At 40.5% G+C, this 144179-nt stretch overlaps 4 protein-coding genes across 10 annotated transcripts; 2 read left to right on the forward strand and 2 right to left on the reverse strand.

Moving 5' to 3' along the window:
- Positions 1–245: 245 nt before the first annotated feature.
- Positions 246–21140, reverse strand: TTC38 (tetratricopeptide repeat domain 38). Its single transcript, XM_065640785.1, has 14 exons — positions 21070–21140; positions 17745–17822; positions 17210–17291; positions 16647–16818; positions 15492–15665; positions 13495–13570; positions 11865–11984; positions 8929–8988; positions 7792–7830; positions 6926–7007; positions 5412–5577; positions 2488–2647; positions 2123–2196; positions 246–1435 (listed from the first exon to the last, which is right to left on the reverse strand). The coding sequence occupies exons 1-14, from the start codon at positions 21091–21093 to the stop codon at positions 1342–1344; spliced, it is 1401 nt and encodes a 466-aa protein (XP_065496857.1). The 5' UTR covers positions 21094–21140; the 3' UTR covers positions 246–1341.
- Positions 21141–21504: 364 nt separating this feature from the next.
- PKDREJ (polycystin family receptor for egg jelly) lies at positions 21505–29430 on the forward strand. Its single transcript, XM_065640771.1, has one exon. The coding sequence runs from the start codon at positions 21505–21507 to the stop codon at positions 29428–29430; it is 7926 nt and encodes a 2641-aa protein (XP_065496843.1).
- A 1372-nt stretch (positions 29431–30802) lies between these two features.
- CDPF1 (cysteine rich DPF motif domain containing 1) lies at positions 30803–55674 on the forward strand. 3 transcript variants are annotated; one of them, XM_065626994.1, is made up of 4 exons: positions 30803–30920; positions 41791–41914; positions 44107–44218; positions 50348–55674. In XM_065626994.1, exons 2-4 carry the CDS (start codon positions 41802–41804, stop codon positions 50495–50497), a joined length of 375 nt encoding a protein of 124 aa, XP_065483066.1. In that variant the 5' UTR covers positions 30803–30920; positions 41791–41801; the 3' UTR covers positions 50498–55674. The 3 variants fall into 3 exon arrangements, with proteins under 3 accessions (XP_065483066.1, XP_065483065.1, XP_065483064.1); XM_065626993.1 differs by lacking the exon at positions 30803–30920 and adding an exon at positions 31028–31092; XM_065626992.1 differs by lacking the exon at positions 30803–30920 and adding an exon at positions 31704–31785.
- A 613-nt stretch (positions 55675–56287) lies between these two features.
- PPARA (peroxisome proliferator activated receptor alpha) lies at positions 56288–98433 on the reverse strand. 5 transcript variants are annotated; one of them, XM_065626990.1, is made up of 10 exons: positions 98392–98433; positions 97704–97918; positions 95203–95329; positions 74827–74933; positions 73678–73922; positions 71669–71829; positions 70214–70352; positions 67514–67716; positions 63960–64407; positions 56288–62224 (listed from the first exon to the last, which is right to left on the reverse strand). In XM_065626990.1, exons 5-10 carry the CDS (start codon positions 73883–73885, stop codon positions 61977–61979), a joined length of 1407 nt encoding a protein of 468 aa, XP_065483062.1. In that variant the 5' UTR covers positions 73886–73922; positions 74827–74933; positions 95203–95329; positions 97704–97918; positions 98392–98433; the 3' UTR covers positions 56288–61976. The 5 variants fall into 5 exon arrangements, with proteins under 5 accessions (XP_065483062.1, XP_065483059.1, XP_065483057.1 ...); XM_065626987.1 differs by lacking the exon at positions 74827–74933 and adding an exon at positions 74998–75109; XM_065626985.1 differs by lacking the exon at positions 74827–74933.
- Between the last annotated feature and the right edge of the window lie 45746 nt (positions 98434–144179).

The following is a 144179-nucleotide window of genomic DNA, read 5'->3' on the forward strand; positions in this document are numbered from 1 at the left end:
GTTCTTCTGACTCAGCCACCTGCTTGTCAATTCTTTTCCATAATAGTAACTGAAAACAATTCAGCATAGGGTGGTGAAGCAAGACAGAATGGTTACAGGACGCACACTCTTACAGGTTCCTGACATTAAGCTGAATAAGCCATTTAAAAGCTTCATCCATAAATGCAAAGAAGTCATATGCATGCTCTCAACTGAGCAAATCTTTGAATTTATTGATGTAAAGCAGACAAAATTCTAAATCACATTATATCAAAAGTACTACAACTGTCAACCTTAAATTTGTGTAGCAATGGGTCACATAAGCTACATAACCATGAAGAGCCAGCAGGGTTCTCAGGCTTTTGTTCCCGCATAAGATTTGTTATATTGCTTGAGGAAAAAGGTATCCGTCCAGCCATTGCCTGAAATGCACTGATTAAAAACAACAGCAAATATCTAGTATAACTTTAGCACAAAGTAAGCCAATCACAGCCATGGCTGGACAGATGAATCAGTCATCAAGCTGAAGAATAGGCAACTCTAGTCGTCTGCAGGATTCAAAAGGCAGCAGCAAGGACTGAAATACCCTAATCTGGTTTCACAAATTATCACCGATTTAAAAATGAACTATTTTTAACTCAAGTGAGAGCTGGGGGAAGAAAAGTGGCAGAACGGCACCTCCACTCCCCAATCCTCTGCACAGGAACTCCCAGGGCAGCACACAGCCAGCTATGAATGACTGAAATCCAGGCACAGTTACTGTACTATTATCAGGCCCAGAGGGAACTTTCAGGTAAAATACACCAGAAAAGGAGTCTCCCAGAATGCTTCAGAAAGCTGTGCAGTATCAGCAGGTTTTCTTTCTTTGTGGCATCTTTTAAGATACTACTTCCTGAAATGCAGCAGCTGTATAATTTTTTTTTTTTTAAGGAAATCATTGTCAGATCTCTGATTCATAGAGTACTCTTACCTACTGTGACCAGACTCTTTTCAGTGTTGCCCAACAGTACAATGAGGGGCAACGGGTACAGACTGAAGCACAAGAGGTTCCATCTGAATATGAGGAGAAACTTCTTTACTCTGAGGGTGCCAGAGCACTGGAACAGGCTGCCCAGAGAGGTTGTGGAGTCTTCTACACTGCAGACATTCAAAACCCGCCTGGACACATTCCTGTGCGATCTGCTCTGGGTGAACCTGCAGGTGGGTTGGACTAGATGATCTCCAGAGATCCCTTCCAACCCCAATCAGTCTGCGATTCTTTGAATCTCTAGCACGGTTTACAGCACATCACCTTCCACTCCCCGCACCCAGGTTTTGATTGGTAAGCTTATTGCTATTTCAGCCAAAGCACTGAGGGAAGACTTATGCCACTGAATGGACAGCTGCTGCCTTCCTAATGAGCCGCTCTGTCATTGGTGAATTTGGTCTCATCTCATCACGTTCTCTTAGGAGGCACCTGAGAAAGGAGGAGAGGAAGGAGAGAACAGGAGGAAGGTCATGAGTACAACACTGGTTTTCCCCTAAGATCACCAGCAGTATCCTTGTAAGAGGAGGAAAACCATACCTAAAGACATGTTCATGTCTGCAGGCTTCCCTTATTTGGCCTTGGCAGTAAATTTAGGCAGAACAGCGTTCTTTTCAGAGACTGAAAATGAGCACCCAGAGTGCACAGAAGAATAATTCTGGTACTTTATCTAATTTTTATATATTTCAAAGACACCTCAGGAAGGGAACAGGCAAGGCTTCATATCGTCCCGAGGATCCGTTCTTTTAAGTGCACAGGAAGACCCAGTCAATACATTTCAATGGAACTCAATATGGGTGAATAAGCAACAACTATAATTTCTACCAAACAAGGTTCTTGTGATCTGTACTAAGGCAAGCTCACATATGAGGCTCTGTAAATCTTTTTTCTCAATATAGCAGATGTCATCATTAGGACAAATTTGATTTTCAGCAGTGCATTAAGTACACTGATCAACAGGCAGGAGGCCAAATTTTAGGACAGAACCATTTGCAAATCAACTGCCCTTGGACACAAATGCATAATTTTAGCCTTAATTTAGTGGTCTGAGTATGCTTGCTACTTCTTTCTTTAGTAACAGTACTACTACCACAAATATTTATCTGAAAAAATGCTCACCTTGCAAGGTTTTGTTTGGCTTGTGATTTAGAATTTAAAGCAGCATGAATCAACAACTGGCTGAAAACATCTCTCTGGAAAAAGAAGTCAGCAAGAATAGAAAGTAATAAGTAACTTTTAAAGTATTGCTGATCACAATGTCTTGTTTAGCAAATTATTAAAACCACCGAGGGAGGAAACATCGCCACAAGAAAAATTAAATAACTAATGCTGCTAATAAGTGTTTGCAAACAGGATTCAGTCACAAGCACAGTTTGCCTTTTCACTTTCTAAGAATGAAGTGTTGTTAATAATCCAAGCACTTAATGGAGGCTACTGAAAGAAGATTACGTTCGACCAATAAGTCTTTTATTGATCTCCTTTACCTGAGCATTACTGCCTCCTATTTGGATCACTTGATAACGGATTGGGTACAGCAGGTCCACAGCTTTATCGCAATTTCCATTTTCAAACTCCACAAAAGCCTGGCACAGTGGTAACCCCAAACTAGGAGCCAGGGAAAGCTGATGGTCTTCACCAGGTTCTCTGTAGAACAAGAAAGTGGTTAACTCCCATAAGTGAAATTAGAAATATGCATGTTTCACTACCAGTCTGTCACTGCCTGCAGACAGGATTTTTTTTTTTCTATACATAAGCCTGATGTTTCAGGTACTCTGACATAATATCTTTTTATGTGGTCACGTTACTTTCTTCTTTTTGTTACTCATCAGTCAGTTTTCATTCTGAATAGATCCACAAAATGCACAAGCCCAACCCCTCCCGCCTTCGCAATAAACAGTTTTGGCTAGAAAAAGTGAGATAAACGTGCAAGTTTCTCTTCTGATGATCTCACCACAACATCCTAATGCCAGTTCTTTAACTGTCCTCATCTCTGCCAAAACTGGGAAACAGTCCCTAGCAAACAGCTCCAAATAATCAGGCAAAATCTTGCAAAACAGCTCACCAGACAGCACCATGCCTCACCCTCTTTGTAATATAAACTGTATTCCCAATGACAGCTCTCAAAGTCTGCTGTCTTATCCTAACCATCACAGACTGGTTTTAGGCCCACAAACAAGGGATTTTAGTTAGCTCTTAAGTTCCTTTTTTTTTTTAATTCTTTCTTTTTCAGTGCTTGTATCCTAACTCATCAAAGAGTGCAAGAGGAATACAGCATGCCAATATGCCTGCAGAAGAATACATTTTAGCAGACATCCCTGCCAATATTTAAAAAAAAAATTAAAAATACAAGTAAATGCACTGTAGCTCTTTGCTCTGTAGGCAATACCTGCATGGGACAATGTGGAATTGTGTTTTCCCTCTGCTACAGAAGCAGCTGACAGCGATCAGGTCTTGGATGTAGTGCCATTTCTGTGCCAAAAAGTTGGCTGGCAATACGAGGAGAGGAGGCCTTTCTAGCCCACGCAATACAAATTATTCCTGATAATACAGTGTGCAGTTCAATACTATAAATTCCATCAGTTGTTTAGAATACATTTTTCTGTAAATTTTCCAGTTAAATCCTTAATATTGAGGAACCTGAGCCACTGGCTTCTGTTTTGCATGCTTGCAACACAGTTTGGAGTCTCAGTCCCACACAGGTATGTTAAATGTACCAAACAAAGAGCACGCTCTGCACTTTCCTTCTTGAGTCAGTATTGCAAAATTCCCATTTCTTCCACTAGACCAACGTTGATTTTTAAGTGTGCAGTGGTGCCCTATGTGTTTACCATTCCTTAAACAAAATATGGCATCCTGGAAAGTTAGAAGGGCACAACAGATGTGCATTTTAAGTAAGTAGTTTGAGATAGTTAACGATGAAAATGATGAAACAATTCTTCATTTCAACATTTGTTCCAGTTCTCTGATAAAATGCACAGACTGATTTTTTTTTTTTTTTTCACTTTCTCTTGCAACTGATCTGAAGTATTGATTTGTGAAGAACAACACAACCCCTGCATTAACTAACATTTCCATCCAGGAAAATAAGCATGTGACAACCACCAGAGAATGCCATGGAAAACTTACCAAAAAAAAAAAAGTTCTTGTCAACTTTAAATTGCAAAGACCGAGGAAAAATATTAATGAAAAGCCAAGAATGACTCCTATTTGTGCCAAAGTTTTACGACTTCTTTTTTAACACATGCAAAAGGCATCTTAGGTATCATTTAGCTATTACATATTTGTGATACATATAAATGAATCCATTAATCCATTCATTAATATAATCCCCTCATCTCACTGTTCTTTCAAATAATAAAATTAAGCTACAAACTACAGCTAGAAAAGTACAGCCGTATTACTACAAAAGGCAAAAGGAAGCACTAGGTGAAAGGATAAGTAGCATATGTTCATTAAAGCTTCCCTGAAGTGGTGTGCATGTGCAGCTTTATATACTTTATATGTGCTTACATACATTTATATACAAGATATTCGGCATTTCCTACTTTAGTCAAATCAGACTTGATTTAGGTTTGATGTGAGAGCTACTTGTTTTTGAAAATTCTTTAAAATTACATTTATTTTTTATTATCTTTGATTGATGGGTATTATAGTCAGGAACAAATAGTGACAGTTTCAAGTTCTCCTTCCTTAAGGCAAGGGAAGCAATCAATGCTGAAACAGAGGAAAAACTGGGAAAAGGGACAGAAATTGCATTTAAAGCATCTATATATCAATCCCACCAAAAAATAAAGGCAAATTACAGTTATTTAATACATAAGAGAACATGAAAAACATATTATTTAGATTAAATACTTAAACATTCAAGTTTTTCAAATAATTTAATTTGAAAGAAAAATATTGCCTATTATTACTTTAGCAGCACATGAAATCCAGTTTCCTGTAGAACTACTTCACAATACATCAAACGGTATCTATTAGAATATATCATAGAACTAATGCTTTTTTATTAAAGAACCTTTTAAACCAGAGCAAAAAAGAACCACTACAGATAGCTGACAGATATTGTAGAATGCCCTTACTAATATACAGGTAAAATACTTGATTCATTGTATGTAACATAGGTCAGTGGGAACCTATTGAAAGCAAATATACAGCAACTGTTCAGTCAGTGTCCATGACCTCAAACATAAGAGATTTCTGCTTAACAAGATTAGAAACTCCTCTAGACATTAACTCAATGAACAAATAATTATAGGGATCTCCTAACTGGAGATTGGCCTGCTTAAACCAGACACATCCCAGAGCAGAGTACATTGTAGTACTTCAGCAAGCCAGAGACATTATCACCCTGAAGTTCAGAGGACAAAATATTTATTGAATCCAACACTTTAATTCACTTGCTTACTTGGCAAGTTCCTGAAGAGTTGTCAAAAGCTCATCAGTAGTTTTGTGGTCTTTGGCTCCAAGTGAGGACATCAAGACATGTACATCATTGAACAGAAGAACGTGATCTTTGGAGTGCTGCTTTGTAAGCTTGAGAACATTGTTCCACCTGTCTCCAAGCTTTACACCTAAGGGTAAAAAATATTTTTCTCAATAAAAACACCACATGCAAAAGTGTGACTTTGCAATATACTTGGAACACAAGACCTATGAGGAGCGGTGAGGGAACTGGGGCTGTTTAGCCTGGAGAAAAGTAGGCTGAGGGGAGATCTTATCGCTGTCTACAACTCCCTGAAAGGAGGTTGTAGCATGGAGGGTGTTGGTCTCTTCTCCCAAGTAGCAAGCGATAGGACAAGAGGAAATGGCCTCAAGTTGCACCAGGGGGTGTTTAGATTGGATATTAGGAAAAAATTCTTCACAGAAAGGGTTGTCAGGCCTTGGAACAGGCTGCCTAGAGAAGTCATGGAGTCACCATCCCTGGAGGCATTTAAAAGATGTGTAGATGAGGTTCTTAGGGACATGGTTTAGTGCTAGAGTTTGGTTAAGTTATGGTTGGACTCGATGATCCTGAGGGTCTCTTCCAAACAAAACTATTCTATTCTATTAACTTCCAGTCACCCAGCATAAACAGCATTCCTGCTGAACTCAAGGAAACTGTCCCTGAATGGGCAAACTTTACACAGTGATGCTCAGCTGCAGCCTTCTGTATTTGGGCAAAGAGTTATTGACTGTCAGTAATTTATCATCAATATTCCAGATTGCATTATGTGAGGTTCTGTCTTTATTATGAGATTGCTCATGTCTTCTTGGAGATGATGTTCATAATGAATCGTCTGTAGCAATCAAATTATACAGTGATAACATGGATTTCATAAACAAACCCAATGCATCATTAGTGTTTTAGCAGAATACTGTGAAAATAATGTTCATCTGTTTGCGTGTCTCCCCCATGAACTCTAGTGTATAAGCACTAGCTTAAAAAGTTAAGGAGAAATGCCACTGAGTTAGAAGAGTACACAAAGACCAGAGGCTAATATACATGTACTAGCTATTTCAATCAGTAGCAAAATAGGAAGTTAACTATCTAACTTGGAATTTACTTCAAGGAAGCTCTACAGCTTTTTAGAGGCTCATGTACTTGATTGTTCAGCCTCAGATCTCCAGGGACAAAAGAAGTCAGTTTGTCAAAAAATAAATACGTGACCCACAATAGCCTGAGCTGAATGAAATACCATACTGGCATGGAAAAAACAAAAGCTCTTGGGAAGAATAAAGGGTACGAACATTATTATGAATTTCTCATTGAGGCTTTTCTCAAGAGCAGAATTTTCTTCTGTAACAGAAGATTTCTTCTGTAACACTGACCAAGCTTGCTCTGTAAGTATATTTAAATATTTCTCCAACATGCAATGCAGGGGAAGTGAGGAGGGACAAAGAAAACTGTTTTAAAAAAAGAATGGCAGGTGTATGTCCTACCTTCCAGATGAAGCCTGTACAGCATTGAAGAGTTATCTACTATATCCAGCATGCTTCCACTTGACAGACACCGGGGAGAAATCTGCAATCACAGGTATTCAGAAGCTGCCCAACTGATCTGCTAGTGGGAACTTATTCAAATAATCAAACTTATTCTCACAAAAACTAATTTTATCTTTCTATTCATTAAAAAATACCTCTTTTGCAATAGCCCTGATTGCATCTTTCCTGAATACAGCAATTTGCAATGACAAACACTTGTATTGCTTAATTTGCATTGTTTTCCCTGTTATGAAGTTAAACTCAGTAAGTATGGAGAGTCACCGAGGTATTTTATTTTTTCCAAAATAGTGCCATAAATAATACTTCATTTTGCCAAGTTTAGTAGGTAGGAGTCTGCCCAGCAGCTTTCTTAATGCTTACATTATTTTTATAAGCCTTACAAATATATGCTATCCTATCTAATTTGATATTGCTTATTTACAAAGATTGTTTTGAAATCCAGACAGTAAAGAACTATAATGAATTAACTAGGAATGACAAGACATGCTTCTGTTGACTTAGCACCTAACATGTAAAGTCAATTCTTTTAAAGGTAACTTGACATTATAGGAAAATTATTTTACATCCTTTTAAAAAGCATGAATAAGAAACATGGACTTGAACCATGTAACACGTGAGACTTCTGGGCTTTTTACCCCAAACTGTCAAGAAACAGTTTCCCTAAAAAACTGTAACAACAGACATAAATATAATATATACATTTATGGCACACTGTGATAGGTTTCAATCTCATACAAAAAGAAGAAAGCGCATCTCATGGTCTTAAGCACGTTCTTGGTAAAGGAAAAAAGGCCTCTACTCACATGATTGTCATAAATTGTCAAAGCAGCCTCATAGTCACCCTGTAAAAGCAAACAAGGACTGCATGACTAACACTCATTTACGGTAAACAAAAGTGACTGGTAGTAATCAAAGACATACATAAAATGTATAGATGTCGTGATATTATTACTACACAACTGCCTCATGATTGATCAAAACAAACCAAGTCAAAGAAACCCTGAGGTATCAAAAGAAAGAATGGAGTGTAAGATAAACTAGGATTTACTAGGCAAAATAATCAGCATGTCTAGGTTTCATTTAATAACAGGTACCAATAATGGAGAAAGACAAGGTATTATCTCTCATTCTAATGTTCCTTTCAGGGGTTTTTGCAAAAATTAGTGCATCCCGTGGTGTATGCACGAGAGTAGGAAGAAAAATAATTTTAAGCAGGCTACAAAGAAGCTGAATAGCTAGAAGGTGGCCCAATAAACAAGCTATCAAGAATTACACTCCTCCTATATTAACAATACTGAACACAAGCAAGTTACCCTGTTTCCTGACCAAAGTACGCTGCCTTCGCAAGGATATCACATTTGTCTCCCTATTGAACTGAACCCTGCGAGTGCTAAACATTATTAAATCCAAGAAAATTCCACATTGCAACCTGACAGGTTGGGTAAAATTGCAACAATTTTAAAAGGGTTTCAATAATATCAATTAGTAATGTTAATAATGAATAACATTGTCAACAAAATTTAGAGCTTACTGCCCCTTTCTTATAGTCAGCAAATTTTTAGGCCATCAAATTAGTATTGAATTCGAAGAGAGTTTTTTCTATTTTTTGTCTGAAAATTAGAGATCCAAGTTCATCTTTCTATCAAATAACTGTGCCAAGTTTAATTAGTGAGACTATTCAATCTTCAAACTTTCAATAATCTCCCAGCAATTTTTCAACATTCTAACAAAGATCCTGGAACTTTGACCAATGTAATTAAAACTTCTCAAAAGAACTGTAATATAGGACTAGCTTGTAAAAATGGCATTGTGCTATTTTATAAAAACATCCCTTTCAATAGCTGAAAAAACCCCCTACAAATGTTGGGTCTGCTTTTTAAATAGCATTAGACGAATGACCTATCTGGACCATAAAACACCTACATGAAAGTATCCCATACCTTTTCAATGAAGTATAAAGCCCAGTGCCAGTAATTGTGGCAAGCAAGCATATCACTGTTCTGGGGAAAAAAAAAAAAAAAAAAAAAAAAAAGGAGAAAAGAAAAAAGATAAAATATTATTTACAAAACAACTTCCCATTTAAATGTATCTACTCAGATTTCTGTTTCGTTCTTCAGCAAAACTGAGTAGTTCATGAGACAGAAGAGACAAGAAATTTAAATCAGCTGGCCAGGATAACTTCTCCTTTGATACATTTGTCCTTGCAGCTATTCAGAGAGAACCTCAAAAACAGGGTTTTCCCCACATCATTTTCCAGAGAAGAATTTCACTTGGATGCCTCAGAATTCATCCCTCTGCAGCATTTTGTTTTTCTTAGGAAAAAAACCCACATCTATAACAAGAGTAAGATTTGTCTCATCTAAAATTTAGGTGTCTCGTCCAAAGTAACCTGGATAGGTGGTGGAGAGAGATGCCCACCTTGTGAGCACCAGTCATCCCACCCGTCTAGACACTCATCTCAGACAGGGAGGAATCACGTCTTAAATATCTGTTTTACTACAGAAGTTGCACCAGATACCAAACACATTGTAAGTTCACCGGATGAGATGAATATTGGCTGGACTGTGCCAGCTTTGCACTGTCCTTTTCAGCTGCCACAAGAACTTCAAATAGTGTTCCCCAGCCTGCTCTTCGAGACGTCATTGCAGTTCATTTTCGTGAGTGCACTGTGAATAGACAAGCAGGAATATAATTCCACAATCCTGTGGTGGAAATTATAATAGCAGAAAGGCTCGTCTCTTTCCTCCCCTTCTCTCTAAGTGCTGTAGTTACACTTAATGTTCTCAAAAGTGGAAAAAGCATCTTCATTTTCATGGTGGCAACTGTAACACCTACTTTCAGGAAGCACAAAGGTTCCCAGTGAATGACAGAGTTTTCCGCTGCAAAGGTAAACATTCTAGTAATCTTTCCTTGTTTAATATTAAACCACAAACCAAACCTGAGCACAAATCTGATAATATCAAGTTTCATATCATACTACCATTCCAAAAGTCATACAAACAAGAACATGGGATTAAATGAGATTAAATTGTAGGTAACTAAGATAAAGAAATAAAAGTAGGCCATGGGAACTCACCACAACATCTCAGGAGGAAAACCATTGCCATTTAATAATAAATGGAACTGGCAGAGGGGTTCCCCACTGGTAAGATAATTTGCCCCTTTTGATTTTATGCTGAAATATGCATTAAAATAATGGCATCTGAATTTTTTTGGAGTAGAGGAACAAAGAAAGTACTCTGTAAAGAAAACCTGTACAAAATATTTGCCCTTTCATTGGGAAGGAGGAAGATGAAGTAAAGGCAACAGAAGGAGCCTGAATACTGTGGCAGTACAGATAGATGATCCTGGTCATTAAAGGAAAATAAAAATTTCAAATCACCAAACTGAATACAAGCAACTTTGTTAAAGCCCTTAGAAAGACTTGCTTTTTTCATGTGCTTACAGTTTAATGCTCTGTATTTGTGATGTTTAAGATGAAAAGTATTGCACAAAAGGAGTGATTATACACATTATCATTATGACAATGCCAGCTGTTACAATCCTAACTATACTGGGTCAGGCATGAAGGTACATTAGACAATTCTGCTTACAAATCATATACTTTTTTTTTTTAATAAAGAGCATAAATGATAGAGGCATGAAACTATTTTAAGAAATGAAGTTCAAAAATCAAACCAGAAGTCACTGATTAGGGTTTTTTAAGGTGTCACTCAAACTGTCAGTCCCCTGCATCAGTTTCATTAAAACTAATATATTAAAGGACAAAATGCTTTCTGAATCTTGACCAAGGCTCTTCTGCCTGCACTTCCAAGCTCAGTATATGAATGCTTAACTTTAAAAAAAAACAAAAAAGTGCAAAATAAATGGTCCTTCTAGTCTCATTATCCCACCCTGCTCTTTGGGTGAGCTGGAATGGTCAGCTCAGATGACTCTAAAATAGACTCTTCCTGATTCAACAAATTCAAACCTCAGAGCCTCATGCTCTGAATATAAAATACTTAATCATCGGGAAAACACATGCTGTCCAACACAAATAAAAATTAAGCTTCACTTACAGCGAAGGACTATATGACAGACAAATTAACCTGTTCAATACTCTGAGAGATACTCAAATATGTTGAATATATAAAGTAGCTTCGGTACATTACAAAAGAGACAAAAGCATCATTTCTTTTCACAGCTGACTTTTAAAAATCCTTCCCCATCCAGAAGCAAGCAAATATTTTATGAGTCTTCTAAAACATTTGATTTGACTGTGTCATTTCACACCTCATCTTAGATCCCTGTGAAGAGATTTAGCCAGGTTCCTCAACTGACTCTCAGGGCTCATCTCAGTCTAAGCAAAAAGCTTGTGAAAACATCAACGGTCACTTTTCTTTTATAAACACACAATAAACCACAATTTTCACATCTGATGTTTCACTTGTCCACAGTGGCCATGCCTTCAAGAGATGTGAAATATCTAGTCAGGTCCACCAGGAAAAAGAAACTACATGTGCACATACAAACCACACGCTGAAAAGCAGTATGTATTACAACATTCCTAGCTGAAGTAAGGCAGCGTGCAAGGACAGACTGTGTGAATCCTGGCCTACTGACATGTTTGCTATTTTCGTAATCTCAGCAGTCATAGTAACGATGAATTAAAGTGGTCCACAGTACATGTCCCTAATAATATGCCATTTTTTCCTGCCACTTGCTTCAAAAGTACCATGGATAGTAACAGCACGGTTTTTTAAAATATGTAAACTTTGCATTGCTTGTAACATCTGCAGATAGGAAGGAATTGCATGCAGAGGAATCAAGCACTTGGCTGAAATAGATAAAGACGACTTAGAAGGAGCTTTTTCAGAGACGCTACAAAAATGTTTACCTTCCAGTTGTTTTCCGTTTCCTTCATAAAATCTAACCCTTTATTCACCTCTGCTTTCATTTCATTTATGTGAGCTATGGTGTGAACAGACCATGCATCTGTCTGATTTATAGCCAAAGCCTAGGAGTGAAAAAAGGGAAAACATGATGAAGCTTACAAACTTGCAAATAACAACAGAATCGTAGAATCATTTCAGTTGGAAGAGACCCTCAGGATCATCGAGTCCAACCATAACCTAACTCTAGCACTAAACCACGTCCCTAACAACCTTGTCTAAATGCTTTTTAAACACCTCCAGGGATGGTGACTCCACCACTTCTCTGGGCAGCCTGTTCCAATGCCTGACAACACTTTCCAGGAAGAATTTTTTCCTAATATCAAATCTAAACCTACCCTGGCGCAACTTGAGGCCATTTCCTCTTGTCCTATCCCTTGCTACTTGGGAGAAGAGACCAACACCCTCCATGCTACAACCTCCTTTCAGGGAGTTGTAGACAGCGATAAGGTCTCCCCTCAGCCTCCTTTTCTCCCAGCTAAATACTTACCACTGCTGATAAAGCAGCAAGAGACTTTTTACTTGCTGCATGTTAAGTACACCCCTGTACCATTCCAACTAACCACAGCCAGGAAGTTTGACTTGAACAGAAAAGAAATAAAATGTTCTTTGGTTGACTTCACTTCCCAGCTTCTACTGCACAGAGATGAACACTGGCAAAGCACATTAAAATGCAGGTTTTGATGAAGATTATCAAATGACACTTTATTTCACGGACATGCATCAATATCAGCCATGAAAGAATTGCATCCACAGACACAATATATTCTGTGATGTGGTGCCTTGCAGGTAATAATTTCTCCTTCAAGGACATGGCCAGCTCTGAGTATTCAGCAAATTCCTCTTTCTTGCTCCAACAAGTCCCACTAGGTTTTAGGCATTTTGCAAGGTTAGTCATTAACCTAGTAAATGTTAAATGTTACCATTTAGTCTTTATTGTCACTTTCAGCAATTTGATATAACAGAAGTTTGGCAAAAACACCTATGAGAGATTAAATGTATCTGAGACTCCTGGAGGACAGGGATAACCCTAAGGACTGGAGAAAGCAGGTATAATTACTCTCTTCATCAAAAGGAAATAGGTCAGCTAATACTGATCCCCAGGAACATCGTTCAGTTAATTGTTCAATAATCCAGGAACAAGCGTTTGGGAAAAAGGGGAGGGGGAACTCAAACAGGATGGATTGTCAAGAGCAGATTACATCAAACCAATCCAACATCCTTTAGTAAGAGTAAACAGTCAATTATACATAGGGGAAACAGCAGATGGGATAATATATGGATTTTATAGGGGTGTTCTGACACCACCTGACAAGGCATGCCCATAAGGGAATACAGTCAAATTGAAACTGCCCTGGTATGGCATAGATATGGGAATCTTTCTAAGGAACAGTTATCAATAGTCTGTTACGAAATTCTGAGCATTTTCATGCTGAGCTTTATCTCTGCTACTTCTACCAACAACTGGGATGATAGAGAGAGTCAGTTCATGGCATTTGCACAAACCACCACCCAGAGATGGGGACCATGTTTAAGAATTCTAAAACCTTTTAGCATCTATAGCAGGCAGTTTACCTCACGGGCAAGCTTCTCAGCACGATCAAAAAAGTTTGTTTCCATGAGTCCAAACGAGTAGTAGCCCTTCACATAGCTAAGCAAAAGGGGAAAAAACAGCATGTCATCCATTTAGGACTAGATTTAATCTAGGACTGAAAAACATACTAGAAATAGCATTTAACTCAAATCAGTCCTTACGATGCAAGTTACAAAGAAGGTTCAAGCTTGCAGAATACAGAACAACTAGCTAGTTCTCAGAGGAAATGAGAGGCCCAGAGACACCAGCATGGGAAACAGAAAAAAGGTGTATATCACCAGTGTTTTGGGAACTGATATTTACATCTTTGGATAAGCTGGAATGAAGAGTTGCACAGAACAATCTGCTGATCTGAATAACAGCTGCAAGATGCAGAATTAGAAGGCTGGAAGCAAGACAGTGCTGTCACCAAATTTACCTGAGTGTCTCAAAGGCAACACATGAGTGCAGCCCTCTGCACTTTATCCAGACTTTCGTGTGAAGTGCCCCTTTAAAACTGGTTGTAAAGCATCCCCATTACACCATAAAGGCCAAATGTAAAGGAAAATTAGGGATGTTATCTGCTCTTACACACATACTTGATGCAGTCATTTTAAGAAATATTTAACTCCTATTGTATTTGCAGATGTGTAGATTGCAAAACACCATAGAACACATTTCTGCTTTTCAAAATACCTGTTGGGGTTTGGTTTTAAATTCCTAAGGCAAATGAGCTACTAAAATGTGTGGGGTATGTTGCAACTGATGTATTTCATACACTGAGATGAATAAAAGTTGATTTCTTTTTTTGCCGGGGTACCAATTCACATGTAACTCTACCTGCCTATAAGTTTGAGGACAAGGGGTACTTGCCAGGTTTTTATACTCCAATAAATGCTTGGCATATGGGTGTTTCCTGTGGCTTTACAATTAAGTGGACAACGACTTGCACTTTTGTAGCATTGTGTCTAGAAAAGTTTATAAGAAAGCAATCAGAACTGCTAAGTTGTCCCACTTCCCCAACAAATGAAACCAGCATATTGTAGTTCAAAAGAACTAAGGGGTTTAGATTTTTCTGAGTTGAGGTAACGCAGCTGGAAAAATGAGACTCCTGACACTGCCCTCTGTGCCACGAGATTGTGGGGTCACTCAGCATCACTATTATGTTAACATTCAGTCTGTGTTTCCCGCACTGTTTGTGAAAGAAAAAAAGGAGACAAGATTGTCCTGAATATGGAGGTACAGTGTATTGATGTACAGCAACATGCATAAAATGTTCGGAAAGTTATGGTTGCCCATGGATCATCTGTTCATCTATCTCTAAATGTTAAATGTATGTCTTGACTTATAATTGAATGTTAATTTTTACATAAAGTTAAAAGCTTTCCAATAATTTAACAGGTCTCACAAAGAATTTTAAAAAATTTCCCAAGTTAGTTTTTATTAACTATTAACTTGTCAGTAGACACTTTGGGAAACCAAAACTTTCAGGACTGAACTAAAAAAAATTTTTAAATTCTACCTTCCTGTCAGTCTTTGCTGCACCAGCTGTTATATCCCGAAGTTTTATTTCAGAATGACACTTTGGTATTCCAAGTTACAACTCCTTTCTTCTTTCGACTGATGTGCTCTATCACCCACAACGTAAGCTTCAAGTTAAAAACTGGACCCCTAAAAGCCCAAAGGAGTTTTGCCACAGTCCTCAGTGAAGACACTATTTTATCCTGTGTGTTACATGCCATATGCTATAATTGACAGCAAAATTTACTAACTGAGCACCAGCTCACTTAAGAAAAAAAAACCTCAACAACAGTGTCAACAGGGATATGAGAGAGATGTTCTAGCTGTGGTCAAGTTCGATTCACTTCTAAGCCCTTGATTTTGTCTACATGTCTGTTTCCAACAGATCCTGTAATAATTCAGATGTGTCTGAACTTAAAAACCGCAAAGTACGTGCACACCAGATAAAGAGTGATTTTCAAATTGAAGCATGACCCACCTGCTTAGCGGAACATCAGGCGTCCAGAAGGGATAAACCCGGGCAACAGAATCTCGCATCTGTGTTTGATATCCCAGGTAGAAGTAAGTGTCATGGGAAAACTTGAGGGCTAGCAGGTCAGTTGGGTGGCTCTGCAGAATCTGTTCCCACAGGTCACAAGCTTTTGGAAGCTGTCTAGAAAGAAAAAAATATTTTGATTGCTGAGAGAAGGCACACACACCTGCCTCTGCTGTTAGTTCTAAACATACTATTCTGAAAAGAGAAAATTCAACATCAAATTACATTTTTTTTTCTTTGAAGGAATTTCTTAGTCTTTTTAGAAGTAATAATGGCATTATCTTCACTGAGCACCTTCTGGGAAATCTTTTGAAAGAAATGTCCTTGGGTTACAACAAGTCACTGTAACACACAAGGAAAATCAAACAAGCTTAAACCAGAAAGATTTTCCTACAGGGTTGAAGAGTTTTTACAGAGACCTACCATAATTAATCTAACTTCACATGCGCAAAGACACCTTCCCTCTCCTCTAGTGGGAATTAAACACATAGTAACAGGGCATCAGCAGCTTCCTCTTCACCCTTGCTAAGAATTACCTGAGGTAAATCCATGCTCACCTTTTCGTTTGACAAACAAATAATGAAAGTGAAGCATTCGCCCATACTTTCTGCAGTGCACATAAATTGATCATATTGAATGGAACAGCAAGCCTCCACAGCACTTCCAACACCCTGCTATCTCATTGTTTTGCAAGGGAAATAGTTTTTGACACAGGGAGACAAAAGAGAGAAGAAAAGTCTGTTTGTCTTTGCTTATGTGGATCCAAATCTGTGTTATATTGGACGTTACTGTAGTTAGATATTTAATTTCCTAGTTCTAAACCGTATATTCCACTGATGGATCTATGACAGGCCTGAAACATGGAGTGCTTAATGATTTGAAGCGGTGGCAAGAAAGCATTTCCTCTCCTACGGTGCTGCTCACTAACTAGTCATGGTGCTTACAGTTTGGAGAGAGAAATTCAAGAAGAACCACTGACATCTCACCTTGATCCTTTGCTACATGTCACCTCATGTCAGGCAACACTAATATTGTCTCTTCCACTTGTGGTGGCTAAAATTCTCCACAGTCCTCTAAATGGGATGACAGTGGACTTACCCACTGGCAAACATGTTCAGCGCTGATACATGAAGCTTCTCCCGCTCAGTCAGTGGCTGTGATTTTGAAAGCGTCATCATTGTTCTCATCGCGCTGTCAAGCTCTTTGTTGAGCCGCACTGAACTTCCAGTGCCAATCAGCTCCAAACCATTAGCAATGACATGTCCCATTGCTACGAAAAATAGCACATTACAACTTGAGCTGTACAGCATTGCAGGTAATTCATCTCTACATAAACAAGAGGGGGAGTTGTTTGTTTGTTTTAAACCAGACTGACTTGTACTCACAGGGGTCTGGGAAGTTTGTAAGCCTAAAGTTTTTGTAGGCTTTTCATGATAGCCATTTACAAAGACTTGGAAAACAAAACAAAACAAAACAACAACAACAAAAGAAACAAACAACACACAAAACACACAAACCCATCCCAGCCTGCTCTAGACTCTGAAAAAGTTTTACAGAATTCTATAACCCACCACTTCCCACTTGCATAAACAAACTAAGTTAAACACCAAGACACCAGGTATCATCCAGCACTTCCCATCCTAATTAAAGGTTATACTTACTAAAATTTGGATCTGCAGCTTTTAACTTCGATAGACTTCCCTCAATACCTCCAAGGCTCTCATTATTGGTCCACGTTGCGTACTGTAAGAGAGGCAGAGAGTCAAGGAAACCCTGATAATACTGGGCTTCTTTTCATTCTCCCAGGCTTTACAATTCAAAAGGAAGTAAGGCAAATGACTAAAAGACAAACTTTGCATTCGGACAGGGTTAGTATAGTAGGAAAACAGAAAAACTGTTTTCTTTAAGGTAGTTTGGCCACTAGCAGAACTAATAACTGTGGTTTTCAATGTGGTTTATGGCAATTGGCTGATTCTTCGGTGTCAATGAGGATGAGGACGCTGGCTGAGGTTTTCCCCACAGCTGCAGCATCTGGCATGGCCCTCTGCTTCAAGAGCTTTCAGCTGCCTGCTCATGGTTGAACTCCTGACTGTGAGGCTGTCCCAGCTGATAAGAAATTTAAATATCAACCCCAGCAAAGATTGCTTCATGCATGAGTCCCTTCAAATCACATTTTCTTACACTCTATGGACATACCTGGGTCAGCACAGCGTCAAATAGTTTACAGGCTTCATTGCTAGTTGTGGACAGGACAAGTCCAGCATCCTGCCAGGCCTGCACAAAAAATACAAATCCACTCATTTTACACACACATTTTCCAGACTATGCCAACAGATTTTCAAATTGACAGTGCTCTGATATTTTCGTTAACTATGTTTTTCTTTAAAAAAAATGAAAAACTGGAAGGACAATGTGAGCAGACACACAAACTTTTTTTGGAGTTGTAGTTACATCTGAAGACTCAATTAGTTGGAGTTAGCAGTGGAAATAAAGAAACAAAAAATTATAAAGTGTAATAGAAGATCTTGATGGCTTATGCATCTCATAATGAGAGACCCATTTTTAGTTCATTACAACTCAACTTTTGCCTAGAATCTGCTGCAGACATACCTCATGTGAAGTAAAGACATAGTAAAATAAAGCCTTTTTTTTTATAAGTGAAATCAACACCTTAAGTAACTTGCACGCCAAACAGCTTGGCAGAGCAAATCCACCAAGTTGCTGGAGTTAAGCCAACAAAGAATTTGGACTGCAGGTTTGTACGCAAGCCTTAGAAAAAGGAAGAACACGGGCATTTGATAAAGCTAAAATGCAAAACAGAATCAGGCTGCCATAGTTTCTTAACAAGCTATGTAATGCGGACTGATGTGCTACTGGCTAGCTGCTGAAGAATGAAAAAAAAATGTGCAGTTTACTCAGTGGTGAAATTAAACTCCAGCAGCTACAGCACCCTAGTTCGTGGTTGTCTCCATGACTGCTCTCTTAAGTAACTCAGGCAACAAAATGAAAAATCCAATGCCTGTTCCAAAATGCTCAACTTAACTCATGTGGGTGTCTACAGCAAACAGGCATGTAATTTCTAGTTGCTTGCAGGCCTTTTCCCCCCAAACAGGATGGCCACAGAACCACAAAGCCTGTCATCTCGCAAGCTGGGGACCTCCCCTTGGTAACCTATTCAGATACCTTCAATAAAGTTTGGGTTTATTTCTACTAATCACTTTCCATTCAGCATTGTATACTGCACCCATCATTGCCTCTAAGACTGTAAGCTTCTCAAACACAGACTTGCATTCAGCACATCATATACATTCCTGTTTAAGCTCACGCATATTTGAGGAGCTGCCCCACCCACTTCAGTATAACCTTATTCCAGTACACAGAACATACAGGATAGACATGAAAAAAAAAGACCTGGGGCAAACCAATTCAGACTCCTCCTAATGGGGGATTAGTCCTTGTGGATGCTGCAAGAATTCAGCTCGTCTCATTTTACACTTTAATGTATAGCTTGGTTCTAATGACCCAACTGTCAAAAATTTTAAGTAACCTGGCAAAGACATCTTTGTTAATATATCCTAAACCTTTCCCACTGTGATTGGATTAAAAGCTCACATTCCAGCAGCTCAAGCACTTGAGTGTTCAAATTACAAGCCTGAAAGACTAGACCTGAATATAAAACTACAAATTTTCTTTGCAATCCATACTATATCCAGAAACAGCGTAAAGAGAAAATTCAAGAGGGTAGCAAGGTTAGGCTTGCTACTTACATGCTACCTTTCAAGGTGCCCTGCAAAATAGGCCAGGAACCACTTTTATCACCAGACATCAAAACCAGGCTCCATTTGAAGCAGCTGTCTTTGCCACTGCCCGTTTTGCACAACAAACGTAGAAAACATCAGCCCATTTTGAGATGATTTGTTAATGCTAAGATTTATAGGAATGAAAACATCTGTGCATAAGCATCAGAAAAAACAGCAGAACTAGGGTTAGTAAAAAAAGCCCTGCATCCATCACTAAGAACACTGCTGATCAAATTGAAGTACATGCTATTTCTATCCACTCTAAAAAGCCTCTGCTCTGCTAAGGCTACAGCCCACATAATTCACTCCTCACTGCAAGACTCCTGGCAACATCAGGGTGATAGCAAGGCTGCAGCATATTGCCCATGCCACTACTCTTCCTGTTAGTGCACCAGGACAATGGGCTGCAGGGAAGAACCACGCCATAACAGCTGCTGACTCCTAAGAGACACAAAAGATCTGCTCCAAACCGATTCTGTTGTTGTAAACCAAGAACCAAAGGGTCTCTGGGAGCACAGAAGAGCCAGCACCCTTTGCCCTCTGGGTCATACACAACTGGTCCTGCCCAGACTGTTTGGGACACTCATGTCCTGGTGCTTGTCTGTGCTCAGGTATCAGACTGTGACTGAAGAAATCCATGCGAGTAGGTAAAAATCAGCCTGGAGAGTTTGCAAAAGAATTATCACCTCCCCTTCCCATAGAGGCTGCCTTTGAGTTCTGTTACAGTAATTCCGCACAACCTTGCTCTCTAACTCTAGAAGAGGCTATTCTCTATGATGCCTCTTGGAAAACACCATGGCCTTGGCTCTTCTAACTTCTTCTGGATGACGCCAAAGCCTTGCCCCTTCTCCTGCTTTAAGATGAGAGTTTAGTCACGGAATCTGGTGACTAACTATTTGTATTTTTGTTCTTCCTAGAATCCCAGCTGGCTCTGAGGAATCTCTGCTGTTAGCACATCCTCTGTTACTCAAGAGGCAGCTCTCCAGAGCTCTGGCGTTCATAAACCTATGACACACTCAGAAGATCTTTAAGATTTCTGTTTTTACCTCTCCCTGCTTAATCAAACAAAAAACAACAAGAAAATGAGTGGCAGAGAGAGTTAACTTTATCAGGAAGAAAAAGCACACAAATTACTTATCAGTAGCTGACTTCTGCAGACAGAATTTGAACCCTTGGACTTAAAGCTGGTTTAGAGTTTAGGCCTGACCCACTTTTGAGGCTCAAAGAAAGGGCAGGTGAGCACCTGTGGGACCAGCCCGCGCTGTGAGCAACACCCAGAGAAGTTCAGACACGAGGTTGCTTGGAAGGGAAGGGTGCAGCGACTCGACCCCGTTTTCAGATCCCAACAGCAGCCTCACCCCACCTGAAACCCACCCTCAGCGTAAGGTCACTGGGGGGCTATGGGAGACGAGCTCCCACAGAGGCCTCACCACCCCAGGGCTGGCTCTCCTGTCAGCCTCGGCCGGCTCGGCTCAGCTCAGCTCCGCTCCCCTCCCGCACACAGACCCACCGCCCGCCAGCAGCCCCGCTCCCAGCCCGGCTCTGGGGCGGGCCCGGGACCCCCTAGGGGAGGACACCGCCGCCCCCGGCCGCCCGGCAGGGGCCGCGGGCACAGCGGGCACAGCGGCCGCAGCCCCCGCGCTCGGTGGCTGCGGCGGGGCCGGGCGGGCAGGCGGGAGCGCCTCGCCGTCCCGCTCCGCCTCACACCTGCCCTCCCTCACCTTGCAGTCCCTCAGCGGCACCATGATCTCCCCGCACCGCGTCCGCTGCCGCCGACCGACAGCCCCGCGCCTCCCGTCCCCGCAGGAGGAGGAGCCGGGGCCGGGCCAGCAGCGGGCGGGGCCGCCTGGACCCGTTGGCAACGGCTCGCTCCCAACGGCTCGCTCCCAACGGCTCGCTCCCGTGTCGCCGGGAGGGGACGCGGTGCTGCCGCCGGAGGTGTTTTCGCGTAGCTTACAGGCCCCGAAATACTCGGGTTTTGTGGCACCGGGTATATCCGCGCAGGATCTGCTGTTCCTAAAGCAAATTCCTTTCTCACCAGCAGGCTCTGGTCTCCTTGGAGCCCTCCCGCGGCAGTTGGGGTCTCCCATCTGTCACCCTCGGCCGGGTCGCGCTGCAGCGGTTCTGCTCCCTCCTGTCCTTCGCCTCACGCCGCCATGAAAGCGCTCCTTTTTCTCCTCCTTCAACTGCTCGGCTGCTGCCTCCGAGGCTTCGGGACCTCTTCTCCCCGTCTCCAGCCACCACCACTGCTGGTCACCTGCTGGGGCCCTCATGGGCAAGTCTCCCAACGGCAGGACAACGAGCGCCGGGTCTCGTGTCTGTGGGACAGTACTGTGATCCTGCGCTACCAGCCCTCCCCAGGAGCAAGGCGAGAGGCGGTGAGGAAAAAGGGGTGGCCGCCATCCCCTCCACGCTGCTTCTGGTACCTGAACTCGGCCTGGGTGAAGAACACCTCGCACTGGTCAGGCCAAGTCACGCTGCAGACGAGCGCTCCTCCACCTGCGTCCTCCAGCCTCCTTACAGTGCAGTGCTCATCTGCTTGGTGCGCTGTGCCCCAGTGCCTTCACCGCAACGTGAGCATCGAGGTATCTGAGCAGGACATGCGGCTGTTTGTGCTTTGGCCAGGGACACGCCTGATCCACGTGTGGCAGCCAGTAGAGCTGGGCTGGTGTGCACGCCTCAGGAGCGCCAGCTGGCAGTACCGCTTCAGCAGCCAGAGAGGCAGCCCCTCTACCCTTCTTCTTCCCAGCAGTGAACACCAAGACACGCCACCACCTGCTGTCTACCCAACAGCCGAGCTGCAACAGACCTGTGCCGCCTACTACAACTACCGCTTGACTGTGCGCTACAGGCACCACGGGCTCCACATTGCTTCAGTCAGCATTGAGCAGATGCCTCAGATAAGCCTCAGACTCTCTCTCAAGGTAGAGCCTGACTTGCTGCATGTCCTCAGTGTCAGCTCCAAGCTCCTTAGTATTCCTCAACAGCCCCTCAGCCTCTCCTGGAAGCTTCAGCCCCTTACCTCAAGGACACTGGCCTACAGACTGGTGGACACACAGGCTACAGGAGGTTGGCTCCGTTCCTACAGTTCCTTTACTCTGCAGAGCAACTTCTGTGCTGTTCCCACACCTCAGAGCCCACATGAGATGGTGGTGGCCAGCATTTATTTTCATGTTGATGGAAAGAGGTTTGAGGAATCGATGGGAGAACTGTATCTACTCAATGGTACCCTGAGCCTAACGGCAGGCAGAGGAACTCCCATCCATGTAAACCTTCACCCAGGCGAAACCAACAGGAGCACTTACATTTTCAGGTACAACCACAGAACGTTTTACACAACCAAAAAAACCAGCAGCCCTATTTCCACAGATGGCCCTAACACACGCACTGTGTTCTACCAACACAAGGAGCTCTCATACCTGTTCTCCATAGAGTTTGTGGCCTTCCAGTGGTACAAGTTCAATATGTACCTCTATATGAATCAGAACAGAGCTTTGTTTAGGTCTCTGACAGAAAGAGACCTTGAAGTCCATGTTTTCAGCAGTAACCATCCTCCTTTTCTGCAGAGCTTTACTTACTTAGTGTGGTTTATCCCTGCACAACACCCGATGCTTCAGTGTGAGTGGACCTTCCATCTGCAGCTTTTTGGAACACAAAAAGATCACCTTCTCCAGAACAGCACGTACACATACAGCGATCACGTAAGAAATGCTACACGTTTTGTCCGTCGCTCTGCTTTACCCTTTGATCCAGAGAAATACACAGGATTTGTGGCAAAAGTGGATTGTAGCAGAAGTGCACTTACACCGGCTCTTTTAAGAGTCAGAGTCAACAACTATGCTGCAAAAACCATAGAAGCACCAGTGGCTTGCCTGCAAGCACCCTGTTACATACAAGATGTACACATTCGGAGACCTGTTCTTCACAGCAATGTCTTGCACCAGAAAAGGGGGACACCTCTTGAACTCTATGCCAGGGTGCTAATAGACTGCATAATTGCTGTAAATGTCAAGCCCCGTTGGCGAATCTATCGTGTTAACGACACAAAAACTATGCCGAACTGGTCAAACCCAATCGACCTTTCTTCACTACATGGTATAAATATGGTAGCCATAACTGTTCCCAGTTATACTTTAGACTATGGATTGTATCTCTTTCATTTCACTGTTGAGATGAACCCGGTGCAGACTGACATATACGTCAACAGCACAGATAAAATTTATGTTCAGATTGAGAGTGATGATCTAGTGGCAAATATTGCAGGAGGCACATTCCGCACAGTGGGTTTTTCTGATAATTGGACTCTTGATGGCTCCGCATCCTATGATCCTGATTCTCAGGAACGACTAAAGGGAATCACATTTACTTGGTACTGCACTAAAGAGATGTCAGACTATAAAACCATGACAATCAGCCCAGGAAAGAAATGCCATCCAAACCAGAGAAATTTGAAATGGTTAACATCCTCAGGTCCAGTTCAAGCAATGCCACCAGAATCCCTCCCAGGAAATGCTGTATACTACTTTCGTCTAGTGATTCAAAAGGATAAAAGGACGAGTTATGTCGACCAAACTGTAGTTGTGCAGCCCAGCTCCACACTCTCTGTGCATGTAACATGCCTTGAGAACTGTGGTAGCACTCTAATTCCAACAGAGAGATTTAGCTTGTCTGGAAAATGTGAAAACTGTAGAACAGCCAGCCAGCCATTCTACTACTGGTCCCTTTTTTCAGAAAACTCTACAGAAATTAACTTTGACTGGTCTTCCAGAACCTCAACGGGGAGGTTTGGGCCTTACCTGTCTATACATGCTCTGACTTTTACAAAGACTAAACTTCAATCATACATACTTGTGTTGAAAATAACTACCTGGGATGGTAGGTCCTCAGTCCACAGCCGTGCTTTTAAGGTAAATCCTCCGCCTAGAACTGGCAAATGTATCGTCAACCCACACAAAGGTACAGCCTTTCTGACAAAATTTGTTGTTCAATGCAGGGGATTTTTTGACAGCCATTCACCGCTGACATATAAAGTGATAGTAGCTTCTGATGCATCCAAAACTACCAAAATAACTTCTGTGGAGGAAAATACATTTGGCACAATTCTGTACTTCGGTTATCAGCCTAAAACTCCTCCAACTTTTCTCCCAGTTGGAGTGCCCTCTCAGAAGTACACCTTGACACTTTACGTTCAAGTCCACAATTCCATTGGGGCATTTACCCAAGTGAGTTTATCTGTCCGTGTAGAGAACCCAATTAACAGTCGACCGCTACCTGTTGTGTTTCATGAACTGCTGGCCTCAGTGAGTGGCTCAAGCGCACCAATGACATCTTATCTCCAGACTGGAGATTATTTTAGCATTGGTTATTTGTCGTATCTGGCAGCCTCAGTCTTAAACTATATTAAAGCCACACCAACTCTCCAGGTCTCCAAGGTTCAGTTTCGGGAAAGCCTGATTAAAGCAGCCCTTAATATTTCACTTGACAATGCAATGGAAATCAACCAAGTAGTTGCTTCGCTTTCTCAAGTCACAGAAGAAGCTGATGAAATTAACATTAGATCACAAGACCTTGCCATTAAGAAACTGGTAGAAGTTACGGGAGTGCTGAAGGCACAGAGGAATGAGACTCGTTGGTCTGAGGATGCAGAAATTCAGATCAGTGGAATAGTAAGATGCTTGTCCAACATCCTGAAAGCTGCTCTTCTGCGTCACAAGAATGTCAATGTAAATGGAGTTAAACAAGTCATCTCCATCATGGAAAATCTAACAGAGATAGTTTTCCAGGGCAAGGTCCCTGGAGAAACAGAAACGCTAATAGAAACAAAACACTGGAATATCACTTTGACGAAAGAAGAAACCTGGAACATTGCAAATGCTTCCTCTGCCAGAAACACCTGCAGGAATTGCTTTTATCCATTACTGAAAACGGGAAATTATTCAGGATCAACCCAAGATGTTGTCATTTCCACTTCTGTTTTTGAGTTTGAGGAGAACCCCTTCCCTTGGTTAGGTTACACATCAGAAATCACAACAATGGTCTTGGGGTTCAAAATGGCAGAGACCAAGGCTAATGGCGAACTACTAGCATTTGTGCCTGAAAAAGCAGAAATTACTGTTGTTAGGAAAGATCAGGAATCTTCAACTTTTCAGTTAGCAATGGGACCTGATAAAACTCAAGCTTACACAACTGGAGGATTTACTCTTGAAGTCAACAAGAATACCAAGACTCTGTACATGCAGATCTTGACAAAACTAAAAGTTACTTTCAAGGTGCTACTATTTACAGGCACCAACATCACTCATGCTCACCCCATAGCCTCATTTGCTGCTTTTCACAACAAGTCAACAGTTGCAAGCGAAAATGAGACATCTGGTGCTGACTGTAAGATTAAGACTCCCTATATTATCTGTCTCCCAGAGTCACTGGTGAGAGCCACAGCTCAAGGAAATGGTACAGACACTCAGAACATCTCCATTGTCTTGCAGATACCCTATGTCGTGAGGTATCAAACCCAGAGACTGGTGAGCATACATATATTCAGTGATCAGTGCTTATTTCTGGATGGGTTTCGAAGTCTGTGGAGAGAAGACATGTGCAGGGTTGGCTCCTTGACCGACTTCCAGAGGGTACACTGTATCTGCAATTTGAAGCGCAGAGGCAGAAGCCACCTGCCTACAGAAGTCCATGCTGAGCCAGATGAACCCACATACGACATCAGGTTCCTGGCAGCCAAAGTAATAGTTACCCCCAACACAGTAGATCTGGGAAAAACCCTGATAGCAGACATACCTAAAAACCCAGTGACCCTCTTAACGGTGCTCTTTATTTTTGTGGTCTACATTATTTTGTCCCTCTGGGCCATGAGAAAAGACAGGACTGATAGGGACAGCAAAGACAAGATTATAGTCCTGCCAGACAATGATCCCTTTGATAAAGTGGGCTTTTTGGTCACTTTATACACAGGCAGTCGCTGGGGAGCTGGAACCAGAGCAGATGTCTTTCTTCAGCTCATTGGCAAGAATGGTACAAGTGATGTCCATTGTTTATGGCACCCACAATTTCTGTGTTTCCAACAAGGAAGCACTGACTGCTTTCTGTTAACTACCAAGAAAGAGTTGGGAGACCTTTGTTCACTCAGGGTCTGGCACAATAACAAGGGCCCAAACCCAGGCTGGTTCTTAAGCAGAGCCAAAGTTGAGAATGTGTCAACCAGGAAGACCTGGTTCTTTTTGTGCAGGAAATGGCTTTCTCTTGACAGGAGCGATCACTTAATAGAAAGGACATTTTCTGTCACAAATCCCAAGACACCTCTGTCCAGAATCGACTATTTTTGCATTAATTTTGCCAACAGCCTGACAGAGGGCCATCTGTGGTACTCGGTTTTTGCTTATGTTCTCAGTGGCGCTTTCACCAGGCTCCAAAGGTTGTCATCTTGTTTAGCAATATTATTATTAAACTTGCTTGTTAACATTATGTTCTTTAATGCTGACAAGGATGAGGAATCTCCAGTACACTTGAGGTATTTGAGATCAATAACAGTAGGAATTCAATGTGCTTTGCTTACCGTACCTGTGGAAATGATGATAATTGCCTTATTTAAGTATTCTCCTCGTGCTGTGGCTCACACAGACCCAAAGGCAGGTTCGCTGCTCCTGTCTGGGAATCTTAGGAACTGGAAGGAACGTTTGCAAAAATTGTACCTTTCAGAAACTTCAGCACAATCAAGGAATATGACTCCCTTGGAGAACCTTCCTTGTCCCACCATCTCACAGAATCCGCCGGGTTCCAGGGAGACAAGAAGCAAGAGAGGTCCCCAAAACTGCACAGTTTCTGAAAGAGATGCAAATGTTATTGGAACAGAGAAGCAGACGATAACTGCAAATTCCCCCACAATGGGTAAGGCCAGCCAGAAAAGGCCATCATCAAATTCCACTGTTAGTAATTACACAGAAGAAGAGGGCAACTTTGAGAAAGAAAGAAACCCACTAAGCATGCTCCTTCACAAGACTCAGCACATAGTTTTTTGTTGGTGGTGTGTCTATCTCTCGTGGGCACTAATTATAGCTGTAACTGGGGTGTCATCATTTTTCATTGTGTTATATGGTTTGTCTTATGGCTATCAGACTTCAATGGAGTGGCTTTTAGCATCTCTAATCTCCTTTATTGAGAACGTGTTTTTCATTTCAATTATAAAAATCAGTTTTTTCTCAGCTTTGAGTACAATTCGCCCAAAAAACTGTGAAAACATCACATGGTTAACTCAGGAGAAGTATCCTGACATTAAGTTGGCTAGACAACTTATGAGTGCTGATGAGATGAGAGAAATGCACTTGAAACTTCGTAAAGTCAGAGGCACCAAGCATTATAAGCCTTTAGAAGCTGATGAAATTGCAAACATGCTGAAAAAGGCAAAAATTAAAATCAAGGCATTTATTTTCACAAAAGATTTCATCAATCATCTTGTCTTTTTAACACTGCTATTAATTTTTGCCTATCCCATTGACAACACCAACTGTTTCCACTACACCCAATTCATCCGTAGCCAATTCTCTCCACAACTCTCCACTGTAGATAAGCTAGAACAGATCTACGTGTGGGTAAAAGACTCTTTCTTGCCTTTGATCCACAATGACATTCAGCCAACCTTTCTTCCTGAGAGCTGGTCCAAAATCATTGGTTTGCCCAGGATGAGGCAAGTGCGGGCTAAAGGTACTGAGAAAAAATGTTTCCATCCTCACAGCTTTGTAAATAACTTTGTGATCAGTAAAAGCCACTGTCTTCACAAATATGGTAAGGACGTCCCAGATAAAGGTAACTATGCTGGCACTTGGACAAAGGTTACCAACCAGACTTTTTCCAAGAATGCCAGCGGTTATGATGGGTTCACTTACCAGCAGAGCAAGACTGTATGGACGTATTATTCCTATGGACATTTGCACACATATGGACCAACAGGATACACATTTTACTTTTTTCCTGAAGAAGGAAGAGCTAATTCAACGACCAGGCTGGATGCCCTACAACAGAGCAACTGGCTTGATGAAAAGACATGGGCTGTGATTGTTGAACTAACTACATTTAACTCAGATGTAGATCTCTTTTGCACCATCTCAGTGATATTTGAAATGTCTCATTTTGGGATCATAAAACCAAGTTTGTCAGTACACTCTTTTGCGATCCCCATTTATCATCAGCTAACTGTAGGTCCAAAGTTTGTGTTTGCAATTTTGCTTACCTTTCTGATCGTTTACGTTGCAGATGAGCTTTACACCATAGGCCGAGAAAAAAAAGATTATATTAAAACCATTTCCAATCTAATCAACTTTGGCTTAAAATCAGCATTCTTGCTCTTTATTTTATTAAAGATTATAAAGTTTAAGGCAGGAGCAGATGTAGTAAGGTTTTACTTAGCTCATCCATATGATTTTGCCCATTTTCATTCGATTTCTCTTTTAGATCAGATTTTAAGGATTACCATGGGCTTTTTAACGTTTTTTGCAGTTTTGAAAACTCTAAAATATTCTCGGGTCTTTTATGACGTGCGCCTGGCAGAAAGATCAATCTTGGCAGCCCTTCCCGGAATCTCCTCAATGGCCCTCGTGGTGGCAGTGTTCTTCTTTATATTTATGGCTTTTGGCTACCTTGTGTTTGGGCAACATGAACGGAATTACAGTAACATGATTCACTCAGCTCAGACTGTAGTCTCTTACTGTGTCTCAGCGTTCAAAGAGACATCATTTTCATCCAACAGGTTGCTGGGGGCTTTCTTCCTAGCCTCTTTCATGTTGGTGATGATCTGTGTCTTGATCAATCTCTTCCAAGCTCTTATTATGTCTGCCTATGGAGATATGAAACAACCTGTATATGAAGAACCATCTCATGAAGCACAAGCGGTTACTTTTATATTGCAAAAGCTCAGAAAGATACTTTATCTTATGATCTGTAAAACATCCAAAACCCCTGAACCCGACTTTTTTCACAGTGTACTACTCTATGGGCAGCCTCGCAGAAAACATCAGCGACATTTAGGGCTCAAGAACAGAAAAATAAATGGAAAAAAAATGGTTTATCTTGTCATTTGAGCACAGAAAGATGTTGTATTCAAGACTGTCTTTACTCTTTAATACTTGCGTTTCAAATAAATGTTCATAAATAAATTATTTACTTTTAAGATTCAATTAGTGATTGTGCTCAGATTTTCTCCAGACTATTTTGCATCAATTTCTGTGGTACTTGGCTGTCTTGGTGTGGTGGGTTGACCCTGGCTGGCAGGTAAGCCTCCACCTGGCTGCTCGTTCACTCCCCTTCCAGCAGCATGGGGAGAAAATTGAAGGGCAAAAGCGAGAAAAAAGTTTGTGGGTTGAGATAAGGACAGTTTAACAAGTGAAGGGGGAGAAAACCCAAAACCACAAGTGACGCAAAAGCAGTCACACGCCACGTGCAGACTGATGCCCAGCCGGACTCTGAGCAAAAGTTACTTTTCAAAAAAAACTTTCCTTGCTCCAGTTATTTTGCTGAGCATGACCTTGTGTCTCATGGCGTTACTAACTCCATGCCAGCCAGAGCCGGCACATGTGGGAACCGGTGCCCTTTTCACAGAGGTGACGTGCAAGGAGTTTGCTCAAGGAGTCTGAGCTGGACTCTCGCCTCTCACTGAGCACAGGCTAATCTAAGAGCAAAAATGGCCTGAGATCACAAAATGCTGATAAATCCCTACTACTCAGAGTGTAAGGAATAAAAAAATACAGGATGAGTTATCAGGGTTTGACCTGGGAATTAATAGTAAACCTTCACCACACTGCGTTGCATTTGTATGCAGAAGAATTTATTACAGTGTCATGTTGGAAGCGCTTCACCCTGGACTATAAAATCCCATCTTACAGCTGGGGAGGAGGAGGGTGGGGTAGACTTCTGTATCATAATGCTGTACCTGCTCACTGGTCACTCTGTGACCTCCTGCTCAGGGCAGACCGTCCAAGGCAACTGGGAAGACTGGTCAGCTTGGTCGAAACCCCTGTTTCTTATTCATAAAGCTGGGGGCATCCTCCGGGCAGTTCACTTTGAATACAAACAGACCACAGAATACATAGATATAGATATATAATTTTTTTTTTTTTAACATTTCGCATGCATTTCACAGCGCAATGAGGGTGTCGGGAGCATTAGTGCTGCTGAGCCGGTGCCGCCCATCGGCCCTCAGTCGCTCTTGGCCGCACTGGACACGACCTGCCGTTTCCAAACCCAAAACCCCTTCCTCCCCCTTGGACTCCTGGGGGGGCTTTCGCGATCAGCCCGTCCCGCACCGCGATACGTGCCCGTGAGGGCCGGTAACCGGCAGTTGCCCAGAGCAGCCACAGCGCCTCCCGTTCTCAGGAAGGGGCCGGGGCTCCCGGGGCAGGCGGCGGGCGGGGCCCCGCGCAGGCGCACAGCGCCACTTGCCCCCGGCGCCCTGCGGCGCCGCGCCTTTCGGCAGGAGCGGCGCTGGGCCCTGACGCCTCAGCGGCGGCGCGGGAAGCAGGAAGCGGCCTGGTGGCTCCGCTGGCTGTCGCCACGGGTGGCCGCGGCGGTCCCGGTGGGTGCCGCGCAGTTCGGGTGGGGAGAAACGGCGGCCTTGGCTCCGCGGCTGGTGAGGGGCCTGGAGCACAAGTGTGATGAGGAGCGGCTGAGGGAACTGGGGCTGTTCAGCCTGGAGAAAAGGAGGCTGAGGGGAGACCTCATCGCTGTCTGCAACTACCTGAAAGGAGGTTGTAACGTGGAGGGTGTTGGTCTCTTCTCCCAAGTAGCGGGGGACAGGACAAGAGGAAATGGCCTCAAGTTGCACCGGGAGAGGTTTAGATTGGATATTAGGAAAAAATTGTTCACAGAAAGGGTTGTCAGGCCTTGGAACAGGCTGCCCAGGGAAGTGGTGGAGTCACCATCCCTGGAGGGGTTTAACAGACGTTTAGACGAGGTTCTTAGGGACATGGTTCAGTGCTAGAGTTAGGTTATGGTTGGACTCGATGATCCTGAGGGTCTCTTCCAACTGAAACGATTCTATGATTCTGTGCTGTGGCTGAACCCAGGCTGCGGCCTAGCTCCTCCCCCAGGGAAGAGGCTGTGGAACCAGGCGCTTTTGGGAGCCAGGCCCCAGTGTAGAGGCTGCGCGGGAAACCCGAGTTGCCGTTAATACTATTATAAAAATAAAAGGAATCAATCTTGAACCTCTCTTCAGCAGGCTGAGGTCTGGGGTCTGAAAAAGGTTTTTTCTTTTCTCCTTACCAGCCGGGATCCCCCCCTGGAAGCACGGTGGCCACAACCCTCCCCAGGGCAGGAGGTGGTGGGTAGAGGAGGTCTTGCTGCAGAGGTGGGAGAGCGGTGTCCAAACCCCTGCTTTGCCCGGAGCACGGAAGGTTTCAGATCCTCAGTTGCCACCTCTAGAGTGCCCGAGTCACTAGAGCGTAAGTTACACTGAGAGGTGGTACCTTCCCCTTCAAACTGCAGGAGCAAATGTGAGGAGAGTCTAAGTCAAGAGATCCTGACCCACTAAAGAGCAGCCTGGTGAATGAGGTGGCTGCTTAACAGGAGCCGCTGATTCTGGATACAGATCCAAAGCTTGATTTCTAATTTTTTTTTTTTTTTAACACAAGAGTTTTTATATAACGCATATTCTTTGTTTAGTGGAATGTAGTGGCCACAGCTTGCTTTATATGAGGAACTTTGGGAGCTGGAGCTACAGGATGAGGCAGGCTTAAAGAGGACTGTGAAGAGGATTCCAGGGAAGCTCAGAGCTGTGTGAGGGTACTGGTTTTGGACATACACAAAGAAGGAGCTTTAAGGAGCCTGGGGAACTGAAGGGAAATCCTTATTTCCTGTGATATGTAGGCATTTCCAGTATGAGGTTGCACCTGAGCAAGGTGGTTTGGGATCACAGCTTTGGACTTATAGGACCATAGAGCCATGGAAACCGTCAGGTACTCAACTTGCTTGAAAAATGAAGGGGGCGTAGGAAGTTTGCAAGATGCATGAGAGGTGGGGTACCACAGTTTCTTTCTAAATCTGCCCTGAGAACCCTGATAAATATATCTCAGGGATGCTAGAAATGGTTTCTCTGCTTAAGGAGGGAGGTTAATCAGGTGGCTTTCCTTCACACGTAATCCAGACTTGCTCGCTGACCTGTTACTTATCTCTAAGGCACTTGGGCTAGTAAGAGAATCTTAATAAACACTGGAAAATGCAGCCAGTTGTGCCTTGGGCATGATGGACTTAATAATCTTTTGAGCTGGCTTCCATCTCTAGGCATCTATGAGTCAAAGAATTTGATTTATGTACTAGTAGTTCTACCAATACTTGTGGGTTTGCATATTGGTTGAAGTGGTTTTTTTCAGTTAGAACTTTTCCCTTTCTGTAATATTACCAATATACCACCTTGGAAGGAACAGTAGAAGTACACGTGTGCAAAGACATCATATGCTGATTAATTCCCCATAATTGATATAGTTATAAGTTGCATTGATATTAGCCCTTTTTTGTCAGTGTAATTAATTCTACACAAAAATGTTACACTACTTTAACTATATCCTTACCATTAAAATGGTATGTTTTATACAGACAAAATCTAAGACCTTTGTGCGCCAGGAGCCCCTGTCAAAAATGTTTTCCTTGTGCCTTAATTTATGACATAAAGGGAGAAGTTTGCCAGGCAAAGTAGTGGTTATAATGAGAGCATTACTTCATGTTTTGCCTCACTTTCTGTTTTGCCTCAAATGAAGTCAAGATGTACATCTACAAATATGACAAAGTTGCATCAAGAACAGTGGGAGATTCGTGAAAGTATTATTCCTCACAGATGCAGGTTGCTTGGATGTGTTCTGACCAAAGAGGGGTTTTATTTGAGATAATGGTAGGAAAAGATTTGGATTCTGCTGTTAGCCTCTCTTGGAATGGGGATTTGCTCCCCAGGCTTGTTGACATGCTACACTTTCTAGCCTGTACGTTGCCTTTGCACTGGCCTGTTGGCTAAAGCAGTGCTTTTACTGGCACAAAAATCAATAAATCAAACAAGCTGTGAAGAGCCCTAAAACTCCCAATAGATAAGCACAAACCTGAGATTTGGATTAAGAAATAAATTAGTTATCTATGTGATTGCAATCGTTTGTGGGTTTTTTTGCTCTAGGCCAGGATAAAGCAAGAGACAGTGAGTGTTTTGTTATGTTCCTATTCTCAATGTCTGCCGAAAGCATTTTTCACCTGTTGTTTCTGATTTCTTTTTTACTGGCCAGTTAACACATGAACCATGCTGCCCTCTATAAAGTCTGCTTTTAACTACATATCATAATTTCCACTAAGCCTTCTTCCCCACCTGTTTATTTATTTTGTTATAACTTTCCTAACACTGAGTAAAGTTATTACTAATACCCGCACTTAGAGGTATGCATATGTGCAAAAATGAAACATACATTTAAATCTGTAACAACCACAGCATTCTTAAGCCTTATCTATCTATAGCTATAGCCAGTACTTTTAAAAACTTAGCGTCAACATGGCATATAAAATTTCTATAATGACCATCAATTCTGCTGCTTAATTAGCTCCACTCTGTAGTACACTTTCCTCTTGGACCTCAGTGAAATCTTAGTCAGACCAATCTATGCATGCTGAACAGACAAGAGATCTGAAGCCAAAGGAAAGTTACTTAAATATCTATGACACATTGAGGATGCTGCTAATTCTCACTGGATTTTGAGCTTCTTGGGCAAAAAGCCAGAACTGTAAAGATGTTGCATGTCTGCCTTCCTAGCATATCACCCAGTAGGAGCAGTGCACTCTGGTTATAGTGATGTCTAAGATCAACACCTCTCCATCCATCATTAAATTTGTCACATATGAAAAACCCACCTTCCTCCAGTTTTGCCTCTGATGAACAGAGCAGTAAAGTTGTCCAAAAGAGCGTGTGGAAGGAAAGAGCATAAGCGCACATGCTGTGGAGAACAGGCAGTGCAGACTATGGGCATGCATAAAAGAAGTGGCCTGGCTGTCTATGGTAAAATATGTCTTCAACTGTCTAAGAACAAGAATAATTTCTCTGTGTCCTACAGAAAATTTTGGAAGTGGTTCTTGTATATGTGCTTTGATACCTATTTGATGAGAATATCAGGTATTGAAAGAAGTAGATGCAGCCTTAGTACCTGCCTGACTTTTATTTAGGCAAAGTAATCCAAGCACTACTTGGGAAGCAAAGTCTTCCTGAGAGGAGCAACCAGACTAACCCAAAACCATGCTAGAAATTCATGGTGTTTGTGCCTGGCTGAATTCACATTATTTCATATTGCTTCGTGGCTACTAAACAGGGATTTACCCTATGCGTAAATCAGGAGGTCTTGAAGCCACTAGCCCCTGACTGAAAGACTAATTCCCACTGTAAACTGTAATAAAAGGGGCAAGACCAAAATGAACTCTTTGTGAAGGTATGAAACAAGCCACCTATTTGTAAACCCTTGTGACAAAACTGTCAGCAAATGCCCTGGAAAAGCAAGCTTGCTAAGGGTTGAGTAACAGTGGATGTCTTTGCTTTATCAGAGCTGCTTTGGAGTACCTCTCTTTTTTAGTGTTTCCTTGTGCTTGCTGTTCACAGTACCTGGGATAACAAAACTTGAGGAACATCTGTCAGAGGAGGTGTGTGTGCCTGTAAGAAGGTGTGTAGGGTTATGCACACAAGAAAGTATATGTATAGTAGGTACAGGTCTTTATTTTCAGGTTTTCTTGAAGCTGACATTCTTGACCCCATACCAACCTTTCCACCCCCAGTAGTTTTGTGCTTGCTTTTCTTTCTGAAGATTTTTATTTACCTCGCTATGCAGTCCTCAACTTGAGCTCAGTCCTAACAAACTGAGAGCCTCAGTCACATTTTACTGGAAAGTATTCCCTTCCCCAAGTATATTAACGGTGAACATCTTGCTAGTTACAGGGGAAAGCGGACTCTGGCTGTCACAGCAAGCACATTGTAACATGCGACCCCACGTAGTGGGGGCTGAGTGTTTCCTTACAGTACCAACTTTCCTTTCTGTTGGGAGATAAATCACTGAAGCTATATTTATTTATTTCAGGATTCTGTCAAGTTGCAGTGTCTTGTTTACTGCAACGCTATGTTAGCCTCTCCTCCTGTATTTCCACAAAATCTTGGTGTTCCTATTTTTAGGCTCTGTTGGAAAGTGTTGCACTAAGTTTAGATTGTGCTTAACCAAGCTGATACTTTCAATGGTACACGCGTGGCCTTCCATAACTTTTCTTAAAGGACAACTTAAAAGGAATCATCACATATATTAATAGAGCCTAACCGCCTTATTCTTCCCCACTATGGATATTAATTTAAAGCTATGATAGGGAGCTACAGTTTGGAAGGAAGATGAAATCAGTTCAGGGCAGGGGTTAACCTATGGCCGTAGCATGCTTATTTATTGTGGCTATACTGGAAGGGGAAATTAATTAAATCAGACCTCAGGTCTGTTTTCCCTGCTTTGGGAAGGAATAACTGTAATCCCAAATTTGTGTTCACTTCAGTGTTTGGATCTCCTGTGTCATCTTATCTCCAGTAAGTCCCTATAACTGTGCTGTAAGAAGAGCAAAAAGCTCACTTTGGCTTCCTTTAATTTGTAGGCCATTTTATGCATAGAATGTTAAAATGGCATCATGGATGATGATGTGATAAGCTTTGTACTCTGCTTAGGAAAGCCTGTTGAAGGAGGAGAAGAAAGAGGAATGAGGGGCGTTGAAGAGAAAACCAGATAAGACCATAGATTAATTCTGGAGGGAATGTAAGGAAAGGAAGAGCTAATGATACTGTAATTCTCCCTCCTCTGTCAGGATTGTTTGTTCCGTTACACAGCAGAGATCCACCATTCACTGTGCATCTGTAACCAGACATGGAGATGGCCCCTACCAGGCATGCTTGGGCAGCTTACTTTTATTTTATTCTGTCGTTCGGTCTCACTGTGTGATGCACTTAACTGAGTTTTACAACCAAGTCACTCTAAACAGCTGAGGTGCTGAAATGAGAATTTCCCACAGCTGGTGGCAGTGATACTGCCAGTCACCAGGGCTGTAAAGGTCCAGTGTGTCCACCAGAGGACACTGGTATGTACCAGTTAATCAGGGCCTTGCTGCAGCATTCCTGTGTGAAGCTGTTAAATTATCACCTAATCTAAGATTCGTCTTTATTAAATGCTGTCTAATTCAGAGCTGGCTTCCTGCCATATTCAAGTAAGGAGTACTTGGGCTAGATTTTTTTAAGAGTTGGTTTCTTGGGTTCGTTAAATCACGCATCTTATCAATAGATGCCCTTCTGAGAATCATCTTGTTTTTATACAGCCCTCTTACCTAAGGAAGAGTTTCGATTTGCTTGTCTGTGCTACTCCTCTCTTTCTTCTGACACACTCTGTTCAAACATTCCCTACAACTGTTGAGAAAACATGCTCGCTTTCAGACCTGTGACCACCTAGGCTGTTTATCCTCCTGCCACAGGGAATCCACATAAACTGTGGTTAAAAAGCGGGGCTTTGGGCCTGCCGTATGACCCTTACCTAGAGGGATGCCTGTGTGCTGCAGTCATCTCGAGTCCTTCAGAGCAGAGAGAGTGTAGCGATACCAGAACAGAACCCCTGGCCTGAAGGGAGAAGGTGCTGCGACAAATCAAGTTTTAAATCAATCGAATGATCTTTGAGAGAGGTAACAAGGGTAAAAGTTCCAAATGGCCACGCTTGGTGGCATTGCATCCCTGGGCTAATTTGTCACAACCCAGCCTAAGTCACCTCAAGGGAAGCCAGCAGGTGACCTAAATGTGCCCTCAGGGCAATAACATGAAGGAGCCAGAGGGAAAGAGTTGTTCACCTGGGGATTAACTTGCAAGTAAGAAGGTTCTGCTGTTTCATCTGTTATCTGAGCAATTAGGCAACAGATCATTTTTCTGAAGGAGATGAGTGCATTCCTGGTGCTACAGTGTATTTAAATCTATATCACACCAAACACTGCAAAATAACTTGGCATTTTGCGGGCTGTGAACTCTGTAGCTCCCACCCTTCTATTAGAGAGCACTCCTTCCCATAGGGGATGAAGCTGTGAATATTTTAATAGGTCGCTGTCATCAGCAGCGGATACTGCAGGAAAATCTTGGTAGGTAAAATACACAAGGGTTTAATTGGGGAGGATTAAAGGTGTGTCAGTGTTGGTTTTATCTGACAGCCTTTCAAATCAAAGTCTACGTCTGTTGATAGGCAGTTTGTTTCCTTTATAGTTTCTCTAGTTTATCAGTGACTCAGGAATACATGAGTCTCCTGTGGAGTATTAAGAAGGGCTTAACCTATGCATTGTAAAGACTTGCACTAATGAGGTTTGAAGCAAAGAAAATCAGATTACTTATCTGTGCCGCTACTTTGCCACTGACCCTGACAATTTAATGGTGATTTATTATTTCTGGCATGCCTTCCAGGCCTGTTAGCAGAATGCTCCGAGCAGAACTGCCCTGAAGTTTTTAGGAGTCCCTAGAGAACTGCACTGAGAGCCATTTCCCCCACATCCATATCATGTATCAGTCACAGACAGCATGGAGAAACACTCTTACAGCACTATCTTACCCACGCCTTTCTTTTACTGCAATTATTTCCTTAGTATGGCATTCAAATCTGTGTGCTTTGCCTTTCGCCATGACACGTGGGCCAACCTCACACATGTCCTGCAGCATTCTGGGCTTGACTTGGCAGGTTTCTGCTGAGCGTGTTCGTTCAGTTTGCTTCGTAATCAAGCTTGTGTGGGTAGCCGTGTTCTTTTCAGAAGAGCTATGCATGTGCTTAAAGTAAGTTTAAGTACCTTGCAGCTTCCAGCCAAAATGGCAAACGCTTGGGCAGAATTCAGATCTAAACAAGCTGTTCTAAAAGACTTCTTCAGTATATACCAGCCAGCCAGATATGTGACATGTTACTGGGATGTAGTGCTGCTTCAGAAATGTTATAGGAAAAGAGAAAAAGCCAGTGGTAAGAGTGGTGATGATTTGAGTCACTTGAGGTCACAAATTCGCCTGTCATTATTATGAAGGGATTAGTGCCCTAGACTTTTATCTCCTCAAGAGATCCTTCATCCTGTTGTTGGTATGCTAGAGAGAAATGAGTTCTCACTTATGCTTTATACGTCTGCTTGGAGGGGTGGCAGACACCTTGTCATAGTTGTCACGTCAGGCATCTTGCCAAGATGGTGTACAGGGCCAAACGAATGAGCTAACTTTGTGATAAACCAATGTTTGTCTCAACTGTGGATTTTATCTCAGAATTGTGTCTGTGCATTTGCTATCTGACATACAGATACAGCTCTTCTAATTGCATATGAGCTTTTTGGAATTACTACAAGCTTGTGAGAGGGCATCTTAGGACTTGTCTGCTTGGTGGTTTAGACTAAAGGTGTGAAGCACATGCATGAGCTAAAAGCTTATTACATTTGCCGTTAAATTCCTTTCTTCAGAAGGAAAATGGCTTTATGTTGTTATATAGCAAACTTTACAATGGGAGCATTCACTGAAATCTGTATGTTCATTAACTTCACAGCTTGAGTTAGTGATCTTAACCTTCCCCAGTGCTGCTGTGTAGACATGCTCTCAGGACAAATGATGTTCCCAGTGAAATAAAACTTGGTACAGCTGCTACCAGTGACTTGTAAGCTGGGAGTAAAATGGAAAGCCTCATAAATTCATGTGTGCCTTGCATGCAGGATCATATGCTTTTCAACTGGCATAGCCAAAAATCTGTTTGTACATAGTTATCATTCCTTCCCAGTAGTAGTCACTGAACAGATTCTGTTCTACATGCCAATGGTCTATAAGAGAGCAGGTGTTTCTATATCTAACGTACTTCAGCTCTGAACCCAGGGCTGTTATTTTAACTTGGAATCAGGACACATTCATTCCGAAGTCTGTGATCCTCACTACCATAAATACTCCTTTTTTGTTGTTGTTCTTAGCATTTTGCATTATCTTAAAGAAAGGATTACTGTGATAGTCTTCTCTATGTGATTCAGGTAACTTTCCATACTCTGCCTCTGGTTGGGGGACTTGTCTGGTAATCCTAAAATGCAGGGTTCAAGAAGCAGACTTCTTAGCTGAATTCGTGTATAGCTTGAAGAATCCCAGTTTTCATACACAGGGAGAAATAGGTAGCATGTACATGCCTTATATCTAACTGAAAATCTGAAAGCACTTTAGTTAATGAAATTCTCTTAAGCATCCCCGTGAGGTATGGAAAATGCATGGTATCCAAGGGTTACATCACTTTTGAAAAAATGCAGTTGCCTAAGGTATTTAGGAGTTGGATTTATTGGACGAGTATCCAGCCCCATTCCCAGGTGGTACTGAAGGAATGATGGGGTAAGGGAGATTATTCCCAAAATTAAGTTTCAGGATTTAACAGGCTAGGGCTTTCTGAACTGTCTGTTACGAAGCCTCTGTAACCTCTGAGGATCTTGGGGCTCCCTGTTCTTATGGAACACTAGCTGACAAGTAGTCCCAGCTCTGCTTCACCTTGCCCCTAATTCACCTTACTAGCATATGTCTCCAAGGATTCAGTTTCACCACACAGGGTGAGCAGAAATAGCAGCTTACTGTCACTGAAAGAGGGAAATACAGGTCCCTCATCTCAGCCCACCCTTTCTCCTGGCTGTGCACTTTTGCCTCTTGCTTCATACTCCTGTTAGCAGTTGTTGGATTCTTCTGCAAGCCAATTTAGTTCAGATTATTTCTAGCCCTAGCCGGTAGGCTGCATGGCCATTAGCTGGGCACTCAGGTTGGAGTGTATAAGGTGTCCTTCTGGAGCACATCTTTCAGTTTAATTTCATCTGAAACTGTCTGGTCTGTGTGCTTTAAGACTGCTCCACGATGCAAACCAAGTGCGGTAAGCAGGCAGTTTGTTCCCAAAGAAAGCCCCTGAGCTGAGCTAAAACATAAATAGAGACAGGGCCTTAGTGAACGTAATCAGCTCCGCAGGGGAAGGGTACGGCTGCAGAGCCAGAAGAGTGGGGGTGACCTGCGGTCCCTCGGCAGGCTGGATGTCTGCTCAACTGTGGGCACAAACAACTGAACTGCTGAGATGTTTCTGAGATGTTGCCCACATCTGAGTTCCTAGTGCTCACCTGCCTAACAGCTTGATTCCGGCTCCGCTTCACTTTAAAAAGCTGACAGGTTTGCAGCAGAAAACTGCATGCCATGAAACGGATGAGGGCTTTTAGCTAAAAGCTTGAGTTTTCTTGCTACCTGCAATGTGAATGTGTCTATTCAAGAAAAAGGCGCGGGTAAACGAAGACATCCGATTAGCGAACAAGCGATCACATTTCGTTCATGGATTGCTGCAGTTTTGGGGGGTGCACATGGTTAGCTGTGTTTGATCTGATTGTGCATACATACCAAAATCAGTCCTAAAAGCTACTTGCCACACCATGGCTTTTGAAAACCTCAGGGTGTGACTCTCAGCTAGAGCGGTATCAGTGAAGGATAAGCCCCCAAATGTAAATCAATGGCTAAGATTTTAACCAAGTCATCTTGTAAGCACCAAAGCTGGTGAAGCGCCACTTTCTACGTTTTGTATCTCGTGACTGATAACTACACCTTTGCAATGGGCGTCTGAAGTCTTTCCGACAGATGGACAATATGTGCTTTCCTATGTGCAGGTTCTCTGATGTATAGAAATATATGGGTATTCTCCATGAGGGTAAAACAGTCTCACTCTTCTGCCTACTTTTATAAAAGTTATAGGACCTAAACTTTTTTGAGTGTACCTCCTCCTGTGTCCTGCGTGGCTTGAATGGGCCCACACTCTAGGCACAGGGGGATGACATCAGCCTGATTTCCATAGGAAGCCAGATAAGAACAAGGAGCCAGGGCTTAGCTCCCAATACTCTGTTCAAAGGTGAACCAGAAGCAAAGAAAAAAATACAGTAAATCATTGCAACACCCACCTTTCTGCTTCCTGCCTCCTGAGCGGGGTCCCCTGCACTTTCGCTGTTCCATTTGAAGTCTGTGGAAGGAGCCAGGCATTGCAGAACCTGGTTGGGATTCCACACAGCAGACAGGGAGTTGTTTCCTGGGAAGCACTTAGGGAACATGGGCCTTGATTGAGCAAAGGGTTTTCCAGTGACAGTCATATACTTTGTTACCTGAATTATTTTATGGATGAAGTTCTAAATTAATAGGTGAACTTTTATATCTAGGTTCCTATGCTGCAATTTCTAAACTTATCTAAGGAATTTGGAAGTTTAACTGGGACATTGGGAAACCAACTTGGTTTGGGAGAAAAGATTTCCTAATCAAAGTTTGAAATAGTCAGTTTTCCATTGGATTTCAAGTTGCATAGCCAGGTAGCCCACATCAGTTTAATCTTGCAGGTGTGTTCCCAGTACTGCATTTTGGAGCTAAAAGATTTTTGTGTTTCTTGTAGGTGGCTTAAAGATGGATGCACCCAAAGCAGCTCAGCCTACAGGAGACTTCACATGTCAGCTGTGTGACTTGACAGCTCCATACACATACTATGGGCAGAAGCCACCAAACACACGCTCTATTGTGTAAGTACAGTCTCTCATATTACAGACTTCATTTATGCTATGAGCATTAGAAGCCTTGTACTTCTGTGGAACAACGTGCATTGCATGAATGCAATAACATTGTGCCATAGTGCCCATGAATATGAGCCTTGGTACTTAAAGTGACCTTTTTCTGAAGGGAAGAAATGTCAAAAATTGTCAGCATTGATAACAAAGATGAAAATCGGCTTTCCTGTCCTGCTTCAATACTATGCAAAGATTTGCACTTAACCTATTTCCTAACCCCAATAGCCAGCCTACTATTTACCTATACCATAATTTTTTTACTAGAATATTGCTGACTGTCAGCCTAGTGTTTCTGGAAGTAGCCCTTTCCTCACAGCTGTGTCAGCTGGGCAACATGTAAACACAGCATGAATTAAATACATATGGTAAAAACATGACATGGAGTTTTGAACAGCAGTGCTTTTTTGCATGAATTAGACAATTCTTTGGCAGATTGTATGACATTAAAGTGTGTGGAAATTTAGTATGTACTTACATTTTGGGAGACTGAAGCCTTTTCCATCTCTGCCAAGTAGGGATAGTTTGACCAGAAACTATGCAGTTACAACTTTGTCTGCAGACATGAAACTCACCATAAAATGAAGCACTTAGCTGTAAATGTACAAGTAGCTCTGTTGAGGCCATCCCAGTCAATGAACCCATCAGGCAAACATGGTCAGGAACTTGCTGGAACTGAAAGTCAAGCATGTACTGAGCATTTTACCCCACTGCTCAGTTTCTTATAAAATGGAAACAGCTGTTGATCACCACCTGCTTGGGCTGTTTTCCTTGGTCAGCTGTGCTTTTATCATCCCAAATCCCATGGTGCTACTGGTTTTCCCTCTATCTACTCAGCAGAGCAATGGCCCACTTTTGATCAGGTCTGTTTGTAAAGAGCCCGAATCAAAGCTGAACGTGAATCTTTATGTTATCTAAGATCAATGTTAACATCTCAGCATTATTTGCATTGCTGAGGTTCAAAGAGCAAAAGAATAAGCTGAAGCTTAGCACTTCTGTACATGCATATAAAAAATAGCTTTACACACTATCTTCATTGACTTGCTTACTTACTATTCATGTGTCCTAGATGCAGTGCTGTAGGAAACATATGCCAGGCATGAAAGTTTGTACAATGGCCAGGTCTCTGCACTGTTGATGACAACATTAAGACTGTGAATCTTGCAAGGGGAGCTTTGCAAAGGTTATCCAGTCTTTGTACACTAAGAGACTTGTTGACAAGGTGATCTGCTGCATTAAGGTGCCTGATCTTTCCTAACAGTGGAAGGCTTGAGCCAGACCATTTGTTTGAGTAGAGAGGAAAAGGAAAAAAGAATACATTCACAGACACACACATATATGTGTGTATGTAGACAAGGAGGATGCAGTATGAGTTAACTGAATATTTTAAAAATATTTATTGTACTCCATATTACTAACGAATCCAAGTTTCATTTAAGTCCAAGAATAAGCCAGCCCTGTGCAGACAGACACCCAACTGACTTCTGTAATATTTTGCCTGGAACTACCGAGAAGAATAAGGCCTTAGTCTTTCCCAAGCAGCTTGCCAAATTATTAATAAGTGCACTCCCTTAATACTCTGAAGCAAACAGTACAGTCTCTGACGTCAATTAAGCGTATTTCAGATCATTGTAATGCTCTGTGCTAGTAGCTCTTGCTTGCAAGAGGTGGGAACTTGACAGCAGTGACATAACTAAGAACAGTAAAATGTTTTTGTTTTATAGTCACATGAACACAGCTTTGGAAGAGAACTTTTAATTAAAGGCTGTGCAATTGAAATAACTTGAGAAGGTATGGAAGTAAGTACGGTAGCAAGTATGGTAAGGAGTGCCTGTCATAAAAATGGAAGATAAAAATACTTTAAGGTAGAGCACTGAGAAAAACCTAGTAAGAGAACGTTGAGATGATCACCAGTTACCCTAATTTTGGAAGACAGGTAGAAAGTGCAGTATAGGACTGAAGGCAGTCACAGTGTTGATTTTTGAAGAGGAAGGGAGCTGCGTAGCTGCTGCATCGCCTCATGTACAACACCAGGCTGAGAAAAATCAAGTAGAACAGGCTGAGACTTTTTCAGACTCCACAGTTTCCCCATTTCAACTCTCCCCTACTGTGAAATCTACCCTTGAAAGCCTAAAATTACTCTCTTACAGGCTTTTGGAAGAATGCTATGTCATGAAGGATCCTTTCACTCCTGACAAGGACAAATTCCTCATCCTTGGGTCTCATTGCAGTTTGTGTAGCAGATCAGTGTGCGTTGGTACAGTAAGTAACAAGCTTCTTCTATCATTTCTTTTCATTCCACTCCTGGTGACCTGTTAGAGAAAGACTAAACAGCAAAAACCCAAACAGCATGTTTTTAAGGCAAGATGCATGTTCTTGTTGATTCCCACAGATAAAGCTTTTTGTATTAAAAGAAAATGATCAGCAACTTTAAGGCTTGTATTAACAGATGAGCACAGTCCAGCCTCACAAACACGAGTGCTCTTTTCCACTTTCTCAGCACAAGAAATCACTTCAAGACCTTTAAGGTTCAGTAGGTTGTACTATACCAACAGTAGATTTTTTTGCCATAAGGAGAATTTAAATGTCCATGGATAGTTAGGTTTGCATCCACAGCACAGGGCTGCCATCCTGTTTGTAAAGGCTAAATGTAGAACGTGGGCAGGGCGGGGAGTTGTGCAATGCTATGATAGCTCTCTGCAGAAGAATGAATTTGAGTAGCAGCTGGAAGGCAACCTTAAAGCTATGAAATCTGAGTGCAGTCCAGAAAGGTGGTATAAAATTACAGTTGTCTTAATTCCTTCTCCTCAGTACAGAACTGGTCCCTTTGTTTGCCGTGAGTTCAAAGCAAAAATGAAACCCGGTTATTATCAGTGGCTAGAGGCTGTTCTGTGCTTCTTTGAGGCAGTACAGGGAATTGAGAAAACTTGGGTTCCACTCCTTTCCCTAGGCAAGCCGGTTCTGTGGTTGAAACAGACTCGGGACTCATGCGGTAGTCAGGGCTCACACGTGACTCAACCCGTGAGGAGATGTCACCTGATTGTTTACAGGGACAACAGCACGTGTTTGTTCTACCAGACACCGTTGCCCTAATAGCAGCCAGATCTGGGCCTTCTCTCTCAAAGTGATCATTTGCTCTCCTAGAGTGACGTGCTTAAATCCAGAGTGCAGCTCATAGTGCACGTGAGAGCACACCTTGGTCATAAGTGTAATCTTTAGCAGTTTCCAAATTCAGCCTTTTCACCTTGCAGTGGTCTGGGGCCAGCTCCAGTGACACGATCCTTACGGAAAGCAGCTAGTGGCAGGAGTTTTAAAACAAACAGACCTGTTAAAGACACAGTGAAGATGTAGAGGTTTTTTCATGTTTGGTGGCCAGTTATAGTTCTGGTGGGACAAAGTAACACCTCTGGCCTCCTCAGAGCATCAGGTGAGATAATCTGGGCAACTGAGACAGTTTACATGCTCATGCCAGACAGTTGCTGTGTGGGGACTTGAGGAAATTCTCTTGAGCAAAACAAAGGGTCAGATTACACTGACAAATTTTAGAAGGTTGGACAGACTTGGCCAAAAGGAAATTGGCACACTTGGACAAGTTTAGCTGCTATTCTGACTTGCAAGGAGTTAGCACCAAGGATGGATTTGGTCCACTGTCCTAAGAGGAGCATGTAATAACACCTGTCACCTGATTAGGTTTGTTTCCTATTTCTGAAGTGTTTTCTTTAATTTGAATAATCAAAAAGTTTGGGTTGGAAGTGACCTTCAAAGGTCATCTAGTCCAACTTCCTGCAATGAGCAAGGGCATCTTCAGCTAGATCAGGTTGCTCAGAGCCCCGTCCAATGAATGAAAATCACTGAAAAGTCACACTAGAGATTGCAACTGAGATTTCTTTTCCTTTCTGAACTACCTGAGGACTACACGGGAGTCAGATGAAGTGCCAGTGCTCACTGGTTGTGTCTTTGATAGCTGGGCTCAAGTTTCCTGAGCCAAGTAGCTCAAGGCAGTTGTGTGGAGGCAAAGCTCACATGTGAGCAAGATCCTCCTAATGAGGATGTCCCTGTCTTGGCTGGTAGGTGACTCACTCCCATGCACAGCCACAGGAAGAGCCAAGTGGAGCTCGTCAGATAGCTTGGGCTCCAGAGCTTGATTCCTGCCCTGACACGTCAGGTTTATCTCTCCTTTTTAACAGCAGAGGACTAGCAACTCAGACACATTTTGGGCAAATTTAGCTATTTTCATTCCCAAATGAAGCATTTATGAAGGATTCAACAGATATTTCCAAGTCTGGCAGTTAAGTCTGTCAGAAATAGAGTTTCAGCTTCTCAGTATCTTACCACACAGTGTGGGTTTCTGAATGAAGGTGGGGCTTTTTCTTTTAAAAGATTTAATAATTGTTTCAGTTAATCTAGGGCATAACAATGTAAGAGGATATTAGCAGTGAGCTAATAGAAGCCTCTTCTAATCTTTTTGACATTCCTGCCTATTTTGGCTATTGTGGAAACATGTCAATCATTTACTTGTTGTTATCTCAGTCTTTGAGATTCCCCTGATGGTATCACTCAAAGCAAAACCTTGATTGTAAATAATTGAGAATAAATTTCGTACCGAACTGGCCAGGCCAGATAGTGAATCACACATCTGACTATGGTTTCAAAATGTATTTAGCAATACTGCTTAGGTAACAGTTCTGCAGAAATTATAATTAGCGCTTTAAACACCCACACCACAAAGCAGGTAAACACATACTCTTCCTCTTTCATGTAGGGAAAATTGGAAGTTCAGAGAAGTAAAAACTTACCCAAGTCAGTAGAGAGAGCTGGAGTTAGGATAATGTCTCTGTGGATTGGTTTTGGTTCCTGCTTGTGCTTGACGCAGGTAGATCAACTCAGTGCTATGCTGGGTGTTTCCATAATGTTATAATATAAGAATTGAAGCTGAAGAAAATCATGCTTTCTTGAGCCTCTTTGGCAAAGAAGCTGGACCAATTTGATGGAAAGTTTTCAGTGACAGGTTACTTTCATTTTTACATTAATTCAGAATAGTACTAGACTAACCTGTGGCAAAATTAAGACTTCTCTAACCTTAGATTTGGCAAAGGGATTGGATTTATTTTGCTAGCTTTTGTATCTAAGAAGGCTTAGATAGTGATCGGATTTTAGGCTTTTCATGAGACAGCTCATGCTAGCTGAAGTGTCTTTCCTTACAGTTGCTGTGCCAAGGAAAGTCCAGACATAGCAACTGTTCCGTATTGTGCTCAAAAACTCACTTCTTCAAATATTCTCCTAAGTCTCACTCAATTTACTCCAGTCACCCTACTGAACCAATCTTTAGCACAGTATATTGGTAAGTGCCATTATTTCTGATCCAACCAGAGTGCAGCTCATAGCACATGTGAGAGCACACCTTGTTCATAAGTGTAATCTTTAGCAGTTTCCAAATGCAGTCTTTTCACCTTGCAGTGGTCTGGGGCCAGCTCCAGTGACACGATCCTTACTGAAAGCAGTCACTCTAGGAGAGCAAATGACCACTTTGAGAGAGAAGGCCCGGATCTGGCTGCTATGAGGGCAACAGTGTCTGGTCCAACCAGAAATAATTCTAATGATTATCTGTAACATCTTATAACATGTCAAAATCCCACAAAAAGGAAGGTAATAAAAATGCTTTGAAAAGTCCTTAGGAAGATTGAGTGCCCTTCCTCATGTTTCCCTTTCGGAAAAGGGCAATGATACAATCTGACCATCCTAGTCATTTAAAACAGTTATTTCTTTTTTATTGCAACACTTACTAAACATAGGTAAAGAAAAGAGGTGGCTATTGAAGCAGAAAGGAACAAAGAGAGCGAGTTTTGTCCCTTATTGCTCACCACAGCAGAAGCTGACTAAACACTGACCTTGGGCATGACTGTAGGTATTAAGTGATACTTTCCACTCGACTTCCAGTCATGCGGGGTCAGTCTTGGACACGGTTAGGCAGAACCTTTCCTTTACATAGAGTTTCCTTTGCAAGTGTGGTAAGTACACTGTCCCTGTATATATTACTTTCAGACATGACCCATGTGAAAACAGAAATAAACTCTGGCAGTAGGCTTTGGCAGCTCAGTTTTACTTGAATTGGACTGTTCAGTTTGAAATTAAAATAGCCCCCTCCTGCCTTGGTCATGGAAGGGGTAAAACATATGAAAGAATTATCCGATTAAACACACAACCCTATCAGGATAATGGTCAAGGAAGGGCTGTACATAATGAGGACTATACATAATAAGTGTAATTTGTAAGGCTTTAAAACAACTGCTAGGCAGAATAATCCCACAACTGAGAGAGGTGGACTAAGGGTGCATGGACACAGCGCCCAGATGTGCAATGGTTCATATTCATAATTTGCGTAGGTCCCATCGGCCAAAATCAGAAAAAGTCGGCAACTCAGAATGCAAGTTGAGCGCCTGTATGTCTGTGAGGAGCTGCCTCTTTAACTTTGGGGCTCCCCAGCTGCAGGACAGGGGTGAAGTCTCTCCCCTCCTCTGCCATCACTGCGCAGCCATGAGCTTCACCTGGAGGCGGGGGGAGCTGCTGCCGTTTCACAACACAAACAAGAGCAGCAGGGCCAACTTAAACTCTAATCTTCCCTTTTTAATTGGCAGCTTAAAGTATTAAGGATAGCAAGAGACAAAAAACAATGGGCTCTGGAGGTTGTGCAACAGAAATCCAGTTTCAGGGCTTTTGAGACACCAAGGCCTCACACTGGCCCGGAACGTGAAGGGCTCTGGCAGTCAGTGCGGAGAAGGACAACAGATGAAGAGAAGTTGTTCCTCGGGCTTGAAAGTTGCACAGAGGCAGGCTGGTTGTGATTTTGATGTAATCATCTGCTGAATCTGCTGCTGAAGTCCAGATAGTGACATGGGAAACAAAAGCAAGAGCAAAAACACAGAAATATCCAAGCCCTCAGGGAGAGGCCAGCCGCAAATGGCCATGGCAAGAGGAAAACTTTGCTGTTTAGGTAAAACGCATGGCATCCAGTACTGCCCAAAAAGACGTCCTGAACCATCTGAACTGATGTCTTTATTCATGCTTAAATCCCCAAGAATAATCCATCGGCAACACCAGCTCCAGCTTACCCATTAAATCCTGTTTGGAATTTAGTGAGCAGCACATCAGGAGAACCATGGACTTCAGTGTCGCCACAGGGCAAAGGAATAACACATTAACAAGCTTCTCTGTCAGTTGTCCAAACTGTACTGCAAGTAGATTAAGATATTCCATCAGTTTTGCTTCTTCCTAGTCAATAACTAACATCTGGTTAGAGCTAACTGGGTGAAAAAGAAATACTAAGTCTGTAACACTTGCTAACCAAATCAAATGTGAAGGAAACAAGGGCAGGGAAAATACTTTCTTTGTGCGCAACAGCTTTTATACTTTGCCATCAGGAATTCAGATAAGACACATTGGCTCAATTTTAGTACCATGTATGGTTTTTTTGTTTTCAATCAACGAGTACATTTATTCAAGGTAAAGGTGGTTAGTGGGTGAAATCTCAGTTGAATTGTCTCAGGCGAATTAAATTCATTTAGCTGTTCTGGTTATTGGAGACCTCTATGATATTGATATATTTATACTTTTTAGTATTCTTCTAAGGGCAATATGAGCACACATATTAATGGAAAGAAGAGTACTTTTGGGGGCAGTTGTGGAAAAAGGTGCAGCTAAAGTCTGTGAGAGCCTGCAGCCTCTGGCCTACGTTCTTTGTGCTTGTGTTGGCCTTCAGGCCATTTTTGTGGACATGGGTGAGGAAGAGCTTTCTGAAACTTCAAGTCTCATGTGCCAGTGCAGGAGCTCGGGAGATCCTTCCAGGAAGGAGAAATCTTTGTAGGCCAAATGGAGATTTAGCTTTCAATGAAAACTTTGCTGTTTAGGTAAAACCCATGGAATCCATTACACCCAGAAAGATGTCCTGATCCATCCGTACTGATGCCTTTATTCATGTTTAACTCTCCAAGAGTAATCCATCAGCAACACCAGCTCCAGCCTACCAATTAAATCCTGTTTGGAATTTAGTGATCATGCCAGGAGAACCATGAATGATGCTTGAAGGACAAGCCAGTTGTAAGGACATGTGTGACTGTTCTCTGTAGCAGTGAGCTGGTGAAGGTCACTTCTTTAAAAGGAGCAATACGATAGTTGATTTGGTTAGCGGTTGTTACAGACCCAGTTTTTATTTTTCACGCAGTTAGCTCTAACCAGACATTATAATTATTCATTAGGGAGAAGCAAAATTGCTGGAATATTTCAACCTAGAAGAATAATTTAATTTAGAGGTATTGTAAATATGTGGTTTAATGAGACTAGAACTTCAGCAGTTCCATTTTGTGTATCCTGCTAATAATGTTTTTTTCTCTACAGGAATGTAGTCTGTTCTATTCCAAAAGGTTCTGCCTCCCCTGCGTGAATGAAAACATAAAGGCCTTTCCTTTGGAAATACAAGAAGATATTGATAAAAGGAAGCCCCAGCAAAAATCCTTCCCCTGTGAAAAAACAGATACAAGAACATAAATAGTGTAGGACCAAGAGAGACATTTCTTTGGCTGCCGTTTCTCCTCCCTCCTTTTGTAGACTATCGTGTTGCTCCCCTTAAAGGAGCGACCTTCATCAGCTCACTACTACGGGACACTGGAACACGTTTCCTCACAAACACTTGGCTTCAGACGTCAGCACGCAGCGGCTGCAGTGCCAGCAGCATGGCCTGGAGGTGTTGAAGAGACAGAAGGAAAGGCAGACGAGCCTGTTGTCACCACGTAAAATGCATGTAGTAGAAAACTAAACAGCGTAAAGCATAGGAACCACGTCCAAATTTTCCCATTTGTTATTTTAATGTTTTGTGTTGTTCTTGATGCTCCTACAGTGTTATGAAACTGTGAGACAGATTTATCTGGCTTAATTCAGTATACACCAATTGGTAACCTGACAGTGCTGTCCTGCTAAGATTTTTTTAAGTCTAAAATAAAAATGTTATGAAAAAATGTCACAGATACCCATAGAATACCTAGATTCTTTAACATTATAATCTCAATACTATCACAGCATTAAGGCTTCTGAAGGTAGGTGCTCTTATAATAAAATACCAATATAATTAAAAAAAAAAAAATTAAAAGATACTTACAAGGCACTTGCAGTAACTTTCCACTCAATCTTCCAGTCCATGTCAATACAGCAACAGGAGAGGTTAAGGACCCTTAGTATGTCTAGTTTATGCTTTACAAGTAGAGAAGACTTCCTTTTCACTTCCTCATAAGACAATCTGGAAATAAAAAAGTTGAGTTAATAAGCTCAATTATTATTTCCCGAACTGGGCAATTAAACTACAGCTAGAATAGGGATTTCAGAAACATAGTTTCCGTCAAAAAAAGGGTAAAAAATGTTAGGGAAACAGCAGTTTATTTAGCTCAAAAAGTAACTTCACAATTATCTGTGTTGACTTTGTCTTAATTACAAGGAAGATTTACATGGCATTTATATAAAACCACTTAGTCACACACCTTAAGGATACATCTAGAATGCTCCCTAATTACTAAATCACATTATTTACTCAAGTTTTTGTTGGTCATTGGTTCAGAACATGTTAATGCCTTGGTTAATATTGCCCCATTTTCTCAACTCATTTGTCATACATCACCATCTAAACTTGATCATTTTAGCAGAATGAATGAACCGTGTATGTTTTGAAAGAAATCAACGTGATTTCAATGAGTTATTTTAAGTTCTTCATGACTTTCTAACATCCTAAAAATATTTTTTAATGTTTTTGCTGAACCTAATATATTGGTGTCCTCTGTTGGGGGCTGGAATTTCTTGCAGTTACTAGAGGAGCAATAATGGAGCTATTAGTAACCCTGTCAAGCCCTAGGTGCTTTAAGATGTAAACTAAATATACATCTTTAATTGCTGGGGAAAAAAAAGTATGTTGGAAGTCAAAATTTTGGATTGCTCTTTGCAGCAGAAAGAGACTACACTTTCAAAGAAATTGATACTAAATTTATTTGGAGTGGCTGGTATTAAATTTCAGTTTAATATATTTCAGTTTCTCTGTATTCCTCCCAGGCTACCTGTCCTGGCTGCCACCCCCTGTATAGGCTTCCTTTTGGGATTTGAGTTTCTCCAGGAGCTCCTTGTTCACCCACACAGGCCTCCTGGCATTTGTGCCTGACTTTGTTGGGATGCGTCGCTCCTGAGCTTGGAGGAAGTGATATATATTATGCCAGCAAATATCTTTCTAAAACATTTTCTTTCAAAATTTTGTAACAGGTTGTATCTTAAGTCAGCTTGAAAGTAGGTTTTCAAAGCCTGGCTAGCACAGTTGTGTCTAAATGAGAATGTGCCTTTCGGTTGTATGACACTCACAGAGTCACAGACTGGTTGGGGTTGGAAGGCACCTCTGGAGATCATCTAGTCCAACCCACCTGCTAAAGCAGGTTCACCCAGAGCAGATCGCACAGGAATGTGTCCAGCCGGGTTTGAATGTCTCCAGAGAAGGAGACTCCACAACCTCTCTGGGCAGCCTGTTCCAGTGCTCTGGCACCCTCAGAGTAAAGAAGTTTCTCTTCATATTCAGATGGAACCTCCTGTGCTTCAGTCTGTGCCTGTTGCCCCTTATCCTATTGTTGGGCACCACTGAAAGGAGACTGGTCCATCCTGTCAACACCCACCCTTGAGATATTTATAAACATTGATGAGATCTCCTCTCAGCTTCTCTTCTCCAGGCTGAACAGACCCAGCTCTCTCAGTCTCTCCTCATAAGAAAGACGCTCAGACCTGTCTTGGGACTGGGAGATGCACCCACTAATGTGTTGGAAAGGATCTTGTGTCTCTGAGCTGTTTTCCCTCCTGTTCAACCTCCTCTGTCCCCTTTAAGAAAAATGCAGTTCACTCATTTATTCATAATCGTTATCTTTGCCATCATGATAATGACAGAAGAATAATTTAAAGCTCTCAGAAGTGACCCTGCCTTTAAGTACTTGTTAAGTTGAACTGGAGGGGAAGTAGACTCAGTGTTAAGAGGCAGCAGAATCTGTAACTACAGGATTTTTAATTTGGCCCTGTACAGCCATTTACGTATCTTGAGTACATCAGAAAAAGCCAAGTTAAGGATATCCATGCTTCACAGTTATCTGGTTACACATACCTTCTAGGTGAAGCAAAGCACACATCCAGCAAGTCCCGCAAAGTGGTTCAGTAGTCCAGGGTCGTCAGAGGAGTTCTGTCATCGCTGCTTCATGCTTTAGGGAGAGAGGGCTGACCTACATGCCATTTGGTATCTGCTGGAATGACAAAGGATTATTATCCATGCCTGGATCCTAAAACTTAGGTATTCCGCGTTCTTACATGCCCATCGAACATGGGCATTCAGGCCAAATGCCATCACGCCCAAACTTACCAACCATGAGCGCCTACTCTTCAAGATCTGCAGAGCCTTTGCATTTTGCTTTTATCAGCTTCTCCAAGTACTTTCTGCTGCTCAAAATCTGGCCTTAAATGCTCCTGAGCACAGCTGACAAAAAAACCCCGTGATTCTTCACCCTCTGCTATAATTTTTACTTCAGCACTTTTACCAGCTTAATAAATCCCCGGATTCTTGAAGGAAAACAATCATCTGTGACATATCCTCCTGATTGATTTAATTGGAGCAATGCTCATCAAATTAGTTAGTACGCCACAGCTCACATAGAAGCACAGTCAATGCTGGTTGAATTCAGCTGGTTGAATGTCTCAAGCTGCTCATACAGTCAATGAGAGTGGATGGACTCAGCAGGGACAGTAGGTCACCACAGAAAATGATTAAATATGTATATATAAAAAATATATATAAATATATATGCAATGTATATACATATGTTACATACACATTCCTAATCTAAAAGACATGTCTAACAGTTGATCTGTAAGCATTAGCACTTTAAAGATGCTTCATTCTGCCTTGCAATACACAGATCTTATTATGTAGTAAACATACCTCATACAATTTATTAACAGATATTTGATGCTAACCCCGCAAAATCTGGGCACCAATCCCACCAAGGCTGCTCATCCGCTCTTGTCCACTACTAAAAATCAGCATGATTGCTCCCCGGCATAAAGTTAAGCAGCCAAATGTTTCCTGAAGCAGGGCCTTGTATCCCAAATTAAGGCAAATCAGGTTAAGGCAAAATCATTCAAGTTCTTAATTGCAGTAGAGCGGCACCAAACACACGTTCCTGCCACTGGTACTATCGCAGAAGGCATTCCCAGGTGCGCCACCACCCTGCGCTCCCCGGGTCCCAATTCTGGAAACATTTACACAAGCTATCAGCCGAGACCCTGAGTGGTTGTACAAGAGTGCAGAACAGAACGACTTTCATGTACCTAAAAGTTACTCGTGCGTGCACGGTCATTGAATGACGGACTCAGTTCAGACTTGGCAGCTGCTTTTCTGTTTTGACAAACATACAAGAGGCAGCCAGCAGAGGGAAACAAGTACGTTTGTCTCAAAACCATGACATTACAGTGAATTACTTTCCTGGAAATAAAAGATCAGCACAACACAAGTCGTTAAATTCACATTTAAAAATACTTTATTTTTTTTTTTAATCATTAAGGCAAAACCATATTTCAAATTAACCCTGTTTACATTCAGTCTTAAAGGATGAGGTTTTGTTTTTTTTTTAAAGCACATAGGTTCCTACCAGTCTCTATACAAACACTATGAATTCAACCTCTTATTTTTACAGGAGACAGAAAAAAAACCAGAATGTAAAAAAAAAGAAGAAAAATGTTTAGTTCAAGTTTTTTTCATTCTAGATCAGTAGGCTGGTAACATTTGAGAATGCATCATCATATTTAGCTATATGTAGTTTTTACATTCACAAGTGCAAGAGAGTTTGTCTTTCCAATAAATCCCTGCGAGACCAGGGCTTCCATTCTTTCTTGAAAATGTCATTTGCATTGTTCTGACAGAAAGAAACTTGAGAACTTGGCTTGAACTAGTGGTATTTTACTGGGAAACAAGTATTCCATGAGAATTAGGTTTGACTACTCCCTGCAAGAAATGTCTATTCTTTCTAAGTTCCATATTCACTATAAGAAAACGTACCAAAAACTCCTAAAAACATAGGTGACTGGAAACAATGATTTTTTTTCTTTAGTATTTATATCTTGATTTAATTAAACACTTGTTAGCTCTAGTGATTAGGGTTTGGCAACGTTAACAAAAATGTGCTTTTTTGTGTCATATCAGATAACAGACAATTTAAGGCGTGATAAAGGGTTTTAACATCATGATGTAATTAAACTGTTGTGTTACATTCCTGAAGAAAATTCAGAGCCATTGTTTGCAAAAGCTGTGAAATAGCAGGAGCAATACGAAATGCAGCTCGCCCGAGAAGCTGATAAAACAGACTTTGTCAAACAGTTAAAGAGGGCTGTTCTTGTTAAAATCCATCGTATTAAAACTTCGATTAGTGTTGTTATTACTAAAGAAGTGACTGAAGCCATCAATGTTCTTCCACTTCTGAACCCAGAGGGAAGTGTTTGTGGCTACTGAGGTGGAGCTGTGGCTTCACATCCCCACCTGCCCCACAGGATCCGTGTTCCAGGGGAGGGGGACGGATGATTTATCAGGAGCAGCTTCCTCCCGCTGCGGCACCAAGGCCACCGGCAGCAGAAGAGCAGCAGCCGCTCAGGAACCCTCTGGGTCGCCACGCGGCACCGCCAGCAACCCCGTTACTAACAGGAGGGCGAAGGTGCCGCGTTCTCCGTGGGGCAGCCAAATGCAGCTGGAGGGTCTGGAGGTGCCAGAGGTAACCAAGCGCGCACTGGCACGGCACACTGCGGGGTTATCTGCACGTGAATCACGCACCAGGAGATTTGCAACCACCTCACAGTTCCTCTTGCACACGACAAACAGCTTTTGCGTCATTACGCCGCGCTCCCACGCAGCAGGAGTAGGACATGGTACCTGCGCGTTGCCAGTATTGCGGTTAGTTAATATTTTCCAATGCCGCCAATTTTATTTTTTCTTTCAAGTGTAAAGAATGCCATGAAACTTCTTGCACTGATCAGAAGGCTGGTGTCTTTTCCACAATAGGGATTACCGTACCTGCATATCCAACCTGAGAAAAATATACCCAAATATTTAAAACCAACTTTAAGTACCTCATGCCTGATCTTGCAGTCCTTACTTAAGGCTCAGCCTGCAACCAGACTGATCTCTTTTGTGCGTGCAGCCCGTCCCCTGGGCAGAGGCAACTCATGTGAAATTGAGGTCCTTGTAGTAGGAATTCTGTTTTGAAACAGCCCTGCAGTGGAATCTGACAAGATGGACTAACACAATAAAGGAGTTCAAGGAAAACAAACGAACGACAAACAAGCAAAATACCAGCTTCAGAAGCCAAAAAATATTTAAGAAACCTGTAGGCACATTTGAGAAAGTAAAAGAGGAAATAGCCCTGCCCTAGGATGGGTTTGGTTAACAATGAATTTGTATCACATTGACAGTGTAAAAGTGACATATCTGTTAGTACTTTTTACAGCTGTTTTTTGTTTGTCTTTTCATTGCTGCCTATGAAATTGAGAAAAGGAGTAGCTGTAGGTTACCACAAAAATGTCCAGTAGAACATTTACAAATGACACAAACATCTTAGTAGACAATACACCTGTATGGTCATACTGATCGAATGCAAATTTCAAGTTGTAGCAATTTGGGGAAATAAAATCTAATCTATTACAAATAAAATGCAGTCAGTATAAATCATTGCTGGAACATTTGCAATATACTGTGCTTGTACTAGATGCTGTGTTTTGACTACAGCAAAACAAGAGGTATGCCTTAAAAAGGTCACTGTTCCTATATGGGGAATCATTAGCAGGAATGCTGCAGGCACAGACTGTCACACCTGAATCCCAGGACACAGAATCCCTATGAACAGATTCTGAATTCATCTCCACTTAAAAAGGGAAAACTACAAAAAAGCCAACAGTGGCATTTCAATGTTTTGTTTTGCACTGCTAAACTACACATTTTAAAATACATCTATAAAAACTGCAGATCAACCTCAGTGCAGGTAGCAGGAAATAATCCTGAATACACACTTATTTCTCATAAGCCACAAATCAATTCCTCAGAAAATACCAGTAATGGAATAATAACAGAGTCTGGATCTTTTTAGCTTCATTTTCAGACTTTTAAGGAAAATGAACTACTGTGCTGTAAAGCAAAGATGAACTTAGTTCTATAAAATATCTTTCATATTGGCGAACTTCAGTTAAAACATAAACAATATGAACTCGATTTTGGGATTACAGCTCTTCCTCGCCTAGACTTACTTTTATTAAAATTAAATAAAAGGAAGTCTATGCTCTGTGTGAAAATATATTTCAAGATTTGGTTACTGTTGTCAATACGACACACTGATAAGTTGCAGAATTTGTGATACTTCTTCACAAACGATACAGTAATAAAGACCAGACAGGAATAAATAGCAGTTTGTCTTTGACTTCAGGCCCATCATCCGCACTCATACAATTAAATCTTCCCTCACTGTACAAAAGGGTTCACAAGATAAAGTATGAAACAAATATTTAAATTAAATAATTTACATATTTTTCTTAAAGCACCTCTAATATAATTTAGTCGAAGTTTATATCTTGCAATAATATTCTCGTATTTTACAAATTGAAACATGACAAAATGGTATTATATTAAATTAAAAAAATCCCACAATACACAACAATATCAATAATCTTCGATCAAACCCACGTATAATTTAAATCTCTAGTAAAAGAAGGATAATAAAGCTGATTAAACCTAGATTTAAAAAAAATTATATGCAACTGATTATCAAGAAAGCACTCAAGATATAAGCAAGCATCAGATACTATACTGCACCTCACATTTTGACAAGTATTAAAGGATCAGGGTTCTCAGGGAAGGACCATTATTTTTAAGACCCTATGCTTAAGCAATATCAAACCAGCTGCAAATGCATTTGTTAAATGTAGTTGCAGAGTTTCAGCTCAGTCACAGACACAGGGTGGGCAGCTACAGCTCAACCTTCAACTGCTTCGGCTGAGAGAGCGCGCAAGTCGCCCGGGGTTTCCCGTCAGAAATGAGGAGGAAATTGAAATTTAACAGTACGTGACCCAGCTCTCGTGATGAATAAATCTCCCAGGCTTCAGCAGTTTGAATAAACAAACAAATGTTTAGATGCTTATTATAAGCTCTTTGATTGGCAAACTTGTGCTCGCTCTCTCGTGAGAACGGGCTTAGTGCAACTGCTGGTATTTCCTAAACCTGTGCGGGCCAGACCTAATGCAAGAATATGCTCTTTGGCAACACTTCAGCTTTCTAGCGGCTGGCTAGAACCAAAGCACAAAGGCACAGGGAAATGGCAACTAAAAAAGAAATTCAATGCAAAGGAACATTCAGACTCTGTGGTCTGTCAATTTGTATTTAAAATAAAAGTGGGATTCTGAAATTTAAAAAGGTACAATGTAACAGGTGATTTTTTAAATGGTATTTGAATGCTGTTACACTGAAGACAGTACACGTTTATAGAAAATATTTAAGGAGATAAAAATGAACATCAGATTTCCCTAACAATTCATACAAAACCTTTTTTTTTTTTTTTCTCTTTCTCTTCCCCTTTGTCAAAGTACCTAGGGCATCCCAATAAATAAGTAAAAAGACCCCAAACAACCCTCAAAAATGAATAAGTTTAGGTTTGTTGAAAACCTAAGTCGTACCATTGTTTCCTAGGATTTTTCTCCATCTGCTGTCTCTTAAGGTGTTTGTGGTTGCTAACCAGAGTTCTTCAGCACTATGACAATAAGTTATGTTGATAAGAATCAAATCAAAAGTCTACCTAACAAGCCAGTAAATCTTTAATAAATTATTAATCGTAAAACCTGATCACTTTATTTCCCTCCATTGAATGGGTATTTTAAAATATTAGATGTTCTGTACAAGGTGGACATGCTGAAGGCTCCTCAGTAATGTATCTCAAACTAGTTCAGATTCCAAACTTCAAAAAGCCGAACACGAATTGAGTCATTTTGATATCCGATTGGCAAAAGCCTGCTGCAGTCACCTACCGAAGTAGCAAATGTACTTTGTTCAACATGTCATGTAGAAATTAAGAACTTCTTTTGCCCCTTAACACTTGGAAAGTGACTCATCTGCCGTGTTGTTCTTTGAAGAGACTGCGGGCGTGTGTGTGATGCAGCTGCGTGTGCGCTGGAATCGATCCTGAATTTCAGACTATGTTGATTTCTCGTTCATATTTCTATAATTCACAGGTGTGCTCTTTCATTTTTGTTTTTAATCAAAGGTCTGCAGTTTAATTCAAAACAGAAATCAAACTTCAGTGCCAAGGAACTAGTCCAAAAATGCTTGCTGGTTTTCAAATAACAAACCAAAATGGATCTGGAACAGGGAAAATGCAAATTATGCACCTTCCTAATGCTGATAATAGGAACCTGTTACAAACAGCTGCTAATATAGCTAAACATTCTGCCTTCCACAGAATGATGCTGGTTTCAATTCTTTACAGTTTCACTTGCAAATTAAGTATTTATTATTAAATTTCCCATGGTTTTCAAAAGCTTCAGTAAAGCGTTTTAGCCACTTTCGGGAACGTGAGCAGGGAAAATAGGTTTTGTCCACACTGACTGCATCTGATTTTCCTGAGAAACTTCAGTACACCCAAACTATGGAACACAACTTTGAAATTTGCCCTTTGCAAAAAAACTGAACTTCAGGGGGAAAAAGATCCAGCTTCTGCTTTTTTTAGAAGATGAACTTAAACCAGTTGGCTATTAGAGCTTCAGTATGGCATCACAGAATGGCCGATATTTTGTCGATTTTTTGAGTCAGCAACATTGCACATCAATTATTTCAGTGCTCAATGTCTTATGCCTAAAGCCCACAGGTCATTAGTGAGACATCACTGACTGGAAGAATAAAGCAGCATCATTCCTAAAACCTTGTTATTTCTGAGGGCACACTATGTACTGCCATAAGACACAAAAGACAACCCATTTCTCATCTGCTCTTTCCTAGTAAAACCAACTATCTCCTCTTCATGAAGTCTTAGAAGCAGCTGCACCGTAAGGCCTTATCCCTCCTGTTGCCAACTGGCCCCAGGGAAGAGGCAAAAGTTTTGTGCTCGTGCATTTTTGGTTTCCATCCTGCCCCAGATGGACACCAAATTTGAGGCCTATGCTTCAATATTTTGCACTAAGTATATCTGACACTAAAACCTCTGCTAATGACCGTCTCCTGGATAAATACCAAATTGCTTTTAAATGTGTCATTTATCCAGTGTCTAGCCACGCCAGCGGGCCTGTAAAGAAACAAACGATGTAACTAAAGTAAGAATCATAGTGTGATGTTCTCACTTTATCGCTTTTACCTAATTCATGCAGTGAAGGTTTAAGATTCTGAAGGCTTCAAACGTGCTACAATAAAACAAGGACAAAGTGTCCTCCTGTGCCACTGAAAACTTAACTGTTGTGAAAATACTACGACTGGCTCCTGAGATCTCTGTGTTATTAAACAAACAGTAAAATAAGGAAATAATAATGTGAAGTTGCCGTATTAAAAAAAAAAAAAGAAAAAGAAAAAGAAATAGCACAGTGTCTTGCATGCAACTAGCACTTTAGTGTAGTACTCTCTGATAAAAAATCCTGTAAAATGGCAAAGTCAAGCAGATTCCTTATGGCTTATTTTGCATCAGGAGTAAGTACTATTGTAAAATCTGAGTTTTCTCTCAGGAACTTGACAACCTTACTCTCAACTGTGCTCTTTCATAACATACAATCGACACCTACAAACACTGTTCTTGGTAATATTGTCACCTTATCCACTACGGCTGTATGGACAAGGACAAAATTTCATGAAATAATCTAGATAATACTTCGATCAACAAGGTGTAAGAAGGAATAGAAATAAATAAGTCTGAGTGGATAACTGGAAAAAAAATGAAACAGTGTATTCATCAGAAAAGTAAAGAGGTCCAAACAACTCTGTACCATCAAGATACTTTTCAAGAAAGAAGGTGCCTTTCCTATACAATCATTTCTTCAGAGTGAGCTGAAGCTGAAATTCTTTTTTCTGGGCTAGGATCAGATTTTTCAGTCTGTCCAAGACTGAAAAATTCAAAATAGTATTTTTAAGTCAAAACTGCATTTTGAGCTATTACGGGTTCTCCGAAATTCACGTAGTATTATATGTTTTTCCTCAGGGACATTTTCATATTTACTTAAAACACTTTTGGAAAACAGGTTCCATCGCTTTATCACATTTACCTCTAAAGAACCACCTGAATAAAGCATCTCTGCTGTATTTAAGATAACTCTCCAGATTTTATTTCATTTCATAAAATTACTTTGCAACATGCTAATTCTGAGGTATACAAATGTAATACTATATGAAGCTGTACTGCATTTCATGGAATTAAAGCAGCAGTGGATAAAAGGCCTTTCAAATTTTTAGAAATGTCTGTACAGGAATACCCAACCATTTGATACACCTAGACTGACTGCTGTAAGAAAAAGTGTTAGTTGGTTCTCAGTAATCACCATGAGCCAAAAGTGCATAATCTTTATGATTGTGTATATACCTGGAGAGAATTTGCTGTATTTGTTATATTAATTCTAAAAGGACTAAGCCAAGAGGAAATACAATTTTGTTCATTTCTGTTACTTAACATTCTGATTTATTATACAAATAGGTATTCCTTACCAATCTTCAAATTCCAAAATAAAAGAACCATTGTAAGACACTTCATGAGCACTATTATCAGTATTTTTCTGCAGAACTCTTTCAATAGAAGAAAAAAGATCCCAAACCAAAAGAAGTATAACACTCCAGCTACCTAGATTTCAGATGTTTCACGCTCTGGACCGAGTGAACAGCAGATAACTGTGCAAGTAGTTTTGCTCCCATCTGTTATTAGTATTGCTCTTGTCTTTAAATATTGTGGAAAAAAAAATATTAAAAACCTCAATACATATCCCTGTAGATTTCCTGTAGTAAAGGGTGTAAATGTGCATCAGATTCAGTCTTCTTAATTATCTGAACAAGTTGAGCATGCTCTGTGACGAGTTGTCGGAGGTCAGCCATTTTTTGGAGAAGTTTCGGGAAGAGGAAGATGTCATCAGGATGGTTGGTTTGCAAGTGAAGTTTCAGTACATGCACGATGCTCTCCTGCATTTTTTCAATGTGTCCTACGTTTACAAGACCGGGACGATCTGTTCTCGGAACAAACGAATACACGTCAGAATTTCGTGATTATTCTTTAAAGTAGGCTACTTTACAGATTCTGTATTGTAGGCTACAGTATATATTTACACTATACACTGAGGGCAACGAGCCTTGAAACAAATATTTTTTTTAAAAAAATAAAAGAATAAACCAAAAAGTTTGGTCAAAGTTTTTTTTCGATGTCCACAGTTATTTGAGGAGTGATTTCATATCACTAAATAGAACCTGTGTTACAAAAGGAAAAAACCCAGCCCATCCTCTCACCCCCTAAACCAGCAGAAGTATCCAGCCTAGGAATCCAGTTCTATATTCTGTGTGTCCTGATAAGAGAATTCAAACAGTAAGGATGGAGAAAAAAAGCACATGGCTATTTCCAGAGGGTTCTTGAATTTTGGTAGCAATACAGCAAGACAAAAATAACGGGCTTACACTCTTGGTTCCCATATGTATATTGCCATAGCACAAATTATTGACAAGACATACAGAAGCATCTATTAAAGATGTTTCACACTTTCTAGTATGCGATCTCATTTTTATCTACTTACAGTCACTCTCCAGATCAAATTTCTCTATCAGAAGTCTGGGACAAGAGACTAAATATGTTTTTTGAAAACTTAGGCTAATTCCAGGATCAGGATAAAAAAAGAAAAAAAAAAACAACCACAAAACCAACACCCACGTTTTGCCTGCAAAGAACTCTCTTGACTTTTGAAAACATCAAAATACCAATGTATTATGCAAAAGTAATTCAAGACTTGTTGGAAACTTGCTGTCTAAACTAGCACACAAAGCTTTTGAAGTCTACAGATTGTATCTTTCTTCTTGTAACTGCTGAGGATGCAACTGGGGCAGTGAAACATTCTATGAGTTTGGCAGAAAGCAAAAAAGGCAGGTGGGAGCAGCTGTTGGAACTTCTTGATCTTTTATTTCCCTTTCTCAAAATGCTTGTGGATAGTTTTGAATTTAACCTTAAATATGAACCTTCTTACTTTCTGGAGGAAAGAAGGGGTTACATTTGTGTTCCTTCACTTACAAAGAGCTCAAACAACAGGCATTTTAAAAAAAACACAAAAGAAAAAAACCCATATCCTTAGGTACTATGAAATAATTCCTTAGGTACTATGAAATAATTTTTAAAATACCATCAGCTGATTTTTTTAATTATCTAAGCAAGCTGGGTTTTTTTTTTAAAACAGCCTGTGATATTAAAACCAGACCACAGAAAGTGCATCAGAGCTGCGCAGTTGTGCAGAACTTGTTACATGATGCAATCAGCAAGTGTCAAAGATGAGCAAAGCTATAATCAGCACCTGCCTCCATTCTCATTACATAATATTTTTCTGCTCTTTTGGCAGATACAATTACTGTTTCCAACCCAACCCTAAACATTACCAAAAAAAAAAAATCCTCCAAAGGAGGACAAATAAATAAATACCGACACTCTTCACATCCCACTTTTAAAAACAGAGAGTAACTAGACCTCTCTAAGTGAGGCTAAACAGAAATTCCAAGCATGTGTACAATTCTGCAAAGCAAAATACAGGATCAAGACTGTTAACAGTTACACAGCATCTTCCATGAAACACACTAAAAGGGAAAATGACATTGTTACTGGTAGAATTGAATCTTCAGGAAATATGTAAGCTTTTCCATTAAAATTATTAATTCACGTGAAGAAATGTTAGAATTTACTAGCTTAAAGAACAAATACGTAGCGCTTACCTCCACAGCAAATGATGGCAGCAACAAAAAGGGATATATCGCTATCATCCAGTTCCAGTGCATTGAATTTCATGGCAAAATCAAATTTTGGCTCCATTATATCACAGAATGGCTTCCTCAGGCTTTTCAGGAACTCCCGGGTGATAAAGCCATTTCCATAGGCTACCAGCATCCCGTCCTTGTTCATTACAGATGCTAACATGGCAAATATGGCTTCGTAAACTCCATATTTTAACAATGTCACTTGATCGTTCAAGTCAAGACTGGAGAAGCCAGGGATAGATTTGGCAAATTCAGTGAGTTCTGTGACGGTCTCTACAGATGTACACTGGCAGCAGTGGAAGATTCGAACTTCTGCTTCCTTGTTCTGAATTCCATTCGCTACCAATTTTGCCACCAGCGTCTTCTCTGCCATACACAAGGTATCCATATCATGTATAACAAATGGCTACAGAGAAAAAAAACATTGATTCAGTTGCAAAATAGTGGTTATTAATCATCGGTTTCCTAAAGAATAGGAATTTTGATAAACTTTAACTTTCATGCTAATCAGTCTTCAACTATAAATAAACCTTGAGTTCTTTCATATTTCTGCATAAAGAGATACCATGTATTACAGAAGTACAAACTGCAATATCTAAGAATAAGTTTGCTCTGCAAACGGCAATGCAAATAGTAAAAGGTAAGCATGTATGACGTATCTTTAATCTAGTTTTATGTAGTAGTTACAGTGAAGATCCAGAAGTACTGTGCTTAGTATGTACATATGCATCTCAGAGCAAGTCCCAGAAGGTTCACAAAAGACGTGTATTACCTTCTCCAGAAGTCCAGGTAATTCTGCCTACACTCCTATCGATTCCTAAACTAACTACACTCGATGCACATCATGATGCTTTCCTGAAGTATCCTAGGGGGAATACAGACAGTCATTTAAATATAGGACAGCATATTTGCACAAGAATGTGATCCCTGTGCTACTCTTGTGTTTTATTATCAGATTTCTACAGACCACGTCCCAGCTGAGCTCGTCTTTCTAGCTACAGTTAGTGCCAAGTCATCTCTAAACCCAGAAACCCACTAGAATGTCAGGCAACACAAAATTTCTGTCTTGATCACGGTCTTTTCCATGATGTGCTTAATTTAAAAAGGCATGTGCATTACACACTGATGAGCCAGTCTCTTAAAACGTCATATTAAAAAAAGCATTCAGACTTTCTTAAGAACAATCGGAACTCAAAAATATTTTGATACATATCTGAAAAGCAGTAATCACAACAGAGGACTTATCACTAAAACAACAAAACTCAATGCTTTCCAGCCTACCAAAGTCATACCAGTTGACCTTGAACACAAATCTAATTTCATAAATACTAAGCAAAGCACCTTCCCTGTGCTGTTTTTCTCGTCTTAGTTTAAATATCATGAAGAACACTTGGTGTTCTGTTAGAAGCTCGTAGAATACACTTATTTCACTTAGAAAACTGTCAAACGTGCCAGTTTCCCACAGTTGCCCACTTTTTAAATGTTTCTAGCAACTACACATTCCATCTCACTTCAGTACTCAAGAGTTATAGAGAACAGAACTTTCTATGTGCATGTGGATATGAGTGGAAAGTGACAAATCAACAAATCCACCACATTTCTAAACCCTTTAAAAGATGTAGGCTATCTCACAAATCTTTTTTGGAGTTTATCATCATTTCACCATGTGGAAAACAGGTATGGCCAAGGACCATTTAAATTTAAAAATGATACCTTGTCAGCATGAAAAATGCTAGTTCACTCTGAAAAGAGTTGGAGTGGTGCCAAGAATTAGGATTTACTGAAATCAGCCATTAATGCATTGTTGAGAAACAGGGGGATTACTAACAACAAGCCCCGCATTTGTTTTTTTTTCCTGTTAAAAAGTCAAGAGAAAATTAAAATGCCTGTTTTCCCAAGAGATGACGAAATAGCTTAAAAACCCCTCTCCTCTTCCCTGCATATTGAAGAATGAGGAAGCAGCCTGATTATAATATACTAGGTCTGATCATCATTAATTTTTACTTGTAAATTCACCAAGACATGTGCAAGCCACTATTAGCTACTCAATCAGAAGACTGATCTGAGAGCCTTGATCGCATAAATGCAAACACAAAACTGAGGATGCAGTGATCTAGAATCCCTGCATGTACGATACATATTGTAACTTCTGATTCTGATGTGGCAACAAGCTTGAGAAGATATGCAGATAACTACTTGGTAAGGTGTTGAAACATGGTATTTACTGTAGGCTTATGTCAGCTTGTATCCCCAAAAAAGTTTAAGCCTGTGCTTAATTTTAAGCATCTCTTTAATCCAGTGAAAAAGACCGGGATTATGCACATGTCTTTCTTTTAATGTAGAAGCCTGTATGCTTGGCTAAACTAGACTATAATATGCCAAATTCTATAATTCATAAAACAGCTTGCTTACAATTTTTATAACGCTTATCCCCACAGTTTCATGGGTTTTATTACAGCATATGTAAAGCCTCTTCCTTGCAAATTTTTACTAATATTAAGTATCTTATTTTACCAACAATTTAATCTTGTATGTATAATTAACATAAATCACAACAGAATTTTTAAAAATATGCGTGAAGTGAAACAAGTCCGTCCTTAGAATGGTTATACTGTCTCACATGCTACAAAACAAAAAGCAGCTGACAGCCTTAGATAGCCCAAACTCTTCATTGTCTAATGATGATTTTCTCACCATACTCAGTCATTTTTAGAAAAATTATGCCCAATTATCAAAACAGTATGGCTCAGAGTTAAATCTCAAAGATGTTGTGTAACTAGTAAATATTACACAATACACATTAATTAGTCATGACCAAAGTACCATAAGTAAAAATTCTTAGAGAACATTCACTGTTTGGTATGAGAGCTTGCCTAAATTATCCTGGAAGAAAAATAACCTCTACAGCATACATGTCTTCACAACCTCGCTTGCTTCTCCTTTTCAAAGTAACCATACAGTAAAGACCAGGAAGGCTGGGTGAGGAAATGGCCACAACTGTAAACAAAGAATTACAAACTCAAGTTTTCTTTCCCCTCCTGCCATTAATATTGTTGTGATTAAAACAAAAGTCATACAGAGCTCCTGTATACCCTAAAATAGAACAGTATTTATCCTGGCATTTGTGGCAGAAAAACATGATTTTGTTTTTCACACTTCCATAATAGGAAATGAATTTTGAACCATTTACCCCACCCATAGCAAGAGGTATTCACATTCAGATGTCACTCTTTTTTTGACTAAGAACTGATTTTCTTACCCTTGTGTCTATACCATAATTTAAGGTTAGGAGCTTCCATTTACGAGTTAATCACCCAATTTACCTAAAGATTCCTATTATTCTGATAGTGGCTAAAAGCAACCATATTTACGACAGGTATTACTTTTGCATGTTTCACATCTGTATGAGCATGGTTTATTTTCTAAAAGATTTGCTTAAGAGTTTAACAAATTGTTATAATCACCTTATGCACTTGCCAGCTTTACTATAAAGTTACAATAAAAGTACTTACTGGATTGTTATTAGTTTTCCCTGCAAGGATGATTCTGGCTTTAACCTTGTTCATATTGAAGTTTTTCAGGTAAGCAACATGAATTCTTTTAGCAAGGGATTTAAGATCTGCCATTTCTGAATCTTCTACATTATTTTCACCTGTTAGAATTTCTGCTTTCAACTTGGCCTTCTCAGACCTTGGCATTCGTCCAAAACGTATTGCTGATGGGAAGACATAATTATAAAAGAAATGTTAAGTTATACAAAAACCTGTGCCTTTTACCATTGCTGATCAGAGCAGTAAGACTTCCCATCTAGAAAAACTGAGGTAGAGATAGTATGTTTATTATAATAAATTCACAAGTGAAAAAAACCTCATCCTTTCCAACATGGACTAATTATCAAGTCAACATGCTAAACTGAAGGTAATCAGACTTTTCAAAACACAAACTGGTATCTGCAATGAGCTAGAACACATGCCTTGTTCCTTCTACATTACTTAAGTAGTTGTATTTTGCTCTCTCCTTGTTATGTTCTACAACTCCCAACGCAAAACTCAAAGTCTACCTTGGGAATTCTAAAAATCTGAGCAAACACATGTTAGGAGCTTGGCAGAGAGCACATACGGCAGCTGGAGAGCTGCCTGGGGAGTTACCCGCAGGGAACGCTGCAGTGGAGTTGGGCCCAAACCCCATTGCTGATCTCTGAACCTGCTGGGACAATTCAGGTCTTTATGCCCTGGATGTTCAGTTCAACATATCTATACTGCCTAGTGAGAACAAAACAGACCCAGATTTATGCTCAAAGGTTACAGTCAACCCAGCACTTAATGCTTCTTTTTTTCAATATATTAGCCCTTCAGGACTGGAAAGGATGAGAAGAGAGCTTGAGTATCTAATCTAGTCATCAGGATATTCTCTTGAACGGCAGGAGATGTGAGTTTGAAATGCCATTGGGTATGGAGGTCTCCCTGTTCTTAGACAAGTGGTCTTGCCATTTAGCAATAAAATAGACATGTCCACATCTTTCTTCAGTTTCAGTTTAAAATAAAACAGCTCCATTTCAAAAGGGGCCTTACCTCGCTGATAGTGTGCAAGGTTTTGAAGGTGCTATAGCTGGTTGCTCTTACCGCATTTCAGCAGCTAACAAGTGAGAGCACAGAACCTCACTGCTTAGACTGAGCAATTCAGAGCATGTGCAGAATTAGCCCTTCGACATGCCCAAGGAATTTTCTCGTGACATAAGGAGGTGTCTCATGACATAAGGAGGTGTCTCTAGGTGTGATCTGAAATATAGTTTTGAATGTCAATGGAAGCCCAACATGGAAGGCCTGTTTGGAACCTCGCCATGGGTCTTTGGAAAAGCAGAAGAATATGGAAGAATATCTGCTCTAAATTGAAACTTAGGGTTTTAAGATCATGGCTGTACCTCTAGTTCTAGCTCTTTTCCTGAGAAGTATCACCTGCAAGTTAGCAGTCATGTCCTTCCCGCACTGCCTCCCATGTGTTCGCCGCAGTAAAACTGCTCCTGCTCCCTTCAGCTCCCTTAGCAGGATCAAACACCTTCAACTGAACGTTAATTCCTGCCAACCAGCACAGCTCCCTGCTCAACTTCTGCCCCTGACATGCTGCTTTGTTGGCTGGCACACTCTTCCCAAGTGTGCTGTCGGGAAGGTTATCAGCAGTCGTGCAGAACCTATCAAGCCTCTCCCAATGAACCTTAACCTCAGTCAAAGCTCACCACAAGGGAGCCAGGCTTCCCCAGAACCAGAAAGGCAACTCTCCCAATGTCTCTTGCCAGGACTCTAGACTGCGCTGCCACAGGCAGCTTCCCCAGCCACGTCCCCACCCCAGCTATCCTGACTGCATAGTTTCCTTAGGATGTTCGTCTCCTGACCCACAGCTTTTCACCTACTCCCAAGTTGCACCTGCTCCCAAGTTCAGTTGGACACTATCACACCTACGTAGGGAAAGCAAACTACTGTAACCTGGCCAACCAAAATGTGCTTTCTCATGGCTTGACCTCTCCCTCTTTACCAAAGTTGCTTAGCAAGCTAATACTGTGCATAAAACTGGCTTGTGGGTTGAAATCGGCCTGCAAACAACAGGCTTACTAGCCTTATCTTAAATCATTAACACAACAACATAATTTTTAAACTGGATATCTAAACTCTCTGAATTTTTACCATTCCACTTACCAAGCAACCTACCAGATTCCTGTTCCACAGTCAGCACAGATCTTCACCCTCCCCCACCCTCCATGAACCATCTGCCCAAGAGCTGTTGCACTGTAACCTGAAGAATAATGAAGTCTAGTTTCCTACAGACTTCTATCCTACGTCATTCCCTTCCACAATGAGCGAGCTGTTCTCCTCCTACTCCTCTACAATGCCCTTGATCAGAATTCTTCCCGTATTGAAATTTGTTTCAGTGAGACCAATGGTACCAAAGTTCTGGGTGAAGAAAGCAACTAAATGAACATTCATATGGACAAACAGACATCCAGCACGATTGTGTAAAGCTCATAAAAGTACATTTGGCAGCTGTGTATCAATTACATTAACTACTCATGAGGGAAACTAGCATACCCCACCACAATCTATACTGTAAAAATCTGAAGTTCAACTCATATATATAAGAAAAAAAGCTGTCCAAGCACCTGCTTCCAGAAGCAGACCCCGGGCAGGAACAAGCAAATTATTAAGGGCACTCTTACCTACCATTATGTGACATTCCAACTGAAAGGCACTTTTGAAAACGACAGTATTGGCACTTATTACGATTTTTTTTCTGAATTTTGCAGTTGCGATCACATTTGACATAGATGAGTTTTAATCGAATTGTTCTTCTAAAAAAACCCTATAAAAAGTTTGAAAAAACAATATGTAATGTTAAAGAATGTTGAGTACTAAACTTCAATCATAGAGGTGTTTTTTTTCTTTTTTTTTCTTTTATTGTTTATTGATGTCACTAAGAAAACAATGTGCAAAGGAGGGAGTAGCTCTCAGCCCTCTTTCTTGGGAGAGGACCGAGAGCCCAGAGCACCTGAGCAGGTTTGCTCTTAAGGATTAATCAAAACAGTCGCATATTGCTTTTGTAGGCATTCTCTCAGCATCCTCTGTAGAAACAAACCTTCATCTTTCATATATGTAAGTCACACAAACACAAAGATTTAACACCTTTTCTTCATCCAGCAAACGTGAGGGCTATGACAACACAGCACAGTTTATAGAAGAAGCCAAAGACACAAAAATAAGCATTACAGAAGAGCCTGTAACTCAATAGATCTCTCTGTGATGTCTTGATACTACAATGTAATGCTAGTCTCATATTATGAAACCATAGGGTTAGCAAAGGTTTTTAAAGACACTGCAACATTTTGCTTCACATGACATAATAACATATCATTGAGACTATGGGACACAGCTGACTGTGAACTGGCTCCTCATCTCTAAAAGATATTCTAGCATTCTTCTGTAAAATTTATATTTGAATTATCATCTTCTGACATTGAGTATGAGAGAAAAATGTACACATATGCAATTATTTCTCTCACCTTAGACTATAATTTAGGAAAAAAAAAAGTAAAACTAAAACATTAGCAGGAAAAAGAAAATAATCTTATAATTCCTGGGCCATATCATCCCCAAAATTATACATCAATAATAAAATTAATTTGCTCCAGAGACATGCACTGGCCCCAGATCTACAAGAGGTATAATTCTAAGTGATTCAGGCAGAATGTGGTGAAGATGAGAAATTCAGGATTTGTTACTGTTATAATGGAAATGTAGCAAACTCACATGCTTCTCACAGCTGTGCTCCCAACACAAATAAAACACTAGTGGAGCAAGTAGGCTTTGACTTTTAGTCACAGTTTAGTGTTTTAAAGTTGTTTTAGTGTTTAACTATAGCCAGAAAAGCAAAATTAAAGTGATCGTTATGAATTGCCCCTGCTTGATGAAGGTCTGGTATTGATCGAGTTATGGTATCCACTTCCGGTATCTGAACAATTTATTTCAGAAAAAAAGATCACAGATCTGTTTATTATTTAAATAATTGTAATGGCTAGAATTATATTAATTCACCATTAATGTAACAAATGTTTATCTTCATATAACCCTGTAAATAAAGCAACACGATGTAGGTTCTTAAAAAGAAAATCATGACTGTACCTTACAACCTTCACAAGCATGTACTCCGTAATGGTAGCCTGAGGCTTTATCCCCACAAATTCTACATTCAATGTTTAATGCTCCACTGGGTGATTCATCTATGCTACCTGGAGCTGTGGCAAAATTAATGGATGAAGGACTGGATGCTGGTGAAAGGGTGTCTAAAAGAAAAAGGAACACTTCATAAATACTATACTATCATAGTTTTAAATGATGATCTAAAGTGAGGCCTAAAAAGCAATTATACAACTTCTCTTTCTAAAGAAGAGGTTTTCTCTAAGTGAAAGCATACTCCTTCACATCAGTGGGAAGGGTGAACAGGTATTACAAGGAAGGTAACACGCATGTCTCCTTCTGAGATAGTCTGCTTCTAAAATAATCCAGCAACAGAAGCCTTGCTCAGATATTTTACCTTTTGAGTATAACGGGAAAAACATCTCTGAATTGTTGTCCAATGAAATAAGCTCTCCAGATATTTTACTACTAGATGATCATGTTACAAAACTAACACATTCCAACCTTAATTACTTCAATTAATATTTCCACCTTGTTTGAGGAAAATGTTTTCTGAGGCCAGAATTTCTTTTATCTTCCATCTTGCAACTTGCACCACAAGACTTTAGCAAATTAATGGGTGTGTTACTTTAACAGAAAGATTAAGAAACACTCATGAATGTAGGTCAGCAAGTATTATGTTGGAAAAAACCTTGGCATAGACCTCAGAGTCTTCATTGCCAGCAGTGCCAAGCCCACGGGCAGAGTCATCAAGAACAGCCTAAAACTCAGGATCTTTTTTAAAGCATGATTTTCATTTCTTTTTACTTGCCTTATGGAATTTGAGCCTTAGAAGTTTACATTTTCCATCTTCTCTAACAGCAAACCTAGAACTTTCTATAATGAATGCTGAATACTCAAATTAGGTGACAGTAGAAGCTGATCTAAATTATTGTAGGACTTGTACACTCATATACACAAATAATCAAACCTCATGTCTCAGAAGGACTATGTTACAAACCCAGCACATAATACCTTCTCCTGTAGAAGGCATCTCTCTAACGTGAAGGTCTGCAACCAAAAGGGACCCAAATCATATTTCTACAAACATTCCTTTGGGCAATAGTGCCAAGAGGCAGCTCTCCCTTCAAACCTCACTGTATTCATTTCAATCCCTTTAACACAGAGGCATACCTCAGTTCTATCAGTGCAGTTTTTGGAAGGTAAGATAGTGATCACAGCCTGGGAATCGATTTAACGTAAGAAACCTCCAAACCAAAACATAAGCCAAGCAGAAAGCTAATCATAAACTGCTTAAAATGGCTCTACTACTAAAAGATTTATAAAACCATAGTTTCAAAAGGAATATCTTACTGACACTATTGCAGTGCGCCATACCACTTCAAAGATTTCCATTTTGATCTCTCAAACAAAGCCTCTCAAAAAGTTAGACTAAAGACTTTGTATTGTCTTAGCACTCTAAGACTGTTGCCTGAACCAGGGTAGTGGTCATTAGCTGAACAACGTGACTCTTGCGTCAAGGGGGAGAAAACAGCATCTTCAAAGCATCAGAGCGCTAAAATATATTGGCATTCTATGTGAGCTTTTAAGGTTTAGATTATGAATTTTTGGCAAACATTTCACAATGCTTTTAAAATGTAGGTGATTAGAAGAAACTTTTTAAAACGGCAAATTCATCCAGTGCAATATTATGATATCTTATATGACTACAACACATAGTAACTTCTTTGCTAGTAATATTGATTTTTAAAAGTTATTTTGAAAAAGGTGTTGATATTAATGATAATTTAAAGCAGTAACTTTATGTTACAGTAATTTTTCAGTGACATTTGTCTAATAAATTAACTTTACCCTTAAATATTTTAAGACCATGCTATAATCAGCTTACATATTTCTAGTATCACTTATTCATAAACAACAGTTATTGCATTAAAAAAAATCTAGCACTATGTATTTATAAAATAAAGTTTTATGGTAAACCAAAATTCTCTTACCTGTTACAACTGATCCATCAGATCCTGGACCATTTCCCAGTGACTGGAACTCTGTTAAACTTAAAGCTCCAGAGCTATCATCACCTAGAGACTGTGAAAGGTCTTGAATGTTCTCCATATCTCGCAGAAACTCCCCAGATAATGGGCTGCCTATATCATCCTCCTCCAAGGGAGTAAGGGGATAGAGCTGGTTTTCAGTGTCCACCATTTTGATCAGGTATAACAGTCACTTCAACTTCTTTACACTGGTGAAAGAATAATAAAAAACCACAAACCCTGTACTTACAACATTAGAATTTTTTTTTTTAATATTTGAATCAGTTACAGCACGCTCAATACATGAATTCTAATCCAATAGTGAAACGTTATACAACATTCTCTTGCTGCAGAAGCTTCATTCAACATGAATCATCAACAGGACAGGGAAAAAAAAATCCACAAAATACTTCAATATGAATTACGGTTATGACAAGATCAATCTGTAGATAGTTGTTTTCTCAGCTTGGCTGATAGAAGTTACATATCGTGTTTCTATAGTAAGCATTAGGCACTTCCCACCAAAATTTGTAGAAAAATAACAAATATTAATATGCATACACATTATGTTTGAGCAGTGTTTTCTCATCTTATCTAACAGGTTTAGATATGCTGATTTGGTCTTCTGTTCTCATCTTTCTTAAATCTGATCGACAGGTCTTATGACACTGCAGAGAACAAATACTGTCTTATACTAGAATCTTCAAAGAATTGGGCCAAACTAATACTATTTGACCTACTTCGGTCAAAGAACACCTTCAGCAAGAGTGCTCCAGCATATACAATCCAATATATCTGTAATTCCTAGAGTTAGTTTTATTTCCTACAGTGAAATAAGCTTTTAAAGTTGCTTTCAAAACTAGCCACCAGTGTCACCTACTACTACACGAAAAAAATCAATCCTTGTCTCTAATAATCTGTGACAGATTTGTTGTATGAAAATCAGGCATTTATTTTGAAGAAAAAAATGTATTTCTTTGGCTATTTAATTGACCAAAAGGGTACAGTTAAAAGTAATACAAAGTGCTGACTAGTGCTTTACAAAAGACAGTTATCATGTGTATTCAGTTATATAAAAAACCCCTTCAAAATATTTTGAAGTAAGATGCTTACAATCAAGCCTTTTATCCCCAGGCTGATGGTAATAGGCTATCTTCAATTGTATTTCCATATCTTTACAAGGTATTAGAAAGATGTAAATGAGAGCAGAATGACCTGGTCTAAAGAAGACTAAAAGTTATGCTTGTAACAACCTGCAACATGCACAGTTTTTAAATGATTTACTTTTCCGGTGCACTTATTAGTGCGCATTGATGCTTCTTTCTGCTATTTCATGGAAAGCCGATGGTGCATATATATCGCTTCTATAGCGTTTTCCAATATGTTCATTACACAGCTGTAAGGCAAAACAAACCATTAAAAGATCTGTGGCTTTCTATTCCAAAATTTGCATCCTTCCAGCTAATCAATGTCATTTAAAGTGTATACTTGGCAAAACTTTCCTTTGACTCTCAGAGTACCCCAAATTTTTAATCATGATACCAAATGACTGTAGTAGTACATCCCATGTACCCATTATTCATTTTTAGCCTAGTGAATAGACATAAAAATATTAACCTCTCAGGTACCAGAGGAGATTGAAATTGTAGTGTAATCATAAACTCTGATGATTAAAAAAATATATATATCTTACCATGTACCTGGAAGGACAGAAGTAAAGGAGTAGCAGACACAAACACATCACAAAATCCAGAGCTTCTACTCACTCCGTTCAGACAGTGAAATGCAGTTCTTTATGAAAGTAAACACTGAAGATTTCACCATCTGTCCAGCATAACTGAGTCGAGAAAGTTTTCAGAAGGTTCATTGTATTTTGACCATTAAAACTAAGCCAAATACAATAGACAGGCCGAAGACTGAAAGGACTCACAAATTATAAGAATCAGATCTCTAAATATCTGATTTTATTAACCAAACAAGATAGAATTCCATTCTCCTCTGAGGAGGAAAAAACCCAGATGCTGTCACTATTACTAACTTGCCACTCCATACTATAGTATAAGGACCCTTAGTAAAGATCCCTTTGCCCAATTTCTTTGAAACAGGATAGTTATTAACTAGAAAAGGAAAATATGGTCTATATCACATGGTGTAGCAAATAAGAATACCTAGGAGACTAAGAATGAGAATTTATCCATGATTTCTAACACCAGTTACAGACAACAGATATGTTACTGTTGATTTTACTTGGACATGTCACATTGTTACTCTATTGCTATGCGCAGCTTGGCTGTATTTAAAAATAACAGTCAAATTAAGTTTTCCAGTTCGATATACTACATACTCATTAGGACATTGTGCCAGATTGCCAGCACCGTAATAGAATATTTATAAGCAATACAAGAATTCTCATGCACATCTCAACTTCTTTCTGAAGGGATCAGTTGAAAGGCTGGTGCAGCTTTTATTTTAAGAGCATTCAAACAATACTGGTTGTGATGCCTCATTATTTTACAACCTAACAGAACATCATATTGGAAAACTGAAACAAAATGACTTCTTTCACATAGAGGACTGAAGTGTAAGTGCTATCAGTTTGAGTTCCTAGAGAATTTCCATTTGCTGAAACTATTTAGGAAAATAAATTCCAATTGTCGCTTTCTTTTAAAGCTCAACAGCTGCCTTCTCTCCAAAGAACCTTCGTTTCTCTTATGAGTGCTTGTCCTGGTTTTGTTAAAAACAAGTTTCTCTTTTAGTGAATTTCCCTGTCAGCTGAAGTCTTCTTACTAACTGCAGTTTTCCTGAAAAATAGATACATGTTTTGGTAGACATAGCAATGGAATGCAAAGTCGTTGATAATGATGCATCTTGTGAGATGTGCAAGCAGGAGGTGAACTGAAACTGACCAATTAAGTATTCCATCCCATTCACGTCATACTTCATATAAAAGTGAGGGATCACGAGGATCTCGTCCCTTTTTCCTTATGGCCGACACTGGGAGAGGACCTTGCGAGTTGTCCCTGCGAACTAAGGCCCAGTGACAGACTGAATCCAGCTCCGGTTGGCTGCAGAGTCCAGTCCAGGACTTCGGGTGCCGGCCCCACATCTGCCGGAGCAGTTGCTGGGACTTTCAAGGCTGGTTTTGTATATTTTGTATTATTTTCTCTATTTTTATTGGTAGCATTAGTAAAACATTTTTAATTTTTCCAACTCTCTTCTCTTGGTCCTTCTTTCCCTCTCAATCGCCTGTCCTTAGTGGGAAGGGGGGAGAGGGAGGGGCGAAAGGGGGAGAGGAGGTTAACAATACATCTGCCACGGTTTTATTGTCACCCCACGATCAAACCTTGACAGTGCTACCAGGTTGTAAACTGACAAAATATTAAAAAATGTCTACATTTGATACTCATAAGCCTGTCAGAAAGCATAATATAAAATTAAAATGATTGTAACATACATGACCATAGTTACTGAAGAAAAAAAAAAGAAATTATATGAATGAGGACTCTAAATAAAAGACTACTTATAAATCGAATAATCAGCCTAATGCTTTAGGAATACATATGGTCGCACACCAAAGGAAAACAGCACAGGTTATTGTAGATTATTTGACAAAGATTTTATCACCAAAACATCTGCGTTTATTCAGAGCAACACTTCCAATCTCATGCAGACTCAAGATGCAGAGTAATTTTGCAGATGCAGAGTGCATTTACAAAACATTACTTTCACATAGTAAGAAAAAGAATCAACTGCAAACATTTCTCGTTAGCATCATCTGTTATTCTCTGCCAATACTTTCAGTCTTCAATATCTGCACAATTTCTCTGCTGAGGTGGCACAAACCAGCTCAGTAACACCTGGAACCCACCACTGTTTGCTGTTAGTCATCTAACAGAGTCCGAAAGATTACATTATGCACCTGTTATCCCTGATGTAACTGTAAGATCATATCCTCCAGCTGAGAAATGAGAAATCACTTCTATGCATTTTATTCGTGAAAACAAAGTTAAATTGCTATCTCTGTGACACGGCTATTTTGTGGTGAGGGAAAAGAGTAAAGAAATCTTGACGCAAGTTGGTTTTGTAATGGCAGCTGAGAATAATAACAACTGTTCTCTGGCAATCCAAAGGAGACTACCAAATTTGTCCCCCTAAGGAGCCATCAATAAAAAAGGAATAAAGGAATGGCAGAGCATATGATCAGCACTGCTCCTCCAGTATGCTCTTCATGAAGTCCTCCCAGGCCGAAACAGTTGTTTATGGCACAGAAACATTATATTCCACTAGATATGTGGCAAGAGTGCTCTGCCCCAGGATAGCTGGGGAGGTTCCAGGAGGCATTGGGCTCCTTGTACCCACCGTTCCTTCCAGTTCCCCACTGAATCACGTACATCTCTCCAAGTATCACTTCTTCGTCCAGCACAAGGATTTTTAAAAGATGAAGTGAACACTGAAGTCTACCTTGAAACAAAATAGGCGATATTTGACAGGAAAACAAGGGAAAGGTTTAATAGCTGAACTCTGAACGTGGCAGAGATCTTTCAGCAGCACGCCTGGTATGGCCCAAAGTGCATCATACTTTTCTACATTTACAGTAAATATTTAAAATTCAGTAGTCTTTTTTGCTAAATTTAGATAAGAACAACCTAACAGCTAGTGAAACATAAATGAAGTGCTTATTGTTTTAACTATTAAATTACATACCCTTTTGTACTTTCAAACACTTCTAGTAAATTACAGCTGCTTAATCATTACAGCTCTTGTCAATAATTAACTAGCTACCTTAGCAAGCGTAGCCATTACATAACCATTTCTGAAGACGGTCAAAATATACTAATATTTTCATTACCGAAAATGTTACAATTATTTTTGTTCCATAAGCACAGAAAACCTTTAAATAAAATGTCTAGTATTCATGCAATAAACCATTTGCCTTCTGTCTTTGTATTTTGTGCATGTTTACACATGCGCATGCTTTCTTTGGCAGGTTTCACTTAACATACATTGATCCTTGCTTGTGTAGAGAGAGCTTCTAAAATAAAAAAGGTAATGAGTATGAAGTTCATTTAAGTCATATTCACAGAGAGTATTTTGCTTTACAAAAAAAGCTGTACAAGTTAAAACAGTAGAAGTGGTAGCCGCAGTGTGATGATTCCACTCAAGCATCTCTATAACTCAACATTTCTTCTTAATTTTAAGACTTTAGAAAAATTCTGTGCCACAAAGACATTGGCAGAGGATTTTCTCAGTTTCCCATACAATACCTGAGTCTCCATACCCCACTTCCTACACCCACATACAAACATGAAAACACAGACATATGACATAGACATATATTTTCTATGACATAGAAAAATAAGAACACAATTTCATGGAATTATGGTTCAAAGGATAAACAGATTTTACTGGTGCTCTCACAGCCTGTTCTCTCTGAAATATGTCTATTTTCAGAAGTCTTCCTCCTTTCCCACCACCACACTGCAAATACACAATGAGTAACTTACCTATAAACGTGAAACAGGTCTTAGAGAAATCATGGTCAGATTATCAGAGAAAAACACCTAATCGTGCAGCAATCGGTTATTTGCTTCATTTTCCGAAAGGGATGGTGGGAGACTAAACCCCTGGCCCTTTCACATTTAACCACTTCCAACACTAGGGATAATCCCTGTAAGGAAGCAGGTCTCTCAGATGCAAAGGTCTCTGAGAAGCAGTAACAAAGTCTGGATTTACTGCATAAACAAATTGATCGTGTAAAGGGCTTGCTTGCAAACATCAAGGTTAAAGTTGAAAGAACAATTACCTCTAGGTCACTTTGAGAATGTCGGGGCTCAACACAGCACACTTAAAACTAGTGCCTGCAGTAGATACTTTTAGGAAACTTCGTTGAATAGGAGGAGCCTAAAACATGTAAATAAAAATAACTAAAAATAAAATTTGGCACCTAAAATATGAAGTCCAGTCTCCTATGTGGGAAAGGATGCATATTTTCTCCTCTATCCTGTGACACTTGATTCAGTTTTCATACTTTATAATCTTACATACTAGGAATACTTTAAAATTGACAACGGATTAAGAACCTAAGACAAAGAGAATTTACTACTATTTCTCACAAGTCACCTCTTTGTTAGGACTGCTACTTGCACCCCTCGAAAAAAAAGGAAAAAAAAAAAAAACAACTTTGCATTTTTTCCCTCTACACAGTTGTACTCCAAGATATCATAAACAAGTCATAAGCATCCTTGCCTTTAAAACAAATCAAAATTCACATACTCTAATTCTAAAAAATTATATCAAAATTGCAAAGTTAAGCTCTTAAAAGTTACATAATGAAAAATTCCATGCAACCTTGATTGTGCTACCTTATTTTTTATGCACTATGGTAGAATGTACATATATACTGTACAATATTCTTTCCCCAACTCACTCCCCTTAAAATTGCCCAGTGCATTAAACAGAAGTGGAATTACACAGTTTGTAAGGCAACCTCGTCTATACTAGTCTGCAGCAGGAAAAAAGCTGTTAATTCATTGGTTAATCAAAAAGGAAGAACATACTTTGCCTAAGAAAAAAAGGGAGAAAAGATAATCCTCTTTCTCCGATCCATAAGTACTTGCAGAACTAGAGGAAAACTAGATAATTTCTTGAAGGAAGAATACAGGCCACAGAGGCAAGTCTACCGGCTTCAGAAAGTGAGGACCACAAAGAGTTTTACCTTCCTCCTCTGAACACATTTCTCTCATTGCATCAGAAGATGAAGAGATAACACACTCTAATTTCACGTGGGAAGAGTTGGTAAAGCTTTGAAACACTGCAAATATTTCGCTGATTGATATCAAAAGTGGTAAAAACAATATGGGAATATTTTTTTTGTTTTATTTTACTCAGCCAAACACAAGCAGAACTTACTGAGCCAGGCAGCAGCATTTCTGTCTCATCGGGTTTTAAAAGACGTGATCCAAAAAGAGAGAGGAAAGGCCAAATTTTCTTATTGAAAATTAACAATTTTTATCAAGTTTTCCAAACAAGTAAGTAGCCGACACCGTAAGAAAGTACTTTTAGAGACAGGACTACAACAGATGAATTAATATGCCGTACAAGTAAGTCAGCAAGAAGAAGAGGCACACATGAGCAGTGCTGCTTAATGACAGGTCAGAGGCGAACAGTATCACATGAACAACTGACTTTGCACGTTGCACTAAGGAGAAGTATTCTTCAACTAGATGTAATTTGGCAGACTGTCAGGAGTATAAACTATTCTTCTGTGTTGCAGCAGTATTAGCCCAGTATGAGTCAAAGAAAATGTAATGATGAGGTCAACATGGCTTATGTAGGCAAAGTGTTAAGATTTTAAAATTAAGTTTATTTTGTAGCATATGCAGAACAGATGTTTTTCAGGAAGGTATAATGATGTTGCCAGAAACTCTTGTATCGTACAATACATATTCAGTCAGTCTAACCTTGGTGCCAGAGGAGGTCATGGAGCAGATCACCCTCAGCGACATCACACGGCACACACAAGAAAACTGAGTGATCAGGCCCAGTCAACATGGGTTTATGAAAGGCAGGTCCTGTTTGACCAACCTGATCTCCTTCTACAACAAGGTGACCCACTTAGTAGATGAGGGAAAGGCTGTGGATGTTGTGTACTTTGACTTCAGTAAGGCCTTTGACACCGTAACCCACAGCATTACCCTGGAGAAGGTGGCAGCTCAGGGCCTGGGTGGGTGTACTCTGCGATGGATAAAGAACTGGCTGGAGGGCCGGGCCCAAAGAGTCGTGGTGAATGGAGCCAAATCCAGCTGGTGGCCAGTCACAAGTGGTGTTCCCCAGGGCTCAGTATTGGGGCCAGTTCTGTTTAATCTCTTTATCAATGACCTGGATGAGGGGATTGAGTGCACCCTTAGTTTCCAGATGACACCAAATTGGGTGGAGCGTTGATCTGCTGGAGGGTAGGAAGGCCATACAGAGGGATCTGGACCAGCTGGATTGATGGGCTGAGGCCAATTGTATGAGGTTTAACAAGGCCAAGTGCCAGGTCCTGTGCTTGGGTCATAACAACCCCAAACAACACTACAGACTCAGGCAAGAGTGGCTGGAAACCCGTCTGGCAGAAAGGGATCTGGGGGTGTTGATCGACAGCCATCTGAACATGAGCCGGCAGTGTGCCCAGGTGGCCAAAAAGGTCAACAGCATCTTGGTGTGTGTCAGTGTGGCCAGCAGGACTAGAGAAGTGATCGTGCGACTACACTCAGCACTGGTGAGGCCCCACCTTGAATATTGTGTTCAGTTTTGGGCCCCTCATCGTAAGAAGGACAATGAGGTGCTGGAGCGAGTTCAGAGGAGGGTGACAAAGCTGGTGAGGGGCCTGGAGCACAAGTCTGATAAGGAGCAGTTGAGGGAGATGGGGCTGTTTAGCCTGGAGAAAAGAAGGCTGAGGGGAGACCTTATCACTGTCTACAACTACCTGAAAGCAGGTTGTAGCATGGAGGGTGTTGGTCTCTTCCCCAAGTAGCAAGTGGTAGGTCAAGAGGAAATGGCCTCAAGTTGCACCAGGGGAGGTTTAGATTGGATATTAGGAAAAAATTCTTCCCGGAAAGGCCTTGGAACAGGCTGCCCAGGGAAGTGGTGGAGTCACCATCCCTGGAGGTGTTTAAAAGACACATAGACAAGGTTCTTAGGGACATGGTTTAGTGCCAGAGTTAGGTTAGGTTATGGGTGGACTCAATGATCCTGAGGGTCTCTTCCAACCAAAATCATTCTATGATTCTATATATTTGGCATGCAGGTTGCTACTATTTTAATGAAAACCTCAATTCTCAGGATGTCACTGTTTTGTTAGTTGTTCAGTTATTTTTACTTTGAAAAAATATGGAAATTACTTAATAGAATTATAAAATGAAATTTACAAGCCAGTACTTCAAATCCACATTTTTTCTGGAGCGAACCACTTTCAAAAGTATGAACACATGTAAGGCGATACTAACATAAGCAACACCTGTCATGGGGCAAGAAAAGTACCACCAACCATAAAACATAACATCAGAATACTAATTTGTACAGAAGACAAACAAGGGTTGTCAAAGAGCAGGTAGCCATACTAAATATGAAAGATTCCTTACATAACATTCAAGTACAAAGCAGCTATAATGCAGAATCTGTATTAATAGAAATTTAAAGCTCTAGGAACATCTGTTTAACATTTATGTCTCTCCCAAGCAAAAGTCTAAAACCTCCATCTATGTGATTATAAAAACACTCAGTTAAAGACAAGCCATACAAAGTCATCTTGGATTGCTAGACAAAATGCTACCGCATCTCGTTACAAAAGACAGCTTTGAATTGCTTGTAATCGCAGTATACACAAAGACACAGTTAAAAATTTAGCATTTGCACCTACAAATTTAGCATCACAACCTACAAAGACCAAAAAGCCCCAAATACTTATTGAAATGATTGACACTGCTCAGCTACAAAAATTTGGGCAACAGCGACAGACAGAAAAAGACAGGAAAAACACCCAACTAATCAGCCAAGAAAGGTGGGGAAAGCACAGACTGGAAAAAATACAGAGAACAATGACATAATCACTAACAGCTCTATTCAACTACTTTGTAGTTACTGAGCCAACGTCAATCACTGTTGGCATCTCTCTATAGCTTCTTTCCAAGATTTAGTGGCCCAGGGTAGAAGCTACTTCATGAGTCCTGACTCTCTCAAGTACAGTCTCATTGCTCACGATTTATTAAAGAAAAATAAGTTTCTCAACAGGATCACTCATCCCCCTTTTAAATGCAACATTTTTGCTTTAAAACTCTTCAGCTGTTTTCTATACCTTCATGATTATATATTCACAATATCCTCCAATGTTTTCTTTCAATTATGTAACACAGTCATTATAGTCTAAATAGTTCTAAAAATTGTTTGTTTTGCCAGGATTGCTGTTTAAGAAGTAACTAATAATAGGACCGCAACAAAACTATTCAAGAGGTAATTAAACGGTTTATCTCAAATATCATACCATCTCACTTTCACACAACAGACGCAATTACTAACAGAGAAAAAAAATACAAAGCAGAAACTAATTTTCAGCAAACAGATATAAGAGGGGTATTCATCTCACCTAATGTTAAGCACCTCACTTACATGTTTGGGTCGAGCAGAACTCAAAGGACTTTCCAGAGCCATAACTGATGTTTGAGGCCATGATTACAAATTAATGTGTCTATGCAGCCTGAATCCTCTCTGAAGAATCCAACAATTGTATCAACAGGCTGGACTTGTAAACCAGGCACTTGCATTGCCTGAAGTAAAACAGCCTCTTCAGTCTCGGATGAGAGCTGAAAACTGCTCTACAGATCAGTCAGCATCTCTATTAGATTAAGCAGTATCACTTTTTGACAGGGCCATGGAACTGTCATATAGGCTGAGGAGATCATGCACATCTCACAGTTATTCATCATCCTTCCAGCAGTAAAACTCCCACAGAAATCCAGGAAATGGAAGATACAGACATTTACTCCGAGTTGAAACAACATGCTCCAATAAATAAATGTATAAAATAAAATAGGAATTCCAATGCTGAAAACTCAAGCTGAGAGTAAAATGTAGCTCAAAGAAAGACTTCAGCTGCTTGTAAAGAATAAAACAACATCCTAGCATCAAACGGCTTTCTAATGGGAAATTCTAAATTCAACAAGCCTCTCAAGAACTTAGTAACTAGGAACTGAGAACACTTTACATTTACATACATGACTTTTACACTGACTTTATATTAGACCAGAAAATATATTTCACCGTATTTGATCCACAACATTAGACTAGTCAACCTCTAGCAGACAGAGCTCAACTTAAGATGTAAATACCACAGTTCCAGGTTATCAGTACAGAGATCTGAAGCCCGTCTCTAAATTAGCCACTGCTAATGCCTTGAACAACAGGAGCCAGATTTGACTTCACCAGCAGTGGGACATAAAGGTTTTGCAACCCTTCCCTTGAGGCTTCAGAGACTAGACTTGCAGGTCTATCACCTCAAGTTTATATTAATCTTTTTTGTTTGTTTTTTTCTCCCCTAAATGTGAGTTTTCATATCCAAAAAGAGAATACTTCTCTGGTTTAACTGGGAATAGGAAGACCTGACTTTTCTTGGTAGTGAAAGCTGAACTGAAACTAAAATCCAAAGTATGTATACGTCAAAGTACAGCTTTCAACTCACTCTTTTAAATCTATGTCTACTGAATCCTTTAAATTCTTGTCAGAGTTGACTAGCTAGGACTTCAGTATCAGTCAATAGTAATACCAGTTAACAAACTTTATACTATTATATTCGGGTTATTGGTAACCTATAACTTTTTACTTTGTTTTACTATTTTTTTTCAGTAAGTGTTTTTGGTGGGGTCTTTATTAGTTTTGGTTCGTTGGCTGGTGGTTTGGTTTTTTTTGTGGTTGTTTTTTTGGGGGCAGTGGGGTGTCTGTGGTTATTTGGGTTTGGGGGGGTTGTTTGTTTTTGTTTGTTGGTTTTGGTTTTGTGTGTGTGTGGGTTTTGTCGTCGTTGTTGTTTTTTTAACTACATTACAATTCAGGCTTAAGACTTAAAGTCAAAAGAGACTTAGAGTCAAAGACTTAAGTGGAAAACTTTGTGTTTAAGTTTTTAGTCTTGCTTAAACTTCTATTGTCAAGATGCCTAGAAATCCTGAAAAAATGGCAATTTGTAATTTTTTTTTCTTCCTCTATTTATCCTGTCTCTGTTTTCACTTTTATAGGAAATAAAGAGCTCTGACACATGGTTGAGAATTGACTACAAGCTTAATCTACAGAATAAACATACTGTTACTAACATGCTATTTAAAAAAAAATAGCCTGGACAACAGTATGAGGGAAGTTTATTCAATTGATTACATTAGTTATTAATGCATGTAAAGCAAATATTCAAAATGGAGTTAATAGTATCTAGTATTTTTGACGCATGGCCATTGAAGCAAGTATATTTTATTAACAGATTCGAAAGAACAATAGGATTTTTTTCCTGTAAGAAACTAAGCCATGGCAACATCTTGGTAATCACTGTTATAGAGTACTCTGTGTTCTCCGATATGTGCTCTCTTTCAAGTTCATACACAGTTCCACAAGTACTACCTACAGCTCCACACGGTTTCTAATAAAAACCCCACTTCACTGTTTTATATACCTTTATGCTTGCAACATACTCTCCGTTTTTATTTTATTCTCTCCAGAGAATCCCCAGGTTTTGCTCTTTATCCAATGTGTTTCAAGGTCAATATCTCTTCAAGTCACTCTTATATTCCACTCAAATTATTCCATACTTGAGCAAGATTCAAACGATTACACATGTTAATCACAGCAACTTGTGCTTCAAACTTCTACAGATTCTAAGTAATTCATGATGACATGTTGTAGGTGATGAAGTTAAAATAATACAGGTTTAGCACACAGACGCTCCCTGTGTTTGCTGAACACGTACACGTGAAGACCACAACCACTGAGAAACAAAAGATTTGATGCACCGTTTAAGAGACTGTTTTCTTTACATGTACATTAAAAGCTAGGATTTGATTTATGATTGACATTTGAACCAATCCAAGGTCACATTCGGACAAACGTGACATTTATGTATTTGCTATTTGATCCAAGATCCAAGGTCACGTTCACACAAATGTGTCATCTGAGTATTTGTTATATTTTTATTCGCACGTTAATGAACTCAAATCTCTCTTTCCCCATGTGTCCCAAAACTCCTTACTCATTTCTTTGTAAGTCATCTGTTTTTTCTAAGATTTATAATACTGTACGAATGTCTTACAAGCTAATTACACAAGTAAAGATTTCAAATTGATTAATAGTTAAAAATACCTTTACTTCAGAAATCAGTGCTCAGATTGAGGCTAAATCTGGTTGCGTGGTATGCCCAGAATTAAGAGAATTTGAAAGAAAAGGAGCAAACCAAAAATCACACAAAAACTATGTCTGCATGCACAGATTACATGTCCTAAACCATTATCCTTTTTTTTCCCCTAAAAATAATATGTAAAAAGAACTTTGAGTGACGTCAAAGTTGATTCTGATGTGTACAGCATTTACAAACAGCCTGCACATCTGTCCTAACATGCTGCTCACTGGAAGCTACATCCTCAAGACTAAATTGGAATGTTGCAATTGTTTCCTTATGCATGTGATCACGGCATCTCAGATCATGGAAAGTAGCTTCTCCACAATTTTCTAACTATACCCTGATATTCTACAGAGACTTCATTTGTGGAAGGATAAAGGTATCTGAGGGCAAAGGCAAATACAAATTGCATTTTAAGTGTGGTGACTAAATTATTCTCTCCAATATAATCAATTTCTGAAGTAAATAAAATGTAAGCCCTTGCTAAGTCTCCTGTACAGTATGTTTTCACCACATATGGTAAAAATAAACTTCAGAGGGTAACAAACTAAAGACATCTGTGCAACTAAAATTGTCAATTAAAATTATAACCTAACACATACAAAGGCAGTGCCAGGCAAAATTTTTGGCCATTTTCCGTTAAACATATTACATAAACCTCTGTAACTCAGAAGTTTTACTTGCTCACATGCTTGATACAAAAACAAACAAAAAACCCCCAACTTCCACAACATACGTCATGACTGTTCCATCCAGAAAGACATCATAACTTTTACAAGCAAAGCTGTATAGTAATCCTTACTAACAAATGTGAAATTTCAGACATACTATCTTTATGAAAATAAATAAAAACCAATTACCACTAACTTACAGAGTCAAGCAAAGACTTAGATGCATTTTCTAAAACTCTGGTAATATTTCAACAATCTTTAGGGTTCATGTGTATGTATGGATACCTTAAAATGTGTTCTTATAAACTAGAACAGAAGAATCTTTTGTTTTATATCCACAGACCTTTATGTGTGATAGCAATTGGTATATACTGTTGCTAATTCCTTATTGGCAGGACTGGTAGTAACATACTCTTTAGAACTTAGAATCCTTGCTGTGTTATAAATAAAAATACCTGCCTTAAGTTTAAATTTATCATACAATGAAGGACAAGAAATAATTAACTAGTCGTTTGTTCTGTGAGCATATTTATTATTCCTGTATGATTTCAATCTGGCTTACACATCAGCAGAAGAGCAAAGGAATGTTCCTGTGACATGAAAACTTCAACTGAATACAACCTAATTCAAAGTCACATATATATTATAATATGTTATTATTCTGCCACATGATCTAATATTTCATGCATACCAAGTAGTTTTGAGTTTGTTGACTAGCAGTGGAATTTTTGAAGCGGTATATTAGTTTGTGAGTTTAAACATGATTAAAGCTTGAGACCATTAAGCTGTGACAGCACACAAATTTGAAAGGTAGAATTCATATCGGTTTTTACTATTACCAGCATTAAAACACTGGGAAAGGGGCAACTTTGGGGAGAAAGAAATAAAAGCGCTTTAATTTCTACTGATTTCCTCCCAAAGACATAAAATATTCATGCCATTGTCACCCCACATTGTCCTATGATGTCTCCCTGCTCTTTCCCCTTCTCACTACACTTCCAGTTCACCCTCCCCACACCACGTCCCTGAACTACTGCCTATGCAAACAGCAAACACGCCAGAGCTGGTTCAGAGCTACGTGTTGCAACTGGCTCACTCATGCTCCTGTGCTGATTGGCAACTGACAGCCCAAACAGACCAGATAATTGTTGAATTCATATTGCATCATTTCCTCAGTAGGGTCAATAACGTGTTTTCCTTTCTTCTTTCCAGTTACCAACTTTGATAAAAATCACGGAACTTTAATGCCTTTGCAACTAATATTCCTCTGTCAAATTCGACAAGACTTGCAGGTTCAAAGTTTTTGGGTGAGAGGAGAAGACAGGAGACCATAGTCAATATACTCGACTTCCTGAGGTAACCAGTCTAAAAGAGATGAGAAAACAATCCTGAAAACAGTTTTCAGTATAGCAGGTTTGGAGCATAACTCTCTTCAAAGATCCGGACTTTTGCTCCCCACTTTTTTTTTTTCAGTTTGCTTTCAGTTTTTTATTTACTTCTTTTTTATTTTACTTCTTTTTTATTTTACTTCTTTTTTATTTTACTAAGGTTTATTTGTTTTTTATTTACTAAGGTTTGTAGAACACACAAACAGTACAATGGCTGCCTGAAGTTATGTCAGCAGTTGGAGTATTCTACAATTTTCCAGAGTCACTCACTTTGATGCCTAATCACATACTTTATTAAGAAAAAGATAATTGTCTGTCCTTGAAATAGTGGTTAAATATTCACTTTAGCTGAGGATCTCTGGCCTGTGGGTAAAAACTCTAGTTCTAACAGACATCTTAATGGCAACATTCTTCCTGAATAAAGAGCTATTGTTTTGGAACAACACTTTTAATCTAAAAAGAGAGAGAAGAAAAAAAAATCTTAAACTAAAATTACTTAAGGCAAAATGTTGAAAGATGGTTTGGACTTTCTGGAATATTGGTTTAAGATCATGAAAAGTTTCACTTGAATCTTACCTGCCCTTCAACCACAATCTAGGCCTTGCAATCCCCTTTTTCAGAACAGCTGGTCAGACACAAGTTCTCCACCTGGCAAACTCCCAAATTTTGTCTCTCCAATCTCATTATACAGATCCTGCTCAGAACAATCAAAATTTAAAAACCCACGATTTTGCTTCTCTATCTGTTACTACCCTAGGCCTCCTGCTTACAACCAGCATACCTTTAAAAGGAACATGAAAACTCTTCATTTTCTTTTTCCATTTACAGCTTAAACTTCCACACCAAAGCTTGGTCTCCTTGGTTTTGCTTGGGACAAAAGTCCAGTTATTTTGGCATCTGATGCTGCAACTTCTGCTTCAAAGATCAACAAAAATCTCTTTCTGCCTCAAGTATACCATCTTCTCAGTCTCCAGCACTCCCCCCATCCCCAAATCTCAGATTTCAGTTTCAGCTTTACCCTGGCACACTCAGCTTCAATACTCTTTCAGCTGTCTTACCCTTCTCTTTCACAACCCATGTCAGCCCACCCTCAAATCACCTCCTTCATCCCCTCAGATCCTCTAGTCTTCTTTCTCCCCTCCTCTAGTATCTGCACAGTTGCACTCTTCTTAACATCTGCAACCCCTTGCATGATTCATCACCAAACATAACAGACCATGATTATTCACTGTTTGAAAAGCTACAGTGGAATTTACATCTGTTTCTGGAAGAGATTCAAGAAGCCTGAATTCACCTCCTTAGCAGAGAACACCACCACTGTGTATTTTCAGTGGTTTTATTTCACTGATAAACTTTATTCCCTTGCCCAGACATAATAACAAGACACATTTCATAACCTAAATTCAGCTTAACAGAAGGATTTATATCCTGTAAAAGAGAACAACCCTCAGACAAGATATTAGAGATTTAGGCCCCTTCTGCTTGCAAGTGTCTTGTTGAAAATTAACTGAGTAATCCCAATGGGCTAGCTTTCATACTCTTCTACCAGTAGACAAAATCTAAATGTCTTCTATAAACAGCACCTGGAGTTGTGTAGTTCACTTATCCTTCAATGTACAACAATTTTACTCATTCATTCAAAGGATTTTTACAGGCTCTTGTTGCTCAGCTACTACATTTAAATAAATAAATAGACAAATAAATAAATAAATAAAAACATGCTAAAAATAAACTAAGTTTGATTTAATGGCATGCAGCAACTCAGAGCACCCAGAGTGGAATGTGAAACAGAATTCTTTCACTTTTTGTTGTTGTTTTTTTGTTAAGAAAAAGGCCTTCAGTTTTGTTCTGGTAATTTAGAAATTCCTACCTTAAAAAGTTTTTCTTTGCAATAAATGTATCAAACAAAAACAAAGTTTACACTGAATTAGCACTGTTCTACAAGAGTGTTGGCAACAGGTATGAATGCAGTGAATGTACATTTTTTGGCAAATGTACATCCAGTACTCGTACTTCCAAGCTACTGACACACCAGATAGAGGATATACTTGGGACACATGACTTCACAGTTCTAAATCAGGTCACTTGCTACAGTATGGAGATAACAAGCCTCACACTCCTACACGATCAAAAAATATCAAAATGTAAGCAACTATTTTCCTGACATCTAAGCCTTCTGCTCATCCTTCATATGACACGAAGAGTGTCCATTTACTGGTTTAACACCCCTGTATTAACAACAGTATCACCGCTGGCTTGCCTGCCACCCCCTTTCTCCTCCCCACTTTTTTAACTAAGGAAGCACATGAATTACATGAAGGCAGAAGAAAATCAACAATCCAATGAAAGAGACAGGATAAGAAAATCTGTTTAAAAAGTCATACATGTATGTTCCTATACCAGTTTTAATTAACTTTGTAAGGCGTTTTAGCCGACTGAATCAGACTTTGAAAAAGCAGTTATAGGGACACAGCACTCACAACCCCCCGCAGAGCCAAAATGAAGTTGTTGGTTGCAAAATAAAGTTACATTAAGGGCACGGTTAGACGAGCCAGCTTAAGTAACGTAATAGCTCCCTGAGATCAAAAGGATCTCCCTTCCCTCACTCCCTGACATTGTCAGCCCTGCACCTTCCCTCTCCCTTCTTCCTTTCCAGCCACACAGCTCCATCTAGCCGGTGCTGGCTCTCACACTTGTTTGACCCCCCCTGGCCACAGCTATAATAGTAAATAAAACAGGGCAGAGCAGAGGCTCACACCATGCCCTTAGCATCCTCCATGACACCATGTTGGCCCGTATCAGCTTGGCGCTCTCCCAGAAAAATGCCCAGGTTAAGGGGACAGCAAATGCAGAGCAGCAAACTGCTCAGCACTGGCAGTCTGGGTGCGACCAACCCCTTTCGGGAGGAAGACTGTTAGGTGTGTGCAACCTTGTCACTTTGTTCCGGGTCCAGAGAACAGTCCCTGGCATATTTTATTCCCTAGTGTGCAGACACAGCATCAGCAAAGCAATTCAGCTCATTAAGCTGTTAGAAACATAACACAGGAAAAACACAAATAGCTAGATATAGCTGAACAGACTCACTAAGGGGCAGCAAAAAGGAAGGATAGAAACACATGGATAGTAGCAAAGGAAAGAAGCACAAAGAAGGAGCCTGACTGATCTTTAACAGTTGCTAGATCACATCAAGCCATGCTGTGTAACCCCACCTCTCACTTTAAGCCTCGTATTTGCAGGGCTATCAGAAACAACACAATGCAGGGACATCCTATTGTTTTTTTGTTGTGGTTTTACTCATATGTGTGAGTTCATCCATATATATATACACACACGCAGAGATACACATGCATGCCAAGTAGAAGAGAAATAAAATGAATGATAGCTGCAAACCGAACAATTCTATATTCTTAAAGGATAATCAACATTCCAGTTCCATAGGAGTTATTAGAGGATTGTCTTAAGAAAATTCAACTCCTTGTTAATTTGGTTAGAATTATGGCAGCTCAGTATGCTGAAAATCAAGTGCACAAAACATACATTCAAGTTGAACATTTAACAGCTGTTTGAAAATATTGGCCTATTTATGTAGTTACATCTCTATGGAAGCACAGTACATAAAATGTACAGCTGCTGCTTTTTCCAAAAGCAGTATCCTGTGCTGCTTGTCTCTCAGTTACTTATATATTAAAGCTGCTACCTGATTTCCTTCTGTTCAGACTGGCTTGCTTAATTGCACACAGCAGTCTTTTGTCCTGAGGTGGATAAGAATAAATAATTTTGTATATATTTGTCCATATATATAAAAAAGAATTTCAGAGGTCAAAACCAGTTCCAATTTCTTATGTACTCTTCTCTGTGGGCAGCTATGTGGAATATGAATAAATACATTAGACCACTTTTAAATTTCACATATATTCAGCATAACAACATAAGTCTACCTTACGTTCATAGAGCAAAATTTCCAAACACGAACTAGTCAAAAATGACCACAGATAGAACACCTTCCTGTTTACATAGCTCTCTCTTATAGTGCAACTGCATCCATACAGCATTTTACACTCACAAAAAAACCCACTCCAAACCCCCTTGCAACGCAGCACACTTGTTCCAAACTGAATGTTTACCTACAGACTAAGAAAAAACATTTAAAAACCCACACTTAACCATTTTCAACTTTGATGAGTAAACTTCAGTGCCCAATACTCTGCATACCTGCACTGGCTAGTTCTAAAAATTATTCTTATGACTCTTAGCCTTCATCAAGAGTGTAGTTCTAGCCTCCATTAGAAACATAAATTTTATGCTACCGATGCATAGTTCTTGTAATCTTCCCCTGAAAATTGCCAGACAACCTAACAATATTCACTATGACTTGCTGGCTGCAACTGATTTTATTTTCTTTTAACATCAGAGCAGGTGAATTCATTGACCATTGTAACAGAGTATTCATCAGCCCTGTTGTAAAGAATGCCGTCAAGCACTGCCTGCTAATACACTCAGGAGTTTCCAAAGCAGCCTCTTAACACAATACCCACCTTCTCCCTTTCCCCTCCCTCAAATCCAAATGGTTCTATATTATATTTTTTCAGCCTTACTACTCCAGGGAACATTTTCCTTACATGTTGAATAAAGATGCGAGAAGGTTGTTTTGTTTAATATGAGCCTGCAGCATGACTCTAATGCCATGCACTTTTTAACATTCTTGCTGCAGCAGTAACACTAACAGGAGGCTAAGAAATGTCAACAGTAATTCAAGTCTTCACTTTCAAATAGATTTTGCAAATAGACAAAAGTTGTTCTTCCCATCTGAACACTCACCGTCTGTTTTAAATTCAGTGCTTTCTTCTGTGAATTGTTACATCAGTCATTTCCAGTAAATAATTATTTAAAACAAAACAAACCAGGCATGTAGCACTCTTATTTGCGTAACAAAAAATGACTGGCAATAGAAGCCTATGTGCAGATCATAGAACTTACTCAGACAGCAAAACTGTGCTGGATGCATGGATACATATAATACAACCAGATGGTAAGCCCTGCCTTCAAACCTTAATCACAGGCTGTAGAATAGTTTCAAATGATCCATTTTTTGGTTAAATTTAAAAAACATTAGGGCAGATTGTGGTGTTATTTTTTCCACGCAAAATACATCAAATTCTGAACTATTCACAACAACAAACGCTCTCAGCTCCAGGATATTATACAGTCATAGATGAGTAAGAAGTTACTCAACCAGCAGTTAATTTGCGCAGCAAACAGCAGCTCTGGTTTCCTTTTACATACTTATCAACAAACTGAAAATAGACTAAAGAAATACGAAAATATTGGACTACCTCGTTTTCACATGTATTTCAGCTGCTTGGAAAAATGCCAAAGAACCTTTCAACTTCAGCAGCTGCTAAACACTCTGAGCTCCTCAGGGCAGACGCATTTTTTAATATGTTTCTTCTACTATTTGGAAACATTAAGTGAATAATCTCTTAGTTTATAATTTTTTTCAAAACCATGATAGTATGTCAGCATTTCTACAAAGGCATGAGTAATTTGCCAAATGCTTGCAATTCTACCTCACACTGTTAGTGTTTCCGTAAGCACGGGACAACTTGAACTTAAAACAATAAATGTAGATGAATATAGTAGCACAGAACAAACTATGTCTGTTTGGCAGTTCTCCTCTTTCAATCTGCAAAGTAAAAACCCCTTTCTACACGTTATGCTTACAGCACTTTAAAACACAGCAAACAATCACAAAAAAACAGTCATGTAACAACTTAAACCTGAATCAGAATTAGAATACCAATGAATTGTATTTTACAATTTGTATCAATCTGTGCACATTAAGCCCTTCACTGGACACAGAGATTATACTCCCTAGATACTTAAAAGACACATGCAATGCACTTATAAATAAATATTGTTTCATAAGCAGAAACTATTAGAACTGGTATGAGGAAGTGGAATCAGATTTGGCAACATCTCAACTCCATATGTAATCCGGTCACACAACAATCTGTTCATATCAATTTAATGTTTTTAAAACATGTCAAATATCACACTTTTTAAGACTGAGAGACTTTAATTTTATTTTTAGGATAGTGATGATCTAGAGCCTAACCTTACCAGATAAGTACATTTTCATTCAGTGACTATTCGGTATTCTACTTCATAAAAATGAGTTCAATATCTAATTTTATAGACCTGGTCCCGTGAAATGCTGAGCTCTCTACTTCTAAAATATTAAGAATTCAGAATTCTACTGGATAATGCCTTTATATAACTTTTATACAGAAGTCTAATACAGCAGTTCATATTACAACATAGGGAAATTTTACTTAGCCTGCTCTTCTGATTGTGCTACTACTTTCCATTTATCAACTGATTATTTGCACTACTTGCTCAGACTTCTTTCCTTGTCAGTTAATTATACATTAACACTCCACAAAAATTCCAACTCAAATGTTTTTTCTTCTCCAGTTGCTAAAAAACAATGCCAAGATAGCTCCCAGTCCACGTATGTACTCACCACTTCATGCAGCATCTTGAAAAGTTGAAACAGAAGTTGTTTTCCAGAATCTGTTCCCTTTCCATTTCATGTCCATACTGGTGATAACAAATGGCTCTTCATTAACAAAAGGCTGCCAACATTCTTTCTTCATATATATAAAAAAAGAGAGTCAACAAAATTTTCCAAAGCTTAATATTTTAATTTTATATCTTGATATCATGTAATATAATATAATTTCTCTATGCTTCTTCAGAAAAACAAACAAACTTGGGCTAAATTTATTTTTTAAATGACTGAGGCTTTTAATAAAACACCTAGTTTTACAGCAGGACTACACTGACATCTAGCTAACTAGGGTATATGACTGGTATATCCCAGTATCATTCTGATGAATGAACTCAAAAGCACTGAACTGAGACCATTACAGTGAAAGCCTTGTGCTATTTTAATTATCTGTCATAAAGCAAAATACTTTTACTTGGAAGGAGCATTCTCACAAATGTCCAAGTCTTTATGTGGACAAACTGTTAGAGGAGTTATGGTTTCTAAGGTGCTCACACAAGTTGCCTTTGCAATTGGCCTTTTAAGTACCATTTACTCCCCAAAGGTAGAGATTTTACTGTTATATACAAAGCCCATTAAAAAAAATAAAATAAAATTCCTATGCAGCTATAAAAATAAATAATAGTTTGACTAAATCAACTCCCCTGTCCACTCAAATAAAAAGCAAATTAAAGATTCAGGGAGATTTTGCAAAAGCAGTCAGATTAAATTAAAAATGCTAAAATTCAAAAATGCTCGAAGAAAATACACTTGTACTTATAATAAATACGAATTCAACTTCATTTATTTTCCACGACAAGTGTGGTGTTCTCTTTTTTCCCCTTGTGACAAATATGACATGTGCAGGAGAAACAGAACTCAGAATTCAAGTCTCAGCAGGTAAGCTAAAGCAAAGAGAATAGAAGTGCTATTTGCAGTTTTGAAGTAAATCTGCTTCTAAAAAATACTAAGAAAAATTACATTGTCTTCCCTGACCACTTTGGGTCAACAGTTAGCACTATAATCTATTTCCTAGAACAAGATTAATATCCTAGGCTGCGTATCCCACTCTCCTATAGCACATTATCTTCTCTAATATTTTTATAACACTCAACGTGTAAAATGTTAAAAGCATAATGATACAAAATCACAACTAAAATGCAGCCCTTTCTCCATAGTTTAAGATTCATAATGCACTTTAAGAGAAATAGGGAATTGAGGGGTACGAATAGAAAACGAATACATTAAAGACCTACTGAAAAGCAAGTAGAAAAACCGCAATGTTTTCAGGATGTAGGGGTTATAATAGGTAGCCAAAACTCTCTATGCCACCTGATTGCAGAGGATGAGAGTCAACATAAGGCATCAGCAGATTGATAAGAGCTTTTTTTTGGACTATGCCAAGTGTTCCTTCCAAACATGGGGAAGGAAAGAGAGCATGCTGGCTACACCGTTCTACAAACCTCTGATAAGGTCTGTGCACCCTCTCATCCTTCTGAAACACTACATTGCGCTACTTAAAATCCAAAAAAGTTGCCAATGAATGTAACTAAGAGCCAATAGCAGCTTACTAGATCATGCCAAATAACAAAGGTTATGGTACTGGTTTAGCTTTGAGTAGACTTGTGACCACATCACATGAACCACAACTGCTGTCAGTTTCAGCATGAGACCAGGTAGCCTCAATATTAAGTCAGTGATTCCGAATTTCTAAAGGAAACACTTTTTAAAGATTATCAGCTTTGCTACCTGCAAAGATCACAAAATTTTCAACCCAGTAATCAATGTTAGATGCCGATAAGAATGTCTGTGCATGTTCTACAATACAAGTACAGTTTGATTAAAACTTTCCTTCCCAACAAAACCTATGCAACATCTTTATTTGTGCACTCTATTAAGACATCCAATGTCACCAAAGTGCCAAACATCATTACTCCAGATAATCTTGTCTGAGGAATCCTGTACTCCTTCCATCAAAGCTTAGGAACAGCTACTTGTATCAGTGAGGTTGTGCTAAGCTTAATATGAATACAAAGCAATACCTTTTAGCACTCCCTTCTATTACTTTTTGAATGTTCTCTTTTTCACTGCCATTCAGAAAGCAAGTGGACAGCCTCGTAGGGACAATCAAGAACATGTTTTTCTCACAAAAGCAAATACGGGGGGGGAGCTCCCAGTGACCCACACTCCTCACTCCAAGAATATGGGACTCTCCTCTGACCAATCAGCTGGTAAAAGCACAGCCTGCCTGACCATGCCAAGCCAATAAAAGTAACCTCCAAGCACGTATTTTCCGCCTAGTGCCCAAGTTCATTTCTCAAACCAAGTTAAGGACAATTCCAATGTGCTGCATTTAAGAGACATGACAGTTGAAAAACTGCACCTTGCGTGACAGCACATTGTCTTCTCATCCGTTGCCCACCTGCCCAGCACCCTGAAGCCTCCCCACAAAGTTTCAGAGGTCGCTCTTTACCCACCTCCAAAAGCCGGGGCCGACTCTCGCTCGTCCTTTAGCCCCTCTGACCCCGGGCAGCCGCCCCCCGCGGTCCCCGCCCGGCGGGCAGCTGGCACGAAGCGGCAGGAGCAGCTACAGCATCTCCCCGGGCCGGCTAACTCCTTCTCCTCGCCTTTGCCACCGCCGGAGTTCCGCAGAGGGCTTCAAAACGCGCCGACGAGGCAGATAAAGAAACGACTAAATCAAGCAAAAAAAAAAAAAAGAAGAGGAGGAGGAGAAGAGTAAGGACAGCTCATTAGCGAAACCGCCACCGTGTCAGCGAGGCGGGGGCGGCACCCAGCCGGGCTCCTGCCGCCTCCGCCCCCTCCCCGTGTACCCCTCGGCCGCCGGAGCCCCCGCCAGGATACGGGCAGCCGCTGCACCGCGTGGGGGTCGGGGCGGGAGGCCCACTGAAGCAGTACCGTGCATGGCTGCCGGGCCGCGGGCAGCCGCAGCGGGCCGGGCAGGGTCGGGTCAGGTCGGGCAGTCACCGCCGCGTCGCCGGCCGCGAGCCGGTGCGGCGGGGCGCCCCAACGCCTGCCAAGCGCCGCTGCCGGCGTGCGAGCACCCCCTCGCCGCCAGGCTGGGACAGAGGCAGCGGCCGGCGGGCGGGGGTCGGTGCGGATGGGGAAGGGGGGCAGGGAGGAAGAGGAGGAGGAGGGCAGCAATACCCCAGTCCTGCGCCTGACTGACTCCGGGCGGCGGGGTAACAGGTACCGGAAGTGAGGTCATGGCACACACCTCCCGCAACAGCCGCGCACGATTGGCTGGGAGGAGGAGAGACAGCCCCACCCTCCAATCCCCCTGCCCCCCCGCCGCCGTCCCTCCGCGCGCCTTCGCCGTTAACCGGCGCCGCGCGTGCAGGGAGGCCGGGGCCGGCGGCAGGAGAGAGGGCGTAGACCGCGGCGCCCGAACCGCCCAAACCGCCCGTGAAGGGCGAACGCAGCCTCGCCGGGCGGAGGGCTGGGCCGGCTGCCGGGGTCGAAGTCTGCGCTCGCCTCCCGTGAGCCGCCCGGGCCGTGTGCGGCGGGGCTGCGGGGGGCGAGCGGCCGTGCCCCGGCCCTGAGGGGCGTGCGGAGGGGCCAGAGTGCGGCCTGCTGAGGGAAGGTCGCTCGCGTTTAGAAGAGTTACCGCGGGTCACGTCTGCAAAGCAAAGCCCGAAATCCTTGCACAAAATCCGGCAAACCCCTGAACGAGGCTTTGTAACGGGCTTTGGCTCCCTGAGGCTCTTAAATCTGGGAAAGGTAACCAGAGGCATAAATACCGAGGTTTTAAAAGGGGGACAGCTCCTCCCCCCCCGCCGCCCCGATTTCTGCTCTTTGGCTGCTTCATGTGTGTTACATTTATCGATGATCCTCATGATGGTGGTCATCACTGTACAACAAATATCACTAGGGGTTTGGTTTTGGTTTTTGGTTGGTTGTTTTTAATCATATAATTGCATTTTCACTTTCATGTTGTCCTTAGGGGAAAAAAAAAACCAAAAAAACCAAAAAAAAAACCAAACAAAAACAAAAAGAAAAGAAAAAAAGACCAAACTACTTTATTACTGGCTGGAATAGTCAATAATGTGGGTGCCAAGAAAAGAAACCACCACGACCTATTTCAAATGTTATTGCACAGGTACCAAGGACAAACACCCATGTGGCTGCTACTAATTTTTCCCTGATGGAAACATAGTTTGTGACAGTTCAGAAAACAGAAACACAAGCTCAGAACAGACGGAAAGAGAGTGCTGCCCTGGAGGCTTGGCCTGTGCTGCGGTGAGCACCATATTTAATTCCATACATTGCTTATAAATTTAGGTTAAGCACATGGACCTGGACACCAGAGCGCTCCATACAGGAGCAACACTAATGGTAGAGGCTGAAAAAACACCAGAAATCATGCCTCAATATGAACCAATAAAAGGCAATATGAACAGCAGAAAACAAGCTAGCAAAAGCCCTCACGTTTACAGTAAGTTAAGGCTTTTTCAGGCTATTTTAAGCTGCTTCTGGTCACAGCCCAAGTTCTCAATCAGTAGTGCTGCTCCAAGATCTGTCCCAAGCTGGGCCAACACCCAATGTCACAAGAATCAATTAATTTATAAAGTTAATTTTCATTTTTAACACCTACACATTTCCCCACAGCCTGTGGGTAACAGAGCTCAGCTGATAACAAGGATACAGGACTATTTCCATAAAAGATATCTAAACAGAGGAGCTTTCCTTTTCTTTTCTTTCTCTTCTTTTTTCTCCTCTTTCTCTTTCTCTTTCTCTTTCTCTTTCTTTCTCTTCTTCTCTTCTTTCTTCTCTTCTCTTCTTTCTTCTCTTCTCTTCTTTCTTCTCTTCTCTTCTTTCCCTTTCCTTTCCTTTTCCTTTTCCTATTCCCTTTGCTTTGCTTTTTTCTTTCTTTTTTCTTCCCCCCTTGAAATATACACAAACAGAACAAGCTTGTGTGCAGTTACAAATATGTATTTGTTTTCTTTGAGGGTGTGATCAACTCTTAAAACTGTTTCCCCTCTTGCTTGTCAAGCAAGCTGTGGAGAGTGAGGACACTTTCATTTGAGTTTCCATATTGAACTTTCAGGCTGGATTTAGGAGGTCTGTTTGCATGTGTACTTGTATTGCGGGTCCCTGAGGTGACATTGTATGAGCACTGCAGGACAAGTCTCAAAAGTAAGATCTTGGTATGGTTGCAGGCTTTTGCCTTGGGAATACACACACATTTTGAGGGATTCACCACATTAGGGCTTTGCTGTTGCCAGGGAGAGGCATGCCAGGCTGTCCAGGCTTTGTCCTGGCTGTCGAGCTCAGCTCGCTTTACTGAAAGACGAATAGACGTTTCATGCATCTTGTCCTGGCTCACACACTAACGCTGTCCCAGTAAAACCACAAAATATTTATTGGAATTTAAAAGGAGTTGTGGGCTGTTTCCTGTTTATGAGCTGTGGGTTCCCCATCCCACACTCACTAATAACCAGCCTCATAGCAACCTCTGTCTACAGTGCGGTCAGCTAAGTGGACTGTGTTTTCCCAAACATGGAGAAAAGCTCTCTTAATCTCCGTCTTGGAAGAGTTTTCTTCTAAAGAAGTTGTGTATATTTCGTCCATAAAAATGGCTGGTGTTGCAGAAAGTAGTGAAGGAGTAGAATGTATCCCACATCTAAAATATTTACCCAGGAGACCGTACTGATTCCTTTTGTACCCAAAGTGCTTTTTAAGTGTGTATTACTGACTGGATTGTGTAAATTCGTATCGCAGTTCAAATCTTAATAACAAACTAAATATCATAAACATCCATTAGCTATTTATACGTGCAAGCTTTTAGAAATCAGAAATTAGATTATTTACTAGGCTTTTAGCTGGAATAAGCTTTAATTAGTGTTATATTCTATTAGTATGCAATAACCATATTACTATTGCCTAACAGCTCAGCAGTTGTGAAACAAGCAGCCAGACTTGTGCAGTCGTTGATTTTCCATCTTTCCAGTAGCCAGCTGGCTTTGTCAGAGGTCTCCACGGTCATGCGCAGCATTTCTGTCACAAAATGTTTTCATTCACAAAACAAAAACGCCTTTCCGCTTATTTAAAGGCCAGATAGAGAGTCTCTCGTAACAACTCTGTGGAAGCAGATGAGCAGATCCAAGTCAGCACAGGCTCATTCAGAAGTCTGGGAAATGGACTATACCAGCAAAAATTGGCAGCGCCTTCGCCACCTCCTCCAAGTATGGGTAAAACCCAGGAAGTGGGCTGACCCCGTGCTCAAATATTTGCTGTGGTTTCTCTTGCTGATCTGATGAGAGAGATTTTAACAGACAATGTGCCTCGTTTTTGCTGGGTCATCATGAAAGACTTTCTTTACAAAGTCGATGTAATAAGTAAAATAGAGCCTTTCCACTTAGGTATTTATTTGAACAGGACCGCAGAGACCAAGCACTGTGGGCAGCATTTTATAAGCTGAAATAGCATATGCATGGTTCTGTTTCTCTTTGCGTGACCACTGAAGTTTTACTGAACTAACATGTACTAAATGAAAATGATTTTAATATTATTGAATTACTCTTCTTAAAAGAATAGAAGGGGCTGGACCATCACAAGACAAAAAGTTTCATAAACAGAGGTCATTAACAGAAGTATAGAGAACTATTCAAGTGTGATTTAAGACTTTTTGTGTGGAATTTGGTGCATGCTGAATCCTGCCCATCTGTGCCTGGCCAAAATACGTTGAAGCCAAACATCCCATGTGATAAGGAACAGGAAATTATTACATATGATTTTTTTTAAGTTAATACATGGGTTACGTGCATGCACAGTGTGCAAATTATTGTTAAAAGACCAGTCCTCTCTCACCTAATCAACCCCCTTTAAAAAAAGACAACAACCAAGCAAGGTGAAACAGTGGAGACCTGTCAGATTTATCAGTCCTGACCTTTCATGATGAAGCTCTGTCCCAGCACAGCAGAAACATCTGTGTTACTTTGCTTTGTTGGTGGTTTTATGGCAGGTTGGTTTTAAATGCACGTCTCTCTGCTGGATTAGAACAAAACTCTAAGACTAAAGGTGATAAATTTTAAGATAAATCGTATAAGGCTCATCTGCCTCATTTTAATATGACAGGTTTTGGATGGAACCAGGATGCAATTTACAGGTTTACACAAGTCTAATATTCCACAAAACTATGAAGACATTGGATACATATATATATATTATTTTTTTTTTAAACTAAGATGATATTATATTTCCCAGCAAAAGAAGTGTTTAGGTTATTACTTACATTCAGTTTTTGTTAGAGAGGTTTACCATGCCATCCCATCAATGTAAGCTATGGACCCAGTCATTCAGAAAATTTTTATCCATATTTGACAGTTGCTTTGCTCATTGCTCTTTACTTACTAGTGAAATAATTAATTCCTTGTCAGAATGTCAAGATCAAGCATTCCAGATGTCCATATGCCTCTTCTTGCATCAAAAAGACTAAGAACAGTTGCATGTAAAATGATGGTGCTTTAAACTTATCAATTAACCCTTCTTAGCCCAAAACATTTAGAATTTCTCTAACCACCGACATTCTTTTTATGCTGGTGCTGTCATCATTGCTATGGATAGCTATATTATTGGCAACAATGTTGAGAATTGATGAATTAACATTTTTTTAATGTGACAGTTCTCTTCCCCCCCTCGTTATTAGTGCCAGTCTGTTTCATTTCTCTGTTTTAATTTTAAAAAGTTTTTCTTTAAAGAAAAACTATTAGCAGTGAGCAAGCACCTTCCCTTAATGCAGGATGCAGACATTAAGGGTGAACTGACAGAGAGGGGGAAAACAGTCCCCCACACACACTTTTTCTGAGGGGAAACCCACACTTGAACCTTCTGCAGGATGTGAAAGAACCACGGGGGAAATTATCAACTTGAAAACAATTTATGGGAAAAAGCAATTACTCTTCAAACTCAACTGTGCTGTTCTTTTCCAAATCCCCCCGACCTTCTCACCTGAAAAATTTCTTCCCCCAGTGTAAGAATCCTTTTCTATAAATTTCTTTTTGTACTGGACACGGTATTACCAGACTCAGCAGGATTTAGCAGATTAACTTACGGTTTTATTCTCTCTGAGAACTTCTGAAAAATTATACTATTTTGGAAAACATATCATTGCTCAGTATATTGAACTAGGGAGAAGTTTTGTTATTCTGTTACTGGGGTTTTTGGCTCCTTCCTTTGATGCCCATGGTACTTGCCGTGATATGTGACTGAAGGGGTAACAGTTTCCTCCTATGTGGCAGGTTTTTTCCTATTATCCTTGGAAACGGACATACTCTTAATTTAGTTAATTCTTAATTTAATTGCTGAATGCATTTTGATTTATTGAACCATGTATTTCCAGTCCTTTCAACTGAATACTATTTTAATGTTTCCTATTTCAAAGGAAGAGTTTATTTCCTTATCCAGGCTTCTCAATTCTTCCTGCTTTTGCCTGGTTGGCTCATTGAAGTCTTTGTTGCCCCTTTTCCTCCAATTTCAGTTTCACATTCAGTTTTATCTGTCTCACTGAGATTCTTTTCTTGGGCGACATCTTTAAAATCTCTCCCTGTCACCGCCACCATAGCTGTGATTTGTATCTTATTCATTAGCTGCCTCTTACACCATCTTTTCTGGCCTTCATTCTTCCCCCTCTCCAGCTAAAACTATCTTAACTATCTTTTAGTGTCCCTCTCGTGTCTCTTTACTATTTACGTCAACTCTATGCCAACCACTGACATCTGCTTCCAATTCCCAGCCCTTCTTTCCTGTAATACCCTGTGCTTTCTCTACTGTCCTTTAATAACCATGCAAAAATTATGCCTTTCCCTGAATAGCCTGTATACTAGCACAACATATTTGAACACAGAAGCAAGAGTGTATGGTGAATCATATTTCTTAATACAATTATTTGCAACTTCTGCTTGGTTTTCTTTTAAATGTGTCCTATATACCTCTGCAGCATGTATATATTCCCTTGCATGCCTAGACTAGCTTACACTGTGATAAATTCTCCCAGTATACTTCAATCAATACTTATTTATTCTTGTTTGGCTTTAGCTGTAGCCTTAATCTAAGGTTCAGTAGCTTGTACACCTTTGCTCATGTTTTATGCAGATTTCAAGAAGGAATTGCCATGTAAATGTCAGCTTCCTGTGATCTCATATCTTTGTAAATAATCCAGTCCAAGTGCAGAAATTAAAATTGACGTTGGAACTTAGGTTTGCCTCCATACTAAGTATGTACCCTTCAGACCAGTTCTTCATGCGCTAAAGGTGTAAGCAGATTTACTTAGCAAGCAGCTGCAGTGATTTTAAAAGTTGTGTTATTGCCGGAGCACCCAAGGATAGTCACTGTGAATCATGTGCACATAGTTTTGTTTTGGTGCGGAGTCTCGTGGCTTTTGAAGGTGAGTTTAAAGCTAAGCTCTTTTTTTTTTTTTTTTTTTGGTGAGGCAATTAAAGGGAAAGTACAGGTTGGGTGCTGCTTTCAGAGCGGTGGCACATGGCAAGCAGGTAGGATACGCATCACACAGAACCAGTACTTCGTATTCACTCCAGTGCATTTTCCTGAGCTCATCTAATCACAGTGTTGCAGCCCCCCAAGATCCTTAATGCAAGGATTTTTTTTTTCCTGTTCTCTTGTACTACCACAAATGCAGTTTTAGAAAGCCTCTAGTATTTTCCCCCTCCTGGAGAAATGCCAAGTACTTGTTTCGTACTATCAAGTAAAAATTTTGAGTTTGGGTTCTAGGGTGTGTAAATCTGAGACTTACTCAAAGCAATTAGCTGAGTAACTATTCAGCTTAAATTGTTTTCCTACCCTGTTTCCAGGCCATGACTAACACTCACTGTGCTACACCCAGTCTTTTCCAGCATTCACGACTGATATACGGAGCATATGCTAGAACTGCCTTTTATAAGGAACAATCATCTATTTCATTTCTGGGCTCTTTGCTCAACCACTGCATATCTACATGTCAGATTTTTAAACAAAAGCAGCACATATAAACTTGGGCTGATGCTTTTCAGGTACCACTTTTTCCCTCACACTTTGATCATGCATATTCTTATTCAAGTACGTCTCCCCATTCTTTACACTGGTCAGCTTGGTTGTGTGAAAATCAACTGTTCATAACTAAGTCCTAGCTAGATTTTTTTTTTTTAAGCAAGACTGTACTTCTAGAATTGTTTAAAGTGTTTGATAAAACAATTCACAAACAAGACATTAAATCACACAGAAAGTAAACAGAAGAAGGAGGTCAGATGAGACTTGAAAACACATGCAGATTTACTGGGCTATGAGACATGCTAACAAGTTTGCTAGAAACTGAGGGAAGGCTCATCTCAGGCCGATAGCAGAAAGCCCACAGTTTTCTGATCGTGTGGCCTCAGAAGCATCTCAACACCCATTACCACCTTTTTTGTTCTCGTGCAATATTGCACCACTCCTCAGTTTTCCCAATTCCAACTCTTTGCGGTGCTGTGCTGTGAAGCAGATCAGGAGACCTGTTCAGCTGAAAGATAATTAAAGAGAGCAGCAGGAAATAAAAATGATTTCCTGATCTAATTCATGGCACACCCCTCAGGTCCTGGCGAGGTGGCATGCTGCAATGGTGGAGCGCTAGCTGAATTCCTTCCATCTGCGTTACCTCCGAAATCAGCCTGGCACCCAACCGCAGTTGAGCCTGACCAAAGAAATGGCTGTAGCGAGTGATCTGAGGGATAACGAAAGAGAGCAAAGGGCTTATTTTAGTTAGAAGACGGCTACAGGGTATCCTGGAAAAGAAGGTGATTTCAACAGAATCATGAGGAGCTAAGCCGGAAGATGTCTGTAGGACTGGAGTGCAGGCAAGTCCCAGTTGTTTGGACATGAGGAATGTAAGCAGCGGCAGCAGCCGTAACACGGAAAGCCTTCTGGAGCTTGGAGAACTGGGAAAGGATGTCGTTTCAGCAACACAAAAGCATCAACTACTAACAGTGCCTTTATCCAAACTGTAAAGAACAATTTTCAATAACAAGAAGTTACGGAGCTGTGTTTAGCTGGAAGATCTGTGTGGGAGAGGGGTGGATACCTTTGGACTTTGTTAATAATTAAGTGGAGGAGCATGTTAAAGCCTATGGAATGGATAGCATGCTGCTAAAAATACCGTGACTCACTGAAGTTGGAGGTTAACAAATAAGCAGTGGTAAACAAAATTGCATGTGACAGATCCCTGTGCAGCTAGTCCTGTGTCTCTTTAGTGAAACTGTGCCTGAAATGCTCCATGCACTTCTGGAAACCTCATGGAAATAATTTGATACTGAACCTGCAAGAAATAAAAATTGTTGCATTCAGAGCTGGATGCAAATCCAGATTGCTTTCCAAAACTTTCACGCAGTCTTGCCAGAGGAAAGGAAAAAAAAAAGGAAAAAAAAGGAAAAAGGGAAAAGAAGGGAAAAGGGAAAAGAGAAAAAGAAAGAAACCTTCTTTTCTCAGCTCATTTCACTCCAAATGCAGTGAGAGACAGAATAAAGATCTGGAGACATGGTTTAAAAAAGGCAACAGCAAGGACTTCTGTAAGCAGCAGGCATTTCTTTGAAGTCTGCTGTTCTGCATACTAGTGTCACCAGATGTTTAGTTTTTAACAGAGTTATTTTTAAGGGCTTCCCCCATATTTTAACATTTTTATCAATTTTGCATCTTTTAATTCCCTTCCTTTCTCACTTTTTACCTCCTGTTTATGGCTTGAGGTAGCATTCAGCCTGCTGCTACATTTGGCTCTAGAAACTGGCAGACAAAATTCATAATGTTTGAAAGTAAAGCAGCAAATCCTCAAAAGCTGCCTCCTCTTCTGCCAGCTGTCTGTCTCTCCAGGTTTGCATACACTTGTTGTCTGGGTTCCCTGGTTTGACAGCCATAGCTGGAGATCCCAAAAGTTCCCAGGCCACTGGCAAACGCTGCTGACAGGACAAGCAAATGCACCAAGTGGATCACTGATGCCATTCCACAAGAGGCTAAGTACAAAAAGCATTTGTACAAGAGTAATTAGAGCTATATCATAGAGTTTTGCATCCATTTTGAGTCACACTGTTTCCAGTTTCTTTGGTTACCTAATTCATCTGTGTGCAACCCTGCAAATATTTGGTAAAAGAAAACGAAGTATTTGCTGTTTATCCTGGGGCTCAGGATTACAAATGTTTGTTTAATATCCAGACTAGGATTTCCTAATGTATCTGATAGCTCAGTATACCTCCAATTTATTTCCATTTAATCTGGAAAGAAAAAAAAAAATGATCTGTATACCTATCCTTTATGTCTCATCTGGAAATGTTTACCTTCTGGGAGTTTACTTGTTGAAGCTGTGTAAAAGATAAAGTGCCCTGTCACTCTCCCACATGTCAGCAGGTTTGTCATCACACTCACTCACACACGCTACCTGTGCCACTGAAAAATGGGCTGAAAGCAAGGCACTGTTATGTTATTATAGGGTAAACAAGGCTAGATTAACCAAGGGTGCGAGTGTGCTGACATCACCTAATTATGTGGTAGTAGAATTACAAGTGCTGTCTCTCCACTTCAGATTTTACAGTTAGATTAACTATTACATATGACTGTGCTCTAAGAGGAGTGCTTTGGAGTTAGTAAAAACAAACCCAAGGCTTCCTTTTTTTGAGCCAGTAAAGCTCCAATTACAATACAAAGTAAAAATGTGTCTTTTTTTTCACATCAAGTGTGACGCCATAGTTTAATTTTAGGACTGGAAACTGAGTCAGGAAGAAATTCTCAAACCCAGGTGTTGCAGGCTACAGAACTGTATTTTGTGGTGTTCTGGCAGCAGACCAGTCTTCTGGGATAATGTCAATGGAGCCGCTCAGCAGCTACAAAACTGCTGAAAACAGAAAATCCCATTCCCTCCTCCTACCTTTTCCTTCAAGGCACGGGCTCCACCACTTACCTTCTTTGGACTTTGGTATTTTTCAAACCCCTTAGTGAGTCAAGATTTGACTCACTAACCTGCCAAAAAGACTGGATAGTTTTCTGTGGGTTAGTGAGTTGAGTCTGCTGGGAGCCACCAAACACCAGAGCAGGCCCAAGGGCAAGATGAGGACCTCAGAAGAGGGCAGGAGGAAGTGAGACCTTCCCCCTTGCAGCTGTGAGGTATTACATCAGTGCCCCTGTTTGTTAAACCACACCTGGGAAGAAGGTGGTAAAGGCCACTCGCTTTGGATATTTAGAAGTAGATCAAGGAGTGGTTGAAATCACTCTTGGGTCATTTGTTTTCCCATAGCACCAATATTAGCTTTATTCCTCTTTTCTTCCTCCCTATCTTCAAACCCCTTGACTGAGGCAATGTCCCTTCTAGCAAGCAACCCTGCTGTCCTTTCCTGTTGTCTTTGTATCAGTCCTTAAAGGCCTATTTCTTCTGCAAAGTTTGTTGTTTGGGTTTTTTTTTACTTAGTCAAATATTCATTGACCGCTATCAACATAATTATACTAGAATTCTTGCTCTTGTTTATCTGAGTATTCAGTTCTTTGGGGCAAAATCTTATCATTTCACTTAATTTTGTGGAGTGCTCTTTGCCTGTGCATAGCTAAAGATCCTAAGACAGTTTAACAGTTTTCATTTGCTCTTAGAGAAAAGACAAAGACTTGAATCAGTCATTATCCCACTATCAATCCCATGACCTATATACAGGAAAATATGTATTAAGTAAATGATGGTGAACTATACATTTTAAAAAATCAAGTGTAGTACTGGAATCAAAATGTACTTAATCCAAACCCAATTAATCTCTGATTGAAAATAAAATATTAATATAATACTTTTTTTAAAAAAAAACCCCTCTGTAATTCCTAGAAGAGCCCGGTTGGAACAACTAACCCTTTTTCATTAGTTTTCCTGTTTCTAGTTTTTACATTGTTATTTTCACTACAGAAACAGAAACTTTACAGCTGGTATATATATTATTGTAATGATGCTTTGATTGCAGATATTAAATTAATCTAGTCAGATTAGAGTCCTAGCTACACTGTTTTCTTCTGGAAGGTATTCACATCTTATTTGTCCCCATGGTTCACAAAAGTCAGGCTGTCTTTGGATAATTTATGCTTGATTTCATATTTTTCTCAGATTCCCACTCGTCCATAAATTTGAAAGGTGTGTATTGTACTGCCGGAGAATGTACTTTGAAATCAGTTTTAGATTTGCTAATCTGGTGGCCCTGCTTTTCTCGTCTGCAAACAATGTTAAAACAGTGTCCAATGGGTCCGAGTCCAGCAAGGCTGTTCACTAAATAGTCTCCAGGTAGAGTTACTTTGTTGCGAAGGGGCAAACCCTACATTAAAAGAGAAGTTTGATAATACAAATGTGTGAAAATCTATACTGAATGCTTCTTGCTGCAATCTCCTTGCAGCTTTCTGAATCTGGATAGCTGAACTGGATACTGTTCTGGTGAGAAACAGCAGGCTGTACCCAGAGCAACCTGTACCTGACACAAGGTTTCTGATAAGCTCCTGGATACCAAAAAGATTATCGAGCAAATATGTTTGATACAGTAGTCTATTATTTTATATTGCTTTTCCATTCCTGATCACAAGTCATCATAGGGCTCATAAAAATGAAGTAATTCAATTCTGAGGCTTTGTTGCTCCAGCAGAATTAACACTTACTTGAAAAAAAAAATTCATATGCCTTAGGAAAAAAACAAAACCCTTTATTTGCTGGATTAATTGCTTGGAGCAATGTGCTAAACACACTGAGCCGTTCTTTTTGTGGAACGCGAGGATCAAGCCTTCGTTCTTGGCAGCCACGTCCTTCATGCCGTGCATACTGTAACCCACCATTGTTATTTTTTATTCATCACAGGAAATCTGAGTGCTTTACAGCAAATAAAGGGATAGCTCCTCCTGGAGGAGTTTATGCTACAGCAGGAGATAACACCAGGAAGAGTAGGGGAACACAGGGGCCACAATAAAGGCCATGATGAAAGCTTGACATGGCACCTATGTTTTGCTAATGCCACTTTGGACTTAGCATGCTTCATCGATTTTTGTGGGTGGTATTCAGATTGAGGCTCAGGCGTGGGAAGCTGATACGCAAAGAGGAAAAATAATGCACTGCTAAGATGTACCAGATGCAGAGACATCATGGAGGAAAGAAAGAGAGACCTTCAGATTGTACTTTGTTGGCAGTGAAGGACTTTGAGTGGAGCCTGCAGGCAGGGTGGCTATTGACACCTCTGTCCCTTAGTCTCTACTAGTACCATTGAAGCTGTCCAGCCCATAGCCTGTGAGCACGTGGGCAAAACAACGTTTTTTCGGTTTCTGTGAAATAAAAGTGTTGTGATTATTTTTGCCTTGCCAGATTTGCCAGTGTAGAAGAGAGACAAAACCAGAAAGTTATTTTAAACAATCCTAACAAACAGCAAAATTAAATTCTCCTCTTCCTCTCGTATCATTACCAAAAAGTATCAGTGACTGACACAGCAAAACTACAGCCTATAAGACAGTTGATGGGAGGTCAGTTCTCACGCAGACCACAAAACAAAGACAAAAGTATAATGCCTGTCTCAGGGGTAACATATATGGATGCATATATTTCTTGTATATATTTACCTTTTACTGGCACACCTCAAAAATACTGTGCCAGAACCTATAGAGATGTGAAGGCAGAAGGAGACAACACATTGCTTTATACTAATCTTTCTAGCATTAAATGGATTTAAAAAGCATTGCTTTTCAGAAAAAAAGGAACCAAAACCAAAACAACCAAAACAAACAACAACAACGACAAAACCCCCACCAAGTACAACAACAAACCTATCTGCAGTGGCTTAGCTTTAGGAAGTGCAACCATCTAGTGTTAACAAAGTTGTTCTTCCTATTTGCCAGCCTGCACAGAAAGCTTGCACTGCTCACACTTGGAAGTCTGTAGTCATCATCATATAATGGTTTGGAAGAATTCAGCCCTGCAGACGACAGCAGGGCTCACCGAGATCACTGACAGGTCGTACTCACGAGTTCTTCGAGCCATTCCTCTAAGTATTAGTCACACTGAATTTAGCTACTGCAGCTTTATAAGGCCTGTATGTATGGAATAAAAACACCTTTTGTGTTTACCTTGGACAAAGCACATCGTCACAAGAGATGGTGCACGCTGAAGCCCAAAGGGATCTGTAAGGACGTCTTTTTGGGCCCTACAGCGCTGATGGACATTACGTCTGTAGTGCACTAAATGGAACTGTATTGTAACACACTGCTGTACTCTCCACAGCATCTAGCAGCTGCACAAAACAGGAACTATGAATGCTCTATTAGTTGGGATATATTGCTTCTCTTTACCTGATATTCACTGGGCTTTACCTTCTGCCGCTTTTCAGAACCTCACAACTTTGCCTCTTCGTAGTTGAATTTGTTGTGCATATCTATCGCATGGACTAGGTTTAACCACAGTTCTTTCATAGTTTTCTCTGTATTATTACTGTTTTCCTTGTCCTGGCAGCATAAATGAGGTGGCTTTTTGCCAAGTTCACAGTAGAGAAAGAAAAGTAGCTTTCTCTTTGTAACTGCTTTTATGCTTGGATACAGAGAAGATGTTGGTACTGTTAAGAAATGAATTGAAAAGTTGTCCACGAGGATAAACATCTCTTGCTATAAAAGTTCAGGATATACCAAGATGCTTCTGAAGCTGGAAAAAATTACTGTTTAAAAAAACAGTAAAAACCATGCACAATATGTTACAGAGATTTCAGGCCTGATGACAAATTAGTGGGAGTTTTATATGATAGGTGTTATTTTAGAATGACTTTTTGACATGCAACATATTTACATGACATCTCAAACAAAATGTTGCAGGCCGTCTTCTGAGGACGTTCTCAGATGCACACAAAGCCTTATGGCACAGACAGCAGAATCTGAGCAACTTAGTCATCAAAACCACTAAACCCTGAGTCCAGTTCTAACAAACCATAAAGTAGTATCCTACAATACTCTGTGAATACTTTTGAATTACCAGCAGCTGGTTTAAAATAGTAACAGGGGAATTGTGCCATCCTCTAAAATAATGATTGTCTCATAACAAAAATATTTGCATGAAGTAAACGAACATTGAGTAACTGCGGACTTTTGCACTGGTGATTACGCTGCATCAAGCCGTGTTAAAAACAAGGCGAAGAGACTAGAAAAAACCTGGACATAAAACAACTTGCACCTTTTTTCTATTCTGCTGCTTATAAGAATATCCAGACTTCTACTTCCAAAAATGTCCACCACCAAAACCCAGCCTCTCAAAACCCCAGATAAACTTGTTGCACCACAGTTATTCCTTATTCCTAATCAATTTGGCTGATACTCAAAGCTTTGTGATTTTTATTCTTTCTTCTGAAATTATCAAAGGTCCTTTTGTAGCAGAGAAAGCAAAAATTGTCTAATATTGTCTGCGGTTTCTTAATTTGGGCCAGATCCTGAAAGATGTTCTGAACCTACAGTGCATTTCCCTGAATCATATCCCTTATAAGTAAAATTGGGCAAATCTGTCTCCTGAAGAGAGCGGACACTAACATGCCCCAGCACAAAAAAAAGTTACGATACAGTCTCCCCATGTTCAGACTCTAAAGTTGGACCCACATGAATTTAATGTCTTGATTCAGTTTCTGCAATTTAAAAACCACTCTTGCATTCCTTTCTTTCCCTCTACTCTCTTGGGAACTGTAACTCCAGGGAATTATCTTCAGGTGGCTTCTGCTTTTTTTTTTGTGTTGGGTTTTTGTTTGTTTGTTTTTAACTGAAAAAGGCTTAAACTTTCTAACAAAATTCACACTTTACCTGTGAATACAGTTAATTTTACAGCTGTCTCAAGCTCACAGATTGCAGATATTTGGTGAATATCAAGGCGCTCTGAATATTCACTGTATTGTATCTTTTAAATGTGTAGTTTCAGGTAAAGTTCAAAAAGAAAAGCCAGATGTTTTTATAGATGCAATATTGAATCAAAGAAGCGTGGTGGACCTTATCTTTTTGCAGAGCCAGCAATCCTTTTACCAAGCAAAAAACAAGTTTTAAAATACAATCAGATAACTTAGAAGAGACTTGCGCCACCAAGGGAAACGGACTGCTGCTTCTGTATGTTCTCTTGTGCCACGATGGCTAACAGCACGATTACAGGTTTACCTTTTAACTAATGGTAACCTTAATCATGTATCGCAGAGCTCCCCTGAAGTTAGACAGGTGCTATGATTAAGATTTTTATATATATATATATATATATAAAATGGGTTTACAAATAGATTCTGAAGTGGCCTGCATTTCTGAGAAGAAAAGTGCAACTTTTAGAATTATGGTCTGGAAAATGATAAAGCTTTGGTTTAATTTCTGGCTTATGGCTTTCCACAGTAATTTCAATATGTCTTTCATTGTTCTGGAACTTGATTCTCTATTAATCAAAATGAACATGAATCAGGAGAAAGAGAAGTGGGTAACTGCTTGGAGAAGAAAGTAAGGCCCTTTAAAAGTTGGCTGTTTAATCAATTATAGTGTTTATCTAATTGACCATAAAGTTGAATCTCCCAGAAATTCAGAATCAATGTGCTTTGAGTTTTTCAGTGATTAAATTTATACTACCCTTCTATTATAAAACACTGTACCAAGCTCCTCTGCAACTTTGCATGGAGGTAAAAGGTTGAATCATGAATTCAAATTATGTATTTCAAACACACCTGGAAAAAGTTTTTAAAACATAGTTATGACAATGAATAAAAGGCTGTGCTCCAGGACACATATAATGATAGCTGTTCCTGTCACAGAAATCTTTGCAAGAGAATTTACTGCTTTCTCAAAGAAGCAGTGAACGCAAGAGTAAGCTTTGAAGATCATCTCTGTGCAGTTTACATGAGAAATTCTGCATATCACGAAGAATATATTTTAAAGAGAAGCTGGATGCTCTCCAGGTTTTCTTGGGGAAGAGTGTCTCCAGTGAAAAGCTAGTAAAATCAGAAGTTTAAATGGCTGGAAAAGCAGCAATACTCAGGGCTGATTAGCACACAGCCAAAGGGCTGCATCCAGATAGCCTAGAGCTCTCTTTTTACTGCTGAGTGGTTTCTGACAAAATGTTGAACCCAACTGTTTTATTTAACAAAGGAAAGATAGCAAAGATGATGTTGCATGCATCTCTTCTATAAAAAGCAAAAATAACCCTGCTCTTGCTTAGATCTGTGGAACAGGGGCATGTCACAAGAATAGTTTCATGAAAGAGAACGCTAAGTAGGGAGCTCCTTTCCTTTTGCTGTTTTGGACCTTTAAGAAACACCAGATTAACCAGCTGGATTTAGTCTGCATGGGGTTTTGAGTGACTGTAAAGCTGCTTGCTAAATACCTGTTGCACAGGTTACCGCATACCTTGTCCTATAGATGGCATCACCAGAAGATCATTTAATGAGTATTCCTATGGAGACTTGGTGCTGGGAGGGCAGTCACATAGGTGGAGGTCTGCAGAGATAGGTACAATTGCAGTGATGTCACTGCCTTGTACTGTTATTAATTGATTTAAATAACATCGTATTTTAATGAATTAAGTTATTGATTCTTCTTAGGCACTTCTGAGCCTTGCTCAGCAAATCATTATGTTATGATCCTGCATAAAAATATATAAGTATTCATGATCTGTGAAAAGATTTTATATTTGGATCTGGAATGATGGTTCTGTTCACATTAGTTTGTATGAATATTCACTGCACTCACTGGGAAAGACCCGACCCAATAAACTTTCTACATTCTTCATATTTTTATACAAGGTAGTATAATCGATTGTCTAGTTAATAAAGTTCTTTGGAGCGAGCTGGAAAAATTAGAGACTTATGTTAGCAGAGCTATTTCTGTACATACACACATTGCATGTGTGCTGGAAAATTAACAAAGCCTCATTTCCCATGCATTTTGTGTGATGGGAACATCAGCTGGCCACGTCTTCTCCCGTAGTTCCTTTAGCTTCATGTCCATTGTTTTCAGCCCCATACTGAATGGTACTTCTCCAGTTCCCCTCATCTGGGGGCAAAGTAGCTGTTTTGTTCCTATGCTCATGCTGCCTGCGCAGCTGTCTGCTCACTTTTGTACACTACACATCACTAGGCAAAGAAAAATCTGTGTTGCTGTCATAGTTTAGCCCCAGCCGGCAGCTAAAACCATGTGCCACTCACTCACCCCTCCCCTGTGCCCAGTGGGATGGGGGGGAGAATCAGAAAACAAAGGCAGAACACGTGGGTTGGGATAAGAAGAGTTTAACGGAACAGTGAAGGAAAGAAAACAAAACCCAACGAACAATAACGACAATAATGGAAAGAACCTACAAAAGTAATGGGCACACAGCGCAACCTGATCCACACAGGGATCCCACTGCAAGGCAGCCCCGCTGCAGCCCCTTCCCCACTCCAAAGGGGTAAGCGGGCTCCTAACTGCAGCTCCCGCCGAAAAACTGTCCCATCGCCCCAGTCACAGCTTGCACTGAGAAACCACCCATCGCCTTTGCCCCGAGCTGTGACTCATGCCTGAAATCCAAAAGGACCAAACCACGTGGTGGAGAAGGAGCCCACCCAGACCACTCCCAGCAATGCCAGCCAGAGCCAGAGATACCGTCTGCCCAGCTCTTCCCCTATGTAAATGAGCATGAACTTACATAATCGAATACCCCCTTTGGTTACTTCTGGGTCAGTCATCCTGGCAGCGTAGAAATTAACCCCATCTCAGCTGACCCAGGACATTCCACCCCTTACTCTATACCATTTATGTCATGCTCAGGTCCTACGCTTACCAAAATGTTTCAACTAACTACAGCCACCTTAAATATACATGTATACATACATCTTTTTTTTCCTTAGTTCATGCCATAATCTCACTCCTTTGAAATGTTCATTGAGTCCATGACTTTGGACTTTACCTATCAGGGCAGTTTCCTGTGACAGGAAAGCTGGCATGTCACGTTGGACTGTTATATTGATGCATGCTGCATTTGGAATGGGTAGTTTGTGCTCGTGGTTTGCAGGTCAAAGGCATCAACCTCGAGGAGGTGGCTGGATGCCAGTTGTTGGAGCCAGCTCTGGTTCCATCATTGCCACATTTTGTTGAGTTTTGTTGAAGTTCATTCTTTATTAACTTGAAAGACATTTACTGAATATTGTTAGTCTGGTATATAGTATTATGCAGTAACTACCATCATACAGTTCACCTCATGGGAATATTCTCACCCAGAATCAGATCCCCCTGAGGTACACACCAGACTCCTCCATCCTTCAGCATTACCCACCACATGCACCCAGGTCCCTGAGCAATAGCAATCCCATGGACGGGTTTGCCTTTGCCCAAGGCAGGAGTGACCCAGACTGTTTTCCCCAACACATTCTTCACGAGCACCACAGGGACTTTATCCCCTCCTACAGAGTGTGGAAGCTTTGATTGGGCAGGGCCAGCTCGACTGGTACATCCCCCAGTGTTAACTAACCAGTTGGCCTTTGCTAAATTTGAATCCCAATTTCTAAAAGTTCCACCACCCGTTGCTCTTGGTGTAGTCTTTAACAGCCCATTGTACTGTTCTGTTTTCCCAGAGGCTGGCACATGATAGGGGATGTGATATACTCAATGCCATGCTCTTTGGCCCAAGTGTCTGTGAGGTTGTTCTGGAAACGAGTCCCATTGTCTGACTCAGTTCCCTCTGGGGCGCCACGTCGCCACAGGACTTGCTTTTCAAGGCCCAGGATAGTGTTTCGGGCAGCGGCATGGGGCACAGCGTATGTTTCCAGCCATCCTGGGGCTGCTTCTACCGTGGTGAGCACATCGCGCTTGCCGTGTCGGGTTTGTGGGAGTGTAGTACAGTCGATCTGCCAGGCCTCCCCATATTTATACTTCAGCCATCACCCCCCGTACCACACAGGCTTTAACTGCTTGGCTTGTTTGATTGTAGCACGTTTCACAAGTGTGAATAACCTGTGCAATAGTGTCCATGGTCAAGTCCACCCCTCGATCATGAGCCCATCTATATGTTGCATCCTTTCCTTGATGACCTGAGGCATCATGGGCCCACTGAGCTATAAATAACTCACCTTTGTGTTGCCAGTCCAAATCTACCTGAGCCACTTTAATCTTGGCAGCTCCACCCACCTGATGATTGGTTTGATGTTCTTCAGTGGACCGACTTTTAGGCACATGGGCATCTCTGTGGTGCAGGTTCTGTAGCCAAGCAGCAATATCTTGCCACAATTCAGCAGCCCAGGAATACCCGCTTTGGTTACTTCTGGGTCAGCCATCCTGGCAGTGTAGAAATTAACCCCATCTCAGCTGGCCCAGCACAGTCGCTTTTGACTATTCAGTTGCCAAATTTTCTGTAATTTGTGAGGACTTGATTTCTTTGAATACAACATCCCTCTGGCAATTTTGGTTTAAGTCAGACTGTGGAGTCTACGTCGCTGGGCCCACATCATCTCACTATTCACCTACCAGAACCCAGTCTAAATGCAATGGACAGGAGTATCCATCACCAAATAAGAAGCACATTCATCTGCTTTTGGTTGGTACAAATTACTGTAAAAAACTGCTGTACATCACTCAAAATGTGCAAGTACTGTGTCTAGCAAGTATTTTCATCACCATTACTTCTGTGCAAACTATAGCTTCTCTATTATTTTTGGTAGAGCAGTAACTCAAATGTTTCTTTGTGTGTTGGGAAATTTCATGTTTGTACACTAAAAACTACAAATTTCTTACATGAAATTCTAATTAAATTTTGTGGTTTGATTTCTAAATAACTCATGAGCTCAGTGTAAATGCACAATTCCTCTTTGCACGGCTTTCTAATTTGTATTTATATCTACATATAAATAAATAAGAGAATAATTTTAGGCAGTTTGCCGTGGCGTCATATTCGAACTGTACAGCACTAATGGTTATTAATGACACAAAAGAGAATGATAAACATCTGACCTCTAGTGGCAGCTATCTCACAAATAAGTGTACAGCATACTTGATGTGGAAGAAGTGACGGAGTTGGAAAGGGGGAAAAAAAGCTGGAATTGTGGAGTGAAGCCTGAACTTTCAATAGCTGCTTTGTTAGTTTTTGTTTAATTATCTTTTCTATTGAGATTCCACTTGAGAATCCAGGATATTTTTGTTTCTGAAACTCTTCTTCTTGAATATTCAGAGTTTGTTACTATGTCTAAGTGTGTGTGTGGTCTTCCAAAAAGAGGTTTTCCAGAAGAAATACAGCAATATTCTAATAGGTTTTATATCTTCATATAGGAAGGTTTCGGTAAATTTGTCACATTGGTTGTTTTCCCTCCATGCACACACGGTGATTCAACAAGCACATTTGGATCCTCATTAGACTTCATTCTTTCTCCTCAATTGACACATAACATTTCCCCAGTGAAAATACATGCTTCACTATCAGCACTCTGTATGTCAAAGCTTTCATTCCTATTGGGCTAAAAATACAGAAGCTATTTCATAAACAAAGGTCATAACCTTTCTAATCAAGTGGTTAATCCAAATATTAAATCCCCTCCATGAGAAACAACAGCCTTGTTTTTAACCTGCCGTAAGATTAAATTTCAAAGCGCTAGTTTACACAAACTTTCTCCTAAGCCAAAGACATTATTTGCAAGCTAAGGTTAAACCTACTTTTCATTACAGCTTTGAGAAGACTTCAGACCACTGATACGGTCTTTTTAACACGATGGTGACAAATCTGCAGGAGGGCTGGAGCAATATCAGTTTCAAAGGGTCATTATTTTTTGAGCTGGAGTTAGAATAACTTATGCTTATTTCCTGAAGCCAGAACGAAAATGAAATTACGTATGACACAAAACATTTTGTACATTAAAAACAAGTCCGTACAGCTATATAAAAATATGATTTCTGTAAAAACAGCCATGATAGCAAATATTTTAGCCCAATTAAGTAATTCGATTAATTAGAACATAATTGCTGACAAAAACCCATTTGAGAAGGGCATAGACTAATTACCGTATCATTTCATGTTAATATTTTTCATAAAGATGTTAAATTACAATAGTTATATTTAAACATCCTTTTATGTTTGAGCCATTTATATGTTTTCTATTTATTAGAAAAAAATATGTAATATTTTTCATCTAGAAGCCTCTGAGAATCAGATTTCTCTTCCGTCTGTTGAGACTAGTTCAAAATCTCCTTCCTGATCTTCAAGGTACTTTGGCACAAGCCCAAGATACCCAATGGCTTGTCCTACAGAAGATGTCAAAGCGAATTTACAAAAAAAATACGTGAATTTAAAGTGAATATAACTTGAGGATATATAATTTCTCTACGGACACTCATTTAGGAGTCAGCTGGCCATAATTACCTTAACTTAATTCACGCTCAAAGTGAATTAAACCAAAGTAAACTAATGGTTTCTCAACATGGGAGAGACACTGTACAATAAGCTCTGTGTAAATTCACAATTCATCAGCTACTTTGCTCTGACTTCCCTTGTGGAAATGCAGCGTGCCTTCAAGGTACCTTTGTATGAGGTAACTTAATTTTTTTTTTTTTTTTTTTTAGGGAAAAAAAAAAGCTATACATGGAAGTGTTGGCTGACTGATAGCAGGTGCAGAAGTGATTGTATTTCAATGGTGCTACGTGTAGAAAGAAAGTCAGAGTGTATCATCTGTGTAGTAGAAGTTTCCCTGCCATTTTGTGACCGTAATGGCACTTTCCATGCTATAGGGGTGATTTTGAACTGGAGAAAGCCAAATAGCATTTTTGATGTTTCCATAGCAGGGGAACAGGCAGCACGTTGGTACAGAGTACCTGGTGTACTGTCAATTCACATTTTTATTCACCCTTCAGTTGAGTAACTTTACCACGTAGAAGTGTAGAGAAGCCTTAACCATTTCTGAATGAAAACATCCAAAAGCAGTTCCATGCTTTAAATTTACATGGTTAGCCAGCTTGGTTTAACTTTACTGAGTATCTCAGTATTAATTTTCCCTTAAATTATTTTCCGCATTTCTTTATTCATTAGATTTAACAGCATTTACTGTTAGCATAAACAAAGGAAAGCAATAAGGAATATGGAGAAATATCCCTACTTGCAGTACCCCTTTTAAATTTGATCAGCATCGTCAGGCAGTCTCTGACATTATTATCCAGTTATGAAAACATCCCTGGCCCTATTCATTCAGCCATTTCTGCTCATTTTTCCAGGCACAGAAAGTTTGCGCCGTAGCAGGCCTTGTCAGATTTGGAGCCCTTCCAGTACCTGATGAGCATATTAACAGTGCTCCCATTCATAGAGGGGAGCCTGCCAGTTCTATCTAATTTTAGTTAAGTTGCTATTTATAGTTAGATCGCTGTGTTTTCTCTTGTGAAAGCCTTGCAACTGCTAGGCGTGGAGGGGATATATTTTTGTGCTGTTTTATTTGGCCTACAAAAAGTTCACAGTTGTAATTTACCTAAGTCTAAAATAGCCTGCAGTCCTCCTGAAGTAACGATGATGCTCCACGTAGCAATTTACACCAAAAATATTGTGAGACTGTCCACCAAGATCCTCACCGTGGAAATAGTATAGGCAACCCAGAAGTCAGATGATAGTACAAAATCATGGTCTTTGCTAAATATTACTGTATGCAGAAAGGTTTCAAAGTCCAAAGGATGGGGAAAAGGGGGCAAAAGGAGATTTTGGGGCCAGACCTCTCTTTGCTGTAACACCTGCAATACGGTTTAATTGAACTGAATTCTTTCTGCCTTGTGTCACTGTATAAGAAAGAGCATACTAATAACAGTAGTAATAATACCTACCTTTTCACTCGTGTATTTTGTGAGAATTTATTCACTAGCTTTTCAATTAGTGTTAAATGCCAAGTAATGTTATTGGGGAAGAGATCCTCTGCTTTAGACTTGGTGACCAAATTATATATCATAGGTTGTTACGACTTGGGCCTTTCATTAATGTGCCAAGAATTTATGCTCCACTGTGAACAAATATTCATATGAATATATATACATGCCTATATATATATGGACATATGTGTGTGTATATATATGGTAATTTGGGAGACAGATGAGAGGAAATCAACATTACAGTTCATTTTATCTTGCAGCAAAACATGCATATGAAAAGGGAGCACTTCGCACCTATTTCATTTAGGAATACAGTGTTCAAATCATGTAAAATCTAGTGCTGCAAAGTTGCATAATGATCCTTGGGCAAACACAGGTTGGCCTCTTCTAATTAAAAAGACATATCATTACATGTTTTAGTAATTGATAATTTATTCGCTGTTTTGTTGACATGACAGGATGGTGGTTGCAAAATTAAATTTATTTTTGGAAGTTGAAACTGGGGTTCATCTCATCTTGGAATTTCAAAATTAATTCTGTCCTCAACAGAGTGAGGTTTGGGTCACAGAGTTTCAGTCCAGATTGGAGTGTTTCGGCTTCAAAATAAGCAAAGCTGATAGCGTCTACTCTTGTTTTGTCTCTATACAAGCCTCTGATATAGGTAATATACGTCTCTCTTATTTGTAAATGGTGCTTGCAGGGGACGTTTAGTGTCTTTCTGATGTCATATCTCGTTTACATAGAATGCATATTTTGATCATCCCTCATTCTTGCTCCAATAGCCATGGATGCTGGAACAGATACAACTATGACAACTGCAGAAAGTCAGAAAATAATCTTCATACTCATGAATCTTAATTGCATTCTGATTCCTGGATAATATGTATATCACAACAAGAAAGAGGCATTGAACCAGCAGAGATTTTGTTTCTGCTGAAATCCATATTCAGTCCTGGCTGGGATCATGCCAAGGCAGAGTAGAACTGGAACTGAACGAGAAAAGTAGTTGAATAAAGAAATAATGGTGTAAGTCTGTGGATAGCATGGTTCACAGGACAAAGCATATTTTTTTTCTCTATTAATTTGTAGCTGACTGCTCCACATGATAAAGTCCATACCCACCAATCCAGAGGTCACGGGCTGGCAGAGGACTGTCATTTCTCTAACTTTCTAAGGCAGAAACGTGTTTTAGCTGCATAGTTACATCAGTAAGACTATACGTCTCCTCCACTCCTCCTCCAGCTGAGCACAGATGTTCCAGAAAAATGACTGGTTTAGATGTTATTGCAGATACAAGCTGCAGTGTTGCCTAATGAGAATTACAGGTAAAGCTGCAACACAGCTTTAAAAGGGCCCTAGATTAACAAATATTTACATTAGTTTGGGGATGATTTATGGCAGATGAGAATGTTCCTTGTGTGTTACCAGCAGGATAGAATTGAGAAACCCTTGCAGCTGCAGGCGTATTTGTTTTTTTTTTTTTAAGGGGATGTAAAAACAGAGGTGACGCAGCATATAGAGGTGACAGCATCAGCTGAGAGTTGTGAGTCCAGAGGGTTTTGAGCTCTTGTGTCACTGCCAGACCCAAACATCTGCATGATAGGTAAAGCACATAGAAATATAGAATAGTCTGGGTTGGAAGGGACCTTCAAAGGTCATCTAGTCCAACCCCCTGCCATGAGCAGGGACATCTTCAACTAGATCAGGTTGCTCAGAGCCCCGTCCAGCCTGGCCTGGAATGTCTCTAGGGATGGAGCATCTACCACCTCTCTGGGCAACCTGTGCCAGTGTTTTACCACCTTCACTGTAAAAAACCCCTTCCTCATGTCTAGCCTGAATCTCCCCTCTTTTAGTTTAAAACCATCACCCCTTGTCCTATCACAACAGGCCCTGCAACATCCATGTGTGCTCGGCCAGCCTGTGATTGGTATCGTACCTTGTCTCACTGAAATCCTCAAAATCTTAAATGGCACCAAGAGGTCAGAAGCCCTTCTGCCAGATCTCCGCACCACAGGTCTCCCCATGTGCCATCTGGCAAAATTGCCAGCCCCTCACTCCTTGCTGGGACCATGGCTCCATCCCCTCTGGCAGAAACCCACCCCTCCTCGCAGCCCCCGCACTCTTCTGGAGGCTGATACCTGGGCACATACATTGCTTCTCCCCCGCCCTGATAGCTCATTGCAATAATTACGAACCCTGTTCTATAATCACGAATCAAGATTTCTTTTTAACACACTTATTTCCTAATGCTTCAATTTAGTCACTTCTGAGAACCTCCTTCAAGTTCAAAAAAAAACCACCACCACAATTCAACAGACTCATTCTTACCTCACAGGCTGTCAAATCTCCCTTCTTGCACCACATCAAGCTCTCTTGTTTGCTTATCTTGCTTTGCTTTGTGGTGTCTATTAAGCAATTTAATTATACTGTCCCTCTTGTTTGCATTACTGTATTTTACATGTCTTTGCAGGCCTCCTAGAAAAAGCTAACACATTATTGCTCCTTCCATAAATTGTACTTTCTTCCATGTTTCCTTGTGACCCATGGAGACGCTATGCAATTTTTTGTTGTTAGGTTCAGGCCCAATGTAACTTCACCCTCTAATGAAACCTAATGCATCATCATCTGTTGCTCTACACATGGTAGGAGAGAGTAAAAAAATTGTACATGGTCACCAGCCTCAGAAGCTTCTCCTGCCACCACCTGGTGGGTCAGGGCTGGGTTTTGCAAGCATAGAAATGCAACATCTCCATCCTCCTTCTTGGATTTGATCTGATGTTGGTACTCCTACTTATCCCAGGGATTTAGAGCATTGATGAGCTGAATTACAGTGGCTTTATGGAAGGATTTTGAAATAGTCACCCAATATAACACTGGTGATTATTTCATACACCTGTGGTACTCAAACTGCTGGTGAATTTTCCTTTATGGAGAAGTCCTGGCTGATAGTGAGGCAGGCTTAGAACTTCAGGGAAGATTTTTGCTTATGTGCTGAAGTAACACAGCTACAGCTAATATTTGCCTTTTCTAGTTATAACAAGGTAAAGCTTTCATCTTTGCTATTCTCACCCCAACTCCGTATGTTTTAGGTCTATTCAAATTTACTGTTCCCAAACCAAGAGCAGCGGAATAATTCTACAGCACTTTGACTGATGCTGTGGCACTAAAAACTTTAGACTTTCATAGTAATAACCTTCCGCTTTCTAATGGCACTCCTTTTTGGGTCTATAAACAGTAACATCTGTATCCAAAGTAAAGGCAAATTGGAAATACTGGAAGGACCCATGGCTCCACATCAAGGAATCTTGACAGCTTTTAATTTCTAGACAATCTTTTAATTTTCTTTTGCAAGTTTCTTGCTGCTGCAGCTCCTCTCTGCCAGCATGAGCCAAAGTAGTCAAGTTTTTTTGTTCTTCCATAGTTCTTAGGATGTTTTCTGGTCAGTGGCAGCCAGCTGGCTGGTGGCTCTATCTATCCATCTTGTCTTTCTGAGCTGGCAGCATTGCAGCTGAGCTTCCTAATTTGCCCAGACATTGTGTAGCTGCCCTGAAGGTTTTATCTTCTCAATTCTGCATCACCTTTAAGCTCATCTCGAGAAGCTCCCTGCTGCTACTTTAAACCTTTTTAGAAAACATCCAGCTCTAATGTAAGAGCTTCTGATTTTGAAGAGACTGACAGAGTTTATTCTTTATCCCCAGCAGTTAATCAGCTTTCCATATCTTCCATGTTTTTTTCCATTGGGAAGACTAACTGATGATGGTACAACTTCTTTGTAATTTCTTATATATAATCCTGTTCATTTACAAAGAATGTACTCAAACTACTGTTTTCCCGAAAACACCTCTCTGCCTGCATTTCTGGTTCTGGCTTTTATCTTGAACACACCCACCTCCACCAAAACAGCACCTGGGTCCCACATCTGCTTTCAGAGTCAGGAGATCTCTTTTTGAGGCTTCAGCTCACAACCTATTCCAGTATTGCCATGCCGATTTGCAGCTGTCGTAGTAGCATCTACTATTGCAGCTTTCATTAAACAAAATGAGTGAAAGGAGCCGTGATGTCTACAAGTTTCAGCGAGGTTTGTGGCTTCCTAAGGATCAAAGACACACGGCTTGTGGGAGCTGCCCAACCTCAAGCATGACAATTTATTATTGCTCTAAAATATGATGCACACTGTTGGGACTAGACAAATGACCACAGACAGTTAAAAGATATGGCAAAAATTAACTGTAATGCTTACAAGGTAGAGCATTGCTAAGCATCCCAAAAGCAAGGTGGCCAGTTCAGCAGGTCCCGTTCTGGATGTGTTATCTGGAAATCGGGAATCTGTGTTCTCCCTGTGAAACACATCTCGCTCCAGTCTGCACACGCAGTTCACCCAACAGGCACATCAAATGTCACTCTGCAGCTCTTTCCTTGTTGATGTCAAAGCATGCCTTTTCCATCGTGCCCGTTCTCTCTTCACGAAAGTGCATTGTCCTTTTAGACGAGAAGAACATCAGTTCTGTAACATTTTTCCCAACCAAACTCATTATGCGTTTTTTCCATGAGCATCTAACTGCAGCTTTTAAGATTCCATGCTGTGTAATTCATTTGTGAATAAACTCTTCCCCTGAAAAGTTAAAATTAAACCAAGCAGCTTACCGCTTACATCAAAGCCAATACAAATAGGCCTCCACTGGGGACTGAAGGAAGCAGCTCTGCAACTCAGATCTCAGGGGGAAAAGAGCACAAATTTGAAACAGAAATATTTAGAAGTGCCAAAAGGGAAAGTAACTCTTCTTTCAAAGAGCAGCTTTATATTAAGTCAGTAACACTTGCTGTAGAAGAGTTGAAACTTCGCATAAAGGCACTATTGTACGTGGGAAATATGTTAAATAAGTACGAAGCAAGGAAGGAAGACGTTAAGACAGATTCGTATCGGGGGTTTTATAAGCCATAACTAAAGTTTTAATGCTTTTCTTTGATAATTTCTACTGCTTCTTTACAGATTTTCTTAAATAACCTTTCCTAATATTTTCAGTGTCTCCTTTTCTGTCTTTTGTCAGGGGGCTTCACGTGCATCTCCCAGAATCTCAGGTGAGTCTGGCAGCTGAAACTCTAACCCAGATTCCCAGTGTCTGGAAGCTGAAGTCCTAATTTTATATTTCTAATGCATCTGTAGATATAATACTTCCACTACCCTGCTGTGATCACTGATGCCCTAGTCTGATCTTTCTCCGGCCTTCCTTCAGTTTATTTCAACTCGATGTGTTATTAACCCAGTATTTCATTTTTCATCCTTGCCATCTTTAATACACACACTGACAATTTTGACAGTGTTGAAACATTATCTTTCTCAGCAGCTTCCGTGTTTCTCTGCAAGCCCTCCCTGCCAGTTCCCCCATATTTACGTCAGTCTTCAGTGGACATTTACACCTGCAAGTCAGCAACAGTGCTTCTAAAATCTCTTATTCCCCTGACTCTTTTTTCCATGACTCCCTCTTGCACATTAGGAACTTAAAAGCTTCAACAGCTGCTGAATATTGAATTGCAGGAGATCCTTCTGGCTCTCGCTTGGCTTGCAGAATCTCACACACTCAAGAGTTCAGACATTGTTTGAGACAAACTCTCAGCTTGAAGACCAATTCAAATGGAGTTATTTTAAGCTAATGTACACTGCGTTCACTGGATGATGTCCTGTTGAGCAGGAGGAATTTGCATTTTGAAAAACTCAAATTGGACTGATCAGGCTCAGCTTCAGACTCTCTCCAGCATCAGATTTCTATCCCCTGACTATGCCGACTTCTACTACAGGTTCATTTTGCCTCCCGGCTCATCTGATTATTTTTCCAACCTGATCATGTTACACATATGCAATCTCACTTGCATTTTTGTCCCCTGTTGAGTAACTCCCTACATACTCCCTTCCTCCTGCTTCCAATTTTCCATTTTTCAGGATTCCTTCCTCCTTTAGGACAAAATGGACAAGTATCATCAAATGGGATTTCAACCTTATCTTGGCTTGCAGTACTTTTAGCCAACTAAACATTTGATTTAGCATCAGGCTGGACACATTTCAGGGCATTAATTACCAACACCAATCCATTAGTGCATATCCAGGCCTTATTCTGCTTTTCAGGAACTCCTGTTATTTAGTTAGTCTACGTTAGAACATGCAAACACAAAAATAAACAAACAAGTAGACTCTAGTACATTGACTCTATTATTCACGCAGAAGGAATGTAAGAAGAGACAGGTAGAATTTTCTCCACAAAATTCCCATTAAAATTTGTATTTTACAGCATATTACTGTGCTTTGAATATTGGGATTCCTTATGATGTGGTTTGAACTCATTTCCCCCTGCTTTCCACGTCACACTACTCACGACAGGACAACTGCCATGAATAAGATAAAACAGGCAAAATAAGTAAGAGGTTAAAGACAAAACTTGCTTTAAGGCCAATGTTTTTGATTAAATAACTACTATTCATTTTTTTGTTTGTTTTGCTTTGATTTGGTTTTTTTTGAGGTGTCATCTTAGTATTAGCATATTGCAACAGGAGTGAGTTAATCTATGGTTCTGAACTTGTTTTGGTACAGAAAGAAGTTAATTCTGTATTTCAAAGCTGAGTTTTAGATGTTTTAAAATGAAGTCTTTCATTCTTTTAATCCACACATTTGGAATTTTACTATCCCATATGATAACAAACTTGAAGCACATGTAAAGACAAATCTGTAGGCTGTATCTTTTGTTGCTTTGATTTGTGTTATCACCACTACAGTAAACAGATCTTCAGTTAATGAACAGAAATTCTAGGCGTTTTGTTTTGTGTTTTATTGTTGTTGTTCTAAGAGCCTCCCCTTGCAAAATGCAGTTGTCTCTTTAGGTTTAACAATACCTGATTAGGTTACTCCTAATCCAATAATCTTTTGGAAGCTTCCTAACACATCCATGAATGCAAGATTTATTTTTATTGATCTAACCGAGTACAGATTTGCACCAGACATATTACAATGTCTCCTCAAGAACACAAGAAAAGTTTCGGCTATGAAGACTTCATAGTTCCCTTTGATTTAGCAATGCATCAATAGAGTGCATGCCAGCCAAAACAACACATGGATGTAAGTCAAAGACCACTATAAATAAAATGACATTAGTAGATTAATTTTTGCTCAAAGATACAAGGCATTGTGATTTGGTCCCCAATATACATAACCTCTAATTTTTGAAAGCTAGTTAGAATTGTTTATTTCATATTGTGTCAGAAGCTGTTTTGCCTCTGGAATATTGTTTTAATGTATTTCTGCCAGAAAGCGTTAGTGTCACATTGACTTTTAATTTTTTATTTTTATGTATTTTTATTTTTATTTATTTATATTTATTTATATTTATTTATATTTTTATTTTCCAAAGAAAAAGTATTTTTATTTTCTGAGAAAGCAAAAACAACTAAGGCTTGTATTATTCCCAAGCCCCATAACAGTTGTCATCCTCCTCCTCCTTTGCCAGGTTCAGAAAAAATCAGCATCAAAATATTGTTGATCCAAAGTCACACAAACCAGCGTCTGTATGAGGATGCTAATTAGGCCTGGCAATGTATACGTAACTCTAGTCAAGACTTGTTAGGCGATACCTGGAATTTGATGTCCACTTTTGGCTCCCCAGCTCAAGACAGTGAAAAACAGGAGGGGTTCCAGCGGATGGCCACCAAGATGATTAGAGCATTGGAGAACTTGGCATACGAAGAAAGGCTAAAGGAAGTGGATTTGTTCAGCCTGGAGCAGAAAAGGGTCAGGACGGATCTAGTCAGTGTCTCTAACACCCAAAGAAGGCAGTTGTAGAGAAGATGGAGATACTTTCTTCAAAAGGATTCCCAGTGGCAGGACAAGAGGCTGTGGGCACAAGTTGCTTTAGGGGAAATTCCTTCTGGATATAAGAAAAATTCTTCAGCCAGAGAACAACTGAGCATTGCAATAGGCTTCCCAGAGAAGTGCTGGGACCTCCCTTGATGGAAATATTCAAGATTTGGCTTGACAATGCCCTGCATAACCTAATCTAAGGCACTGCTTTCAGCAGCAGTTTGGACCAGATGATCTCCAGAGGTCCCATCTAACACAGACTTTTCTGTGCATCAGCTACGAGACATGCAGCATCACGTCCAGCAAACAGCTGCAGGGCATCGGGGTATGGAGGGAGAAGGGGCGAGTTCAGGCTGAAGTATGTAGTGCTACGATAGACTTAGGATACAAATCAACAAGAAACTGCATGTCATTAAATGTTTATAGAACAGCTTGTCAAACGTTGCCAACATAAGCAGAGCTTGTCTGGTGCTAAAGCATCAGCGAGACATTTCCTCAAAGGTGCCAAGTTTACTTATAGCCAAAATATAATCTATTGCACGAGTCCTGTCGTACCCATTAACTGCCAAAGGTAGTTCCTCCTAAAAGTTCAGAGATGCTTGGATATTTAGAGCACAAGAAAACATTGCCGAGTCTCTTAAATTAGGCAAATAACTCAACAGCTGATACACGAGGCATGTAAAGCAATGGGAGATCAATGCATTTAGTTAACAGAAAGTCTTTATGTACTGTGTGCACAGACACTAGCTAGATAGTATTAGTTGAGAGGCTTCTTAAGTGAAATTGAAGTCTAAATCATCCAGTGTCTCCAGGAAGAGGCCTGTATGTATTTCAAATTCAAGAGTGAGAGATCACGTCAGCAGATTTATATATATCAGTTTGCTTTTAATTAAACTTTTTGCTTGGCTCTGGTTTCTGCAGCATTTATTGCAGCTAGGGAATTGTGGTTTACTACAGCTCCTGGTTGAGATTAAGGACGCTATAGAGCCAGAAGAGTGTTTACAGGCCTTCGTTATTGATTCATGTGTATTTTCTGCTTGTAGCTACGAAGTAGAAAACTAAAGCCATATTTAGGAGTTTTTGGTTCTTTCCACATATAGAAGCTGGATCTAAATTCGCCACCAAAAGAAGAATGAACATTTTCAAAGTTTAGAACTGATCAGTAATTTCTGTCATTACTTCATCAGCAGTAGGGTCTACATTTGAACTTTAGGTTGTGTGGGAAACAAGAGGCTGCATTCATCTGAAACTGTTCAACGTAAAGCGACACCGAGTGCAAAAGGTTCAGTCCCTTCAGCTACTGTTTGAGAGTTAACCAATATCTGTCAGTCATTACAACATATCCCAGCAAAGCTAAATAAAAACTTCAGGTTTTGTGCCCTTAAACTTACAGTAAGTCTTGGTATATAAGCACACAGTATTATCCCTATTCTACAGATTAAGACATCATGTGCCCTTTCTGTGGTGGTGCAGTATTTTGACCTTTATTTAAATATGCATAGCACAGCCCAACAAGAAGCGCAAAACAATTTAAGCTATGGCTTTATACTTCCATTCTATCATAAAATCTGAGTTATGTGTCCCACTGGAATGGTTCTAATTGAACACACAAATCAAGTGCAAGGGCAAAAAGCTCCTGACAGGAAGAACAGTATCTGAGGAACATCTTCCTGACTCTTGTATAAGCCAAGTACGTTACATTATAAATGCACTGAAACATAATGCAACTTTCACCCCTAGCAAAGTCTGCTATCAAATTGAGGCTGCTTTCAGCTGGAAGTCTACCCCCTGGCCAAAGTGGGGGACCCACACGAATACAGCAGCTTTGAGATTTATCTTCATATTTATCTCCACAATCTTCTTTTCAAGCCAAGTCACCATTGCAAAACAAGCATATCAAAGGGAAAAGCACCCAAAAGAAAGCAAGTTTAGTACTGTGGCAGCTTCTTGTCAAAAACCTTTTGAGCCCGTTCTCCTACCATAAGAAAAGCCTTTCACAACTTTCAAACTTAAGTGAAAAAGTCCCTTCCTAAAATTAGACTCTGTCCTTCCAAGGGTCCATCCTTAACTGAGACAGGAGTGGTCTGCTGTGGTCGTCCACATATGGCCCTCAGTCTCACTGCTCTTTGAGCTGCCAAGAGCCCCGTGGTACTCCCAACAGAAAAGTTATTCACTGTTTAACCATAACAGCTTGGGAAAAAGCATCTCTTTCTGATCATTTTGGATCTGCCATTCCCTAGGCCTCTTACTGCATGAGGCAGGATGCAGTTGTTCCCTGCACCATCAATAATCAAAGACTAAGCTGAGGACAACTCAACAAATACATAGCATCTTCTGATGAGGTAAGTCATGAAATAGGATTGGAAAAAAAACAAAAAAAGAAGTAGCATGTTCACATTGTACAAGGTCTTGCCATATGTTATGTTATTGGTGATAAAACAGATTCAAAATACACAAGGATTGATGTAGATATTATACTTAGATACATACTGTAGTGTTAATGTTTCAAAAAGATATTGGTTTGGATGTCATCATAAACAGCACAGTAATCAGCTGGACAACAGAGAGCTGGGGAACACAAGGATCCCAGGATTAGTGGGAAGGCACACGTCTCCCCTTCCAGCAAAGTTACATCACTCACCCTTGTTTGGATGCCATTTTGGAGGAAACAATCTTCTCTCAGGAGAACATGTACAGCTGCGACCCTTTAGGGCAAGTCCCAGGCTTTGAGGCACTACACCTGGGGAAGAAATGGGAGCAGCGGCAGGTCAGTGAGCAGTGTAGCAAACCTCCTGCAAGTTATTTCTGATAGCTGGTTTACTTGTTTTTAAAGATATTCTGTGTTGAAAACTAAAGAGGTGCTGCTAACTTTATAAACCTGAGGCACCTCTGGATTCAAGTAAACCAATTTGCCTCCAGAAGACCCCAGGCAGGTAGTTTTGTGTTGACTGCCAGTTCTGATGTCTATCTGAGGTCTCATGAGAGTCCAGACTTTGAAAGATAAGGTGCTTCAGATGTGAAGTGGTGGCCAGTTAAATTCCTACAAAGCACCTAGGGCCTGGCTGGTTCTAACTTCCCTTGCTTTAGAAAGGGCTTACAGTGTGATCAGCATTAAGCAGCTGCTTACGTCTGAGGATTGAAGGCTACATTGCTCTGGAAGCTTAGAAAAACAGGCAGGCCATTATTTGGACTGTTGGGTGCCTTTCAGGAAAAAAAAAAAAACCAAACACACACAACCAACCAACCCACCCCCCAAACCCCACACAAACAAATAAACAAAATCTACAAAAAAAACCCCTGCCACCAAAAAACACATGGCTTGGGAGCCTTGCTAGGCTCCAGGCTGCAACCGGAAGGGAGACAAATCTCTTCCCTCAGACAGAGAAATAATAATAATAAATCTATGTGAAAGGGAGCACACCAGAGCTTGTCTTATTAATGGAGAGAATGATACTGTAGCTGGAGGGGATCACAGCACTCACCTAGGAGGAAAAAAAGCTCCTGCTCCTGGCTTCTGTTTCAAGACCAGAGCCCCAGCAGTAGGTGTTGGCTCAGGAGTCATTTGTTGGCTGTAATTACAGCTTTCTTCTCTCCTGCCAGCTGTTCAGCTTTTGCATCTTGATGTGTTTAATGCAGGCGCTGGTCCCACAGGTGACTCCGTGCAGCTCTGCCCTTCTGCTTGTGTCACCCTGCCTGTGCTGCAAGGTCTCACCTTATCCATCTGCAGAGTTAAGGGCACTGCCTGTAGTTTTCCTACACACTACAGCTTTGGAATAATGGATGAATACATGTAGATGATGGTATAAGGCAGAATTACTTTCACCATTGTTTTCCTTGTCACATCACCGTATCAATGAAATCACTTCTCTATGAAAGACTATCACAAATTGTTCTCCTTCAGTTTCAGAATCGGAAGAGCTCTGCAGAACATCATTACCCCAGAAAAGCATGGGTGAATGCCACAGTAAGAGATGGCACGAGATAGAAAGCCTGTTCAGATGAATATGGGACTCCGACCTACCCCGATGCAATGCCTCTTTCTAGCACTCTGTGTCTAAAATTCGCTTAATTCACCAATGATATTTTGGGATTTCCTACATGTGCTAAATCATAATAAAAGATATCCACTGATGGTGAAGTGTCTCAGTTCGATGGATTACAGCCTTCTCCCCAGCCATTGGGTAGGGCTGCCTGAGACAGCTGAAATCCACTTGAGATTGAAAAGGTGCGAGCAGTAAATAAAAGGAAATCCTGGATCACCATATAGTGTTCAGCTCCCACACTTTGACCTCCTTTGGTCCCTTCTATATTTTGTTAAGATCATATTTCTTTACGTGCTGCCTAGCTTAAAAGCCGTCATAAATCTGTGGCGTGCAGTAAGAATAACAGAGAAGGCACCGTGTAATACAAGGGGCTATAACTCCATCCCAGGCACTCGGAGGGAGTTGTAAATCAGCCTGGGGAAGCTTTAGCCAGCAGAAGCGGGGGCTGAGGCTGGGAAGGTGGCAGCAGCCTGGCCTCTGCCTGCTGCACAGCAGCCACCAGACCCCGGCTCCCTCGGGCTGAGATGGGCCCGCCTGCCTTGGTGCTCCCTTACCAGGGGATAAAAAAGCCTTTCCCCCCCCTGCAGCAGACACCCTGCCCAGGAGGGGCTCACCCCTGCCCTCTCCCCATTAGCGGAGGGCTGTGCCCAAAGCCCCAGGCCCACTGCCGGCGGGTATCTCCCTGGGCTGCCCTGGCCCCTCCTGGCCTCCTGGTCCTCTCATAGAATCATGGAATAGTTTGGGTTGGACGGGACCTTCAAACGGCACCTAGTCCAACTCCCTGCCATGAGCAGGGACATCTTCAACCAGATCAGGTTGCTCAGAGCCCCGTCCAGCCTGGCCTGGAATGTCCCCAGGGATGGGGCATCTACCACCTCTCTGGGCAACCTGGGCCAGTGTTTCACCACCCTCATTGTAAAATATTTCTTCCTCATGTCTAGCCTGAATCTCCCCTCCTTAGTTTAAAACAATCACCCCTTGTCCTATCACAACAGGCCCTGCTAAAAGCTCCATCCCCATCTTTCTTCTAGGCCTCTCCCTCGCTCAGCCATCAGGCTACCTAAATTCAGGTAGAAACTATAAGTATCTAATGAGTACCACATCTGCCGTGTTTCTGATGATTAAAAGCATGGTCTGCAATCAACCCAGAGCACAAAACCCCCACCAAACTCTAGGGTTCTTCACGCTTGGACAGTGATAAAAATACTCTAAATATTTTTTTGGGAAAAAGTGCACCTTATTACCTTTGGGGGAGACAACCTGCTGAATGCTACATAAAGCTGCAGGTTTGTGTATTGGCAAGTTGAAGCGAACCCCAGGCACTGCTTGCATCATGTGTACTGAGGTGTTTACCTACCCCAAGCATCATCTCTAAAAACAAAGTCACCACATGTTTTGGTTCACGCATGGTCAAACCACATCTTGTGTTCCAGCGGCAGATGCTGAGCGTGGTTCAAGTAGCTGTAGGCAGGAATACGCCATCATCAGCTTAGTTTTCCTTTCGTAGCTTTTTTAGTTTTACATGAGCAACGACCATTTCTTATTGTGTGTTCACATAGCCAGACTAACGTAGATGTAGCTCCTCCATTAGAAATTTGGAAAGAGCTTGAGCTATGGATATACTACCATATCCTGGATAATGCAATCTCTTTTTCTTTGCTTTAGTGTGGAAAATCTTCTTTCAAGTATGAAAGCTTTCCGCGCCAGATTTTCCTAATTCGGGTTCTGCTCAAATGTTAATAAAATTTGGGAATGATAACTTTTTTTCTTTTTTCTTCCCTGTCAGCTAGTAAAATATCATGAATATCTGAAATGTAATGTAATATAACCCAAGTCTTGGACATGTTGAAAATTTAGAGGAAAAAGTGTTTATATTCTAACCATGGGTATCAAATACTTAACTTCAGTGGAAGTCACTGGAATGAACCAGCAAGACAAGCCTAAATAAAAAGAGGACCTATGGGATTCCCCATCTGATTTTCAAATAGTCACTGCTGCAGCACCATTCGTCAAGCTCGCAGGGTAGCTTTTTAACAGATGTAAGAGAGACAGTACCAAATTCAGGCTAAATCCGGAGAGAAGAGCCTGTATAGGCCCACGTGGGAATAATCTGCTCAGGAAGGACTGTAAAGACCGAGATTGTGTTGAAACCACCTAGACCCTCCAGTGCTGCAAACTGTGTTTTACTCTTAACAGTTCCACAAAAAGTGAGGTGTTTTCATCACTGAAAGCAAGATGTTCAAAAGACCTGTCTTGCTGTGTAAAAAAAAAGGACTAATCTGTCATTTTTCACAAAAGGTAAATTCCAATTTACCTTATCAGGAATTATTTTCCGTTTAGATGTTTACATAGAGAAACATGTAAGTAAGGTACTTCTATCTGTGTTAGTTCTAAGTGCATCAAGTGTTTCTCGCTCTCTTCCAAGTGTTAATTAAAAACATACACTAATACGTAAGCTCCTGCATGCTTTCAGCTGCTTGAGAGACCTTTTTAACACACTAATGCCTTTGTTTGCATTATAAAATCTCACTTGGGCTCCTCAAGGATGGAAATATTATTGTTTACATTTGAATATGCAAGCTGGACAGGGAAAATCTCAAGTAAGAGCCTCAGGCCCTGGCTGGGATACAAACATAAGCCACATCAGGGAACTTGGTTGTCTCTTAACCTGGTTACTCATATGGTTTTGATTTGCGTTGGAGACTAGGCACAGGCTGTATTCCACAACCAGACAAAAGCCTTTATAGCATGAAATGCTTCGCATGGCTGGTAATCATTACTGTTAATTGTAAAACAATTAGAAGTGCCAAAGTGACTTAGGAACACAGATCTATTTGAAAATCAGTGGGCCTTTTGGCCTAGGTTTTTTGACGTCTTTGTCTTGCTCTTTTAAGTAGTGCTGACAGATTTTTTTTTTTGGGGGGGGGTGGGATCTGGGCATGCAAGTCACTGAATCCCAGATCCTCACAGACATCTTCAAAGGCTCTCATGTCCCACAGTTTTTGTAATGGAAGTTAATACATGGATACCTTCATGGATCGTTTTGAGCCGCACAGATCAGAGCCATGCCAATACGGCTTTAAAATGTTTTGTTAATACTCCTGCCATTCAAGTTTGGTGTGCTGCTCTTTGGGCTGGGCTAAGTTTTGCTTTTCCCCACCGATTCCACTTCTTGTGTCTGCACTGCAGCAACAAAGCTGTCTGCAGCTCAGCTGCTCACAGCTCTCCTAGTTCTGCAAAGCCCACGGTGCTGGAGGCTTTTTAGCAGAAGCCCAGAATTGCTTCCTTGATAGTGTTTGGTGAAACTCCAGCGATGCACAAGAATAAACCAGGCAGACACAACTGGGCGCTTCGGCGTTGCTGCAGGCAGGTGTATCTGTGAGCCTGGAATAAAGGTGCTGGGCTGTCCTACAGCCCAAACGTGGGCACAACTTTGGGTTCAAGCACTATGGGAGACAGCTGAGCTTGTATTTAATGAGGGCTAGAGGCTGTGCTTGAAGGCCCTGGAGCATGTCCTGGGGGAGTCCTCTCTGCCAAGAGGAGCTGACTTACAAGTAGTTGAACAGCCTTTTTCTGTGTGGGCTACGTCCCCCACTCAGTTGCATCCATGTAACATCCACGGCATCAGCAGGATTTCCTGCGTGTAACCAGAGAGGGTGTTACCTTCTTAGAGCCAACGTCCTTGTGCAGTCTCTGAATCTCAAGAGCACATTGTCTGGATTTTTTCCTAGAAAAGGTTTTTAAAGTTTGTGCCATTCTTTTTGCTTCAAAACCCTTCCAAATGTCAGCAAGTGGGGCACATTCTGGCACATCCTGTTACTGACTGGCCCCTGTAGGTGCCTCAAAGGCCTTCAGCTCTTGCACTTCAATTAAGTGTATTAATTAATGTAGTAATTCAGACCAACACACAGAGCTATAGGGGAGAGGCCCTGCAGAGCAAACAGCTCTCATGCAGAGACCTGAAGATAAAAACACATCTCGGTGTCTGTATCTCTTGCGGCACTTTGACATCACTCCGTTCCGCCTGCAGTGACACGGCACGAGCAGGGAGCTGCTTCCCACACTCCCACTACGCAAAAGCACCTGGTGGACTCCCAGCTGGACTGCTTTTTCCCACCTGCTGCCTGGTGGAAAAGTGAGTGAAAGTGAATTCAGTGCAAGAAGTGGCATCTTCCTGCTTGGACAATAATTCATTGGTATTCCTGTTTGTTTGTTTGTTCGTTTTTCCTTCTCTAAGCATATGTAGTTTAACCACGCAGTCCCGGTAAAGTTCCATTTTAGATGACCACGGTCCTCCTTTTACCAGTCCCTTTTGCAGTTCTAATCCAATTCTGTGCCCCCTCTCCCTTCCCACCTTTGATTTACTGTTGTATTTCATGCCTTTATTTCATCAGTAATCCTGATAATGATTATTCCCATAACTGGTATGAGAACTGCATAGGGTTGGTTACAAACGCCCCTCCAAGCCCAAACAGGCTTCAGCTATGCCATTTTTAGGTAAGTGCTGTGCAACATCACATCAGCAATGTGCTCAGACCTCTGATTCTCTGAACGGTGCATGCTGTTTTACCACGGATGCTAACATTTTGTTCTCGTTTAATATCCCCCAGTATGAGCACAATCCTGGGACCAGGTCCTCTGTGAAGAACCTCTCCGAGCACAAGGCGGGCATTTTTTCTTTCCCGATGTGCACCGACTCTCCCTCTGCAACCACAAGCTCCGCTCCTGTTTAGCAATACGCGGTGTGTCATGTTGAATCTGCACCAGCATGGGCTGGCATGCCAGCTATGGTCTCTCTGTGCTTTTGGATTCTCTCCCAGTATAAATCCCCCTTTGTAATTTGCCCTTTCAGCCGAGTGCGCAGGAGCCATGTCTGCGTTCAAGGTCTTTGCCCTCTCAAGAGCAGCCGCAGAGGAACAGCCCCAGCAGCTGGCACGTCCTGGTACCTACCACAGTTGCAACACCAGATTTTCACAAGTGGGGCCGGTACCACAGCCTGTTATTAGGGTTACCTGGATTGTCTAAAAACATTTACTTTTGCTTTAGTGCGGGGGTGTCAAATTAATTTTCACCGGGAGCCACATCAGCCTCTCGGTTGCCTTCAAAGGGCCGAATGTAATTTTAGGACTGTATAAATCCTGCAGTAGTTACATTTTACACAATCCTAAAATTACATTTGGCCCTTTGAAGGCAACCGCAAGGCTGATGTGGCTCCCGGTGAAAATGAGTTTGACACCGCTGCTTTAGTTCTTTGCCAAATGGAGTCAACATTTTCATGCTGGGCATCTGGTTTTGGAGAATACGGAGGTTTTCTCACATTAAAAATACCCAACACAAACATAACAGCCTTGAACAGAATCACAGAAGAAGAGGTATAAAGCTCCATGCATCCATATAGCAGCGATCTAAAAATCACCAACAGCGGTTTTAATGTCAGGGATCTGCTTGATGCCTTTTTTGTGCCTTGTCGCAAAACACCACGTATTTTCTCCAAGGCACAGAAGAGGAACTAACAACTGAAATCCTGGCCTCACAGAAAATCACATGCCTACCGATTTTTACCTGGTCTTTTATAAGCAGATGTATGGGCTTTCTTCCAGCAAAGATGTATTAAGCTTCTACTCATCAATTAATGCTGTTGTTACACTAAGAAAAAAAAAGATGTTTAAGCAGATACAGATTATAAAAGTGTATGTTATAATATACTTTTATCATGTTATATTATGCGTACTCATGATTATGCTTTTTCCTCACACCTATTGAGTGCAACACAACTGTGCACGACCTCAAGAAGTAATGCTGACTTTAGTTTAAAAAAAACTCAACAACTTGGTTTTTATCACACTTCCAGCAGCCCAAGCTACTACTAAAAATTTTGATACAAACATTTTCAGTATACAGTTCTGGAAAAGATTTTGTACAATGGAGTTATGCTTTAAAGTTTCTATTGGAGTTCCCCTTAGCTGTAATGACACCAACTGCTAAGGACAGACCTGATTAACTGCAGGCTTGCACGCTGCTAAATATAGGCACATGTTTTTGCATTTACTGTAGATAGTCTAGTGAAGAGATTTTTTTGGCCCCTTGTTTAATGGGATTCCCAGAATGACGAGAATCTGAAAACTCACAGCTCATTACCAAGAACAAAATGCTGACCCAGGCAGAGTCAAAAGATTTTAAAACGACTTCAGAGACGAGGTCTAACAGGCTGTTGTAGAATGCGGAGAGCGTTTTCCCTCTTTTCACCCCTTTCTCCCATACAGAACATTTCCTACATGTTGCTGAATGTAAGGCTAAACTTGAAATTTCCAGCTAATTTTGTATCCTGGAGAGGAGCAGGATGTTTTAAGCTACACACAATTCAATCGCTACTCACGCTCATCTGAGATGTTTACACTGCAGCTGTGAGTCTGCATTTTCAGCAGAAGAAAGAGAGTTCAGAATCTGCAATGCTTGTCCCGCAGCCCTTGAACATGGCCAGCATGGTAAGTATCCTTACAGCAGTTTTAAATTAAGAGATCCTCTTCAGACAACACGAAGGAAAAAGAAGTTTAAAAACAGCCACAGTATCGCCTATTCTTTTACGTTTTTCAGATACGCCGCAATTTCTCCTATCAACTGCCTTTATCCCTCTCTATGAACACAACTCGAATAACATTCCCAGCCTTTCATTAAAGGTATTCACAAAAGGCCCTGCTTGGAGCTGTTGGATGACCTCAAATACCATCTGAGTCCAGACACGTGATATTTTTGGACCAGAGAAAAATAAATACCCAGTTTTTGCTGCTGAATGTAACACCAATTTTTTTCATGTGCTCTCACCGTGGACATCTCAGCTTGTCTCTCTACGGATACCAGGGTAATGCTTTTTACGTGAGCACGGCTTTCACTTGTGTAGCATGTGAGACAGGAATAGAGGATTATGACCAACTCAGATTTTTACTCCAATCTACAGTAATGAGATGCTGTGTGATCAAAATACATAAAAATGGTTATACATAACCACTTTGACACCTCTGGTCTTAATGTAAACTTAAGTTTTACATGACTCCTATTTCCTGCTATATTTTGCATGTGGGAGAATGATTTCTGTGTACACAATCAAAACCAGCATCTTGCTGTTATATTTCCTTTTTTCCACCTTTTTTTGGCGTAAGACTCTGTAGTGTGTATTCTCAAAATGTCTTTAATGGACCTAACATTTTCTGTCTGTGGTTTTCCAGGTGCAATTTGTGCCTTTTAGATAGCAGATAATTCTCTTTTGGGGGCATTTAAATGTCATGAAATGAGCCTGCTTACAGGAAACTGAGGGTACGAATCAATGTCTTATTTTTTTTTAATCTGGTCCTTGATTTTCATTGTTAGAGCTTTTCTTTTTTTCCTTTACTTTTTTTTTGTAATATAAAGCTGAACTGCTGAGGATGTTGTATGACTTAATCTGGTATTATTTGTAAAACACTGGAAGAATCTCGAGGGGGATATAAGGTTGAGCAAGAACAGTGCATTGCTAGTAAAATTTGTCGCATTCAAACTAAGGCGTCAAGGAAATCTGAACATCTCGAATGCAAGTTCACAGCATTTTTTGAATCATTTCCCACCATATCTTCATTCCACTGAAATGAACCAGAAACGAAACAGATCAAGAGCAGACAAGCTTTGAAATAAGCAAAACTTCTTTAATTCAATTTTTCACAATAAAGACTTGTAAGAAGGTAATTATTTTGTAGGCAGTTTTTAAAAATAATGCAACATTACATTTAGAGCTATTAGAGACAGGGTAACAACAACTGTGTGTAGACTTACTTTGCTGATCACAGAAGTATGTTCTAGCTCTTGTTTTTCTGTGAATTAAGACACTGATGTTGTTATGCTGCTTATCAGGGAAGGCAGTAGGTTGTATAGTTATCTCCTGACTGGGGCAAAATCACTACCCTGAAACCACACAACCTACTACCTCATCCTGTTAGAGCATCAAGCGCATCTTCTGAAGGAAACTAACATTTCACCATTTGCAAGTCAGACTCTCTCAGCACCTTCTAGCCCACACATTCCTTAACCTTAAAAAGACCATCATTACCTCCTGTTGGTCCTTCCTCACAGTTCCACCTGCAAGTCAGTCAGAATTCATGGGCTGACTCCAGAGACATAAGAACTGCAGTGGCAAGCACTGTCCCTCCCAAATTAGCATTATGTAATAAAAAAGCAAGCTGAATCAGAGTACAAAAACTGATTAAAGAAACCTTTTTACTTAGGGGTCCAGCATTTACCAGTTCCAGGGCAGAACACAAGCAACTGGAAGACATCCTCTTTGGTTTTTGCACAACTCATCACTTCATAGTTTCTCAAACGGCCTATGCAAAGTGCATTTAAGTAGCTGCTGAATCAAAGGTGGCATTTTCCATTGAATATCACCACAAATGCCACAGAGTAATGGAGCAACAGGTCAAATGTTTCCAAATGACCACTCTCGTGTCAGTCTGAGAAAGCTGAGCACGAACAAGCTCATTGCAGACTGGGTGGTACTTCTGTGCCCTGTCACTTACACTCCACCTTCTCTGAGAAAACAGCAGAAAGGGAACTGCTTTTGAACCTGAAGGAGAAATGTAAGAATCTAAACGCTATAAAGACACGTGTGTTCTTTCATAACACTGCTGCAAGAACCAAATCCAACACGTAGACAGAGCCAGATAATGTTACAGCTGAAAAATTTTTGCTTTGTCTTTTGAAGACATGTCCAGCGATGATATCACAGCCACTTCAGGAAAGACAGTAGATTGTATAGTTATGTGACAGGCAGGGCAGAGCCCTAAAACTATACAACCTACTACCTCACCCCAAAGGACAGTCAGACTCCGATCAGATGAAACACAAGCTGTATTCCCAGACAAAAGGACTGCTTGGTGACAACCTAGAAGACAAAAAGCTCTAGAGACAAATATTAACGGTCTTGAATCTGAAACAGTTTGCTGTATACCAGTCGACATTTTGCTTAATGAGCTCTAGTTTCATGTTTGAAACATTTAATAGATTTGCAACTTGTGAAGTCATGTCAGTGACAAGATACACGAGGGGAAAGAAGGATACAACATTCATTTTTAATAAATGTACTTTTGTACTTCCAGCTCTGACATGACTGCATCTTATCAAACCACTTGTGTCACTTCAAGAAAGGCATCGCTACAACTTAGAGAATGGATGCTGACTTAGATTGTCTAACATGCTTCTAGGTATTCCTCTATTATCCTAACAGGGAACAGCTGAGTTTCTCTAACCGAATTTCCCAAGTCCTGCATGGGTAAATATGTAAGAATGAACAAAGAATCTGTCAAGACTGTGAGGAAATGTTATGGCCTACTTAAACAATATGCCACTCCTCAGTGAACTGTAACCCAGCTCTGAAACAACGACCAAACTAAACACACCCTACCATACTACACAGACTTTGGTTAATACAACCAGTAAAATTGCCACTATGTTATAATCTACTCTAACCTCACGCTAGAGTTTGAAGAGGTTGTTATTCCCCACCACTTGGTTTGATGGACCACAGCACTTCTCACTCAGGGCAGATCTAAAGAAGTGGAAATAACTTAGATACCAGTCCATGGTGTAATATAAACACTGCTTTAATAAATAAGCAAACTTTTAAAGCAAATAGCCTAACTTATTCAGCTAACCTAACTTTTTGTTAACAGTTAACTAAAGAAAACGACAAATGATACACACATCAGCCACCCACAGATCAACTAAAGAGATGTTTTGCCATAAAGCAGATCTCACCCCAAAGGCGTAGGTCACATTTCAGGGTAACTGAAGTGATCTGCCACTGCTTTCAGCATAATTGATATGGGGACCTAAAAAGAGAGGCGTGAGAGAAAACACATGTATCTATTTCATTTCAGTGCATAATGAAACAATTAGAAGGTGAGTGAGAGCACGTGCAAAAGCAGAGAGCAGCTTTTGTGTACATTTTCTCAAGGAAAACCATATACAGCAGCAGCTTTCTCACTCAGTTGTTACTACCAAAATTACACCATGGCTTGTGAGGACCCCTAGTTTGAAAGAGACGGGCAAGAGATCAAGTATAGTGAAAAAAAAAGTATTTTTTTAGATTGACTTAGATCTTAAGAGCGCTGCAGAGACAGGCAGAGAGAGGTATCACCTACTTCCCCTCCAAGGAACAAACACACTTTTAAACGAAGCAGAGAAGAAAGGAAAATGCAGATGTCTAACCAAATTAGACAGCAACATGGCCATCTATAAAAGTCAATGTTACATCATCAACTGCAAAGATCATTTCACTGCAGTGGACTCGGGCCACATGTAGAAAGAGGTTACAGGTTGTGGTGAGCTGTACACGGTGCGTATTTGCTGCACGAAACAGGAACGGTGCCACTCTGTCCATTCTGAGACCGCTGTGTTGGAGGAAATATTGTAAAGCCCCAGATTTCATGTCTTGTAACATCAATGCCCTTGCAGGCCAAAAAAAGGATAAATATTAAAATATTCTCTGTATACTATACATAAAGAGCAGCATGAGGGATTTCAACATCTCATTAATGTACATGGTAAAAACTGGTAGCAGAAGCTTCTCTGTATCCACTAGCAAAGAAACCCATTTGGAAAGCTCTGCAGCAGAAAGCACGATAATTTTTTTCTATGTACTTACGGGTGTTAAATGCCTTCATTTTCTGAGTGCCAGCTTTTTGGCAAGGTCAATTACTCTCTGAATAATCCTCTGAAAAAAACGTACCCGCTACCTCTGTTTTTTAGATAAAATATTTAAAACCAAACCTCTTCTTCAAGTGTGTGGTGAGAGATGTCAGTATTTTTCTAAAAGCCTAGAATTTGTATTGGAGCTTTCGCTAAAATTCTTTTCAGAAGTTGGTGAATTTAAGCAGTGCTGTGTGGGCACCTGTGTATTGTTCAGTCACCTCACAGAAAGTGCTCTCAGTGTAAAATAAACCCTACCCTTATATAAATATAACAGAATTACACAACCTAATTGGAGGAAAGCTGTGTATTGTGTGATTTACTTCAAAGGGAGACTTTTGTATAAGCGTTTGCTTTGTAGTGGAAGAATAAAAACAATGTAGCCTTTCAGTGTAGCAGCTCTTTATGTCGGATGGTCCGGTGAAAACAGTTCAAAGAACCAATCTAGCGTTAAAAGGATGGGTCACAGAATCACAGAATGGCTGAGGTTGGAAGGGACCTCTGGAGATCACCTAGTCCAACCCACCTGCTAAAGC

The sequence above is a fragment of the Caloenas nicobarica genome, chromosome 1 (assembly GCF_036013445.1).
Source record: "Caloenas nicobarica isolate bCalNic1 chromosome 1, bCalNic1.hap1, whole genome shotgun sequence".
Taxonomy (NCBI): Eukaryota; Metazoa; Chordata; class Aves; order Columbiformes; family Columbidae; genus Caloenas; species Caloenas nicobarica.

What these genes read in the sequence shown, in the direction of transcription:
- CDPF1 (XM_065626994.1), top strand. Translation starts at nt 41,802, where the DNA reads ATGGATGCACCCAAAGCAGCTCAGCCTACAGGAGACTTCACATGTCAG. An exon ending in CCAAACACACGCTCTATTGT is followed by an intron (nt 41,915 to 44,106) that starts GTAAGTACAGTC and finishes ACTCTCTTACAG; the next exon opens with GCTTTTGGAAGAATGCTATG. An exon ending in GATCAGTGTGCGTTGGTACA is followed by an intron (nt 44,219 to 50,347) that starts GTAAGTAACAAG and finishes TTTTCTCTACAG; the next exon opens with GAATGTAGTCTGTTCTATTC.
- PKDREJ (XM_065640771.1), top strand. Translation starts at nt 21,505, where the DNA reads ATGAAAGCGCTCCTTTTTCTCCTCCTTCAACTGCTCGGCTGCTGCCTC.
- TTC38 (XM_065640785.1), bottom strand. Translation starts at nt 21,093, where the DNA reads ATGGTGCCGCTGAGGGACTGCAAG. An exon ending in CTGAGAAGCTTGCCCGTGAG is followed by an intron (nt 11,985 to 13,494) that starts GTAAACTGCCTG and finishes TTTCACTCCTAG; the next exon opens with GCTTTGGCTATAAATCAGAC. An exon ending in TAGGAGGCAGTAATGCTCAG is followed by an intron (nt 2,197 to 2,487) that starts GTAAAGGAGATC and finishes TTCTTTTTCCAG; the next exon opens with AGAGATGTTTTCAGCCAGTT.
- PPARA (XM_065626985.1), bottom strand. Translation starts at nt 73,885, where the DNA reads ATGGTGGACACTGAAAACCAGCTCTATCCCCTTACTCCCTTGGAGGAG. An exon ending in TGATGGATCAGTTGTAACAG is followed by an intron (nt 71,830 to 73,677) that starts GTAAGAGAATTT and finishes TTTTTCTTTTAG; the next exon opens with ACACCCTTTCACCAGCATCC. An exon ending in GGAAAACTAATAACAATCCA is followed by an intron (nt 64,408 to 67,513) that starts GTAAGTACTTTT and finishes TTTTCTCTGTAG; the next exon opens with CCATTTGTTATACATGATAT.